This window comes from Oncorhynchus masou, chromosome 5, assembly GCF_036934945.1.
Source record: "Oncorhynchus masou masou isolate Uvic2021 chromosome 5, UVic_Omas_1.1, whole genome shotgun sequence".
In the NCBI taxonomy this organism is placed as follows: Eukaryota; Metazoa; Chordata; class Actinopteri; order Salmoniformes; family Salmonidae; genus Oncorhynchus; species Oncorhynchus masou.
In genome coordinates this window covers 46688240-46811131 of record NC_088216.1, presented here as the reverse complement: position 1 = coordinate 46811131, position 122892 = coordinate 46688240, and the positions used below count along the sequence as shown (strand labels likewise).

The 122892-nt window shown below is 43.0% G+C and overlaps 10 protein-coding genes across 18 annotated transcripts; 4 read left to right on the top strand and 6 right to left on the bottom strand.

Moving 5' to 3' along the window:
* Positions 1-2052: 2052 nt before the first annotated feature.
* Positions 2053-7447, top strand: fblim1 (filamin binding LIM protein 1). 4 transcript variants are annotated; one of them, XM_064965744.1, is made up of 8 exons: positions 2053-2101; positions 3207-3601; positions 3798-3955; positions 4908-5007; positions 5250-5419; positions 5514-5692; positions 5866-5986; positions 6225-7447. In XM_064965744.1, the coding sequence occupies exons 2-8, from the start codon at positions 3211-3213 to the stop codon at positions 6336-6338; spliced, it is 1233 nt and encodes a 410-aa protein (XP_064821816.1). In that variant the 5' UTR covers positions 2053-2101; positions 3207-3210; the 3' UTR covers positions 6339-7447. The 4 variants fall into 4 exon arrangements, with proteins under 4 accessions (XP_064821816.1, XP_064821815.1, XP_064821813.1 ...); XM_064965743.1 differs by having other exon boundaries at positions 2081-2105; XM_064965741.1 differs by lacking the exon at positions 2053-2101 and adding an exon at positions 2192-2526.
* A 4069-nt stretch (positions 7448-11516) lies between these two features.
* LOC135539693 (msx2-interacting protein-like) lies at positions 11517-41277 on the top strand. Of its 5 annotated transcripts, none has more exons than XM_064965738.1 (15): positions 11517-11775; positions 17742-18062; positions 20798-21283; positions 21558-21718; positions 21960-22160; positions 22318-22469; positions 22563-22688; positions 24406-24519; positions 24643-24756; positions 24851-24951; positions 25090-33004; positions 33131-33214; positions 33406-33600; positions 37953-38111; positions 40076-41277. In XM_064965738.1, exons 1-15 carry the CDS (start codon positions 11693-11695, stop codon positions 40205-40207), a joined length of 10344 nt encoding a protein of 3447 aa, XP_064821810.1. In that variant the 5' UTR covers positions 11517-11692; the 3' UTR covers positions 40208-41277. The 5 variants fall into 5 exon arrangements, with proteins under 5 accessions (XP_064821810.1, XP_064821807.1, XP_064821808.1 ...); XM_064965735.1 differs by having other exon boundaries at positions 37950-38111; XM_064965736.1 differs by having other exon boundaries at positions 21555-21718; positions 25090-32977; positions 37950-38111.
* Positions 41278-41438: 161 nt separating this feature from the next.
* On the bottom strand, positions 41439-56738 carry LOC135539695 (cAMP-dependent protein kinase type II-alpha regulatory subunit-like). Its single transcript, XM_064965740.1, has 12 exons — positions 56577-56738; positions 56419-56440; positions 55954-56218; positions 54799-54840; positions 54509-54648; positions 51664-51770; positions 49834-49987; positions 49640-49741; positions 49362-49436; positions 49195-49260; positions 48770-48908; positions 41439-42272 (listed from the first exon to the last, which is right to left on the bottom strand). Exons 3-12 carry the CDS (start codon positions 56192-56194, stop codon positions 42148-42150), a joined length of 1191 nt encoding a protein of 396 aa, XP_064821812.1. The 5' UTR covers positions 56195-56218; positions 56419-56440; positions 56577-56738; the 3' UTR covers positions 41439-42147.
* A 175-nt stretch (positions 56739-56913) lies between these two features.
* On the bottom strand, positions 56914-63535 carry slc25a20 (solute carrier family 25 member 20). Its single transcript, XM_064965739.1, has 9 exons — positions 63219-63535; positions 60814-60906; positions 60571-60698; positions 60358-60448; positions 60008-60125; positions 59487-59559; positions 59169-59278; positions 57888-58012; positions 56914-57616 (listed from the first exon to the last, which is right to left on the bottom strand). Exons 1-9 carry the CDS (start codon positions 63318-63320, stop codon positions 57554-57556), a joined length of 903 nt encoding a protein of 300 aa, XP_064821811.1. The 5' UTR covers positions 63321-63535; the 3' UTR covers positions 56914-57553.
* A 2363-nt stretch (positions 63536-65898) lies between these two features.
* Positions 65899-82782, bottom strand: LOC135539689 (NCK-interacting protein with SH3 domain-like). Its single transcript, XM_064965730.1, is given in 14 exon segments — positions 65899-67791; positions 68213-68385; positions 68567-68656; positions 69314-69442; positions 69603-69683; positions 69879-70017; positions 70201-70287; positions 70527-70697; positions 72099-72410; positions 72413-72666; positions 72845-72920; positions 73050-73227; positions 75679-75791; positions 82027-82782. Coding segments are annotated over 14 exon segments (2190 nt in total). The 5' UTR covers positions 82198-82782; the 3' UTR covers positions 65899-67575.
* A 57-nt stretch (positions 82783-82839) lies between these two features.
* ndufaf3 (NADH:ubiquinone oxidoreductase complex assembly factor) lies at positions 82840-85309 on the top strand. Its single transcript, XM_064965732.1, has 5 exons — positions 82840-82992; positions 83436-83631; positions 83878-83944; positions 84483-84583; positions 84871-85309. The coding sequence occupies exons 1-5, from the start codon at positions 82859-82861 to the stop codon at positions 84964-84966; spliced, it is 594 nt and encodes a 197-aa protein (XP_064821804.1). The 5' UTR covers positions 82840-82858; the 3' UTR covers positions 84967-85309.
* A 420-nt stretch (positions 85310-85729) lies between these two features.
* LOC135539690 (rab GDP dissociation inhibitor beta-like) lies at positions 85730-91733 on the bottom strand. The gene is made up of 11 exons (XM_064965731.1): positions 91692-91733; positions 88658-88765; positions 88444-88540; positions 88176-88310; positions 87774-87972; positions 87561-87692; positions 87344-87443; positions 87002-87173; positions 86720-86864; positions 86540-86594; positions 85730-86297 (listed from the first exon to the last, which is right to left on the bottom strand). Exons 1-11 carry the CDS (start codon positions 91731-91733, stop codon positions 86142-86144), a joined length of 1341 nt encoding a protein of 446 aa, XP_064821803.1. The 3' UTR covers positions 85730-86141.
* A 4252-nt stretch (positions 91734-95985) lies between these two features.
* LOC135539688 (transmembrane protein 43) lies at positions 95986-101035 on the top strand. Its single transcript, XM_064965729.1, has 12 exons — positions 95986-96232; positions 96615-96758; positions 96951-97085; positions 97484-97578; positions 98371-98420; positions 98632-98701; positions 98854-98924; positions 99043-99170; positions 99606-99680; positions 100022-100123; positions 100283-100400; positions 100507-101035. Exons 1-12 carry the CDS (start codon positions 96218-96220, stop codon positions 100707-100709), a joined length of 1206 nt encoding a protein of 401 aa, XP_064821801.1. The 5' UTR covers positions 95986-96217; the 3' UTR covers positions 100710-101035.
* Positions 101036-101715: 680 nt separating this feature from the next.
* LOC135539687 (transforming protein RhoA-like) lies at positions 101716-107694 on the bottom strand. 2 transcript variants are annotated; one of them, XM_064965727.1, is made up of 5 exons: positions 107586-107694; positions 106233-106390; positions 105777-105897; positions 103892-104022; positions 101716-102307 (listed from the first exon to the last, which is right to left on the bottom strand). In XM_064965727.1, the coding sequence occupies exons 2-5, from the start codon at positions 106386-106388 to the stop codon at positions 102134-102136; spliced, it is 582 nt and encodes a 193-aa protein (XP_064821799.1). In that variant the 5' UTR covers positions 106389-106390; positions 107586-107694; the 3' UTR covers positions 101716-102133. The 2 variants fall into 2 exon arrangements, with proteins under 2 accessions (XP_064821799.1, XP_064821800.1); XM_064965728.1 differs by having other exon boundaries at positions 107591-107687.
* A 4049-nt stretch (positions 107695-111743) lies between these two features.
* On the bottom strand, positions 111744-119522 carry LOC135527012 (cytokine-inducible SH2-containing protein-like). Its single transcript, XM_064955681.1, has 3 exons — positions 119087-119522; positions 116579-116748; positions 111744-112591 (listed from the first exon to the last, which is right to left on the bottom strand). Exons 2-3 carry the CDS (start codon positions 116718-116720, stop codon positions 112122-112124), a joined length of 612 nt encoding a protein of 203 aa, XP_064811753.1. The 5' UTR covers positions 116721-116748; positions 119087-119522; the 3' UTR covers positions 111744-112121.
* Positions 119523-122892: the final 3370 nt, after the last annotated feature.

Genomic DNA, 122892 nt, shown 5'->3' with positions numbered 1-122892 from the left:
AGCGGTCTAAAGCACTGCATCTCAGTGCCAGAAGCGTCACTACAGACACCCTGGTTCGATTCCAGGCTGTATCACAAACGGCTGTGATTGGGAGTCCCTCAGGGCGGCGCACAATTGGCCCAGTGTCGTCCGGGTTTGGCTGGGGTAAGCCATAATTGTAAATAAGAATTGTTTCTTAACTGACTTGCCTAGTTAAAGGTTCAAAAATAAAAATAAATGATGCTGTCATGTACACACCGTTTCTGTCATAAATCATATCAACATGGATGTTTGCTGTTTTATAACCTCGTTTGGACCTGTGAAGTGAGACCTAAACCATGCTTACACAAGGGGACTGATGTTTGTTTACTCTTATCTTCTCTTGAATTATTAACCAGTCTATTACCATAGTGACAAGGGTGTGGTTGCTAGAGCCACAGATATACAGTTTGTTCCCTGGCTACGTGACTTATGTTATTATATAAAGTTGCAGTAGATTTGTGGCGTAGCTAGGTATTGTATGCTATTTAGCTTTACCAGATGTCCAGACTATTCAAAATAGAACAGGTGTGTGTGTGTGTATCGTCTGTTTGCAGGCCCACCTATGGTGATCATTTCTATTATTTATTTAAGAAGCGTGGCAATACAGTGAGAGAAGGCGGGGGAATGCAGACTTAGCAGTTCAGTGGACGGTAAAATGGGGGGGGGGGTGATTAAAAGGAGAAGTAGAAGATAGAAGTTGAGTCGAAGAGCAGAGGGAGAGGTGTGTGTGTGTGGTAACTGTTGTCTGCACTGGGTGTACCTTGTCCTTTTAAAAACCTGTCATCAACACACCCAGTTGCACAACTTTAGGACATTTACATTTTAGTCATTTAGCAGACACCCTTGTCGAGGGCCACTTGCAGTCAAACAGGAAGTACAGACGTGCTTCTTGCTTTATCGACTAACCTGAAAGAGAGAAATGTGACTGTTTGGTTTATGATGCCAGGGCTATGGCTAGGGTTTTAAATAGTTGCAGATGGAAGCAGATTAGAGTTGAAACCGGGTATTAGATATAGGCCACAGGAAGGGCCTTGTTTATTCAGTAGAAGGGGTTCTACTGAATCAACTAAAAAGCCATTTATTTCATAGAGATGTAACAATTTGGGCTGTTTTCCTACAATGGCCATCTCCCCTTACCCAATCATATGAGTTGCGTTGTTAGTTTCCCCCTTTTCTGCATCTGGGTTTCTGGGTTCTTGAAGAAGGGGGGGGGGGGGGGCTGTGGGGGAGGGGCCTAGATTTTAGAGGCTGATGTCATCACTGAGCATGCTCCCTCTTGCAGCTGTGACATCACCGCAGCGCAGCATTCCATTCTTCAGACACTGGAACAACACAGACCCCCTGACCCAGCTCCCCCTCTAGCAGCTCCCCTTCTCTCTCAAGCCACTTCTCTCAGTTTAACCTCTCATTTCTCTCTCACATCATCTCTTACACAGTTCTGCACTGGGCCTGTGCCTTTCTCCTTTTCACCCTTCCATTATCAAGCCCCCTATCTTTTCTGAATCTTTCAACGTTCAGCCTCCCCCTTCTCTTGCACAAGCTTCTCTCTGGCTGGAATGAGGGTGCAGGCTCCACAAGGTTACGCTCCACTCAACGGCAAAACATTTGCTGATAGAGCTGATAAAGTCCGACTCAGGAGAGGAGAGCTCATACCATAACAGAGCTGATTTCTAACTCTCAGACATCCTGCAATCTCTCTCTTTCTCTCCGTCTGTACAGTTTCATTTTTGCGATGATTCGTTGCACTGTAATGTGTTTGTTCATTTACTGCTGCTATTAGTCCAGACACTGATTGAGGAAGGGGTTTGAATCGAACTTTAGTGAGAAGTAGACTTGTACTTTCTTTAGCCCTCAGCATTCAGTATTGGGGAAGATAGTCATGCGTTTTTGTTGATTTACAGCACTGCATTTGAGGCCAATAGTTAGTCGAGGCTAAACGAGAGAGCGTGATAGAACTGAGCGGGGGATGGGCAGACTCAATGAGGGAGGTAGGGGATATAAAACTGACAGGACAATGAGGGAAAGCGAAGAAGGAGAGAGTGGGCAGAGGAGAGCTACAGAAAGAGGGCAGCTGGAAAAGGCAGGTACAGTCACATCCTGTTGGATTTCAAAAGATAAAGAGGGAGGAAAAAAGTGGGAGGCCAGCATGTACTCTGTGATGCTGTACGTGCTGTGCGCATTACCAACGTGTGTGAGTGTGCCTGTGCGCCAGACTGCTTGTCTGAATGTGTCATGCTTTTTACTGCACTTTGTTGGTGATTAACTGTTCACCTTTTACGGTTGGGAAAGTGTTGTTGTCATTCAGCGGGAAAGGAAGGAGGAGGGGAGAGAGAGGGAGGGAGGTGCAGGAGGAAAAGGAGTGGCTTTCTGTAGATAGCTGTCCTTTCTGCCAGAGCTCGCCCTCTCAGTGGCGGTTTAGGAGTAACAATAGAGGAGCAGACCGGGAGTGCCGAGACAGAGAGGGAAAGACAGAATACAGAGCTGACGCCCACATTTTTCACTCAGGTACGTAACGGCACAGTAGAAGATCGGATTTGATACGGAAAGGAATGAGGTTTTAGTTTTTCACTGTTACACTTAGGCCATTATTAGGAGTCTCATTTCTAAGTAGTTAGGCCGCAGAGAGGATGTGAGGCTTTGTGCTAGTGTGTGTGTGTGTGTATGTATGTGTGTGTGTGTGTGTGTGTAGTCATGTGAGCGTGTATTTTTGACTGTTCAGGTAGGTTTTTCATGCATGAGTTCAGCACACTGTATGTATTAATATTTTAGAAATGTTTGTGTACATGTACTATACTGCGTGAGGGAGTGAAGCAGGTATGTGGTGTTTAAATGTTACAGGTTATGTCAGCTGGTGTAAAAAGTTATTTTGGCACAGTTGACAGAGCGTGTACACCGCCACACCTTGATGAAACGGAAGTTCAAGAGGTGACAATGCGAAGTTCTTTCTTTCTGGTGGGTTAAACATTCTGTGCCCTGACACAGATCAGCCATACGTTCTGTACGTTCATGTATGGATGAGTGTTGAAACGGCAGAGATGATTAGGCATTCAAAAGACACCTCCCACCGGAATTTAGCACCATCGGGCCTCAGTGTGTTCAATAGTCTCGACGGTATGCCTATCTTGTCCCTCACACCTGCTAGTTACGGTGGGACGTTATGTTGTGCGTTGCATTCTGTGTTTCAGCATCATGGCGTCGGCTGCTCCGCAGAAGAGGATGGTTTCCTCGGTCTTCATCACGCTGACGTCCCCTTACAGAGCCACCGTCACTCAGCACCAACACACGCGCACACACAGTGCCACCGCCAATGACATGCCACATGCAGCCATGCGGGTTAGCCCAGAGGACAGCAGCACCCGTAAGCCCAGTGTCAGTGACACGCAGCATGGTTCCATACATAGGCAAGAGAGGACTCCATCTGAGTCCCAGGGCAGTGCACAGAATGGGGACCAGAGCTCCACACCTTCCCTGGCCAGACCCTCAAGACCCAGACCTCCACCCAGCCCAGTGACCCCTAACCTCACCCTGGGTCCGGAAGACACGCAGCAGACAGATACCGCAGCATACAAGGGTCCTGAGGGTAATGAGGAGCAGCCAATACATTCATTACAAAAGCTGTAATTTTGTTGTGAAGAAATCTAGATATTACAATTTACACGTGACAGGATTGTTATGAATGATAACAAAGTACATTTTGAAATAGCACGTTGACCGGCAGGGTTGTGATGCTGAATGCAGTGTTATTATTGCTACACTGGAACCTCTTTTCCTCACAGAGCTCCCTCCTCCACCTCCCCTTCCTCCTGTGTCTGTGGATGCTGAACTGACGGAGGATCTTGCACCTCTCCTGCCTCCTCCACCCGTACAGGAGACGCCAACTGCTCCCATCCTCCGACCTGTGTATCCAGACAGACCAACAGTGTCTGAACAACCGGTAAGATTGACCCTAGTATTCTACATCCCATGCCATGTTATTGCTAGCCCTGGCACGATGACCGTAGAAGTTGTTAAGGCTGTACAAACCTATGCGGAGCCAGGCTATATTATTGCCGTTCAACGCCCTCCATGTTTAGATTTCTTCTGACAATACTATATAACAGTTCCCCATATATTTCTCACGAGACCTCATCTCTTGACCATTCTGTTGAAATGTTCAATAATGTCTTAGCAGGCCATGATACTGAGAGGTGCCATTCGCTGTGTGCAGAGACTCTAACGTGTATATGACATCCGTTGAGGAGACAACAAGGATGCATCTGTAGTACAGATTAGTGGGGGGGAAACACAGCTGTCTTTTGGATACAGTGGATGACACAGCACAAAAACACATTAGCACCCGCTTCTAAAGTACTTATACATTTTCTTTCGCAAATTTTTTTAAATTCAGAAACCGGACTGTTGATCACTCTCAGGGAAACTTTACCCTCCCTGTCACCCCATTATTCTTTTCTCCAACTCTCAGTCGAAACAATAACAGCACAAACCAATAAAGATGCCTGAATGGAGAGAGCAGAACTATTGGGTACATGGAGTGTTGTTCCCCTTTCTCTGTGGCACTGGGGAGTTTATGTATTTTTTGCTAAGAACAGTGTGTGTGTGTGTGTGTGTGTGTGTGTGTGTGTGTGTGTGTGTGTGTGTGTGTGTGTGAGACCTTTCTCTGTAACCATGAACTGAATCCCTCTCGATCCGGAAAGTTTGGACAAAAAAAACCTACAAAATGCTCAAATTTTGAGACTGAGAAAACAGAGAGAAAATAGTGTATTGACTTTACTTTAAAATGGCACTGTTGAGGAAGGCTGAAGAATAGCGTGTCTGTGTGCCAAACATAATGATTAGTCACGCAAGTGAAGAATCTTTGACTTAATCCCCCTTTTTTTTACCCACAGAACTTTGCAGTGAATAGACCGCCAGAGCAAAGAACACCATCTAGTGGGGGGGAACAGAAGGAACCGTCCCAGGAGCAGCTACAGATGGTGGAGAGCAAGGGTAAGGTGAAACTGTGTCTGCGACCTTATAGAAATGTCACCCGGGTATGTAACTTTTTACAATTCACCGTTAAGATATCAGGGCTCGAATTAACCCCATAACAAATCAAGGACACCACATAACAATTGAAATATCAAATAATCCTCCACACACACACAATTGTAAGCGATTTCAACATTACGCACCCTCAAGACTCAATGTGTAATTTTACCCTGCTTGATATGTGAATGTGTGCTTCGTAGAGGTGTGTGGCTTCTGCCGTAAGCCTGTGGCTCTGAGTGAAACTGCCATAGAGGCTCTGAACAGGACATACCACGCCAGTTGCTTCCAGTGCAGACAGTGCCATATCCCTCTGGCTGGTAAACTGTACTACAATAAGGCAGGAATACCACTCTGTGAGGACTGTTACCAGGTATAAACAACCTCCTGGGGAGGAACAGTACATGTTGTAGAGATTGACTTAAGATGAAGATGATGATGATGATAAACTACTCTCTTTCCTGCAGGCCAGTTTGGAACTTTGCTGGGCATGTGGGGAAGTTATCAAAGACCATGTTATCCGTGCACTGGAAAGAGCTTACCACCCACCTTGCTTTATCTGTGCGACGTGCAGCCAACCAATTGGAGAGCAGAGATTCGCTCAGGGAGAGGTTGGGGAAGTGTATTGCCTCCAGGATTACTACAGGTAAACAAACGCATTACGACACAAATCTCCGTCTTCTGTTCCCGACACACTCGTGTATCCTGATTACCTGAGGATGAGAGCTACTAAATGGGCTTGATGTTGTAATTGAAAATAATGAATCATGAATACATAATAATGAAATGAGGTCCTCTTGTCTGATTTGTTTGTTGAAGGAAATACGCTCCCCAGTGTAGTGCCTGCCAGCAGCTGATCATTCCAAGAGAGGATGGCACGGACAGCTTCACCGTGGAGTGCCTGGGACGCTCCTTCCACGAGGACTGCTATCGCTGTGAGGTACAGGACACGATCAAGAGAAAGGCTCTTTATATGTTAGTGTGATATGTGTTCGCTATATTTGCATGCCGATCTCAATCAGCTGAATAATTACTGGGGATTGGTTTCTTCACAATCAGTTCAGTACAGCAAGAATAGAATAACGTTAGAATAGAATAATTTAATTTTTCCCAGAGGAAACTTTGTCTGTGGCATCTGAATCTCACAACCTTTTCCCTTTTATACACCCTGTGTTCAGGTCTGCAGTACCCAGCTCTCCCCAGAGCCAAACGACCATGGCTGCCATCCACTGGATGAGAGGGTGCTGTGTAAGTCTTGTCACCTGACCATGGTTCAGTCTGCCCAGCTCTAATACTGAACTCAGAACCAGGGCCCATATTCAGGGTTTGGGAGTAACTGATTACATGTATCTGATTACAAAAAAAACTTTACCTTTAACCAGGTACGTTACCAGCAATGTAATCCCATTACATGTAATGTAATCCTATTACAGATACATTTGAAAATGTACCCTCTTGGATTAATTTTAAATTTAGGAAGAATGTTTGCGAAGTGATGACACCTTTTTGTTTTCTCAATGACATTTAATTCAGCGTTGGAAAAATGTGTTCGTTTAAGTGTGCTCCACCTGAGCGGGTCTGAACACAAGTCCGAGACCACTATGATGACACATCAAATGTTTGATGGATCCTTTTTGTCTTCTTTAATGCCTCGTAGGGGGAAAGTAATCAAAAAGTAATATGATTACATTACTGAGTTTGGGTAATCCAAAAGTTATGTTACTGATTGCAATTTTGGACAGGTAACTAACTAGTTACTGTAACCAAACTAATTACATTTAGAAATTACCAAACTCTGCCCGTATTCATAAAGCGTCTCAGAAAAGCAGCCACGGTCTAGAATCAGTTTTGCCTTTTAGATCGTAATGAATAAGATTGAATGGAAAGGGCAGACCTGATCCTAGATCAGCATTCCTACTCTGAGATCCTTTATGAATACGGGCACAGGAACCAGGGTGGGACGCTCCAACTGTGCAATGTGGCATATGGAGAGACAGGCTGAAAGTCAACGGAGTAGGTCCTGATTGGATTGTAAAGGAGAAATATCGATGAAACTGGGAAAGAAGACGAGCCTTCCTAGTTCTGCATCATGGGAATAAGTCGTTGGACTTCGAATGTAACAAACTTTCTTCATCACACAGCATTTAGAAATGATTTGCAATTATTGTTTACGTAGCAAGACATGTTTATCAATTGCCTCCTATACTTCTTTCATAATTGATACTTTTGCACTCTTTTTTTTTTTTTTTACCCACACTAGTAAATGCACCAAAGATATTTATTCAACATACATTTTCAAGTATTTTGTCGTATGCATTCTTTGAATATTATGTAGTGCTCAGTGCTGTATGTTCATTCTCAATATATCCTTTCATATGAGAAAATAAACTAATATATTATATAGTATTGTGCTTCATTTTTTTGTTGTTGTTGCTTCCCTTGCTCTCTCCACGTTGTCAATCTTTTTTTGAGACAGGCATGTTCTATGTATGGCTTGCATGCATAATTTACTCAAGGAACACAGTGAACATTAACTAAGTAAAGAAACATATTAGTTATAGGATATATACAAGGAAAATTACATATGCAAGAGGAATTAAACCAGAGGCTGTACAGTTCTAATAAATCATGATGGGGTTGGACATGGTGTTATGCAATTTCAGAGCACAGTCGACGTGCCATTAAAACCTTCACAAATGAGTTTGGCCTACCAAGATTCTGTGGTCAACAACTTGCGTAATCGACACCCTTTAGAACAGAACACTCAACAAAGCCATAATACAAATAGGCTCTTTGATTTAGGAAGAATTATGTGTGTCCTGTCAATGCACGTACATAATACATGCAGGCAAAGTGTGCCATCATCATTTGCCTTCACAGCACAGGGTTGCCTTGGAATAAGCCATTTTGGGAGAATCACGGATCACCTCAGGCAACATACTAACCGAATGGCTTCTCAATTCATTAAAACCTCAGAGGCTGCATAGATGTGTTTGATAATACGAAGTGTATAAGAGGTCATACAATAAGTTTTGTAGTGATTCCTATGTTGATGGTGTAAATAATATTTGTTTGTCTGTGGTGTGTAATGAGGAACAACCAGACTGCAATTGACACATTTATGAAATTGCTTATTCCAGTTACTAATAAGCATGCACCCGTTAAAAAAATAACTACAAATTGTTAAATCACTGTGGATTGACGAGGCATTGAAAAATGTTATGGTTTAGAGGGATGAGGCAAAAGGAATGGCAAATAAGTCTGGCTGCACAACCAATTGGCAAACACACTGCAAATTGAGAAATCATGTAACTAAACTGAATAAAAAGAAGAAGAAATTATACTATGAAACAAAGAAATTATATAAACAATGATAACAAGCTTTGCAAACAGCAAACAGCTCCATCATTTATTGAATCAGATGGCTCATTCATCACAAAACCCACTGACATTCCCAATTACTTTAATTATGTTTTCATTGGCAAGATTAACAAATTTAGGCATGACATGCCAGCAACGAACTCTGACACAACACATCCAAATAAAACTGATAAAATGATACAAGACAAGCCTTTTCATTTTGAATTCTGTAAAGTGAGTGTGGAAGAGGTGAAAAAAGGATTGTCTATCAACAATAACAAGCCACCGGGGTCTGACAACTTGGATGTAAAATTACTGATAATAATAGCGGACAATATTGCCACTCCTATTTGCCATATATTCAATCTAAGCCTACTAGAAAGTTTGTTAGAAAGCAAAAGTCATTCCGTTACCCAAGTATAGTAAAGCCCCCTTCACTGTCTCAAATAGCTGACCAATTAGCCTGTTACCAACCCTTACCAAACTTTTGGAAACAATTGTGTTCAACCAGTTACAATGCTATTTTACTGTAAACAAATTGACAACAGACTTTCAGCACGCCTATAGGGAACGACATTCAACAAGCACGGCACTTACACAAATGACTGATAATTGGCTGAAAAATATTCTGGGTGCTGTTTTGTTAGAATTCAGTGTGGCTTTTAACATTATCGTCATAATTTGCTGCTGGAAAAATGTGTGTTCCACTGGCTAAAGCCAGTGTGTCTATGAATGCGCATGACTCAATACTACACGTCAGCTACCACAGCGAGTGAAATCACCAAAACACTTAACAAAGAGCTGCAGTTAGTTTCAGAAAGGGTGGCAAAGAATATGTTAGTCCTAAATATTTCAGAAACTAAAAGCATTGTATTTGGGACAAATCATTCACTAAACCCTAAACCTCAACTAAACCTTGTAATTAATCATGTGGAAATTGAGCAAGATGATGCGACTAAACTGCTCGGAGTAACCCTGGGTTGTAAAACCGTCATGGTCAAAACATATTGATACAACAGCAGCTAACTCTGTCCAAAATAAAGCACTGCTTTGCCTTCTTAACAACACTATCAACAAGGCAGGTCCTACAGGTCCTAGTTTTGTCATACCTGGACTACTGTTCAGTCGTGTGGTCAGGTGCTTCCAGACAAACTAAACACCTTCTTTGCCCGCTTTGAGGAAAATACAGTGCCACCGTTGCAGCCCACTGACAAGGGCTGTGCAATTGGGTCCTGTACATTCTGACGGGCCACCCCTGGTGGTGAAGGTAGGAAACAACATCTCCACTTCACTGACCCTCAACACTGGGGCCCCACACGAGTGCATGCTCAGCTTCCTCCTGTACTCCCTGTTCACCCATGACTTCGTGGCCATGCACGCCTCCAACTCAATCATCAAGTTTGCAGACGACACAACAGGAAGCTGAAGAAATTTGGTATGTCACCTAAAACTTTGACAAACTTTTACAGATGCACAATCGAGAGCATCCTGTCGGGCTGTACCACCGCCTGGTACGGGAACTGCACAGCTTTCAACTGCAAGGCTCTCCAGAGGGTGGTGCGGTCTGCACAACGCATCACCGGGGGCAAACTACCTGCCCTCCAAGACACCTACAGCACCGATGTCACAGGAAGGCCAAAAAGATCATCAAGGACATCAACCACCCGAGCCACTGCCTGTTCACCCCCACTACCATCCAGAAGGCGAGGTCAGTACAGGTGCATCAAAGCTGGGACCGAGAGACTGAATAACAGCTTCTATCTCAAGGCCATCAGACTGCTAAACAGCAATCACTAACTCAGAGAGGCTGCTGCCTACATAGAGACTCATATCACTGACCACTATAATAAATGGATCACTAGTCACTTTAAACAATGCCACTTTAATATTTTCCCAGATATGTTAGCATATCTTACTTTACTCATCTCATTACCATCTATTGCATCTTGCCTATGCCGCTCGGCCATCGCTCATCCATATATTTATATGTACATATTCTTTTCCATCCCTTGAGATTTGTGTGTATTAAGTAGTTGTTGGGGAATTATTAGTTTACTTGTTAGATATTACTGCACTGTCGGAACTAGAAGCACAAGCATTTCGCTTGCTCGCATTAACATCTGCTAACCATGTGTATGTGGCCAATAAAATTTGATTTGATTTGAGGGACCTCGGAAAATTACAATTGGCTCAGAACAGGGCAGCATGGCTGGCCCTTAAATGTACAAGGAGAACTAACATTAATAATATGCATGTAAATCTCTCATGGCTCAAGGTGGAGGAGAGATTGACTTCATCACTCCTTGTTTTTGTAAGAAGTGTTGACATGCTGAATGCACAGAGGTGTCTGTTTAAACTACTCGCACACAGCTCGGACACCCATGCATACCCCACAAAACATGCCACCAGAGGTTTCTTCACAGTCCCCAAGTCAAGAACAGAATCTGGGCGGTGCACAGTACTATATCGAACAGACACACACCCTACATTGTAAAATTGTTGTATGGTGGTTTTATACATTTTGTATTGTAAATATGTAATGGTGTAATAATGTTACACGAAGTACTGTTTTATAGTTTGTTTTATGCGTGATGTAAGTTCATTAATGTGTTTGGACCCCAGGTACCCTACATTGTAAAATTGTTGTATGGTGGTTTTATACATTTTGTATTGTAAATATGTAATGGTGTAATAATGTTACACGAAGTACTGTTTTATAGTTTGTTTTATGCGTGATGTAAGTTCATTAATGTGTTTGGACCCCAGGAAGAGCTGCTGCTGCCTTTTAAGGACCCCTAAAAAATACAAAATAGGACTGCTTCGACTTTTGTCTAGACGGTATACAGTTTATGTCAAAATTGACCAGAATGTACTTTTCATGGGAGGTTAGGATAATTTACGCAGCAGATTAGGAGAATAAAAGTACCAGGTTATGATAATTAGGTTAAGGTTAGGAAACGGGTTAGGGTTATCTTAAATGCAACAACATAAAACAAGTTAAGAAATCAAGTTGACATAAACCGTATACCCTCTAGCCTTGAGTAGCTGTCGCATGATCTCGGGAGCGCGCAAGTCATGAGAAACGAAGCCGTCGTCACAGGGAAGCGCGCAGCTCGCACCCTATCTCTGGAGAATACACACACATTCGGATGGATTGGGACAGAGCTAGGCCAAGATCATTTTTACACGGACTCACTCGTCGTTCATTTTGTAAGGCGGATTTCCCGACCAGCGGGGATTAAAACGTGCTAGAGCATATGTATGAAGGGGGAAAGTAACGTACAGTATGGTTCGGGAAACCAGACACCTTTGGGTGGGAAATTTACCCGAACATGTTCGAGAGGAGAAAATTGTCGAACATTTTAAACGGTAAGTTAATGTTACGCAAGAGGGTTATGGAGAGGTAGCGCGCGTTATGTCCAATAGCTAGCCAGCTGAGCTAGCTAACGTTAGCCATCATCTACATTCAACACCAAACGGCCTCTGTTGTTTGGAAGATTTTGCTTTGCCCTTGATATTTTTAACCAACACACAACAGCGTGCCACTTGCATAAAAAAGTCACAATTTGATGGATTCCAGCAAACTGAAATGCCACTGAACGCTCGTTAGCTACCATTTTGTCGTCGCTCACTTGATGGGTAACTACAGTCTACATCATGCCTGACTAGTTAAGCATGAAAGATAGCTAACATGCTAGCTAGGTATTTAGCTAGCTAATGTTATTATTAAAATGTGTTAAGACACTTCGTCTACTAGTTATGCATTTACAACGGTAGTTGGATTACTTAATAATGAATAGGTTATCAAACTGTTGCGTTAAATGCATCATTTCTCCACGTTCTTCTGAAGCTAGCTTCGTTTAAGATAGCTAGCATAATTCGCTAGCGGAATATGTGGTGTTTGATTGCCTGGCGGCGAGTTGATCAACTTGCCAGTAAGGTGAAATATGAAAGCCCTCGCTTAACATATGGACTTAATGTTTCTATTGCTCGTTTAATGCATAATTCAACACGTATTCCCTGCAATTTTCCGCTGTTCATATCGTCCGAAAATCGGCTAACATCAATCGCACTTGATCCTCCATCGTCCGAAAACTAAAAGTTGCAGGGAGATTGCGATTATGATCAAGGTAATTTCCAAATTATACATCGTGATCCGCGACTTTCAGCCTAGGTTCTGGGAACTAGCTTTCAGTATGTGCTTGATTTGGGATTAAATAAGTGCGGGGGCTGTCTTTCTCCAAATTGGTCCGTTCGACCTTTCAACGATATTCACAAATTACAATATGCTATAGAGTCCTCTGATTATTAATTGAAGTGTTTATACACATTTCCCATGACGTTTAACATGTTCATGACTGTTATTGTAGCCCACATGAAAAAGTAGGCGTTATTGACACTGGAATGCTGCTATGTCTGAACCCATGTAGGCCAACTATCTCCTGCCGTTGTGCCCTTGATCAAGGCACTTAGCCACCCACCACCACACACAGTAGAACTGCACTGTTAGTCACAGTCACATGCTATCGAAATGTGGTCAACCCTCCATCTGGAGAACTACTGGTTGTGCAGGCTTGGCTTTTGATCCAGCACAGAAACACACAAGTCTCTTTCATCACGGTCCTGTTGAGCAGCCACTGTTTAGGCAACAATGTGGTTAGATCAGGGCATGAACAAAAGCCTGGACACCTAGTTGCCACCCAAAATTACAGGCAAATACTTTTGTCTTTATAAAATGGAATTGTGCATTAAATGAATCAGGGATCACATTTTTTATTTTACCATAACAAAGCAAGTCAGTTGAGAATAAATTCTTATTTTCAATGATGGCCTAGGAACAGTGGGTAAACTGCCTTGTTCAGGGGCAGAACCACATTTTTACCTTGCCAGCTCGGGGATTCAATCTTGCAACCTTTCCGTTACAAGTCCAATTCTCTAACCACTAGGCTACTTGCCGCCTCAAATGGCTACTTCAAAGCAAGGTATCTAACTGGGCATGTTTATATATACAACTCAAATATTACTGTTTCAGGTGAGATCTATGCACAGCAAGATTTGTCTGGCTTTTTTTCTTTTTAATATATTTTTTACTTTGTCCAATTACATGGCTACTGTTTAATAGAGGGGGAATCCCAGCTTTCCAACAGTGCATATTTATTTAGGCTATCTACAGTGCAGGTGGAAAGGTGACTAGGACCATAATGTTTAGTTAGCTATAGTTAACTAGCCAGATAATTCAAAACAGAATTTGTAACAGTTGACTACCCAGTTAGTTGGTTTATTTTATACCTGCTGCTGAAATGTCGTGCTCGCACTGGTACACACAGACATGCGCTGAAGGGTTATTAAGATCATGGCTGACATGTAGATTTTTAAAATTATTGATAATATTTAAGTATGCTTTCATTAATTACATTAACAAAGGTTATTAAACAAATTTCGACAACCTTTCAAACCCTCATTTTTCAACTTGGAACAGCGCTTTCAGGCTGGTGTATTTTCAGTCTGCGCAATCTCAAGCAGCCTACTGTCACACACAGATTCACAGACCAGTGGCAAATAAACTGAATCAGGAAATGAATGCCCACTGCATTGCTATTCAGTGCATATTCTGCTTTGATCAAGCATTTTTGTCTCTGTTAATCTGGGCCGGCGATAAGCTACTTTTATAGAAGAGCCAGTACGCAATTCCCTAGACATTTGAAGTGCCGGTATGTTGCTCTGGCCCAAGTCAAGCACTGCTTTCAGCTAAGCGCCAGATTCAGTGAACATGAGCACTGTGTGCACCTGCACAAGGATCTAGTGTTTCAGTGTACAACTACTGAAGAGCACCTTCTTTTAGACATGCTCACTAATGTATTCATATTAAAGAAAGCCTGTAGTGTAGCTCTCAAACCCTTTTCCGTACCTAGGGTTTTCATGGCTGGCTCCATGTAAACTACAATTCTGACTGTGTTTTAGCATTTAGAAATGTTATTAATCGTTTTCCAAACATATGCTGATATGCTCCTTTCACATCAGCAAGAAATAATCTTTAAAATAAAAAAGATACACCGACTGTAGCAGTTTTGCAAAGATCCACAAGCTGTGTGTCTCAGTTGACGGACTACACTTCCTACCCAGCTACGGTATTCGGAGCATGCTAGATGGATAATTGGCACAGGTGGCTGCCTATGTCTTCAGTCTGTCTTTCGTTAACAAGCAGTGTAACTTAAGATAAGACTATGTGGGAACCCTTAACCCTATAAATTAAAACAAACTATAAAAGTCTAAGCCGTAATATATATTTATGAGATAATTATTTGATAAAATATTGAATTTGGACTTTACTACTAAACTCAGTATAATGAAACGTTCTCTCACTGTCAACTGTTTATTTTCAGCAAACTTAACGTGTAAATATTTGTATGAACATAAGATTCAACAACTAAGACTTAAACTGAACAAGTTCCACAGACATGTGACTAACATACATGGAATAATGTGTCCCTGAACAAAGGGGAGGTCAAAATCAAAAGTAACAGTCAGTATCTGTTGTGGCCACCAGCTGCATTAAGTGCTGTAGTGCATCTCCTCCTCATGGACTCCACCAGGTTTTCCAGTTCTTGCTGTGAGATGTTACCCCACTCTTCCACCAAGGCACCTGCCAGTTGCCGCACATTTCTGGGGGGGGTGGCCCTAGTCCTCGTCCTCACCCTCCGCTCCAACATGTCCCAGGCGTACTCAATGGGATTGAGATCTGGGCTCTTCGCTGGCCATGGCAGAACACTGACATTCCTGTCTTGCAGGAAATCACACACAGAACGAGCAGTATGGCTGGTGGCATTGTCATGCTGGAGGGTCATGTCAGGATGAGCCTGGATGGTCATGTCAGGATGAGCCCGCAGGAAGGGTAACACGTGAGAGAGGAGGTTGTCTTCCCTGTAATGTACAGCGTTGAGATTGCCTGCAATGACAACAAGCTCAGTCCGATGATGCTGTGACACACCGCCCCAGACCATGATGGACCCTCCACCTCCAAATCGATCCCGCTCCAGAGTACAGGCCTCGGTGTAACGCTCATTCCTTCGACGATAAACGCAAATCCGACCATCACCCCTGGTAAGACGAAACCACGACTCGAAGAGCACTTTTTGTATGTCCTGTCTGGTCCAGCGACAGTGGGTTTGTGCCCATACAAGCCCTCAGTCCAGCCTATTTCGGACAGTCTGAGTACTGATGGAGGGTTTGTGCGTTCCTGTTGTAACCCTGGCAGTTGTTGTTGCCATCCTGTACCTGTCCCGGAAGTGTGATGTTTGGATGTACCGATCCTGTGCAGGTGTTACACGTGGTCTGCCACTGTGAGGACGATCAGCTGTCCGTCCTGTCTCCCTGAAGCGCTGTCTTAGGCGTCTCAGAGTACAAACACTGCAATTTATTGCCCTGGCCACATCTGCAGTCCTCATGCCTCCTTGCAGCATGCCTAAGGCACATTCATGCAGATGAACAGGGACCCTGGGCATGTTTCTTTTGGTGTTTTTCAGCGTCAGTTAGTGTCCTAAGTTTTCATAACTGTGACCTTAATTGCTGTTAGTGTCTTAACGACCGTTCCACAGGTGCATGTTCATTAATTGTTTATGGTTCATTGAACAAGCATGGGAAACAGTGTTTAAACCCTTTACAATGAAGATCTGCAAGTTATTTGGATTTTTACGAATTCTCTTTGAAAGACAGGGTCCTGATAAGGGGACGTTTCTTTTTTTGCTGAGTTTATAACCCATAGAAACGCATTGAATAACACAGAAAGTCAAAAAATCATAGGGAGTAAGGTTTTGAATTGTCTGTCCTATATCTAGGAAATATTAGAAAGCTCAGGATTTAACCCGTTTTTGTTGGCATAAGACTACCTCCATACTTCCATTAATTTGTATGGGTTACCTTCATACGAGTCCAGTGACACGTGGTGGCCATGGAGTAAAATTGAGAATGCCATCGTGAGAGTCTTCCCCTTCCACAGTCGGATAATATTAGTTTCTTGCCCAAATGGTTTGGGCGCTGCAGACTTGATTTGGCACATGAGCGTTACCGACTTCAGACAAGTCCCTTGGTTACTTGAGGGGGTCGTAGCGCAAAACGGAGAACACCATCGTGTTTCTCGGTCAAACCGTTGAAATGCTAGCCGTTTTAATGAGGTGACAAATTTTCAGCATGTCTTGTGGTCTGACAAACGTGTCTTCCTCGGCCACCTTCCACCTCAGATGTAGAAGGGTGACTTTATAGGCGGATGTGGTGGATTGAGACGCAGCCCATGCAAAACAACCATCTCTAACTTAAACTGACAGATTTTATGGGGATCTTTTGTACCATATTACTTAGACTCTAAAGGATGACCCTTTCTTTTGTTTTTTGAAATTTGTTTCTTACTGATATGAACGATGCATGTTAATATTTAGAGCATTCCTCCCCCGGTCAGAAGATACTATCTTCAGTAGGCTTTAAAGGCCCAATGCTGCTGTTTTTTTTATATCAATATAAAATTATATCTGGGTAACAATAAATAGATTTCTATTCAAATGGCCAAAAATTGCATTTTTAGCAAACTTGTTTCTCGAGCACAAATTTTGCATAGACATTCAGAGTGGGGAGGGGAAAACTAGCTGTTATTTGGCAGAGAGGATCTGAATTCTTCTTTTGTTATTAGTCTTAAATAATTTACTGCCTGGTGATGTGACCATGGAAGGCCAAAACTCCATCCCACCAAAACAGGCTGATATTTCAAGTGGTGTTTTCAGAATACTCTTCCACTAAAAGAGCATTATCGTTTTCACGGTATTATTCCAACCTCGGTGTGGAAAATGTTTTATTTACATATCAATCTAGTTTTTGACTTTACTAGGCCGTTAACCAATTGACCACATGTTGATGTCACCATGGAAAAGCCGAAACCCCCGCCCATGCAAACCTACTGATTTAGAAGGTTCTGTGTAGATTGTATTTTTAACCAGCAACTTTCAGGAATAACACTGATCAACAATTTTCACACTGACAGCGTTAGTTTCATCAGCAATATGATACAAAACACAGGAAAAACAGAATTGCGCTGTGGTGGGCCTTTTAAGATGAGCAAAGACATTATTCCTTTGTTTTATTTTTTTTTACCACACCAAGGTCACAAAAGGCTTGGCCCTCCACTAATGTTAATTTAACTCATTGGCTGGCAAAAGCAGACTCCTGTGTTTTCTTTGCTGTTTAATTATGTTTTTCCAACTGATGATTATGCTCATGAGTGAAGGGACATGTACATAGTCCTCTCAATAAAGTGTGACGTCTCTTCCCTTTTTGTTCTTGCTCCTCAGCTATGGACGCGTCGAGAGCGTCAAGGTCCTGCGGAAGCGTGGGTCGGAGGGTGGCGTGGCAGCCTTTGTGGATTTTGTGGATATCAAAAGTGCACAGAAGGCTCACAATGCTGTCAACAAGATGGGGGACAGGGACCTGCGCACTGACTACAATGAACCTGGGTCTGTCCCTAGTGCTGTTCGGGGCCTTGATGACAACCCCCCCTCGAGCAGTCACGGGCGGGATGTTTCAGGATTCTCTAGGGGGGCAGTGGGTCCAGTGTTTGGCCCCCCAGTGTCCATTCACACCAGAGAGGGGCGTTATGAACGGATAAGAGATGGGTAAGTGGACATGGTCACCTCTGAGGGATCAGGGTGTCAGTAAAAAAATAAAAAAAATTCTCCCGCAATCACATGATTTCCTTGTTGGGTTATTAATAGAACAAGGAGAATATATTCCTTACAGTTTCATATTAAGGTAACCTAGGAAACGAGGCCTTCTCCATCTGCACAGACCTGTCCTTTCTCGCGGGATCTAAGTGAAATATTTATGCAAATCTATTGGTCATTTAAAGGTATGGATATGAGGTATTATCATTCAAAATTTCGGATTTATTGTGTGAGACGTATCCTGCTTTCAAGTTGGATATGACACCTGTGGGGAATATCCTGGTGAGTTTGGATATATCACATTTGTTGGAATTTATCCTGGTGAATTTTTGGGGGTAATTAGATTTTCCGAACCATGGATTCTAACCACAATTTACCTGGGATCGTCGTTGCTTGGAAGTAAATCGTTGCCTGTGATGGATTTAATACCCCTATATTTTCTTGAATTATTTTCGGACAGGTTCATTTATGTATGGACTATACATCAGAAAAGACAGACCATTTTTTTTTCCACTGCTGGACATAAACTATTTTTCTGGATGTCTCCAAACCAAGGATGTCTGCTTCTTGTCTGGATTTAAATAACATCATGGACCAAAGGATGTAAGTTGCCATTGAAAGGATGTAAATTGGCTAGGCATCAGTCATCACAGTGCCCCATCAGTACATCATTCACCGCTAATTGATCATTTTCAGACAAGGAAACTATTTTACAGGGTATTATTGTAATTTAGTAAGGTGCTTATATCAAAAGGAACTAAAGAGAAACTGAGGAGTATCAGAACACTCATCAAGAAATTCCATGGAAATATTTTTGGGGAGAGCGATGGCCACGAAGACAACTGAAGACATGCATTTTGGATGTACCTGCCTTGTGGAAGAATGGATGTAACCCCTGTATTGGATGTAAGGATGTTGGGTATAGGATGTACACATGTGTAACTGCATTTCCATTGCTGGATTATTCCGCTCCAGTGTGGATTTAGCTGTATATCCTCTCAGCATCAATATTTGGTTTGGGTTACGAACAAAGAATAGAAACATCAGCATTTTCAGCGAAAATCGAATGAAGACTGAAGAGGATGTCGTCTACACAAAGTGATGGGAGTTGTCGGTCTATTTTGCCTTTGGGATATGGAAAAGGCCTATTTTAAGGAATTAATTATGTTGCAGTGGACTAGGATTATTCCATGCATTTTGGTGAGAGAAGATACTGTTTCTTTTTACAGGAGTGTATGCAAACTGGTTTCCTAGTTTTGAATAGGAATAATACCGGTCTCTCTTTTGGACAGTAGTATGCAGACAATTCATGCTTTTTTTGTTTCTTTATACTCGGTTACCATAAGCAAATTGGACATATTTTCAGTCTGGCCCATCTGTAGTGTTAATTTTGGAATGCACTGCTATGTGTGACTCATTTTTCTTCTTTTTTTTTCTTCTTCCAAATCATAACTTTACTACTACATCAATATTTGTCATAAGAAATCCATTGCTTTGGTTATTTTGTTTTCTTCTTTTTTCCATCAAACAAAGAGATTAAGAAATAACGGATTATACCTCAGATACCTACCTAACCTGCTGTTCTTCTCGAACGTCGAAGACTGTACGCATGATGACAAAATAAAGATTTTTGCTCTTCTTTTTTTTTTCAAAAAAAAAAAATCCTGCTCACACCATTCTGTCCTCCTAGATTGTATTTGGGATTATAGGTTCGGTTACCGCTTTTGGAAAAGGTTGGTATTGTCCTGCCCTCTGCATCTCTTTTCCTAACCCAGATTTGCACCCTTGTCTCTTTCCTTGTCTCCTGCACTAATTGTTAGAGCTTTTAGTGAAAAAGACACAGCTGCTTGGGCCAGGGGGCTTCTGCAGACACCATCTGTGCCAATGGCTTGTCTTCCTTGCTCTCTCGCTCTTATTTTTGCCCCTCCCTCTCCTGTCTTTCTCTCTCCCTTCTATGCTTTTGCTCCTCCTAGTTACTAGGTGTCTTAATATAGGCTAGTTCAGCTCCAGCAGGTCTGTCAGCATTTCCCTCACCTAAGAGACCCCCCTGTTCTTACTTGATTCAGAAGTGGTATTTGATCTGAGGGAATAGGATTTGCCAAATGTGATGTGACACAGATTCCAGATGATTATAGTCAACGGCAGAGTTCAGTAGCTTTCCAGCCTATCATTATGGTTGTGGTAGTGTTACGTTTATCCAAAAGAAAATACATTCTCACAATGTTTGTAGATGCATTCTTTAGTTTTGGCATTGCCCTTATATTTGGTTCCATGTCCTTGGGTTACCTAACCTTGCTCTATGCCACTATCAGAATAGATCTGCCCCCATTTTATTAACGTATACAAGCTATTGTCTGTCAGCATAAATACTGGAGAAGGACGAAATAAAATGTACTACCAACCTACCATCGTTTGAATTGACCAAATGTATTCTATTGTTCCTAATTGAATCACAAACCACTGTCTTCTATAGAACCAGCGCTCCGCAGCATTGCAGTTTTGTTTGTGTATTTAAGTTGACGTTTTAACAGTGCACTTGTCTATTTGAAACGTCATTGTATATTGGAACTGTCCAATAGTTATCTGGAAGTTTTTTCTATAAGTATTTTTGGAGTCACAATAACAGACTCTCTCCCCCTCTCTCTCTCTTCCCCCTCTATCCATCCTTTGCATGTGTCTTCCAACAGCTCAGAGAGCCGGGAGCGTGCATATGATCACAGCCCCTATGGACACCATGAGCGCGGTGGCACTTTTGATAGACAGCGTCACTACAACGCAGACTATTACCGCGATCGCACCATGTTTGCAGCTGGAGTTAGCCCTGGGCCAGGAAGTGCCGGTGCTATGGGTGGGAGCTTTGAAACCCCGGAGCCTCATTTTGAGTCCAGGATCCGAGGAGATCCCTTCACCTTGTCTAGTGCTGCGCGGCGTGACCCCTATCGAGATGACCGAGGGCGTCGTGTTGACAGAACTTACCATCGCCGCAGTCGGTCATCTCATTCTTCACAATCTCGACACCCCTCCCCGCAAAGGACCACGGGGCAAACGCCCAAAGCCCCCCATTCCCCCAAAAGAGCCCCCCTCTCCCCAGGTAGAGGTCCACGCTCTAGGTCTCGTAGTAGGTCCTCTAGCTCTGATTCTGTCAGCAGCACCAGCAGTACCGGCAGTGGCAGGTAGGATGTGCTTTTGTGATGGTGCCGATGTTTGTTTGTTATGGGTGGAGCACAATTCAGTCAATTAGCCTGTGTTGTAGACATGTGTGCAAGAAATGGGAACTTTCAATTTACCCAATTGTAAAAGAGTTTAAAATACATTGCTTGACTGTAGGATTATGGAGAGAATTTCACTGATCTGAGATGCATACAGACGTACCCTCTATTTAGTAATGTTAGCTGAAGACCCTCTGAACATTTCCCTCTTATCTCACATTTGTCCACTTGGCAGCAGCGATTCAAACAGCAGCTCAAGTGATGGGTCTCATGCACGCTCTGTTCAGTCCTCTGCTACACATGCACCCCCCTCTCAGCCGTGCTCTATGGTAATGGAAGGTGACGAACCACGCAGAAGCTTTGGCATCCGGGTGCAGAACCTACCAGTGCGCTCCACAGGCAAGTACCACTAGCTAGCAGTATACACACAAACATGCATTCTGGCTGCACTTTGCTGTGCACCATGACATTATGAAGGGGGTCACTAATAAATAGCGTACCTCCTCTGCTACGGTGGAATGTAGAGCTAGCTTATCAAAGAAATTCTCACTTGGATTATCAACCTTTAAATAACATTTAATTTTGTCCTTAACAATGCAGCTGCGTGACCTGTCAATTAACTGTCCGTTTCCCTCTCCAGACACAAGTTTAAAAGATGGACTGTTCCATGAGTTCAAGAAACATGGGAAAGTGACATCCGTGCAGATCCACGGGGCCTTGGAGGACCGATATGGTCTGGTTTTCTTCAGACAGCAGGAAGACCAAGAGAAAGCCCTCAACGTCTCCAAAGGAAAGCTTTTCTTCGGCATGATGATCGAGGTTTCTGCCTGGAACGGCCCTGGTATGCAACGTTTTAGATTGAATTACAGATGTGGTAATACATTTCAACAATCATTATTTGAGCTTGGGCCTTCAAAACGAATGATGTGTATTGTCATTCACCTACTGTTGAGTGTACTTGTCTTGTTTGGTGATTGTAATAGAAGTCTTTCCCTCAGAAACAGAGAGCGAGAATGAATTCAGGCCTTTGGATGGACGGATTGATGAATTTCACCCCAAAGCGACTAGAACCCTGTTTATCGGCAACTTGGAGAAGACCACCAGTTACCAACAACTACTTGATATCTTTCAGCGCTTTGGAGAGATTGTGGTATGTGTGTTACTGGCCACAAAGGTTATGCAAGTGAAATGTCACATCTAAAAATATAAATTTTTTAAATCCATTTTGTCATCCCTCCCACAGGATATTGACATTAAAAAGGTTAATGGTGTTCCTCAATACGCCTTTGTGCAGTATTCTGATATTGTCAGTGTCTGCAAAGCTATAAAGAAGATGGATGGAGAGTATTTGGGGAGCAACCGGCTCAAGGTATAATTCTTAAATCTATATTGCCCTAAACTCTTATGTACAGTGCATTTGGAAGGTTTTCAGACCCCATCCCATTTTCCAACATTTTGTTACTTACATTACAGCGTTATCCTAAAATGTCTTCAATAAAAACAAAAATCCTCATCAATCTACACACTTCCCCATATTGACACATGCTCATTTATTAAAAAAAAAAAAAAACATATATAAAAAAACAAACAGAAATACCATAAGTACTCAGACCCTTTGCTATGAGACTCGAAAATTGAGCTCAGGTGCATCCGGTTTCCATTGATCATCCTTGATGTTTCAACAACTTGAGGGGAGTCCACCTGTGGTAAATTCAGTTGATTAGACATGATTTTGAAAGGCACACACCTGTCTATAAAGTCCCACAGTTGACAGTGCATGTCAGATCAAAAACCATGAGCCATGAGGTTGAAGAAATTGTACGTAGAGCTCTGAGATAGGATTGTGTCGAGACACAGATCTGGGGAAGGGTACCAAAACATTTCTGCAGCATTGAAGGTCCCCAAGAACACATTGGCCTCCATTTTTAAATGGAAGAAGTTCGGAACCACCAAGACTCCTCCTAGAGCTGGCTGCCCGGCCAAACTGAGCAATCGGGGGAGAAGGGCCTTGGTCAGGGAGGTGACCAAGAACCCAATGCTTACTTTGACAGAGCTCCCGAGTTCCTCTGTGGAGATGGGAGAACCCTCAGAAGGACAACCATCTCTGCAGCACTCCACCAATCAGGCCTTTATGCTAGTGTGGCCAGATGGAAGCCACTCTTCAGTAAAAGGCACATGACAGCCTGCTTGGAGTTTGCCAAAGGGCACATAAAGGACATGAAAAACAAGATTCTCTGGTCTGATGAAACCAAGATTGAACTCTTTGGCCTGAATGCTAAGCATCACATCTGGAGGAAATTTTGCACCATCTCTATGGTGAAGTGTGGTGGTGGCAGCATCCTGCTGTGGGGATGCTCTTCAGAGGCAGGGATTGGGAGACTAGTCATGATTGAGGGAAAGATGGAACAGAGTAAAGTACAGAGAGATCCTTGATGAGAACCTGCTCAGGAGCTCTGACTGGGGCAAAGGTTCACCTTCCAACAGGACAACGACTCTAAGCACACAGCAAAGACAACGCAGTAGTGACTTCGGGACAAGTTTTTGAATGTCCTCGAGTGGGCCAGCCAGAGCCCGGACTTTAACATTTCTGAAGAGACCTGAAAATAGCTGTGCAGTGGCACTCCCCATCCAACCTGATAGAGCTTGAGAGGATCTGTAGAGACGAATGGGAGAAACTCCCCAAATACAGGTGTGCCAAGCTTGTAGCATAACACCCAAGAAGATTCAAGGCTGTAATCGATGCCAGAGGTGCTTCAACAAAGTACTGATTTTAAAGGGTCTGAATACCTATTTAAATGTGATATTGTGGTTTTTAATTTTGAACATAATAGCAAACATTTCTAAAAATATTTTTTGCTTTGTCATTGGGGTATTGTGTGTGTGTGTGTATAATGATGTGGGGGGACTATTTAATACATTTTAGAATAAGGCTGTAACATAAAATGTGGGAAAAGTCCAGGGGACTGAGTACTTTCCAAATGCACTCTGTTAGTACAAAAGGAATTGAGTTCGGTGATAATGAAGTAACCTTAGCAATATTTTCTTTCCTGTTTCTTCATCCTTGTCTGGTTCTGTCTTCTTTGCAGCTGGGTTTTGGGAAGAGTATGCCCACAACATGTGTTTGGCTGGACGGTTTGGCTTCCAACATCACAGAGCAATATCTCACACGTCACTTCTGCCGCTATGGACATGTCGTCAAGGTCCATATTAGTTTTTTTCTTGTTTTTTTTTCTCCCCTCCAATATTTGTTAAATTCCCTGACATTCTATTAGACTATATTAGACATGTTATTCTAAACATGATTTTCCCTTTTCTTCCTTTAGGTGGTGTTTGACAGGTTGAAGGGGATGGCTCTCATCTTGTATAACAACACAGATTTTGCACAGGCAGCTGTCAGGGAGACCAAAGGCTGGAAGATTGGCGGCAACAAAATAAAGGTATGACTAAACGAGTGTGACTTACTCGTGACTGACAGTTTCACAGTAAACAAGATGAAAGGAGACAAATTGTTGATTTGTTTTCTGTCTGCAGGTGGATTTTGCCAGCCAAGAGAGTCAGATGGCTTTTTATCGCTCTATGCAGGCCTCTGGGCAAGACATTAGAGACTTCTACGAAATTCCAACTGAAAGAAGGTAAAGTTCACATTTTGTTATGTGAGGTGAATGCATTTGAGGGATTACTTTGAATTACTGTTTTCAGGTGTACTTTGATCTCACTTCAATGTTCTTATTTTTTTCCTCTCTCCTATTCCACAACCCCCTTCTTTACAGAGAGGAACGACCAAGACCTCCATACCATGAGTTCTCAGCAGAAAGAGCCTACTTTGAGAATGCACGCACCCCTGGCACCATTTACCCCGAAGATCCTCGCCGAGACTATCCTGCCCGCAGCCGTGAGCGGTATTCTGAACTGGAGCACTACCAGGCAGAACACTTTGACCCACGCTACCATGAAGACCCCCGGGAGTTCAGGGATTATCGAGATCCTTTTGAGCAGGACATTCGGAAGTACACATACATCCAGAGGGAGCGAGAAAGGGAGCGGGAGCGCTTTGAGGCAGACCATGGCATGTGGAGCCCCTCTCATCCACGGCGCCCGATCACCCCTTCTGCCTCCCCTTCACCATCTGAGCGTGCTCCCAGAGACCCAGAGCGACGGGTCTACAGTCAATCCTCTGAGCGAAGTGGTAGTTGCAGCTCACTCTCACCACCACGCTTTGACAAGACTGACAAGGCTCCTCCTTTGGAACATGGAGCCAGCTCTAAGAGTGAGAGGTTGGAAAAAGACATCCACCTGGTTGAACCTGAGCGTGTTGCTGGGGCTGAGAAGAGCAAGCGGGGGAGACGAAAGGAGAAAGGTGACAAAGAAAAAGGGGAGAAGAGTAAGTCAAGGAAAGCAAAGGTGAATTCTCCCAGCATCCCACCGTCTGAGACAGAGCTAGAACCCAGCCTGGATGGAGGCTCTGGAAGGGGAAAGGTGTCAGACCAGGACAGCCTTGACAGACAGCGGTATAAAGGTGACAACGACCCTCCTTCAGATCCGACAATGTCAACCTCTCGCCATGAGCCTGTAAAAAGTGAGAGGCTTGAGTCAGGGAAAGGTGAGAACGCAGACAAGGATGGTAAAACACGATCCAGAAAACACCAAAAATCTGACACGGGAAATGATGGGAAAGATCCATCAGTGGATTCTGATCGGTTGGCTGCGAGAAAGAGGCGCTTTGGAGATGCCAGTGGGAGAACCATTCGACAGAAGAGGAGAAGGCTGGAAGATGAGGATGGGAGTCAACCCCAAGACTTTGGAGCTAGCACTGCCTTTACAAAAGAGATTGATGGTGACAGAAAGTCTCAGCAAAAAGACTCACAGCGGAGGGATTCAAGATCCAAATCAGAGAGACTGGTGTTTCTTGGCAGTCATAAAGAGGGTCAGGATCCTGCAATGAGAGGACAAGAAGAGCTGCCCGAGGGGAGCATGGACAATATGGACTCAAAACGCCACAGTATGTCCAGAAGGTTCTCCCATGATGGGAACATGGACCAAGACAATGCAAGAAATCAAGATCCACAGAGCCCTTTCAAATATGGTGCACAAGACAATGAAAAGGGTGTCAAGGAAGAGCCTCTGGATATTGATCTCTCCCAAAGTTACCGCAAACAGATGGAGCAAAGGAGGCTCCACCAACAGCTTCAAGAGCCAGACAAACAAGAAAAGGCTGGGAGTCCACAAGGCTTAGAAACGGAGGACCTGGAACACCGCAGTCTGGTACATGAAGTGGGCAAGCCACCTCAAGATGTCACAGATCATTTCCCATCTCATAAACTCAAGAAACTAGAGCAATTTGACGCAGATATCAGTGCCAAGAGGGGGGACCGTGTCTACAGGAGCTTCCGGCAAAAGAGTGAAGATCCTGAGTGGCACAACACTGCATCTCCAGGCTTGCAACACTTCTCTCATCATGCTGAGCAGGACTTTGCTGAATCTTCACATCTCAGGGAGGTTAAAACGGAGGATAAAAGCCACCCAGACCTGGAGCTGGCAGTCAAAGGGACACACACAACGCAAATGTCCAAGCCAAGCACTCCTTTACAACTTAGTGAAGAAGAGCGGGAGAAACAGTGGGAGAGCAGAGTAAAGCAAGATTTTTTACCTGACTTAAACTTCTCCAGAGGCATTGGAAAAAATACACACAATCGCAAGCGTTTGGAGTATGGAATTTTGCAAGATTTGGAGCCTGGGGAAGTACGATCCGATTCCGAAGAGGATAGAGAGCACAAACCACGTTCTCCTATGCCCTCCACTTCTATGCCTTTCTCTGACGGGCAACGAGTGGACAGATTTTCAGACCCCAAGCTTGCCACTTTGGAGAGGATGAAGTTCTACTCCTTTGCACTTGACCAGACCATCACACCAGATACCAAGGCCCTGCTAGAGCGAGCAAAGTCTCTGTCCTCCTCTAGGGAGGACAACTGGTCTTTCTTGGATTATGATTCACACTTTGCTGGTTTGCGCAGCAGGAAAGATACTGAAAAGGTTGAGTCAGCACCACGGCCTACACCCTCTTGGTACATGAAGAAGAAGAAAATTCGCAGTGGTGGGTCTGAAGACAAACTAGATGACAGGAAGGAAGACCCCAAGCCCAAGCCAGAGGAACATGAACGCAGGGAACTGTTTGCCTCCCGTTTCCTACACAGCTCAATCTTTGAGCAGGACTCAAGACGTCTTCAGCACCTAGAGCGAAAGCATGAGGACCCTGAGCAAAGTTCGGCTCAACAAACTGGTCAGCTAGGCCTGGCAGATGGGCAGCCTGACACAGAACCAGTTGTCCTCTTCCATAGCCGCTTTTTAGAGTTCACGCGGCTGCAACAGCAGAAAGACCAACAGTTACATGAAGTAAAAAGAGCAGATTCTGTAGATAGTAATAGGGTGGAGAAGTCACTGGAGGCAGAACAGCAACCTCTGCAGTTTCCTAAAACATCAGAACCGGTCATGGATCCAGAGACTAAACCTACTAGCCCTGCTGAGAACCACATGATTTCCCAGCCCCCACTTATGCCCAAGGAGATGTCTCCACCTAAGCAAATGTCTCCACCCCTTCCACCCAAGGGGATGTCTCCACCCCTTCCACCCAAAGAAATGTCTCCACCCAAGGAAATGGCTCCACCCCTTCCGCCCAAGGAAATGGCTCCACCCCTTCCGCCCAAGGAAATGGCTCCACCCCTTCCGCCCAAGGAAATGGTTCCACCCCTTCCACCCAAGGAAATGGCTCCACCCAAGCACACGTCTCCACCCCTTCCACCCAAGGAAATGTCTCCACCCAAGCACACGTCTCCACCCCTTCCACCCAAGGAAATGTCTCCACCCAAGCATACGTCTCCACCCCTTCCACCCAAGGAAATGTCTCCACCCAAGCATACTTCTCCACCCCTTCCACCCAAGGAAATGTTTCCACCCCTTCCACCCAAGGAAATGTTTCCACCTCTTCCACCCAAAGAGATGTCTCCAATAGTGGAAACACATGACCTGTTTACTCCAGAGCCAAAGGGTCCAGAGCCAGCTGCACCTGAACCTTTGACAAAAGAAAACAGAGAAAATGAACAGCTCCCTCCCCTCCTGCAAATACCTCCGTGTGAGATGTTGACCCCTGCTTCTGTTAATTTAGTAGCCCCTGAGCACATCCGTTCTGTGAGAAAAGTTAAAAGAACCCCTATTGGACAGAAATCTGAAGATATAGCTCAGGATATTCAAATGTTGAACCCCGAGCAGTCTTCCAGCAGTGATTGCCTTCATGAAACATCAGTGAGTAGTTTTGTACCAGAGCCTGAGCTGGCGGCACCTGAATTACCACCTGAATTTTTAAGTTCCACACCACCTAACCCTGTTGAGATGGAGGTTTCAAAAGATGATACCAACACAGACAATACAGACACTCATACAGAGGTGGAAAAGAAACTTGAACTCAATCAGACCCAGGTGCTTGTTGATAATGAAACCAGTGATGAGTCAATTTCACCACCACAAAAGTCCAAGAACAAAAAGAGTAAGTCTCCTACTCAAGTCCCACTGACTCCTTTGGTTTCAACAACTAGTTCAGAGAAACCGCTTACCCGCAAGAGTGAACGCACAAAACGTGCATCATCCCCAAGAGCAGAGTCTTCAAAGGGAAACTCAGATTCCAAACCCACAGGCAAGTCTCCCATACATGGAGCAGACCCTGAACATGGCACAGAGCAGAGTATATCTGTTGGAAGAGCAAGGCGTAGAAATGTGAAATCTGTGTATGCCACCCCAGTTGAGGAAGATGCCACTAAGGGGGCTGGAAAGGATGTAACTGAGTCACCCCGCACTGCACGGAAACGAGGTGGAGACAAAGACAAGGAAGCAGCCCCTCAGCAACCGTTAGAGCAGGATTCCCTTGCACCTATTACTTCAAGGCGGGGACGTCCCCCTAAGAATCGGCGACTAGGAGAGGACATGTTAACAGCTAAAGGGGATAGATCGAAAATGGAGACCAAGGATACAGACTCCAATGAATCGGAGAGTAGTGAAAGAATTTCAAAAGTGTCAAAAGGCAGACATTCTCCTCATGGTCATAAAGCTTTGGCAAGTCAATTACCCATGCCCATAGCGACTGGATCAAGTAGGAAGGGGGACAAAACTGAACCACCTGAAGATGTTTCTCAGCAGATGGATTTTACAGAACACAGTTTGGCCATGCAGGATTGCACTGTCTCATGTAAGGAAGATACTGTAGCACCAGGTGTGACAAAGAACGAGGAGAATGTTAAGCAACAACTAGGAACAGAGAAATCACGAGATAAAGACAGGCAGAAAAAGGACCCTGTTGACGAGAAAGCCAGTGGAACTAAATTTGGCGAGAAAGAGTCTGAACCACCAGTCGTGGAAGAACAGCCTGTATTGGAGAAAATGGAGAAGAGTGGGAGAGGAAAAGCTCCACGCTTGACACGGACTCCAAAATCTCCTGTCCTCAAGAACCTGAAGATCAGACTAAATGTCACTGAGGTGAAAGATTTGCTTCAAATGGGGGATGAGGAACCTGAAAATGGGGATGATTCTTCTAAAAAGACCAAACCAGGCGAATCTACTAATGACCCATTATTAGAGTCTAGCTCAGGAAAAGATGTGAGTTCTAGCAACGAGGATAAAGATGAGAGCACACCAGAAACTAAGCCGCCAATAGATCCTAAAACTTTGCTACAACAGGAACAGGAGCTTGAGCAAGCTGTGGAGAACATTGCTAAACTGACAGACCCAACCCTCCCAGCAGAGTCACCAACTCCACTTGCCCCACCATCTGCAGAATTAAAAATTGACACTGAGGAAGAGAAATCTGCCAATCCTGCTAGTGAGTATGAACTTGCTGCTGCCATTGACTCGATTATGGGTGAGGATATACCTGTCCCTCTGCCTCAAGAGCCGGTAATTGGTGCTGTTGTGGATTCAGACCTAGAGATTCCATCCTTCGTCCAGCAGACCAAGGGAGCTGAACCTGTTAGTAATATATCCCCTATTCAGGGGGAGTCCTTTTTCCCAACTCCACCCAGGAAGGGTGCTAAGGGCAGAGCTAAAACACCGAAACGGTGTAAGAGCCAAAAATCAAACAAAAAGGACGCTGTTAAAGAAATTTCATCAGAACCGGAGAACACCTCTGTTATCACATCAGACAGCATGCCCTCCAATTCACAGCCTGTTCCAGAAACTATTCCCTCAACCCCAGTTGCCGGTGTCATTACAACCACCTCTTGGAAGCCTAAAACTGAGCATTTGACTCCTAAGGCTACGGACATGCCTAAAGAATCGAAGTTACCTCCTGTCCTTACAGAGCAACCTCCACCTCAACATCTGAAACTTGTCTGCCCCCAAACAAAAAGTCCCACTCTCCCCAAGCCTCAACAACAACCACCACCACCACCTGAGTGCATCTCACCTTCACTTTCTCCACCCTCAACCCGGCCAAACATCAGGCCCGCACAGCCAAGCAGGATACCAGTTTCCCCACCAGATTGGCTCAACCAGTCCAAGGACGCAGGTGTCCCTTCCTCTCCGAGAGCATCAGCAGCTTCCTTTGAGAACCCAGCAGTTCCCTCTGACACTGAGCCCTTGGAGACTGAGCGTAACAACAGTGACTTGCGTAGGATTCTCATGAAGCACAAAAATGTTTCACTCCCAGTCCCATGCAGTAGTTCTGTTCCTAGCAATTTAGGCACCTTATCCCTTAGGGATCCTCCACACCTACCTGAAAGTAATACCCCAATGGTTGCTGTGACGAGTAAGACCTCTCTTAATGACAACAGGCCTCATCCAGCTCAGCCTGTAGTCCGGCCCCCAGCCTCACTACCATCCCCTGAGTCAAAGTCTGTCATTTCTGTTATTGCCTCCACTGCCACCTCTGTTATCAGTCGTGTTTGCAATCCACCTGACATGGAGAAGGTTAATATCTCAGTTGACAGAAATCCCGTAGTGGACATGCCACTTCCCAAGCAGACATACAGGCCGCCCAGCATGGAGGACAGGGACAGTGGTTCGTACCATGGACCATCAGTTGGCGAGGAGGGTGGAAGTGCTGGGAGGTACTTGGTTGAGAGCTCCGGTCTGGGTACTGGCTCCAGCCCAGGTCTAAGGGTGAATACCTCAGAGGGAGTGGTGGTGTTGAGTCACTCAGGACAGATCAAGGAGGGACCACAGAGGATAAGTGCCAAAATCAGCCAGATCCCACCAGCTACTGTAGTTGACATGGAATCTCAGCAGCTAGTGTCTATGCCCCAGATAAAACAGGAGATGTATACCCACTCCCAGTCAAACACTCCAAAGTGTCCTCCAATACAGACAGACCATGGGCACCTTAAGACGCAACAAACGGTTTCCTCCATTAAACAAGAAAACACTGGTATGGAAAAGTTAGAATCTTCCTACCCATCAGGGCCTCAAGGAGGAGTCGTGAAGAGGCTTCAGCAGACAGTTGGTAATCCACAAGTGATAGGTTACCATCATTCGGAGTTCACAATGTTATTGAAGCATCCAAAGAAAGTGGATGGGGCTGACGCTATGAACGCTGATGGGTGTAAACCATCTTGGACCTCTGCCATAAGTCCTGCAATGAGCCCCCACCTGCCCCCTCCAGCTGGCAACCATGTAGGCTTTGTTCCCGGTTCGGCCACTGACAGAACTCCCTCGCATCTCAGTGGGGTCAAACAGGAGCCCCGTTCTCCTCGCAAGTCAGGCCATCCACATTCTCCGTTCACTAAAGTGTCCTCTCCCATCGGCTCCTCCTCTCCCAAAGGCCTCCCTGGGATGCTGCCCTCTAGCCTGCCCGCCATGCAGCAGTATGTCACCAGTGTCCACCACCCTGAGCAGTCTGTCATCATGCAACCTCACAGTGCTCACGGTGGCATTGGAAGGATGTCACCCCATCGTGCCCCCCAAGCAATCCCCATGGGGCACCTTGTCCAAGGAGAGGTCAGGGTGAACACGCCACCCCTATCTGTCATGAGTTTCGGTATGCATGGAGACCCTCTTGCCTCTCCCTGGTCTGGTCCTCTCCAGCAACGCCCCACCTCGCCCCAGGCGGTAGGCAGAGACATAGTCCTCAAGGTTAACCCTGGGAATGTGAGGGGCCATGAGGGAGAGCAAGACGATGCCAGGCGCTTCCATCAGGCCACAGGGAGACAATCTGCCACACAGCTGAAAGCAGAGACCATGCAGCCGGATCCCCGTGGGGCTCTACTTAGCGGGCTGCAGCTGGACCCATACATGTCGCCCAGGGACTTGCGTGTGCTCATGCACCACCCTCAGGGAGAGCGCTCGGCCCCAGAGCCACACCAGGGACACATCCAAGAGACTGTCCCACCCTCCTCATCTACCAACATCACCTCGTCGATGTCCCCCAGGGCACATCTGCTGGCTAAAGGTGTGTCCGAGAAGGATGTCACAAAGCCACAGGAGGTCAAGAGGCCCCACTCTCCTCCGAAGGATGGGATGATGGGGTTTCGGCCAAGTATGGCCGCCATGGCGTCCCCCCAAAGGGTGCAGCTGCTGCCATCGGGGACGGGAGCTTCTTTCTCGGAGTATCCAGGAATTTACACCAACACCCGGGCCATCCATTCACAGATCACTGAGACCTCTCCTTTTGGGATCAACCAGGTACCTCTCAACATCACTTCTGCCTTAGTGAGTTAAACCCTATTCAATGTCATTTCATATCTCCACAATTTAATAATGATCATGTGGTCGTGTCTTAAATGACGTTTGAAAACCAACTTCTTTATACTAAAATCGCTTTGTTCTGGTCCTCAGGGTGCAGATCCCAGCCAGTCACAAGCTGATGTCAAGGTGAAACAAGTTGGACAGCAACCTGTGAATATGGTGCAGCTGCTCACGGTGAGTCACTTGGACATATGGAAATGGGGAATAAAGAGTGCATTAGAGAGGAGTAGAGGGTAAATCTGGACAGAGACAACTGAACAGGGAAGGACAAGAGCGGACAGGATAAAGTGTAGTAAAGGAACACTATTCACAATTATATTCAGTTTTTATATCACCGGAAAATAATATTTTCTCTGTTTGAGCAGAAGTACCCGATAGTGTGGCAAGGGCTGCTGGCACTGAAAAATGACCAGGCTGCTGTCCAGTTGCATTTTGTCTGTGGCAACAAAGGATTGGCCCTACGGTCACTGCCCCTACCAGAGGGAGGATCGCTGCTTCGGATCGTCCAGAGAATGAGACTCGAGGCATCACAACTGGATGGTGTGGCTAGAAGAATGACAGTAAGTTTCTGGTCCCTGTCCTTGAATTGTTTACATTGGGATGAGAGTTCATTTTAAGGTTGTGCAGTTTTGTTACGATTGCATCGTCTGTCGACGGTGTTTGACGGCCATGACGTTGAGATGTCACAAACGATGGTTCAGCGTAAGTGAACTTGGCTGCCCTGCAGGAATCTGGCAGCACACAACAGCGCAGTGCAGTGAGCACACAGCAGGGCGACGTGCCAAATGGCCTATTCCCTAATTGCCATAGCCTAAGTAGTTGGACAATTAACATAATGCAAGAGAACAATGTAGATTGTGGAAAGAGCGTAGAGCACCAAAGCAGCACAACATGTCAGATAGGGTCCCCCCCCCCCCTCTTCTCCTATTTCTGATTATCATGGGCCTTTTGCGGAGGACACTCAGTTGTCTGGCGTATTGTTTTAAAATCTTAATTGACCCTTTTTTTCTCCTTAATCCCTGTTCAATTTCAATGTGACTAGTTGGCCTAGGCATGACCCACTCTTTCACGATCAACCATCGACTGAATTTCTAGGCCAGCGCAGAAAGTTGTTTACGAATAGCTTAAATAAAAACACAGTATAGTAAAAAGGAGAGAGCGAACAAACAATTGCAAGATAGACTAATCTAATAGGAAGTTCAAACAAACCTGGTACATTTCTGCTTTACTTAACGTGTAGGCAGAATCAATAGTGCCGTCGGAAAACCCCTCGCAAACCAAACAGCCAATAATATAGGCTTACACGTAGACTACTGTCAATAAAAGTTGCAGTAAATGTTACTTTGACAAATTCAACTTCTAAACTAATATTTATATTGTCAGTCTTTATTAATGTCCTTGAATTGTGCCACAGGCAATCTCGACCCTTTACACTCATGGGAATGGCCATTTTGAAATGTTTCTTTAAAAAATAAATATGAAAAGCATAACCATGAAAGGAAAGGTTTTGGAGATTTTGGTAAAATTATTAGACCAAAGGTGAGGACACAACAGCTCACCTGACACGACTGAATCCAAACATTACACTGTTGATTTTATGTGTATTTCACTGTATTTTTTGCCACATTTGTTGATAAGAAATCTGAAAATACTCTGGATACATTCAGGAACATAATATTCCTGGAAATGGTGAGTTAGGTGCAACATAAGACTAAAGATTACAAGGTTTTAAGTGAGAGAACTATTAGGTGTCCCCAAGTGGCCACACACTTAACCAAAGTGTGCACAGTTCCTATTTAAGGTGCTTTCTTTAGTTCTAGCTGTGCCGTTGAGTAACTAAAACAAGCACACTTAGTTTTATTTGGAACACAACTCTGCATGCCCGCACTCACACAACACCGGTCAAATATAAAGCGCAATATGGGTCAGGTGGTCAACATTTGAAAGAATGTTCTATTGCCAACATGACTAGCTAAGTTCTAAAATCTGATATTACAATGCAATTCAGTGAAACGGATCATCATTTTGGTCCGCATAGAAAGAAGTCATGAGTGCGTTCAGGTGTGTGTGATGCAGCAAATTTTCTTGACAATAGACAAACAGGCTCATTCTCTTCATCAGAGTGATCATAAATGATAACACTGTATATGACAAGTTTTATGTGAAGTGCACATTTGGACTCGCGGGGTTTGGCTTGCCTTTATGACAAAGCAGTATTTATTGTAATCCTCAACGTCTCGTCTTTTGAAACTGCGTAGAGTCCACTTAATTTACAGCATTTCTCTCACTCAGGCAACCCAAAATGTGACCAAGTTGCCTTACTGGCGGAAGCGGCGGGGGCGACTAATTGTTGCACGAGGCGCTCACGTTCAGAACAGCTGTCAGTCAACCCACATAACCCGCCGACGGGTACGAGTGTAAAGGGCTGTGGCCCGTCACATAATTTCCTCAGCCGGTAATTGTCAAGGAAATAACTGTCGTTCTCACGGTTATTGACGTCTAATTAACAAACACATTTGGCATCTCCTGACTTCCACACACATCCTACAAGCCACTGATGCAGATCTTTGGAACATCTACATTTTAAAAAGTCTTAATAAATCCATTTAATATAGCCTGCACCTTATAGCCAAATCCAGTATTTATTTTAGACAGTTCTACAGAAGGATGAAATGAAGAAAAGGTAGTCTATTTCAGAAGAACATAATAGCATACTCTGAGTTGTCCTTCTGTTAGGTCCTGATCTGGCTGTGACTGTGGGCTACACCAGTTAATTTAGCAGACAAGATGTGCTTAGAATTCCGTGGCATTATTGTTTTGGTTTTATAGAATGAAAAATAGAATCGAACAAAGCTGAATAAAATGGAAAGCACCGGTGGCTATTGTGTTGAGCGGTTAACAAAAAAAATAAAAAAATAGGTACTCCTATATGCTTAATTTAGAGTTAGTAATGTAAGTTTAGTTCTACAAATGTTGGGCTACACATTTGGATTTTTAATACATTGTAAGGCTGCATGATGCAACTAATGAAGAATTGAAAAAAAGTAGCTTGAAAGGTGAGAGCTCCGCTTTGTTTTGTCAGTCAACAAGATGAGTAGGCCTAACAAACAGTAAAAGCACTAGCCAGCGTCAATTTACTATCCACCATAGTACAAAAGTTGACCTATTCTGTGCAAGAAATAAATATTCCTAACATAGTCTGGGACAATTGTGGGATGCCACATTGAAAGTCACTGAGCTCTTCAGCAAGGCCATTCTGCTGCCAATGTTTGTCTATGGCTGTGGCCTTGATTTTATACAACTGTCAGCAACGGTGTGGCTGAAATAGCCAAATCCACATACTTTTGTATATATAGTATGTACAACGCATTCGGAAAGTACCCAGACCCCTTGATTTTTTCCAAATTGTGGTAAGTTACCGCCTTGTTCTAAAATGGATTAAATCAATCTACATACACTACCCCATAATGACAAAGCGAAGAAAGTTGTTTTTTTGTGTGACATTTTTGCTAATTTATATGTAAAAAAAAAAAGAAAAATACCTTATTTACGTAAGTATTCAGACCTTTTTGCTATGAGACTCAAAATTGAGCTCAGGTGCATCCTGTTTCCATTGATCATGCTTGAGATGTTTCTGCAGCTTGAGTGGAGTCCACCTGTGGTAATTTCAATATATTTGGAAAGGCTATAAGGGCTGTCTAAGATCCCTCAGTTGACAGTGCATGTCAGATCAAAAACCAAACCATGAGGTCATAGGAACGGTCCGTAGAGCTCTGAGATAGGATTGTGTCGAGGCACAGATCTGGGGAAGGGTACCAAAACATTTCTGCAGCATTGAAGGTCCTCAAGAACACAGTGGCCTCCATTTTTAAATGGAAGTAGTTTGGAACCACCAAGACTCTTCCTAGAGCTGGCCGCCCGACCAAACTAGGAAATCGGTGAAGGGCCTTGGTCAGGGAGGTGACCAAGAACCCAGTGGTCACTCTGAAAAAGCTCTGGAGTTCCTCTGATGGGAGAACCTTCCAGAAGGACAACCATCTCTGCAACACTCCACCAATCAGGCCTTTATGGAAAGGAGAAGAGGATACCTAGCCAGTAGTATAACTGAATGCATTCAACTGAAATGTGTCTTGGTAGAGTGGCCAGACGGAAGCCACTCTTCAGTAAAAGTCATGACAGCCCACTTGGAGTTTGCCAAAAGGCATCTAAAGACTCTCAGACCATGAGAAACTAGATTCTCTGGTCTAATGAAACCAAGATTGAACTCTTTGGCCTGAATGGCAAGTGTCATGTCTGGAGGAAACATGGCACCATCCCTACGGTGAAGCATGGTGGTGGCAGCATCATGCTGTGGGGATGTTTTCCAGTGGCAGGGACTGGAAGGTTAGTCAGGATTAAGGGAAAGATGAACAGAGCAAAGTACAGATAGATCCTTGATGAAAACCTGCTCCAGAGCACTTAGGACCTCAGACTAGGGCAAAGGTTCACCTTCCAACAGGACATCAACCCTAAGACAACTCAGGAGTGGCTTTGAGACAGGTCTCTGAATGTCCTTGAGTGGCCCAGCCAGAGCCCGGACTTGAAGCTTATAGCATCATACCCAAGAAGACTCGAGGCTGGAATCGCTGCCAAAGGTGCTTCAACAAAGTACTGAGTGAAGGGTCTGAATACTTAAGTAAATGTGATATTTACATTTTTTTAAATATAAATTTGCCAAAAATGCAGAAAGTTTTTGCTTTGTCGTTATGGGATATTGTGTGTAGGTTGATGGAAGAATTTTTAAATCAATTTGAGAATAAAACTGTAGTGTAACAAAATGTGGAAAAATTCAAGGGGTCTGAATACCTTGCGAATGCACTGTGTGTATAGAAAATATAAAAATTTAATTTGATTCATGTTCTGTCTACTGCAGGGGGAGAGTGAGTTCTGTCTCCTGCTTGCTCTGCCATGTGGACGGGACCAGGAGGATGTCCTGAACCAGACCCAGGCCCTAAGAACTGCTTTCATCAACTACCTTCAGGCCAAGCTGGCTGCAGGCATCATCAATGTCCCCAACCCAGGCTCCAATCAGGTGGGTCTGTCTGCCTATTTAGGTGTTTGCTACAGTCGATGTCTGTTTTTGCAAACCATCAGTCACTCCTTGTGTTTGATCAAATATGAAGTTATACACTCCCCCTATGTATTTATTTGGACAGTGAAGCTTAAACTGTTCATTTCGCTCTATACTCCAGCATTTTGGATTTGAGATCAAATGTTTTGTGAGGCGACAGTACCGAAAGGCACCTTTTTTTATTTGAGGGTATGTCAGTTCTACAGTGTAGAAATGAATGCACTTTATGTATCTATCCCCATTTTGAAGGTGCCATAAGTATTTGGACAAATTCACTTATAGTGCAGTCAACCTATATTTTCCTGTGTTTTATATACACTGCTCAAAAAAATAAACGGAACACTTAAACAACACAATGTAACTCCAAGTCAATCACTTCTGTGAAATCAAACTGTCCACAAAGGAAGCAACACTGATTGACAATAAATTTCACATGCTGTTGTGCAAATGGAATAGACAACAGGTGGAAATTATAGGCAATTAGCAAGACACCCCCAATAAAGGAGTGGTTCTGCAGGTGGTGACCTTAGACCACTTCTCAGTTCCTATGCTTCCTGGCTGATGTTTTGGTCACTTTTGAATGCTGGCGGTGCTTTCACTCTAGTGGTAGCATGAGACGGAGTCTACAACCCACACAAATTCTTGAGAAATTGCTCTTTGCTAAGAAGCTATTTTTGTTTGTTTTTCAAGATTTTAATTGAAAACAATCACAGTAAGGTAGTTGATTGTTATCCAGAAATTAGTTGATATTGAGATTTTAAAAGGTCTGCATTGTAGTCAAGTTTAATATTTGGTCCCATATTCCTAGCTTGCAATGACTACATCAAACTTGTGACTCTACAAACTTGTTGGATGCATTTTCAGTTTGTTTTGGTTGTTTCATATTATGTTGTGCCTAATAGAAATTAATTGTAAATAATATTTTCATTTTGTAGTCACTATAGTAAATAAGAATGTTTCTTAACACTTCTACATTAATGTGGCTGCTTCCGTGAGAAAGTTAGATGCACAATATTTATGGCTAACTTTCTTTCACGATTCATTCATGATTATCCATAATCATGGTAGTATCCACATTAATGTAGAAGTGTTCAGAAACGTATTCTATTCTTATTTACAATAAATGACTCCAAAATGACACACTACGTGATTTACCTTTCATTTCTATTGAGCACAACATAATCTGAAAAACAACCAAAACAAACTGCAAATGCATCCAGCTGTCATTGTGTGCTTTGAATATGGGATCATATACTAAACATTAGACAACATTTTATACACTAAGTGAATTTGTCCAAAATACTAGTGACTCCTGGGTGGATTACATAAAGCTCTTTCATTTCTAAATGCTAAAACGGATATGTATGAAATAAACCCTAAAATAAAAAGGTGACTTACTGTCCTCTCGCTTAATATACATTTATTTGTTTTTTTTAGTAATTTTAACCCTGTTTTTCTCATCGGACTCAGGAGGCGAAGGTCGAGTCATGCGTCCTCCGAAGCATGACCCGCCAAACTGTGCTTCTAAACAACCTGCTCGCTTAACCCAGAAACCAGCCGCACCAATGTGTTGGAGGATACACCATTCAACTGATGACGTTGTCAGCCTGTAGGTACCCGGCCTGCCAAAAGGAGTCGCTAGAGCAGAATGATCTTTGTAAAGCCCCCCGGCCAAACCTAACCCTGATCGACGCTCGGTCAATTGTGTGCTGCCCTATGGGACTCCCGGGATCGAACCCCAGGCTATAGTGATGCGGCAATACTGCGATGCAAGGCCAATATAAAACATTTGATCTCAAATCCAAAATGCTGGAATTTAGAGCCAAATTAAAAGTTTGCTTCAATGTGTGTGTGGTTTTACGTTTTAGAAGTGTCTTTAGATAGAAATGGATCAGTTGAAAGACTAAACTATCTCTCTTCTCCAGCCTGCCTACGTGTTGCAGATATTCCCACCATGTGAGTTTTCAGAGAGCCACCTATCCCGGCTAGCCCCTGACCTCCTCAACCGGATCTCCAATATCTCCCCTCACCTCATGATTGTCATCACCTCTGTTTAAGGACCCCCCCCCTCCCCCAGCGGGAAAAGGGAACCACCTCTTTTCTTCAGTGGACGTACTTAACATTGAGCCTCAGGAACCAAGAGGAATGGCAGGATCTTTGCTCCTGGAGACACTGGGAACATGTAGGAATAACGTCCTATTGGAACTTTTACCTTTTCCATATCAATTCTTTTTTTTTTTTGTCACTCCTGGTATTTTTGTCCTTCTCAAAAGAGCGAGCTCAGGGATGGACCAGACCAGAGCCCTATATGTGTCCATTCTTATTGGACTTTTTTTTTCTTTTTTTCTGCTGTCTTTGTATTTATTGGGGAGTTTTATTTTTACGTAGGGAGATACTTTGATGAAAAGAATGAGTGACTAACTGTGTGGCCTTTTTTTTCTTCATCTTTTTAATGGTTCATTTTTCAATTCTTCATAAAGGATCATAGGTCATTGTACAACAATGGCAAAAATAGACATTTCAACATGTATTTAAACAAACATCATTTTTCAGCCTATCCCATAGAGGAGAAAGAATTAACCTCAAAATACTATTAGGGCACCCTAATAGGGTCATGTCTCAAATGGCTCCCTACTCCTCATATAGTGCACTACTTAGGGCCCTGGTCAAAAGTAGTACACAAAGGAAATATGGTGCCATTTGGGACTCATGGATCTTGTAGAGAGGACAGTGTCAGCCTAACAAACCCCTTTGATTCCACCAGCTCTACTGTTCCATTTTCTCTCTACTCAAACCAGACGAGGCTCTTCCCTTCCACCTGTTTCAGCATTATACGAGCAACAGTGGGATTAAAGAGTTTTTGGAATACTGGACTCTGTAAATATTTTAAATATTTAAAACGGACTAAATGGAACTTGAGACGACTTGACACCAAGAGACTTCCAACCAACCGTGGAAATACAAGATGGTAAGGTGGGATTGTTGGGGTTGTAAGGAAGGACGCAGATGAAATCCCTTGATTTCATGGAGTAAATGCTTCTACTACAGCAGGTTGGCAAACTCTCGTGTGGAGTTTGCTGAGGGCACATCACATTTTGTTACTCCAATAAAAAAACAATCCAGAAAACTTGAACATTAAATGAGCTCTTTTATTTCATCTGGATGTCTGTCATTGTTGTTTCTCTTTGGGATGCTCTCTGTTTGAAATAAATGTTTGAACATAATCTGTTTTCTGTTACAGTTCAGTAAAGGCCTACTTATGTAACATATTGATACAGGATGTTGGGTTAGGGGATTTCCCTTCACATTGTCAGGTATTTGGAAATGAATTCCATTTATTAATGGAACGTTCTATAGTTCAATAGCATTTAATCACTGACACAGTCTGAGGGGTTAATGTGCATTGGAAATGTTGCATAAGTGACACAGGCCAAGTCCTTACACACACCCAGGCACCCTTGGCTTTCACACCACTTAAAGTCCAATAAACTACAGTGCACCACAGCACATCAAGCTTTGTTTTAATGAAAAATGTCATTGCAAAAAAAAACAAATGGCAAATTAGCTGCTTCCATTCATGCAATGACAATTTAGGTTAACAGGGATTACATTTATGAAGTCTCACACTGCAGGTGAAACAAGTCTTGACATATTAAAGCAAAGTACATGTTAATATTTGATTGATTGGTCATTGACCTTAAGTCAAATTCAGTTTAAAACAGCATTTGAGGAAGCTTTATTGGGCTAGAATTATACATTAACAATTTACCAACATGGATACTATCACAATAATGGTGAAGGAAAATATTAGTAGCTAAATATTAAAATTGTCAGTCATTCATGTAGTAACATGGATGTCAATTGAAGATTCTACAATTAAACGTCACCCAATATGTTTTTGTGTATAATTTAGTACTACTAAAGAGTGTGTGTTCAGGAAGTACTCGTGTGTGGGATTGTGTTCGTGTGTGACATTTATTACAAAGACAATTATACATTAATGTTTCAAATCTACACTAGAACCAAACAGAGCTACCAGCTGGTTCTCATATTGGGAAATGTTCCTCTTCATAATCTCCTTACAGGAACCCAGCAAACGCTCAAATGCCTGAATGTCTATTACTGCAAAAGAGAGGTGAGGGAGAGAAAGAGGGGGTGTCAAGTCAAATTCTTTAAAAGGCTATTGATCTACTGTGCCTGTATTTATAGAGTCCTTGTGTAGGAGTGCTGATCTGGTCCCCCCTTTTATTCATTATCATTTAAAAGACGAGATCAGCACTCCCGAGACTACTCTGAGGCGCTATGGGCCCGATTCAGACTTAGGAAATGTATTCCTTTCCTGTGCACGTCTCAGTAGTTGGTATTCAGATGCATAGCTGCCTAATGCTTTGCAGGCATGGTTCCCTTCACGTGCGCTGAATACATTTAATTAAACCGCTGAAAACCCTCTCACTTGCTGGGTTTTCAGTACCCTTAATTCAAATTTTCTCAACAGACTCATTACAATATATGGAAAGAACAGTTCAGAATGTAAATACATGCGTATTTGTCTACTTTTCAGCACCAATTGATACATTTAAAAATACTCTGATCTTGTATATTATTTAAGGTTAGGAAAGGATTTATGAATTATAAAAAATAAAAATATATTTTAGAGAGCCTTTTCACAAAATATATTGGTTTATCAAAAATACAGTGGTTTGATTCAACCTGGAAGTTGCCCTATTCAAATAGTTCAATCTATGAAACATCGGAAGGTAAGAAAGATGTACAATGGGTTGACCTGAACTTGACCAGTTGTCCTATAAATCTACCCTAATAATCCTCACTAATTATGGAACTGTGATGTCCGCCATGGTCTGCATTCCACAATGATTCAAATAGGTTACGTTCCAAATTAATGCAAAGCTTGTATTACGTTAGCCTAATATGATCCACTACTTGTCATGAACAGTCAAAATCATGATATTTAGATGAATGAAAAATGATTGTTGCTTCTACATGGATAAAGTTTGATCATAAAGTTACTGTTCCCCCATGTCAAAAGCTTGGATTCAGGAGGCGGGATTATTTTAATACACCAATGGTAACATGATATTCTCCACCTTGTAACCAACATGTTTGCGGAGGGGCGGGCATGGTTTATATAGCTACTCTACAGTGGCCAAAATTTGACTGTATGGTATCAGCAAATATAATTAAAAGTTTTCACTATTCATCTATGGCAAAGAAACACTATACAGTTGAAGTCGGAAGTCTACGTACACCTTAGCCAAATACATTTAAACTCAGTTTCACAAATCCTGACATTTAATTCAAGTAAGTAAGGTCAGTTAGGATCACCACTTTATTTTAAGAATGTGAAATGTCAATAATAGTAGAGAGAATGATTTATTTCAGCTTTTATTTCTTTCATCACATTCCCGGTGGGTCAGAAGGTTACATATACTCAATTAGTGTTTGGTAGAATTGCCTTTAAATTGTTTAACTTGGGTCAAATGTTTCGGGTAGCCTTCAACAAGCTTCCCACAATAAGTTGGGTGAATTATGGCCCATTCCTCCTGACAGAGCTGGTGTAACTGAGTCAGGTTTGTAGGCCTCCTTGCTCACACAAGCATTTCAGTTCTGCCCACAAATGTTCTATAGGTGTGAGGTCAGGGCTTTGTGATGGCCACTCCAATACCTTGACTTTGTTGTCCTTAAGCCATTTTGCCACAACTTTGGTAGTATGCTTGGGGTCATTGTCCATTTGGAAGACCAATTTGCGACCAAGCTTTAACTTCCTGACTGACGTCTTGAGATATTGCTTCAATATATCCACATAATTTTCCTACCTCATGATGCCATCTATTTTGTGAAGTGCACCAGTCCCTCCTGCAGCAAAGCACCCCCACAAGATGATGCTGCCACCCCCGTGTTTCACGGTTGGGATGGTGTCCTTCAGCTTGCAAGCCTCCCCCTTTTCCTCCAGACAAAACGATGGTCATTATGGCCTATTTTCTTCCTTGCTGAGCGGCCTTTCAGATTATGTCAATTTGGACTCGTTTTACTGTGGATATAGATACTTTTTTACCTGTTTCCTCCAGCATCTTCACAAGGTCCTTTGCTGTTGTTCTGGGATTGATTTGCACTTTTCGTACCAAAGTACGTTCATCTCTAGGAAACAAAACGCGTCTCCTTCCTGAGCGGTATGACGGCTGCGTGGTCCCATGGTGTTTATACTTGCGTACTATTGTTTGTACAGATGAACGTGGTACCTTCAGGTGTTTGGAAATTGCTCCCAAGGATGAACCAGACTTGTGGAGGTGTACAATGTGTTTTCTGAGGTCTTGGCTGATTTCTTTTGATTTACCCATGATGTCAAGCAAAGAGTTACTGAGTTTGAAGGTAGGCTTTGAAATACATCCACAGGTACACCTCCAAATTACTCAAATGATGTCAATTGGCCTATCAGAAGCTTCTAAAGCCATGACATAATTTTCTGGAATTTTCCAAGCTGTTTATAAAGGCACAGTTAATTTAGTGTATGCAAACTTCTGACCCACTGGAATTGTGATAGTGAATTATAAGTGAAATAATCTGTCTGTAAACAGTTGTTGGAAAAATGACTTGTGTCATGCACAAAGTAGATGTCCAAGCTGACTTGCCAAACTATAGCTGTTAACAATAAATTTGTGGAGTGGTTCAAAAATGAGTTTTAATGACTCCAACCTAAGTGTATGTGGACTTGCGACTTAAATTGTATATACAACAATTTGTGGACACCCTTTTTAAATTAGTGGATAAGACCATTTCAGCCACACCGTTGCTGATAGGTGTATAAAATCTAGCCCACAGCCATGCAATCTCCATAGACAAACTTTGGCAGTAGAATGGCCTTACTGAAGAGCTCAGTGACTTTCAACGTGGCACCATCATAGGATGCCAACAAGTCAGTTTGTTCAATTTCTGCCCTGCTAGAGCTGCCCCGGTTAACTGTAAGTGCTGTTATTGTGAAGTGGAAACGTCTAGGAGCAACAACGTTTCAGCCACGAAGTGTTAGGCCACACAAGCTCACAGAACGGGACCACCGAATGCTGTAGCGCGTAAAAATCATCTTTCCTCGGTTGCAACACTCACTCCTGAGTTCCAAACTGCCTCTGGAAGCAATGTCAGCACAAGAACTGTTCGTCGGGAGCTTCATGAAAGGGGTTAAGATCACCATGATCACCATGCGCAATGCCAAGCGTCGGCTGGAGTGGTGTAAAGCTCGCCGCCATTGGACTCCACAGTGGAAACGTGTTCTCTGGAGTGACGAATCACGCTTCTCCATCTGGCAAAGCTCCGGACGAATCTGGGTTTTGCAGATGCCAGGAGAACGCTACCTGCCCAAATGCATAGTGCCAACTGTAGTGTTTTTTGGAGGAGGAATAATGGTCTGGGGCTGTTTTTCATGGCTAAGGCAAGGCCTCTTAGTTCCAGTGAAGGGAAATCTTAACGTTACAGGATACAATAACATTCTAGATTATTCTGTGCTTCCAACTTCGTCACAACAGTTTGGGGAAGGCCCTTTCCTGTTTCAGTATGACAATGCCCCCGTGCACAAAGTGAGGTCCATACAGAAGTCCATACCCCATCGAACACCTTTGGGATGAATTGGAATGCAGACTGTGAGCCAGGCCTAATTGCCCAACATCAGTGCCCGACCTCACTAATGGTCTTGTGGCTGAATAGAAGCAAGTCCTGCAGCAATGTTCCAACATCTGGTGGAAAGCCTTCCCAGAAGAGTAGAGTCTGTTATAGCAGGAAAGGGAGGGACCAACTCCATATTAATGCCAGTGATTTTGGAATGAGATGTTCGATGAGCAGGTGCCCACATACGTTTTGGTCATGTAGTGTACTTATTTGTCTCCTCTTTAATCTGTGTCTGGTGTTAGCTAGTTACTGGCTAGCTAGGTCTTCAGAATATTCTAAAATCCGCATAATAACAAAGCCGCATTTTCCCACCAGAGATGTTTCCATAAAATTGACTTGTTGCTGATAAAAGGCTGCGCGAGCGCGATGATGTAATGAAGATAAAAATACATTTTGCGGTTAAATTCCCATGTACGGAATAAAAAAACCGAGTTAAATAGGTTTCCATCGCATTTTGAACTCTACTGAGTTATATAGTGAATGTGCCCACTCTTATATTGGCAAGTGCGCTATCTGGGCGCTGTTGGCTTGAGCGCACCTGTCGTTTACATGATGAGATTATATGGACAAAAACAATATTGTTTTTATTTGTCAAACTGCAGCCAAGCATCGACTATCATGTCACCAGAATAAGACCCTGGATATTTATTGGGAAGGAGCATCAAGCTCATCACCTTGCACTTTCAGCACCCTGTGATGTTCTTTATAATTTATTTCATATGTAGCCTAATAAACTGCATGCTTTCCCGAGTCGTAGTGCGAGTACCACACAACATGTCATTGCGTGACTCCAAATTTACTTCGATTTGATGGTTATTATATCAATATTTACGCATAAGAGCGTTTCCACCGACATTTCTCGAATAATTAATTTTACCGACACAAAAATCTCTCGCCCTGTCTTGTGTATTATGTTTTGTTGACATTTAGAACGTTTACCAAATAGAAAAATGTTTCCATCAGGCAGGTAATTACATTTTTTATCCGTTATTTACTTTACTCACATGAAAAGGTTTGATGGAAACCAGGTTATTGCTTTGTGTATCACCAAATTAGCTTGAGATGATTATACTGCAATTCCGCTCACTTTATCCAAGTTTCTTAACATAGGCGTTTCAAACAGCTGTCACTCAAGGCGAGCTCATGACAATAAACTCCCTGCCCACTCAGTCTTTTCAAACTTCCTGGTAATTTTCGCATTTCCATTACCCCAAAATAGTATGGATTATATTTTACATGGGAATGACTGTTCGGGACCTTTAACACGATACAAATCGTACAAAATACAGTTACAATTAAAATATTCTAGTAATCATATATCAACTCGGTAGGTTTGGCGCAATACTATAATTTGCATATGGCCACAGGAGCCCATAGCTTGGGTCTCCACATTTCACAAGGTCAACATTTCATAAACTCCACTGTGGAAAAGGTGACATGTTGATATGCTTCAGTTTGCTGCCATGTGACTGGTTTCACATTTGGCTCCAGCGATCATAAAGTGACATAGATTTTAAAAAAAACATTTGTCATTTATATTTACAATCCCCTTATCCAAACGGCTTTCTAATTTACCTAGTTATTATCAATAGCTCTTATCAATTTGTAAATTAGAGTGCATGGAGAATGGCAGCGGTTGAAAAAGTACTCAACTGTCATACTTGAGTAAAAGTAAAGATACCTTAATAGGAAATGACTCAAGTAAAAGTCACCCAGTAAAATACTACTTGAGTAAACGTATAAAAGTAGTTGGTTTTAAAATTTACTTAAGTATCAACAGTAAATGGAATTGCTCGAATGTACTTAAGTATCAAAATAAAGTTGAAACCATTTCCAATTCCTTATATTAAGCAAACCAGATGGCACAATTATTTTTTATTTTTTATTGACGGATAGCCAGGGGCACACAACAAATTGCGGTCCAAACACTTAAAAGACACACCCTATCCCCTCAGCCCTCAAATTAAGTAAACACTTCGGATGACGTTTGACCGAGTATACACTTGCGGGGCGAGGGAGGCAGGAATGATTTTCAATGGTTCATCCTTGGCCGGAAATTCGTCACTCGTTCATCCCGCGATGATTGTGTTTTCAGCCACCGCCACAGTCAATTATGATAGCATATCTACTTATATTAAAAATATAATTATTAATATACGCCTACTGTATGATAGCTAGCAAATTAATTAGCTAACTAACGTTTGCCTGCCTAGCTGTAACTTCTGAAGAACATTTTTTTTATTTCTACATTTTCCAAAAGATACCCAAACAAAAATATATTTACTTTTTACGAGACCTGTTTGTGCTGTCATGTGCATTAGTAGCTCAATTTCTAACTTATTTGCATTAGTTTTTACTTGCACTTGTATGTCGACTTCTCCATTGATGTTGTTTTGAAGTTTTCGTTGACTTTTCTTAGCCGTTGTACAATCGTCACGAATTGAATTATGGGGATTATACAGTCGCAAAACCGACTACAAACGAGGGCTGAGGGCTTTACATTGTAAACTTCCCTTGCTTGGCTAATCATTTGGACCATCCCTCCAAGATGGCAACGGGGATTCCCCCAAGGGCATAAAATAAGTAGATTGCTCAACCTTATGCATCGTTTCATTGCACATAAAGGTGTTGGAATTATGAGGGAATTAAATCAAGGTCAGAATACGGCCTATCTGTAGACACACCTCCTTCACACCTTCATTTCTTAGATCTCCACCCCAGATGGAATAGAGGGTGAATAGCATGCTATTCTCATTCTTAAGTAAGAGGTCAGAATACGCGTAGAGAGAAAGGTGCATAGAAAGGGATTTCCGTTTCATTTACGCATGAATACAGTCCATGGTCTATTCATTTTGGACTGCTTTAGACAGACAGAGAGAATGACCATGAATATCATTTTTCACGACTGAAGAGTAATGGTTTGTATGTGTGCACATACAACGTACCCAAGCACTTGGTAACTCCCATGGCGTAGACGGAGGCTGCACGTGGTTTGTTGGCGACCAGAGCCAGCTCTCCAAAGTATTGGCCCCTAGAGCAGCGTGCAATTTCCACTTCTGCATTACCCTGCTGCCCTGCCTTAGTCTAGGTAGGGAGACGTAGACATGATGATGATACTGATGTAACCGACTCCATAACTCTTTAACAATTACAGTTATTCGTTCCTTATCTACCACCCAACCTGATACATTTATTTTACTAGCTGCAAAAGCACTAGCTGCAAAAGCAGGAAAGCCAGCCATACCACATTCCAAAGAAGCTACACATACAATACATACAGTGCCTTGCAGCAGGTACCCACAGCAAACTCATTATTTATACAGTAGATCTAACACACTTCCTAGGGAAGGGGAAAAACATGTACACCTACTTTGCTTATTATCATGATCTTCACCTCCCCAGACTCCACAATATAGAAGCAATCTGCCTTATCCCCCTAAGAGTGCAGAAATGCAGTGGAATCGGCAGTGATACAGTACGAAGTAAAGAAGAATTGTTATCAAATATTAAAAAATGTACTGTAAAAGTCGACAATACCTGTTTTAAGATGCACTCCCCATCTCTGAACACTCTCATTCCCACGACATCAACAATCTTCATCCTCTCAGAGAGCTGAAGAAGAGCAAGATGAGGACAGACGATGGTGTGATAAAAGTATACATTGATCTTTACATGCATTCTGAAAGGAAAGATAGTTTACAATGGATTCTGTGTGTGCAATTTGATTCATTCTCTTATGGTGTCTTTTGAAACAAACTGCACAGTACACTTTTATTGTGAAGCACTTTAAGATGCTGTGGTCAAATGAAACAGACCTCGAGAGACTTTAGAAGGGGTACACACTCAATGAAGGCTTCGTACATCTTCCTCTTCTTGGCATTGTTTTTCACTATGAGTCTATGAAATGTGGCCCGATCCTAAAACATACACATACCGGTTACTCATCTTTCACTGAAAAAACCCCACACAGGTATAAAGTAGGATTGTTCGGTCTCCTACTGTGACTCACCAGTCCCCACAGTGCCCCCTCCTGGTTTGCCATGATGGTGGCAGCACGTGGGGTGTTGTACATGAGCGCCAGCTCCCCAAAACTGCCCTTGTTGTCATACTTCCCCACACATTTCCCAACTCCGTCAATCAGCACAATAATATCATACACGCCCCTACAACACACAGAGGTACACAAGACATCAGAGCAATCAGAGGACATCACATTCACATTAGTGTTGGTCAGTGCTGTTTAAGATTAGGGAGGACATATTTATTTTATGAGCATGGCCTTACTTCTATTACAGCATGCATATTGGATGACTGATATTCCATTCACACAGCTCAATGTAAAATCGATGGGTTTCGGCTACTACACGATACTCGCATTTGTCATATACCCATCACCAGGTTGCTAAAACCTAGCATGCAAATTAAAGTTTATAACATAGTTGTACAGGTCAAGAGACAAATTGTAGTAATCAAGGTGACAGACAGTGACACATTCAATACCGCCTTGCATACTCTTGCCTGAATTTAGTTGATGATCTGGGGTGTAAGCATTAGTCCAAAATGAGAGTTTCTATTTTACAAATTCAGGTAGGTCCCTCCCCGCTTCGTTCTCTTTACTTCTGTTTAAGAAACATTTTGCAACAAAATCGGCACAATAAATACACCCCTGATCAGCCGCACACTCAGTTAACTTTCATAGCAGCCACATACAAACAGCATGATCACTTTGCTCGTTAATTCCTTTGTTCATCTATGGGCTCTCCTATCGCCTTTTCCCTACGCTTTTGGATTTCAGTGCACAACACAACAGCTATCGATAACCAGTCGCAAAAACCTCTCGAAGCCAAACTTTCATACCATAACCACTAACCGCTACACAGCCTACATTGTTGTCACCATATTAACGTTATAGTCAACAAACTAGAGCTACTGTGTTTATAAACCCACAAGCCAATTAATGCATACAATCACGCAATACAGTGTATAGCAAGCAGTTTAGCAGTTACACAGGCAGTGGCAATACATTTTCTAAAACCGAAAGCTTATCTTGTCTTGAAAGAGTTGCAATGTTGGATAGCCTTAGTCAGCTAGCTAACATAAATAGCGTTAATCTCTGTTTGAGTCAGGTTGTGAGTAGGCTAAATTAGCTGCATTAGTTAAGTAAGTAAAAGGTAAACTAAGAAGAAAAACATTACAACGAAATATAGCTAGCTCTCTCTCTCTGCTGCTTCTTCTTAATTGTTGAAGAAATTCATTTGTCAAAACTGCTCAACTATTGTCTTTCTCTCTCTTTGAGTCAACTACTCAACACACCACACTGTTTGGCAATAAAGGTCTACAGTAGCCTCAAAAGCACACTCTAGGGTAGCACCATGGTGTAGCCGGAGGTAAGCTATTTTTTGTCCTCCTCTGGGTACATTGACTCCATCCAATCAGAGGATCAGAGAATAAATCTAGTCATATAGTAATCTAGCATTGCAGTGCTAGCTAGCTGGAGCTTATGCTTTCAGTACTAGATTCATTATCTGATCCTCTGACTGGATGGAGTCAATGTACCCAGAGGAGGACAGAAAATAGCTTACCTCCGGCTACACCATGGTGCCACCCAGAGTGTGCTTTTGAGGCTACTGTAGACCTTCATTGCCAAACAGAGTTTTAATCAGTTATTTGGTGATGTGATTAAAAAAAGGATCGCTTTTTTTGTTTCACCATTTGTTTTCTTTCTGAAATTCACTGAGGATGGTCCTCCCCTTCCTTCTCTGTGGAGCCTCCACTGATTCAAATAATTAGGCCTAATGCCTCTCACACAGAAAAAAAGATAGATTCAACACACACACACCTCTCTATGACATAGAAGTTGTCTCCGTCATCCCCCTGGTCTATAATGTGCTCCTGTGGTTTGACCAACACCTCAAACATGCCATCCAGCACCTCTGAGAACTGCTCCTGAAAGAGAGAAACAACACTCATACATTAGAATATGTATGTTGTGTGTGTGTGTGTGTATATCTCTCTCTCTCTATATATATATATATATATTTGTAGCGCCACCTTTTGCTGCGATTACAGCTGTAAGTCGCTTGGGGTATGTCTCTATCAGTTTTGCAAATTGAGAGACAGAAATATTTTCTCATTACTCCTTGCAAAACAGATCGAGCTCAGTGAGGTTGGATGGAGAGCATTTGTGAACAGCAGTTTTCAGTTCTTTCCACAGATTCTCGATTGGATTCAGGTCTGGACTTTGACTTGGCCATTCTAACACCTGGATATGTTTATTTTTGAACCATTCCATTGTAGATTTTGCTTTATGTTTTGGATCATTGTCTTGTTGGAAGACAAATCTCCGTCCCAGTCTTAGGTCTTTTGCAGACTCCATCAGGTTTTCTTCCAGAATGGTCCTGTATTTGGCTCCATCCATCTTCCCATCAATTTTAACCATCTTCCCTGTCCCTGTTGAAGAAAAGCAGGCCCAAACCATGATGCTGCCACCACCATGTTTGACAGTGGGTATGTTGTGTTCAGGGTGATGAGCTGTGTTGCTTTTACGCCAAACATAACGTTTTGCATTGTTGCCAAAAAGTTCAATTTTGGTTTCATCTGACCAGAGCACCTTCTTCCACATGTTTGGTGTGTCTCCCATGTGGCATGTGGCAAACTTTAAACAACACTTTTATGGATATCTTTAAGAAATGGCTTTCTTCTTGCCACTCTTCCATAAAGGCCAGATTTGTGCAATATACAACTGATTGTTGTCCTATGGACAGAGTCTCCCACCTCAGAGTCTCCCACCTATAGATCTCTGCAGTTCATCCAGAGTGATCATGGGCCTCTTGGCTGCATCTCTGATCAGTCTTCTCCTTGTATGAGCTGAAAGTTTAGAGGGACGGCCAGATCTTGGTAGATTTGCAGTGGTCTGATACTCCTTCCATTTCAATATTATCGCTTGCACAGTGCTCCTTATGATGTTTGTAACTTGGGAAATCTTCTTGTATCCAAATCCGGCTTTAAACTTTTTCACAACAGTATCTCGGACCTGCCTGGTATGTTCATTTTTCTTCATGATGCTCTCTGCGCTTTTAACGGACCTCTGAGACTATCACAGTGCAGGTGCATTTATACGGAGACTTGATTACACACAGGTGGATTGTATTTATCATCATTAGTCATTTAGGTCAACATTGGATCATTCAGAGATCCTCACTGTACTTCTGGAGAGAGTTTGCTGCACTGAAAGTAAAGGGGCTGAACAATTTTGCACGCCCAATTTTTCAGTTTTTGATTGGTTAAAAAAGTTTGAAATATACAATAAATGTCGTTCCACTTCATGATTGAGTCCCACTTGTTGTTGATTCTTCACAAAAGAATACAGTTTTATATCTTTATGTTTGAAGCCTGAAATGTGGCAAAAGGTCGCAAAGTTCAAGGGGGCCGAATACTTTCGCAAGGCACTGTATATGTGTGAATTATAAACTGGGACACCTAGCAACAAGCATCACACAAATATACTGCTGAACACATTTTTTTTCAACGATTCTACTGAGTTATAGTTCATATAAGGAAATCAGTCAATTGAGATGATTTCATTAGGCCTTAATCTATTGATTTCACATGACTGGGCAGGAGCGCAGCCATACAGTATGTGGGCCTGGGAGGGGGGTACAGGCTCACCCACTTGGGAGCCAGGCCCACCCACTGGGGAGCAAGGCAGAGAAATTAACATTAAATTCTCTGGCAACAGCTCTGGTGGACATTCCTGCTGTCAGCATGCCAATTGCATGCTCCCTCAAATCTTGAGACATCTGTGGAATTGTGTTGTGTGACAAAACTGCACATTTTCGAGTGGCTTTTTATTGTCTCCAGCATCCGGAGCACCAAGTCTAGGTCTAAGAGGCTTCTAAACAGCTTCTACCCCCAAGCCATAAGACTTCTGAACATCTAATCAAATGACTACCCAGACTATTTGCATTGCCTCCTGCCCCCTTTTCTATGCTGCTGCTACTCTCTTTTATGATCTATGCATAGTCATTTAATAACTCTACCTACATGTACATATTACCTCAATTACCTCGACACCGGTGCCCCTGCACATGGACGCTGTACTGATACCCCCTGTATATAGCCCCACTATTGTTATTTACTGCTGCTCTTTAATTATTTGCTGTTCTTATCTCATAAAACGGCGTTGTTTGTTAGGGGCTTGTAAGTAAGCATTTCAATGTAAGGTCTACACCTGCTGTATTCGGCTCGTGTGACAAATACAATTTGATTTGAAGGTGCACCTGTGTCATGATTATGCTGTTTAATCAGCTTCTTGATATGCCACACCTGTCAGGTGGATGGATTATTTTAGCAAAGGAGAATTGCTCACTAACAGGGATGTCAACAAATGTGTGCATAGAATTTGAGAGAAATAAGCTTTTTTTGTGCAAATGGAAAAGGTTTGGGATCTTTTATTTAAGCTCATGAAACGTGGGAGCAATACTTTACATGTTGCGTTTCTATCTTTGTTCAGTATAAATCAATACAAACTCCAATGTGTTAGGATGACTATTAAGAGGGTGTTTGTTTAATTCATAACCGAACATAAGATAAAATAACTCGAACAGGAAGATAAACTGTATTTCCTCTAAACTTAGAAGTAACTCTCAATACCTGAAGACAGAGGCTTGAATACAATACTTTACCTGGTCGAGGGTTTTAAACAGTAATATATCTCGGCAGGCGTCCTGGAGTCTGCGACGCTGCTCATCTGATTTGGGGTGTACCACCCTTGGCTCAAAGTCATCATCCTCATCATCGTCTGGGTTGTAGGCCTCCGCACACACTGGGGGGGAAAAACACTGTGACACACACACTGGGGACAAACAAATACTCCCAAAGGGAATGTTGTGACTGTAACACACAAGTGAGAGACAGAAATAAGATTCTTCATACACTGTATATAATGGATGCAAAACCCAATGATGTGGCTCACCAGATACTCTGCGACTGTATTTATTTGGGGTGGGAGGTGGCACTAGAGAAAGAGAGAGATGTTTCAGTGCTAGAAATGAACTTGGTTCCACTGAACATCAATATTAGTTGTTCTTATGAATCATTTGACACACTTTAGCTTACACCCAATTATTTTTTACCCCTTTTTCGTGATATCGAATTGGTAGTTACAGTCTTGTCCCATCGCTGCAACTCCCTTATGAACTCGGGAGAGGCGAAGGTCAAGAGCCATGCGTTCTCCGAAACACGACCCTGCCAAGCCGCACTGCTTTTTGACACACTGCTCGCTTAACCTGGAGCCAGCCGCACCAATGTGTTGGAGGAAACACCATCCAGCTGATGACCGAAGTCAGCTTGCAGGCGCCCAGTCCACCACAAGGAGTCACTAGAGCGCGATGAGACAAGGAAATGCTGGCCAAACCCTCCCCTAACCAGGTCGGCTGTGACGCAGTCTGGGATCAAACCCAGGTCTGTAGTGACGCCTAAAGCACTGCGATGCAGTGCTTAGACAGCTGCGCCACTCGGGAGGCCGAGCTTACACCCAATTCTGTCTAAATATAGTTACATAGATACATCCAACAGTAAATGTGTAGGGTCGGGGATGGTACTACGACCATGCCTGATACATTCTCTTATTTTCTCCCTTAACCATTTTTGTCAGAGTACAGCAGCTGATTTATGAAAAGTGGTTGAGACACCCTCAAACAAACGTTCATTATCTCATGTTGCTTTAAATAGGCTACTGAATAATGAAATAAATCAGGACAAATAGCTATTCAGTAGGCTAATACCCCAGTAGCATCCTATCATCTGATAACCTCTGGCAATGGAAGAGAAAATCATATGACTACAGGGGCCCTCACGTTACAATGAGAACCCATTCAACTGGCATGTAGATTACTTAAAAAGGACTTCATAGTATTATCGAATAGAGACTAATATCATGAGATAATGATTCATTATGCATTCTGTGCGCTTATTTATGTAGCCTATTATGTGCGCAAGTGGGAGAGAGTAAAAAGTTATAATAATTAAGTAAAAAGGTTATAACAGAAATAAAGAACATGGGAAATTATTGAAATATATTTAATAATCAAATCATGATTGTAAAATAGAGATGCAAAATGTCACTCACTATAGTCATCAGAGTCCTCATCTTCATCTGATTCAAACGAATTACTATCAAAAGCCACCCCCTTTCGAGCAGAATTGACCGGGCTGTCTTTAGCATGTTTGTCGTGTTTTCGGCTCTCTTGAAGACGCGTGAAATATTGGATTGCGAATTCAACCAAATCTGTCGGTCTGCGCCGTAGTACCTCCACAGTGTATCCTTGCAGCATGTCCTTCAAACCAACAGGTATCTCGATGCTCATCATAGAACTATGGTAGCCTATAATGATCTTTGACAAGTTCAAAATACAAATTTGAGTAAAACAATCTGCCTAATCACATAACTATAATAATCAAGAATTTCCAAGACCAGGGATTTGTCAAACTTAGCCCAGGCCTCGTCATAATGTATGCTAAATAGCATAAGTAGTGCAAATACAATAGAATTTGAATATAACCTTCAGTGTCGGTCCAATATAAAATGCATTACCTGATATCCAATGTTGCCAAGGCTATATGAGAATAAAGAGCTAGATCAATGATCAGCGGCCATGGCAAATATCAAAGTATAGGCAAACATAAATACATTTACTAAAAACTACCAATGACAGCTATCAAAACAGATTAAATTGGTTACAATTTACCGACCTCCTTGCAATGTAGCCTTTCGAATATTAGTTATGGTCTGACATTATGCATATTTTGCGAAATGCGCACAGCGTTGTTCTGCCCATTTTAATCCACTCCCAGTCCGCGTCTACTGGTTAATTGACGGGTCTACGGGTTTCCGCATTTAGACTAGAAGCAGCGTATCGGAAAGTATTGACCGGGCGTACTAGGCTATGTCACAACTTTTCGGATCAAAATGTCATTCATGCCTGTCTAGGCCTATTGTGTATCAGACCTTGACCCGAGTTGCTCAGTAAATATATAGTTATACACGTGTAATAAGATGTTCTAATAGGAAATTAGAAGTAGATCATGATTTCATTGTATTTATTTATTTACATACATAATGACACATACAAACATAAGACAATGGCCCAATGAGGATTCTCCATGTTGTGGCATAAGTTACATCTGCAACAACCTTGGAGAAAAGTATTATTAATGAATTCATTAATAAATCTACTATCAATTTCCAACGCAATGATTTGGTTACTGGATCACAGTTTGGAATGAGACTATTCAGGGATGTTTTAATGTACTGGTATGTTTTAAAAGCCATATGTTTTGTGTTTAAACACACACGCAGAGACACACACAGAGAGACACACGCACACACATGGCATACTAACACACATTATACGCACCCTGTGAAAATATACCTATTCCCTGATATGCAGACTCACTGAGTAAGTAAAGGCACATGTTCAATTCACAAATGTTCTAATTAAAAACACACAAAAATTAAACAAATGCAAGTAAAACACCAAGGAGTGAGAACAATGTGTGCGTTCCCCCCCTCTGTCCACCTCTACAATGTGTGCGTCTTTCTCAAGTCCGTATGCCAGTCAGACGTTCAATGTGTACCTCTGCGTAAGTGTATGTATGTGAGTACTGTCGGTCTCCACTGTGTTAGTGAGTTCTGTCTCTGACGTCTACGCCTGGGGCGTGGACAGGGATCACAGACCGGGTGCTGCCCAGTTCAGGAACTTCATGGCCATTTCAAACCCAAGGAAACAAGCCTAAGGGGAGAATAGATCAATGTGGTCATTAACTGACTTCTACAGGCAAGGGGTGAGTGTATTAAGAACTGTAGAATGCAGGTGATTTCAAAGTTTTGTGCACTAAACCATACTGTTTATTCTGCGTATGATATGCTGTGATTAAGTGGTAATAGGAGATCAGTGAGTATGGTGGACGTAGCATGGGTGAGTACCATCTCTGACTGGCCGGTGAGTGTGATGAGTTAAACAGACTGTATGTGCTGTATGTGAGTAGAGCGTGTGTACTCACTGCATTGGCAGGGAAAGCTCTGAGCATGACAGCGGTGAAGCCTTTGTACAGAGAGGCCACGCCCTCCTCCCTCAGCAGCTCTCGTAGGACGTCCCGGAAACCATTAGGGTACTTCCCTTCAGGGGCTGGGAGGTGAGAGAGAGGGCTCCAGTCATACTACGGTTTTACACAGTACACTTAAGGCTTCCCAACCCGAAACAGTTCTGAAGAGTTTGTGCATATACAGAATTATGACGACATTTTGTGACGTTTTTGTTCACTTTGAACTTCGGTGTCACGCCCTGGTTGAAGTTTATTGTGTTTGTCTTTATTTATTTGTTCAGGCCAGGGTGTGACATGGGTTTATTGTGGTGTGTTTTGTCTTGGGGTTTTGTTAGGTATTGGGTGTGTGGCTTTGTGGGGGTATCTAGCATAGTCTATGGCTGTCTGGAGTGGTTCTCAATCAGAGGCAGGTGTTTATCGTGTCTCTGATTGGGAACCATATTTAGGCAGCCATATTCTTTGAGTATTTCGTGGGTGATTGTTCCTGTCTCTGTGTTTGTTGTCACCAGATAGGTTGTATAGGTTTTCACGTTCCGTTTGTTGTTTTGTATTGTTCGTTCGTTCTTCGTCATTAAACATGTATCAAAGATACCACGCTGCATTTTGGTCCGACTCTCCTTCACCAGACGAGAACCGTTACATTCGGTGAGTTTTTTTTCCGGCAGTCCGGTCACACAATTTTTTTTCTGGAGGCAAGCCGGAGTTCAGAGCCCGAAATCCACACCAGATTTCTTGACTTATCTTAGATTCATTCGGATTATTTTGAGGAAGTGTATACCGTCTACGGCGTTTCAAAATGGACAAACAGTAATATTGCCGCTTTTTTCCCTCGTTTTTCAAGCGAAGGTCTTTTAAGGGAGTATGCGAGCACACTCGTTCGGTCAGGCTAGCCGGGTTTGGGCTAGGTGCCAGCCGAACTGAGAAACGCTGACGCCTTTAGTCACTATGCTACTCTAAACCAAACAGACAGTACGGTTGGTAAGTTATATACTGTATACTACAGTTAGAAAAAAGACAACAGGGTTGAGGTTATTTCGATTTCAATTCAGGAAGTAAATTGAATTTCTAATTCTGCTTCCATTTTTCCACAATGATTTTCTATGAGGAAAATGTAAAAATGGAATTGTAATTTCAGTTTACTTCCGGAATTGACTGAATTGACCCCAACCTGGTAAGAAATACATATTACACAGTATTTACACCAAAAATGGGGCTTAGTCAGAAACGCCAAAGACACACCTGTCTGGAAGCGAGACTTGAGTACATCAGGGGGAATGGCCACGGCCCAGTTAAAGATTCCTGCCATCCCTCCAGCGAATAGAACACTAGGAACACTCAGCTCATTGGGGCTGTGGAACAACCAATCACCAATTCATTACAAACAATACACACATGCCATGACATAAAGACATTACACAGCACACAAACAATAACACAGATAAACAGGTCATCATACATAGATTCACAAAACAGCTGTAAAATATATTTTGTAGGGACAAAGACACACATGTGCTTAGGGTTTCAATTGCATACACACACAGTAAAACACACATTCACCTCTTGCCCTCTGGTGTGAGGAGGCGCTTCAACCATTCATAGGTCATGAAATACATCCCACTGGCTGGCACGTCTGAGAAACAAAGTAAGAAGCTGTTAGAATTACTGGCAAAAACTCAGTTGTGTCTTAATTACACAAACACTACTGCACACAAGTATCTAGATAAAGAGCTAGATATCAGAGACACGGGTATAAGACTTACACTGAGTGTACAAAACATTAGGAACATGACAGACTGACCAGGTGAAAGTTATGATCCCTTACTGATGTCACTTGTTAAATCCACTACAATCAGTATAGATGAAGGGGAGGAAACTGGTTAAAGAAGGATTTTAAAGCCTTGAGTTCAATTGAGACATGGACTGTGTATGTGTGCCATTCAGAAGGTAAACGGGCAATACAAAATATTTAAGTGCCTTTGAACGGGATATGAGGGAGGTGCAAAAAGGGAGGTGCAACTCAATATTAGGAAAGTGTTCCTAATGTTTGTACACTCAGTGAATATTCAGTCAGGAAGTACCTCTCATGAGGGTGAGAGCAGTGCCTCTGTAGATTCCCCTGATCCCACTCTCTTTGTACAGCTGCTTCACACAGTCCATGGGCCCAGCATACTTCACCTCCCCTTTGGCTGCCTGGATCTGTACACACATAACATGTAATGTAACCAACGAGGTTGGAACCCTGGGTCTTCTTCATGCCACAAGAGTGTGTTAGCCCAGGGAACGTAAGTCTTCCGGTCAATGGCAAGGCTCCTTATCACGTGAGTGCGGTTCACTGAAACGCATCTCCTTTGACCTCAGCCTGTTCTCCAAAACCCAGTTAACCTAATCCTTGTTAACCTACGTTCAGTTCTGTAAGTGCCATGCTCACCTGTAGGAGACACTTGATACGTTCTCCAGGGGCCATGATGGCTGTGGTGAACACGCCTGACAGCATGCCGGCAGCAAACAGCTGTGGATACCTGAGCGGGACAGCGGATGGTAATGCACAACACACACACACACAAGTATACATCCGCCCACACAATTTCACCATACAACAAAAAAAATGGGGAAGACACTCTACTATGAAACAATCACCTACGTAAGGACATCGTCAGGGGTTTTCTGTTGTAGTTTCTTGCCCAGGCCAAAGCCAAAGAAGCAGACAGCGAACATGGGCGTGACTCCAATGATAGGGGCTGCCATGCCTTTGTACAGGCCTTTGAACCCCTGTTGTAGAGAACATGACAGAGAGAAGGAATGAATAAAAGAGAGAGCAAAGAGTGGTGAACAAAGAAATACATTGAATGGAAAACCAAAAAGACATACGCCTACTATCACCCACCTCTTTGGCAAGGGTCTGTTTGAAACAATCAAAAGTGCCTCTATACAGGGGGCTCTCGCCCGGGCCGGGCACAGGCATGGTCTGAATGCGCACCTAAGAGAGAGGAGGATATGAACAGACTCACCCTATTGGCCTACACACATGACATTACTTATGTATAGATTGATATATATATTTATATAAGTAGCAGTCAAAAGTTTGGACACACCTACTCATTCAAGTGTTTTTCTCTCTTTTTACTATTTTCTACATTGTAGAATAATAGTGAAGACATCAAAACTATGATATGACAAATAATCATATAGTAACAACAAAAGTGTTAAACAAATCATAATATATTTTAGATTCTTCAAAGTAGCCGCCCTTTGCACAATCTTGGCATTCTCTCAACCAGATTCATGAGGAATGCTTTTCCAACAGTCTCCATGGAGTTCCCACATATGCTGAGCACTTGTTGGCTGCTTTTCATTCACTCTGCGGTCCAACTCATCCCAAACCCTCTCAATTTGGTTGAAGTCGGGTGATTGTGGAGGCCAGGACATCTGATGCAACACTCCATCACTCTCCTTCTTGGTCAAATAGCCCTTACACATCCTGGAAGTGTGTTGGGTCATTGTCCTGTTGAAAAACAAATGATAGTCCCAATAAGACCAAACCAGATGGGATGGCGTATCGCTGCAGAATGCTCTGGTAGGCATGCTGGTTAAGTGTGGCTTGAATTCAGAATAAATCACAGACAGTGTCACCAGCAAAGCACCCCCACACCCCCTCTTCCATGCTTCACGGTGGGAACCACACATAGATCATCCGTTCACCTACTCTGCGTCTCACAAAGACACAGTGGTTGGAACCAAAAATCTCAAATTTGGACTCATCAGACCAAAGGACAGATTTCCACAGGTCTAATGTTCATTGCTCGTGTTTCTTGGCCCAAGCAAGTCTCTTTTTCTTTTTGGTGTCCTTTAGTAGTGGTTTCTTTGCAGCAATTCGATCATGAAGGCTTGATTCACACAGTCTCCTCTGAACAGTTGATGTTGAGATGCGTCTGTTAATTGAACTCTGTGAAGCATTTATTGTGTTGCTACAATCTGAGGTGCATTTAAATCTAATGAACTTATCCTCTGCAGCAGAGGTAACTCTGGGTCTTTCTGTCGTGTGCCGGTCCTCATGAGAGACAGTTTCACCATAGCGCTTGAAATGTTCTGGATTGACTGACCTTCACGTCTTAAAGTATTGATGGACTGTCGTTTCTCTTTGATTATCTGAGCTGTTCTTGTCATAATATGGACTTGGTCTTTTACCAAATAGGGCTATCTTCTGTATACCACCTCTATCTTGTCACAACACAACTGATTGGCTCAAATGCATTATGGAAAGAAATTCCACAAATTAACTTTTAACAAGGCACACCTGTTAATTGAAATGCATTCCAGGTGACTACCTCATGAAGCTGGTTAAAAGAATGCCAAGTGTGTGCAAAGCTGTCATCTGTGATCTCCGCATGTGTGGTTCCCACCGTGAAGCACGGAGGAGGTGGTATGATGGTACGATATGCCATCCCATCTGGTTTGCGCTTAGTGGGACTATCATTTGTTTTCCCAACAGGACAATGACCCAAAACACACCTCCAGGCTGTGTAAGGGCTATTTGACCAAGAAAAGTGATGGAGTGCTGCATCAGATCACCCGACCTCAACCCTCATGAAGCTGGTTGAGAAAATACCAAGAATGTGCAAAGCTGTCATCAATGCAAAGGGTGGCTACTTTGAAGAATCTAAAATATATTTTAATTTGTTTAGCACTTTTTTGGTTACGACACGAGTCCATACGTGTTATTTCATAGTTTTGATGCCTTCACTATAATTCTAAAATGTAGAAAATAGCAAAAATTAAAACCCTGCAATGTTTTGTTTAATTAACCTTTTCAAATTGTACAAGCATATATAGGAGTTGGTTTACACATTTAAAATGCATATTAAGCACATACCAAGCACACAGGATAAAACATTATTACTGAAAATAAATAAACCTTTTACAATGTGTATATCTTACTTTCTATAAGTGGCTCATGTGATAATACATCTGTAATGACAGGTCAGTCACTGTCATAAGGTTAATGTTGTGCGATATGACAGAAATTGACATAGGTCAAAGGTCTAATGTTACACTCGACCTCGCTCATTGGGTTAACTGACAGTCCCTTGAAAATGTCAGTTCTATCAAATGTAAAGAGCCACGACACTCACATCCAGTAACCAATTAGAAATCTGTAAAGATACATGTTAATTGATTACTTTGCTGAATTCTACGTGCAGCAGAATCCGATTAAAGTTAGGCTCATGAGGCAAGATATTTTTAACAGCTAGCTAGATGAGGAATGAGCTATTTTGAGAAATAAATAATTACTTTTATGGTATCAAGTGGATGTCCAGCGAAGACCAAGCAGACACCCCCAAAGCCCCCAGCAAAGAAGTTCTTCCCTGGACTTATCGTCTGCTGTTTAGACATGGTTTCTGTTCAAGAAAAGACAGCTAACGAGAAAAGAAAAACACAAAATGTTGCGTTGTTACGATCCGTAACAAGTTGGGAAAATAACTATCTACCTAACAGGTTAACCCTGTGTCACCACTATCGGTTCAAATGAAAGGTATATTTCTTGACAGCCACCGTCGTGTCATCCAATCTGGACCTTTCACCCAGATATATGCCCGGACCAAATAGTCTGTTACACAAATGCTTTGGTTCCTCTTCATTTAGTGGCCGACCTTCTTCTTTGATGAGGTTTAACGGTGGTTGGCATCCAATAAATGTTGCATTACCGCCACCTACTAGACTGGGGTATAACTCCCTTATACTTTGCTTTAAATAAATAAATACCCTACCATCTAACACTAAACTCACCAAAAATAAATAAATACCATACTCCACTATTTAAATCTATTTAACCCAGGCCAACAGCCTGAATGGATGGGACACCACCACTTAACACACTCTGTAACTCTTCTCACGTCAGATCTCGCACACCCAAATACCTCTCTGCAGCTGCCACCAAAACCTCTATTTTCCATGACTTACATTCCATCCCTGCAGTACAGTTGATAACCATTGCTATAAATGCCAAAAATCCAATCTTACTGAAACATATATCACTTGTTGGTTTATCCCTCTGTGCTGGTACAGATCTACTACTCACACCACTCCTCTCAGGATCCCTCCCCCTTGACCCATCATCCTCTACTTTCTTCACTGCCTCGCGTATGACAACTTCCGCACTACTCTAACCTGGAAACCTCAACCTGCCTCTCTCACACAGGACATTAGTGATCCCCAGCCCCATGGGCACCACTACAATTAACCCATACCACTACTTTCCCCAATGTTACACATGCCTTTGTCTCATGCCCTTCTGCACAATTCTCACACCTCGGTATTTGGCATTTTATTAAGATCCCCATTAGCTGTTGCAAAAGCAGCAGCTACTTTTCCTGGGGCCCACACAAAACATGAAACATAATACAGAATGACATAATACAGATCAATAGACAAGAACAGCTCATGGACAGAACTACATTAAAAAAATTAAAGGCACACATAGCTTACATATCAATGCATACACACAAACTATCTAGGTCCAATAGGGGAGAGGCGTTGTGCCGTGAGGTGTTGCTTTATCTGTTTTTTTGTTACCAGGTTTTCTGTTTACTTGAGCGATATGAGACAAAAGGGGGTTCCGTGCAATTAGGGCTCTATATAATACTGGACGCTTTCTTGAATTTATTCTGGATTTGGAGACTGTGAAAATACCCCTGGTGACATGTCTGGTGAGATAATTGTGTCAGAGCTGTGTGTAAGTTGACTATGCAAACAATTTGGGATTTTCAGGACATTGTTTCTTATTAAAAAAAAGAAGTGATGCTGTCAGTCTCTCCTCAAATCTTAGCCAAGAGAGATTGCCGCTCTGTTCTGGCCCAGCTGCAGCTTAACTAGGTTTTTCCTTGCAGCACTGGACCACACGACTGGACAATAATCAAGATTAGACAAAACTAGAGCCCGCAGAACTTGCTTTTGGAGTGTGGTGTCAAAAAAGCAGAGCATCTCTTTATTACTGCCAGACCTCTCCAGTGTGTAGGAGGATCCTCCCTCCTACACACTGCTGCCACATGCCTATAAGCTTGACACCTTTAACAAGGTAATGTATTCGGCACAAATGCTGATATAGGATAATATCCTACCATCACTTTGTTGGCCAAAGACTCAACATCAAAACAGCAGACAACGACTCTTCTGTTTCACCACTCATGCCACCCTGTCTGCATCGCACCAAACGACGAGCATCACAAAAACTGGGAATCTTCCCCTTCGGTTGGTCAGCTTTCACATTTACCGCAACCCCAGTAATCACTCCACTCAATGGCGCCCTTTTCTTGAGAGCAAGACAATTCACATCTCTTGCCCTCATTTATTTAAAGTGGAGAGCCTGCTACATCTGACCAGCAGAGAACTTCGCCACACCTATCGCCTCCGATACTTCGCCCTCATTCACTTCCATTTCTCCTCGTCTTCAACTCACTCTGCTTACACTTTCTACCATTCTTCCTTAACAAACCATCTCCCCTTTTTCCCGCCATTTTCAACCGACTCAAGCTCACCCTCTTCCTCCCATTCTCTCTCTTAGACCTCCTCTGCCTCTCTTTTTCCCTCCATCCCTCCTCCATATTCTAAGTATAACGCTCCTTATGAGAATTACTGCACTTCTCCTGACGTACATCTTGTTCTTGCCTTGTCAAGGGATGCCATTTAACCGCCTGTCACAATCTCTGTACAATCAGCACCTCGGGATGTAGCGTTTCAACAGTGCATCCCATTTATAAAGCCTTTAGTGTCCGACCATAAACGCTTCATATTTGAGCATTTCCTCTCAAAATGTTGGACCCTACTTTTTCAAAATACTATTTCAAATAAATAGCAAACATTTGGTATTGCTAAATATGCATAAAAATCATCTTGTTTTATTAAAATGTTGATATTTACCCCAAATTTGTACAGTACACTCACAAAAAAAAGAAAAAAAATGGCACACTCACTGTTCATTGAGATGTTTATTAGTTGTAAACATTAAGAAAATACACTTTCTTGCGTCACCCCTCTCTGAACAACCATTTCAGATATATTTAACTGGGAAAATATAGTTCAGTTGGTTTTATTGCTATAACACAGTCGTACCTTAAGGGACAATGGAGGCTCAAACCTACAGGGACGATGATAAAACCATACATAGTTACGAAAATATACACAAACCGTACATAGACACACACATGCATAGCTTTATGCATTAACACAGGATAATAAAAACACATTCGTCAGAGAAAACACACTCTGGTATATATGTTTATATGTGTAAACACTTCCTTTTAAGTGTGTGTTAAAAGGTATACGTGCATCATGATGGCCACGACTATTTTGCCACATAAACACTTCCCCTATTAGCTCTAACAGAGCCAAGTAAAAATAAACTATGACACAAAGAGAGAAAGAGCTCTGACGGAGAGACACCGTACTGTGGTAACTGATAGATTTCAGACCAAAATGATCAGGGCAAAGCAATCAATCAATATTGGTGACAAGTCCCTTAGTTAACCCCAGACTACATCAAAATAAAAAAAACTTTAAAAAAAACTGACCAATCGAATCTTATCAATTCCTTATTATTTCCTATGAATAAATAACTACATTCCATTTCAGAGAGCCATAGCTATATAGGAAGTTAGTCAAGGCTTAGTATGTAGAAGCAGCGTGTTACAGCTTGTCATTACAGTACCATTACGTTCCATCTACAGCACAAGCAGCAGAGCAGAGTAGGAGTGGTCTGGTTGAGACACATTTAGAGCATGTCATATTTTAGCCATACCGAGAGTGGAGGTTACTGTAGATAAAGTGTAGGGAAGAAAGGTAAATGAGGCTCATGTAGCAGCATTGCCATTGCAATAAATAGTGAGTACTAAACTAACCTCAAAGCCTAGAATGTATTATTGTCAGAGATCTGGTTTCCAGGACACAGATTAAGCCTAGTTCATGTAGATTCTCCATTGAGCACGCTTTTCAGTGCAGAACTTGGCTTAGTCTGTGTCTAGCAAACTGGACCAGAATGTTTTGTTATCAGTATAATCACTTAATTTGTCTTTTCTTTGAACTGTCTTAGTAACATACTGTGAGGCCATGCCAGGTGGTGAGGAATAAGAGTTAGTGATCAAGACACATGAATAGACTGAAAGTAAGAAGACATATACAGCACACCAGTCCCAGGGTTACAAGACCCTCCGTTCACACCAGTCCCAGGGTTACAAGACCCTCCGTTCACACCCGTCCCAGGGTTACAAGACCCTCCGTTCACACCAGTCCCAGGGTTACAAGACCCTCCGTTCACACCGCAGTTTGGTCCCTCAGTACAAGGGAGCACATTTAAAGCACAATGCAGTATGCTGTTGGGTAACACTTCACTTGAATCCTCCGTCATAAGAGCTACATAGCATTATCATAATCATGACACGACGGACGCAATAAACCGCCGTGACAGCTGATGCTCATGCCATCTCTTATGTCAAAATTGTAAAAAGTGTGACGGAGGGTTGTAACACTCAGAAACTAAGTAGCTGACTACAGTCCTTCGTCAACCCTAGGAAGCGCCACAGTACCATCTTTCGGGAATAAAGGAGACAGACTACTGGCTCATGAGTGCACAGCACCGCTGTCATATTCAGTCATCCTAGGTGTCTCTGATCTGAGGGAATTCCTTGTAGATCTCCTGCACTATTAGCTTATCCATCTGTTTGGCCGTGGCCCCGCCCTCGTCCGCTCCCGAGTCGTCCTCTCTTAGAATCCTTTGCAGCGCGCCCTGCAGGTCGGAGAGGCGGTGCCGGTGCTCCAGGTAGTCTGTGGAGCGCATGACGGAGTGCATGAGCGCGAGGTACTCCATTCTCAACTGGGAGGAGGAGGGAAAAAAGAAAGAAAGATCGGAAGGCAAAAGAGAGAGAGAGAGGTCATTAACACAGTCATTATACAGCAGACAATCGCTTTCCTGTTCGGGATGATGTCATGGCGAGGGTTCCTGCTGGTGTAACAGTATAACTTTAGTCCGTCCCCTCGCCCATACCCGGGCTCGAACCAGGGACCCTCTGCACACATCAACAACAGTCACCCACGAAGCATCGTTACCCATCGCTCCACAAAAGCCGCGGCCCTTGCAGAGCAAGGGGAACCACTACTTCAAGGTCTCAGAGCGAGTGACGTCACCGATTGAAACGCTATTAGCGCGCACCACCGCTAACTAGCTAGCCATTTCACATCGGTTACACTGGCTGGCCATTGGAAAGAGGCGTGGTGTGTGTGTGTATCAGTCTCACCTTTTCCCCAGGTGAGAGGTCAGAGATGCATCGAACAGCGATATCTATCATCACCATCATGTCCGCGCGGTAGAAGATGTTAGCAGAGTCTCTGCTGGCGAAGACATCCTGCAGGAACTTAAGAACTGAGTGTGGGGCAGGGGGAGCATGTTTAAAGACACACACAGGGTCATCTGGAGAGGAGAGAAAGACCAAGTAAGAGAGAGATAAAAAGAGAAAAAGGAAGCATAGAATGTAAAGACAGAAATCAAAAGGCAAAGGAATGAGAGTAGGTTTGGGAAAAAATTATTGAATTGAAATGAAATGAATTGAATTGCATTGAATAAAATCCATGGTAACAAGTGTGTGCCTCACCTCCTCGGTTTAGTAGCAGCACTATTTTCTCAGAAAAGAGCTTCACGTTTTTCTTGATCAAAGTCTGCATTATCACGTTGCTGCTGGGCACTGAGAGAGAGACAGAACATACAGTACCCACCTTCAAATACCACACTTTACACTACCACAAATACCACACTTCGAAGGTCAAACACACACAGTTAAAGTCATTCAAAATCTTTCAAAAGAGGAATTGGGTCTCCATTATCCCAAAGCATAAAGCAGTCAATAGGGAACATTCCCGATTCACTATTCTGATAGCACATTAAAGGGGCCCTTCACCATTTCTTCATCTCGCATTGAACACGAGGTTGAAAAGTAGTGAAGTAGCCCTTTAAAGTGGCAATCCGCAGTTGAAACACTAACGAAGAGTTTACCCGCCAATGTTTCGGGAACAAAGCTGAGGGGTGGGGCTGGAGAATTGTAACCACTCTCACATTTATAGACAGATCTATGGATGCAAAGAATGACCATCCATGATATAACAGTTATAGTTTTAACCTTATTTTGAGACTACACAGTGTTTGTTTACTACTACTTTTGTTTACAAACATTGGAGTAAAACAAGATTATACTTTGGGTTCTGACGGGGTACGACAGTTTAACTAAGCTCGTCATGAGGCGTTTACAAGTTATATCCTTCAGGAATCAATGGGTACATATTAATCACTTAGAAGTGACGTCCAAAATGGATGCAGCAACTGCAGATGGCCTCTGCCGACTCACCTGTGAGGTGCAGGTTGAAGGCCAGGATGAGGTTGACGCAGAGGTCAGAGAGCTGTTCCGTGGGGTCAGAGGGAAGACCCTCCTCTACCACATCTAGCAGGAACTGAACAAAGCTAGCGTTTAAGTGCTCTGCGCAGGGAGGGATGGAGAGAGAGAGAGAGAGATGAGAAAATGTCAATTCTATCAATCAATCTATACATTTTGGACTTTTGCTTCTATAGCTGATACATTTGGCTTTTAAAGTAATATCGTGGTGATATTTAAGAGGGTTAGGGGATATTGCACGTACCATAGTGGTGATATGGCACCTGCTCCCCCATAGAGAAGATCATAGTCAGGACCAAGGCTGTGTAGCACATCTTCTGATGCTCTAATGAAGGAGATGCAGGCGCACACACACATTAATGAAGGAGATACAGGCACAGATATGCTGAATAATAAAGGCTGAATCAGAAAGACATAAGGAAGGACACAGAGGTCCGAGAGAGAGAGAGAGAGAGAGAGAGAGAGAGAGAGAGAGAAAGGCAGAGGAAGAAAGAGAGCGAGAGAGAGGAGGCCTCCTCACCCTGTGTGTCAGTCTGCAGGTCTCTGGCCAGCTCCATGGGCAGGATGGAGTTGAGGAGGGTGGAGATGAGGGCAGAGTCCAGGCTACACATCGCCCCAAACACCTTGAGCAACAGCAGGCGTAGAGACACTCGGTGCTCCTGCACAGTGGCACACAGAAAGTAACACAGTTACACATCGCTTACAATGTGCCAGTGGGACGTCACTCAATATATGATAATGAAGTACATTCCTAGCACCAACAACACATTTAACAATAGTGCGGTCCTCTTGGGTGGGCAACAGGAGAACAGTAGTGACGGTGTGGGAGTAGAATCTCTTACCATCTGATAGTAGGACACTAGTGACAGCACTGGCTCAGAGTGGTTGACCCTGCACATCCTCTTACACACCACTGGATCTGCATCCGTCTGGACGGACACACACACATAAACACACACACTTCCTTAGATCCAACAATTACCAAAGGTCTCAGTGGTCATCTCACATCAAACCCCAACAGGTAATCAAGGAAAGTGTTTGGCTCCGTCCCAAGCAGAACCCTATTCTCCATATAGTGCGCTAAACAGGAAATAGGGTGCCTTTTTGGGGACACAGACTATCCAGGTGCCAGCCCTGAGTCAACTGTCCCCGAGTTCACATGTCTCACCAGTATCTTCAGCAGCTCCTCCAGGTAACATGCGATGAGGGAGTGGTCTTCATAAAGGGCCCAGCTGCGCTGCTGAGAGTCGTCAACGTGACGGGCGAGGTCGCCTAAGATGACCTCCAGGCGCTGTTCATCGTGACACACTTGTCCCTGTGGCAACGCAGATCTCTGATCCTACAGGGAGAGGTCGGGGGGGGGGTATGTATGTTACGTGCATGTGGAATCTGTTTGAGCTGACAGAGCCACTTCGGATGGAAACATTGTCACAGTTATAGTCGGTATAAAGAGCATTGTAGTTTTCAGGCTTTCCGGGTTTCTTTGTGTACAGTTTCTTGTCGGGCGTGGATGTATAACGTGCGCATTTGACAACGTCACTTCCTAGAGCAGCGGTCGTCAACTAGATTTCAGCCGCGGGCCCATGTTTCTTTGAGTGAATGGTCAGGGGGCCGGTATATAATTTACAATTCATTTGTAGACCGCAAATTGACGGCAAGAAGCCCAAACATAAATAATATTTGACCCAAACGTAATAATTTGATACAACAGTAGCTAAGATGGGGAGAAGTCTGTCCACAATAAAGCGCTACTCTGCCTTCTTAACAACACTATCAACAAGGCAGGTCCTACAGGCCCTAGTTTTGTTGCACCGGGACTACTGTTCAGTAGTATGGTCAGACGCCACAAAGAGCGACTTAGGAAAATTACAATTGGCTCAGAACAGGGCAGCATGGCTGACCTTTAAATGTACAAGGAGAACTAACATTAATAATATGCATGTCAATCTCTCATGGCTCAAAGTGGAGGAGAGATTGACTTCATCACTCCTTGTTTTTGTAAGAAGTGTTGACATGCTGAATGCACAGAGGTGTCTGTTTAAACTACTCGCACACAGCTCAGACACCCATGCATACCCCACAAAACATGCCACCAGAGGTTTCTTCACAGTCCCCAAGTCAAGAACAGAATCTGGGGGGCGCACAGTACTACATAGAGCAGTTGAATCAGATTTCAAAAACAGATAAAAATACACCTTATAGAACAGCGAGGACTGTGAAGAGACATACACAGGATACGACACACGCTCTACAGTACACACACGTACACATGGATTTTGTCATGTAGATATGTGATAGTAGAGTAGTGGCCTGAGGGAACACAATGTGTTGTGAAAGGTGTTATGAAATGTAATGTCATGTAATATATTTTTTCTTGTATATAACTGCCTTAATGTTGCTGGACCACAGGAAGAGGGAGCCTTAATACAAATCTTGCTTACATTTGTATAGGATCGCATAATCTCTATTATTACTTTAGAACAGATTTCTAAAATTATAATCAGTTTGAGCTGATTTGCTGGTGTTTTTACAGTCTTTTATGTCCAACAATAAAAACATTTTTAATTTTTTTTAAATGACTCTGAAACTTAAAATCATTGCAGCCCAAATTCGGTCAGAGGGCTGCCAGTTGGAGAACCCTGTTCTGGAAGGTGTGGTTATAACACATTCCTAAAATTGAAATTCCATATATTGGAGCAAGTTAGTTGACATCCTACAACTACACGGTTACGTGACTGACCTTGCTCTCTACCAATGAGAGGAGGACCTTCTCTAAGGCAGAGGAGGCTTGAGGAAGGGTGGTCTGCAGGTGACCCACGACCACACCCACCGCCACCCGAGACAGCTCGTAACTCAGGCCCGTGTTGCTCCGAACCAGCTCAATAAGCTCCGCCCCTGTTGTCCCGGGAACAGGCTCTGAGTAAGAGGGGCTTCCGGGGGTGCTTTCAGCGACAGAGGGCGGGGCAAGAGGCCAGTCGGTTTCTGTTTGGTCCTCGGTGCTGGGCTGTGGTGGTGGAGTGGGCTGTGGTGGTGGAGTGGGCTGTAGTGGTGGAGGTTGGGGGCATGGCCCTTCTTTGAGGGAACTGGTTGGGGAGAGGGGGTAGAGGGGAGCAGGTCGTCTGGAGGATGGGGTGGGGGCTTCACACGGCTTGGCACTGGGGGCGGGGTGCTGGCAACGCTTGTCAGGCTGACATCAGAGGACACCACCGAGTGGGAGGAGACAGAGTCCAGGGAGGCGGAGCTGACCGAGGGGGACACGCCAGTCCCGGCAGGAGGGGTAGGGCCAGGAGGAGGAGGAATGGAAAATTCTGCTGAGAAAGAGAGAACAAGGAAAACTAAGGAAGTGCGGGAGAGGATAGAGTCCGTGTAGAAGTAATGTTGCAGTAGACTGCATGAGTAGTGTATATGTGTGTGTGTGTGCGCTTGTGTGTGTGCGGATAGAAGATGAGTAGTTCTGCGTCTCCATTGTGATGGTGAGACAGTCACCTGGGCGTCGGCTGGCTCTTTGTTTCTCAGGAGGGGGAGGGGTTATGGGTGCTGCACGGCGGGGCTGAGGAGGCACCTGCAAGAGAGGAGAGTAAATCAGAGTAAATATCAGGATATTTATGTACATGCACTTGTCTCAGGTTCCTCAAAAAATGGACTATGAAGTATTCTTGCTCAGGTGTGTACGAATACTAGTCTGCAATACCTGGTAAAGCCCTTGAACATTGTCGGTACTCTCTGACAGGGTGCGGCTGACACCATTGGGTGGTTGAGGGGTGTGGCTGAGGGACAGTTCGCTGGTAGATGAGGGCAGGCCCTGCTTGTGACTTGATGGAGTTGGACTTCGCCTTGACAGGGTCTCCTTCCTGTGATGGATCAACTTCCTGTTCCAGACAGACACAGAGAGAGAGAGAGAGAGAGAGACAGTAGCTATGTCTGAAATGGCATTTAATACTACTAAAATAGTGGACCAGGCTATATAATGAATAGGGGGCTATTTCAGATGCAGCTTATGAAGAGAACTCATCAAGATGCAGAAGATGCACCAATCAGGAACCTGCAGTATGACAATTCTACATAGTGACCATTCAAAATCTGACAACATGAGACGAGTTTGCATGCGTGGTTGTGTATGGTATAACAATAGGAGCAGGGCCGTGCACAGACCTTTTCAGGGGACAGGTGCTCTGAAATGCCTCTGTAACCAAAACATTTTTTTTGTTTTAACCTAGGCCAATTTATTTCTGCAACACACTCAGTCATCATCACAAATTGTAATCAAGCTAGTTACAGTGCCTCCTAAAGACATTATTGACATTGTGAAAAAAAAGGGTGGGCTCACTTACGGGAAAACACACGTATTTGACGTGTACACATGTGTAGTGTTCCAAAAACACATGTTTTCATGTGATCTTGTGTGAAGTTAATGTGATAACATGTGACAAAATGTCAAGCAACGTGATAACATGAAACTACACGTGAAAGCGGGCCCGATTTCATGTGAAATCATGTACACGTAAAATCATGTGGGTTTTCTGTAAAGTCCATCAGCTGATCATGACGTTGATGACTGATGTAAAATCTGCTAGTTAGCTAGCTTGATTTATTTTACTGATTGTGATTTACCTCTGCGTCATTCAGAAAGACATTCCACTCCAGCACAAGAAATAGGATTTTGACACCCACCATCTCAGATTGTTCTAAAATAATCCCTGTAGTTAGAAACAGACAAGACCAGAATTCCTGCAACATTATTTTGTTGAAATATATTTTGATCTCTGGGAAATTAAGCTAAATGATTTCACACAAATTGGCCCTTTTCATTTATAGAATTTATAGAATTTCTAATAAATATAGTAACTAACATCCGATTTGAGACCAAAAAAAAATGCCAAAAGCCACCCACCCACGGACCCACCACACCCCACACCAAGCCTACCCTAACGGCAAGTATACAGTATAAGTTCTCTATGTTTGACAAGTAGTATAAAGCTGAGGCTTGGTGTATTGTTTATTCATACTACACTGACCAAAAATAACAATTAAACATGTAAAGTGCTGGTACCATGTTTCATGAGCTAAAATAAAATATCCCAGAAATGTTCCATACGCACAAGAAAGTGTATTCTTCTCAAATTTTACATCTCTGTTAGTGATCATTTCTTCTTTGCCAAATTAATCCACCAAACAGACAGGTGTGGCATATCAAGAAGCTGATTAAACAGCATGATCATTACACAAGTGCATCTTGTGCTGGGGACAATACAATTCCTTTCTAAAATGTGCAGCTTTGTGACACAACGCCGAAGATGTCCTAAGTTTTGAGGAAGTGTGAAATTGGCATGCTGACTGCAGGAATGTCCACCAGAGCTGTGCCAGAGAATTTAATGTTCATTTCTCTACCATTTGCCGTCTAAAACCTTGTTTTAGAGAATTTGGCAGTACGTCCAACCAGCCGTCGTGTGGGCGAGCGGTTTGGACAAACTGAATTGCATTCATGGAGGACTGGCTTGACTTACGAGGATGACCACACCATTTATTTTCTACATGAGAAAAAGCTATTGGTTTTCTACCCAATGTTGCAAAAAACAAAAAAAAAAATGGTGATCTACTTGATAAATACAAGAGACCAGTAAAATTAATAAAAGGGTGTGGCAGTAGCAGGAACAGCAGCATCTAGTGGGCAAAACGGTGTACTTTCAATTTATGAGGGGAAATGCAAGCAACTTCAATGGCTAATTTCTCTGAACGTGGAGGCATCATTAAATTCACTGAGATGACATATTATGAATAAACAAAACTCCAAGAAATACACTACTTGTCAAACATAGAGAACTGATACTGTATACTAGCCGTTGGGGTAGGCTTGGTGTGGGGGGTCCGTGCATGACTTCATTGTTATGAAGAGATTTGTTCCAAATCGGATGTTGGGTTCTATATTTATTGAATATTATATGAATCCTATCAATTGAAATGTCCAATTTGGGTTCAATCAATTAGCTTAGTTCAAATTGTCTTTCAACAAATGTAGCAGGAATGCTTATCGTATCTGTTTCTAACTACAGAAACAATTTCAGAACAATCTGAAATGGTGTCATGACTTGCTGAAATGACATGAAACGACTTGACGATGACTTGCGGGCAATGGGTTCCGAACAAAAATGACCAAAACATTTTTGAAAAAATATAAAACACTTTCGGGGAATTTTACTACCCCCGAAAAGGGCTCTTTGGAGACTGGAAGGGCAAAGGGGCATGTGCTCTGCACAGGTAGAGCCCGATCTGTGCACGTGCCTGAATGGGAAAATGTGTGTGTATGCTAATGTTGCACTCACTGTAGCACGTCTCGCTGCTCCAGGTTGTATTTGCCCCCGTTCTTCATGGCCACGTTATGGATCCCTTCGATGGCCCTGTCGATAGACTGTAACACTTCATCCTGCTCCGGAGCCTGACAAACAGAGGAAAGGAGGGCAGGGAGAGAGGTTGAAAGAGAGTGAAATATTCATAATCAGCATTCATTATTATGAAACTGGAAACAAAAAAACAAACAAAACATTTGGCTGGAAGGCAAAATGGGACTCCGGGCGGAAAATCTGGGACAGCACAGTTATCTAACCAAAATCAAACCCTCTTGAACAGGAACATACTTACTACACGACCCAGGCAGGGACACACTCGGACAGACACAGCAAATCCCGCTGCAGTCAGAGAATCCACACTGAATATCGATCTGTTTCAGCATGGTTTCATTTGACGGATTAGTCAGGTGAAATTTCAGCAAAACACACTCAGAAACAAGCAGTTCACACTGACTCAATAAAAGTGCATTGGAGCATCCATCTGTGTGGCTATTTTGATGTGATTTGAAAGTAAAGGGCTTTATGTTTCTAGAACTGTATCTCAGTAGAGAATTGATTCACGTTTAGATGGAGCATTTGACTAAGGAAGAAAAAAAATCCCCATCAAAATCCGTCAGTTTAAGCTCGAGACAAATGCATCTCAATCTACTGCATAAGCCAATGCCGGCCTTCCTCACCTGCGGTCGAAGTTGGCCGAGCTACACCGGTGTTTGCCAGACCATGAGACCAGTGGCGATTTTAGCATGTAAATCTTGGTGGGGCAAACAAACAAAAACATTTTGGGGGGGATGCGTGCCAGCAAAGCCACTACTACACAACAGAACACTAAACAATACATGAATTGCACTATAACAGTGACAAACAGTGCCCACAAACTGTTAGGACCTACATAATGCTGTCCCAACACCTTAACACTGCTATCCCTGGCTATCAGCGGAGCCTTATCTGGCAGCGAAACAGTTAATTTAGACAAATTGACTTTAAAAAAAACATAGCTGATATGGCTGACTTGCTTAAACAAATGTGGTTTCTACTGACAATTAAAATGTACAAACTATGGCATAAGGGAACGATGAGCGGATAAGAGGCAACACGTAACTTCAATTAAGACATTAATGAGCGAGCTAGGAGGGACGTAGTCAATATAACTATATGTTCAGCACTTTTGAAATGTACAGCAACAGAATTCATAACATTGGCGTTCTTACAGTGTTCTCCCTGTACACCAAGTCAGATCCATATGATAAATAAAGGGGGCATATAAGCAGACAATGAAAGCTCTTACAATATTCACTGATTACATTTCTCTAAAACAGGTTATAGGCTGCATGTGCACCACCAAGTCTGAACAATAGGCAGAATTAAGTAGTATTACTTTCTTAGCTACAGTATACATTTCTCCCTGGCATATTACATCATTCATGCAGCAGCATACAACACATTTTTGGACTCGCCTTGTTGTGCTGTGCTTACTTAAACAGGACAGTGGCACAGCGGTCCTTTGTGGGCAAATTTTGCCATCAAAGTCTGGCATTCTCTGGATTTTTGGGTGGGAACTCGGAGAAAAAAACAAGGTCGAATCAGGATGACATCAGTTATCTTCAGGTCGTAGCTCTAGAAAGAAGCCCGAGTTCCCGATTTACAATTCTGAGTTGGATGACCATTCAAAACGTACTTTCCCAATCAGAGAGTCCCCCCCCCCATGTTGAATGTTTAGCATTTTAAACTTGGAAAAGAGGCCAGTAAACCCAGATTTGGGACCACACATCCACTCCACTGAATAGCAGGCTAGTGATTGCATTGTAATGCTTGCAGTTAGACTCTGATTCCTTACAAACCACTCATTGTTGAATTTGCGATTTTCAACTTATTGTGTAATGTTTATGTCCAATGGCCGATGAGCACTGATGAGTTTTATCTATAATTTTTCTTCATATAACATGATTAAAAAAGATTTGTCAATAGATTGTTGACTTGACTGATAATGATGACTGCGAGCTAAGATTTTAAAAGTATAATGTTAACATTGGTCCAATCAAAGCTACAGCAGATATAACATGATATGACATTTTATCTGTGGCCAATGACATTGAGCCTTCTTGGATGGTCACTTCTAATGTAACTATGGCAGCACCCAAGGGGCTTGAATTTTCAAGGTCTACCCTTAGATTTGGAAGGGAGGTAGTGTCCCCATGAGTGACAGAACACTGAGCATCTAGAGAACATTACCTCTACGCTCTGTATTTTCAGCTGGCTGCTCCACAACCATAGAAAGCACTGAGCTAGGCTGAAACACCAACCTTACTCAAGAAAGCAAAAAAAGAGACCATGTTTGTATGGAGGGTTTATAAACTCAATGATTCCAAAAATATTGTTATGAATTGAACTTAAATTAGTTGACTCTTCACATGGGATGATTTCACTGAACAACAAAAGAAAGGGAATATTGAATGATCCCCAATGATCCGTCACATCTCCCAAAAACATTTTCAACATAGATATGTAAAATGATAGTCTAGAAACTAAAGCTATGGTTGTCTTCCTCTCAGACTTCCATATATTCTCCCTGGACCTCCTCAATGTCCACCTCTTGAACATCAGACTCTGAGGCCCCATCTTCACTGTCACTTTCCAACCTTGTTGAGGCTGGCTCGTTGTCAGGCTCAAAAAGCCTGAAACTTGCCTGGATGCCGACCAATGTTCACCCCTTGTATTGGATAGCCTGTTGCATGCTTTGGTGTGTGTGTTCCCAAACAAGGACCAGTTGCGCTCTGAAGCGGCTGATGTTGGTGGGATTTGGAGGATGATGGAGGCAACAGGGGAAAGAGCTTCAGATCCACAAAGGCCCTTCCACCAGGTGGCTGATGAGATATGTTGGCACGACTGCCATATTGCATCTCCATCCCAAAGCCCTTGCATGGAAGTGTACGTTGCCAGACTGCCAAGAATCTTATCCTTATCCAGGCCAAGGAGGCAAGACACGGTAGTGATGACACTATAGGCCTTGTTGATCTCTGCACCAGACAGGATGCTCTTGCCAGCATATTTGGTGTCCAACATGTACAGCTGCGGCTTGTATGGGCTTCAGGCAGAAGTCTTCATGCTTTTTGGTGTATTTCAGAACTGCAGTTTCCTCTGCTTGGAGCAACAGTGAAGTGGGCAGGGCAGTACAGATTTATTCTCTTACATCTGCAAGCAAAGTCTAAACATCAGATAGGATGGAATTGTCTCCCTCAACCCGTGTGCAATGGCTATTGCTATAGGTTTCAGGAGTTTCAGGCTGCTTCCCACTCTCTCCCAAAATACATCATCCAGAAGGATACTGTTGATGGGGCAGTCCATATCGGCAGACTGTGATATGGCCATTTCTTGGAAAGACTCCTTCCCCTCCAGGAGACTGTCAAACATGATGATAACACCACCCCAAAGGGTGTTGCTGGACAGCTTCAATGTGGTGCTCTTATACTTCTCGCTTTGCTGCTATAACTTGATGACCCTTCACATACATAACCATTTCCTTGGCTCTCTTGTAGAGTGTATCCATTGTTTTCAGTGCCATGATGTCCTTGAGGAGCAGATTCAATGCATGAGCAGCACAGCCAATGGGTGTGATGTGATGGTAGGACTCCTCCACTTTAGACCAAGCAGCCTTCATGTTCGCAGCATTGTCTGTCACCAGTGCAAATACCTTCTGTGGTCCAAGGTCATTGATAACTGCCTTCAGCTCATCTGCAATGTAGATACCAGTGTGTCTGTTGTCCCTTGTGTCTGTGCTCTTGTAGAATACTGGTTGAGGGGTGGAGATGATGTAGTTAATTATTCCTTGCCCACGAACATTTCGACACCCATCAGAGATGATTGCAATACATTCTGCTTTCTCTATTATTTGCTTGACCTTCACTTGAACTCTGTTGAACTCTGCATCCAGCAAATGAGTAGATAAAGCATGCATGGTTGGAGGGGTGTATGCTGGGCAAAGAACATTCAGAAATCTCTTCCAATACACATTGCCTGTGAGCATCATGGGTGAACCAGTTGCATACACAGCTCGAGCAAGACATTCATCAGCATTTCTCTGACTACGTTCCTCCATTGAGTCAAAAAACCTTCTGATTCCAGGAGGACCATGAGCTGTTGCTATTGATAAGGCGTCTGATTCATCATTTTCACCTAGAATAGAAGTAGAGGGACTTTTGTCAGAGGTTGCTTGTTGTGAGCGCTGAGTGAACTTTATGCACTTGGCAAGATGTGTTGCATTCTTCACATATGATTTGGCACAGTATTTGCAAATGTACACAGCTTTTACTTCTACGTTAGCTGCAGTGAAATGTCTCCAAACATCAGATAGTGCCTGTGGCATTTCCTGTAAAGATTAGGAAAACATTTGTAAAAAAAGAAAAAGGAAATACAATTCCATGTACAGATAAATAGTTAGCAGTTAGATTAAACAATTCCTTTGTAAGATAAATGTTTTAAAATGAAACATGTATGGAAATTGGTGAATTAACACTCCTCAGTTAGCAGGCTCCAGCAAGCTAAAACCCACATGGTAGCAAAAACCAACTAGCAGAAATTGTTAACAAGCTAGAAATTATTTAAACACACTTTTCTATAGGCTACTATTTACTAGTTAACAAAAAAATATGTATGCCATAAATATATTTACCCCACCCAGTCTTGTAATCAAAACTTACCAGAAAGCATGTAGTCCTTGGCTCAGACAGTGTAGTAGTGTGGGCTCAATAGCATCTCATTAGTGTGCAAGATCTTGAGAATCAGCTGCACATGTGATGGAAGAATGCACTGCGCATGCAGAGGGTTGCAATTCCATTGAATTGGGGATAGTTTAACCAAAATATGCCCCAAGACCTAGAATTGCCTTATGTGTATACCACAAAAAAAGGTTCACTGCTATAAGCTAACTTTTCTTGATGAATTTAAGCAAAATTCCTGGGCTTAATTTTCCGGAAATTTACAGGATAGTTTCCGACCCTTTGCAACCATAAATATGACTCCACTGTGGAAAGGGGACACTCTCACAAACACGATGGTGTAACCCATACAAATGAATGGAAGTATGGAGGTCGGTTTGAGTCCACAAAAATAAGAGGTTAAATATGTATCTGAAAAAACAAAAAGTATTTCCTGAGCCATTAATGAATGTGTTATTCAATGCATTTCTACTGGCTAAAGTAGTAGTTTTTCTTATACCTAAATGGGTCCTAAAGTTCATTTTTTTAAGGAGCAAAGGTAGGCTCCTTAAGAGTACATCTCGGGCTAATGGATGCATGCATGAATCTGTGAGAGTAGCTGTATTCTGTCACAATCTAAGCATAGCTCTAACTCAGGGGTTCGCAAACGTTTTCACTAGGGGCCCCCCTTCCAGCATTGGGGAACATCTCACGCCCCACCTGCCACGCAAGTGCCAGATCTATTTTTATGGGCACAAGTACTGTTCATGACACAAACTGTGCACACCTCTCTTGTTAGTGGAGAACATTTAGCAGGTTGTGTACTGTATTTGCTCTAATCTCACATCAGTCACGAGATCTGAGATGCGCGTGACACACAAATGACAGACGCTGCGCCACATTTTCATGCAATTTTGGCTTATATCGCAACGACCCCTGCGGTGCACACCCAGATGGCATTGCGAACTTGCCAAGCCTCTCTGAGCCTCTCTCATTAACCCATTTAAAACATTTTGATTTATTCTAAACATATTTTTGTTAACATGTACACGTTAGCATAGCGTATTGAATGTGGAAAATACTGTTTAACAATGCAGCAAAAAGTCTAGTATGATAATGTTTACATTCTGCTTTACTCATTTCATATGTATGTACTATATTCTATTGTACTGTATTTTAGTCAATGCCACTCCGGCATTACTCGTCCTAATATTTATATATTTCTTTATTCCATTCTTTTACTTTTAGATGTGTGTATTGTTATGATTTGTTAGATATTACTGCACGGTTTGAGGTAGGAACACAAGCATTTCGCTACACCCGCAATAAAATCTGCTAAATATGTGTATGTGACCAATAAAATTAGATTTGATCCATGAGAAATAACTGAGGCACAGGCAATGCAGTAGAGCAAAATTCTCCCATTCAGGGAGAACTGTCACATGAAAGCCACAAAAGTAACTGAAGTAAGGTCTATTGGAATGCACGCACCAATTGGACCTCGCCTCCTCGTTCAATTCTCTGTGGTCCACTCTTTTTTATCATGCTAACAAGCTAGCATGGAGGACCTGCTTGTCAAAATCCACGTCCCACTTTCACTAATCGAAAATCCGTGAAATTAAATTAAACCTACCTGAATCCTTTCGATGTAAGAAGCGGGAACGTAGCCGGTTTCGCCCGAACTGCAGCGCGATCCGAGCCACCAGTGTTTGTTGCTGCGTTCCAGGATCAGAAAGCCCTCCCCGGCCCCGAAGTGGAGCGAGTTGGGCTCCGCGGATCGGAAAGCATACAGAGACCGATACATAGTTATTCTGTTTTAAATCCCGTGTAATTCCAAAAAAACACCGATATGACTGTTTCAGCAAATGCACAATTAGCTGGTTCAGTAAATAACTGATGTACCCAGTCTACGGTAATTTTAAATAGATATTTACGACTTCGCGAATGATTCTCCTGCTTTCTATTTACATTGTAAAATCCAATTTGCGACTTGACCGTTTCAAGCTTGTCCCGAAAACACAGTAGGGTGCGCGCACGCACCCACGTAGAATAACACACAAGCGGGCACGCCTCTTTGGTATTCAGGCGAATTCATCAATGGCAGAGGACGAGAAGCCTCCTCCGACAGCTATCGTTCTTTATTGTTTTGCAATATAATTCCACCGCATGCAAGCTTGCTTCACATATAGGGCCATAATTATGACTGTCCATCCTATCATGTTCCATTGGAGGACATGATTGGAAACTTTTTCCAGATTAGAAATATATACTTTTTAATGTGCTTTATAATGTTGTTATTTTTTTACCACATGCAAGTAATCTTCCTCCTCTGCCATTGATACAATTAATCACTGATTTCTAGAATGTATCTACACAAAACCCGTTACATTATAAAATAACCGGATGTACCCAAACGGAAGTACCAAACGTTGTGCTACACATAATTAGTTCCCACTCTGGTTTTAATGTCTTTGGTTCCAACGGGCATTAGCTACTTAACCGTCAACAACATGGCTGTCACTATGTGTGCACGACTGTTTTTCCACAGATCTTCACAGGGTCTTCGGCTCAGCCCTCTGACACCACCCGCGTTCACAAGGTACAGTACTGCTGAGAAACGAGACATCTAGAGAATAGAAACGACGATGTTTTAGTGCTAACTGCTACTAGCTACACAATTTGACATATGTACCCCCTGACTGGCTATTTAGCTTTTGGTAGATGCTGATGTCAAAGCTTGCTACTTGAAATACATCCCGGGCAGAATAGACAAATTATATGGTTATTACATCTTGCTAGGTACAGAGAGCCCCATTTGATAATACAGAGAGCCCCATTTAATCAAATCTGATTTTAAAAAATGGCTATGGCATCCCAATACATGTTTGAAGGTAAAGTCAACCCCAATATCAAAGTTTGTCAAACGTTTTTAGACATACACTAGGTCTGATGTCCCTATCTCACATCATCCAGTTGTAGCCATTAGCCAGGTAATGGTACAGTATGTGATGGAAAGGCAACTTAATGTCTCTCCTCCTCCAGCCCCTTTCTATCTCGCGCCCACAGGCTTGGTCCCAGTGATGATGAGATGTACCAGCGTACCACAGTGTCTGTCATGCAAAAAGAACCAGGAGCTGGAGCAATGATCCACAGCTACAGCCCCAGAGGGTTCAACATCGATGGGAACCGTGTTTTCGGGCCATGTGCTGTGCTACCTCCAGCCATCCTCCAATGGAATGTAGGAAAATGTTTATTTAATTTTTTTTTAACCTTTCCTCTAATCCCCACCAGAAGTCAACCTTTTATGATGGTTCTATTTTTTTCATCTCTCTTCAGTTTACCTGCTCCCTGTAATACTGTTGAGTGCTGTGTGAGAGTGAGATATTTAACTGGCTAAATGAGGAGTGATGATGAGTAGAATATGAGATGTATCAGTGTATTATGTGGATTGTCCTTTTGGGTACTCATCTGTCGCCCCCTGCAGGTAGGCAGCTATAAAGACATCACCGTGGAGAGCATGGCCCTTTTCCACATGCTGGAACCTCGAATTGGTGAGATAATTCAATTATACTGTAGTCACGCTGATACGAATTATGAGGATAGACAGAAAGTCACATACTCTAATTTATTAATGTACAAACTCATGCAAGATGCTGTTGGGTTCTGGTACAAATCCAGTTGGACACCAGAGGAAGCTCAGACTAGATTTATTCCACCCAAACTGGAGGCTACAGCTGCATACCACCCATGCAATTCATGCAAGCATATATTTATACCTTCCGATTAGGCGGAGTCACCTCCTTGTATTTCTATCAGCCTCTGTTGCTGGGCAACAACTGAGTGATCCCCTATTGGTTTTATCATGGCCCAGCCTGAGTCCAGAACCTTTGTGGGCAGGTGTGTGCGAGAGAGAGATAAGACTACAGTTGGGGTGTTGTTGGGATGGGCCCCCCCCCCCCTTAAATAGTTGCCAGTTCATGTTTGATTGTCAGAGTTTGACTATGAAGATGATTGTACGGTGTTATCACCTGAACAACTTAATGATTGTGTATGACCATGATGTGTCTCAAGAATGCGTTGTATCCACAGAGGTTCTGGTCCTGGGCACAGGGGGTCGGTCAGAGCGGATTGACCCCAAAGTCCTGGCCCTCCTCAAGAGCAAAGGCATCGCTGTGGAGGTGCAGGACACGGTAGGGACACCTGACCTCACCTGGCATCTGTCAATAGTAGAAGGATTGGGCTTGTGCAATAGATTTCAGTGCGTGAGCATTCATAGGCCGGTTTGCCCAAGCCTGGTTCAGAATGTCCTCTTGAGATTTCTCTCACATCAAGTTACTGTGTGCCACCACCTGGAAAGTAACTATCCATCCATACACAGACATGGGCAGCCCCTGCCTATAGAATAAGGTGAAGGGCAGTTATAATTGAGCATTTTTTTCCTCTCTCTCTCTGACACTCATCCCTTTACCTTCCTCAGCCAAACGCTTGTGCAACTTTTAACTTCCTGAGCAGTGAACGGCGAGTGGTGGCGGCAGGTCTGATTCCACCTCCAATCAGCACGGAGCTGGAGTAGCAACAACTAAAACGACAGAAGGAGGTCTCGATGGAAAAGAGGAACTACTTTCACCACTGGGATGGAAGATTTGGAAAAGTCTGTCCTCATTCAAGTGCTGAATTATGTTTTTTTAGCCTTTACAAACTTTGTGTGCTTGTGTCACCTTTCCACACGGAGGAGAAAGGGGGGGGGGGATTGGTTGGTTATGAAATGTGTAAATGAAAAAGAGAACAGGATTTCTAACGAGTATTGAAGGATATGATGTGGTGGGAGTGTTATTTAATGTTTCATATCTGTATCATGGTAAATACACAAGGCCAGCTGCCAATGATGCAATAAACTATATATATATATGTGTGTATGTGTGTGTATATGTGTGTATATATATATATATATATATATGTGTGTATGTATATATATGTGTTTTGTATTTATTTAATTGTCAGTGAAAGCATGTATGCGTATGTAATCTACCCAAGGTGTCTGTCCTTCACTGGGATTAGTAAACCTCTCTAATCTCATTGTCTGTTTTATCCATTTGGCTTCCACCCCCATCTCTCTGTACCACCGCTTTATCTGTCTCAGAATAGAACGTAACGCAGCTCCAGCGGCTTTGTCCTTCTTGGAGTTAATCTGTAGGGTAAGGGTATCCCTAATTACTCTGCTCTGATGCATTTACCATCATCCATCCAGTTCTACTTCACACAAACACATGGCCATTCATCCATTCATTCACACTCGAGCACACTAAACACAATCTCAGGCCACATTTTACATTTACCACAGACTAATAAAGTGTGGTGTTTATTAGACAAGGTATTAAATCGACTGAGTTATTTAGTTTTACCACTCTCCAGTCTCAATGCCATCAGAGTACGAGAGCATCTACCACATAAAGCACATGATAAATAGGACTGATAGATTAGCTGTGAAGCTGGGCATTTTGGGAGATACAAGAGGTGAATCAAAGGGTTGCTTCAAAAAACAGTAAAAACCAGGACCTTTTAGACATCCGCAAGATAATAGTAATGTCATATTTGCTGACGTTGTTATACATGAGTGTGCATACATTTTTGGATGGGTGGCCCGCCCTAGAGGGGAATTGAACCCAGGATCCTGGTGTTGCAAGGACTATGTTCTGTCAACTGAGCCACTCAAGACAAAAATGGTAGCAACTCCACACTTAGTGTCCCTTAGTCCTCGTCGTCGTCGTCGTCATCACCACCACAGTCTTTGCGTAAGTCACCAAAGATGAATTCTGATCCTGTGATGCGGCGATACATATCCTTGATGTCCTCACACTCCATCTCAAAGTGTGTCGTGGCATCATAGGAGCGAGACACAAAGATCTGAAAAAGGGAGTCAGGATCACAATGAACAAAACCCAGAGACTCCACAATTTATAATCCTGGTACAAACCAATGGCCAAGAAATATGAACACATGTTTGTATATTACAGTGCATTCAGTCAGTAGCCTCAACTGGGACTCGAACCCAGATCCAGCGACTGTAATCCCAACACCTCAGCCATTACACCAAGTGAACTGAATTGAATCTCAGTGAGGACGTTAGTTGTGTGGTTGACCCTTACTTGACTGTTCCTTCCATCGTCAAGGGGGACCATCATGTTGCTGATAGAAACAAATCTGTAGACCAATCACATTCAGTCTTTAGTGAACTGTTTTTGTATGTATGAAATTATATTATGCATCATAACAATAGACAAATGGCTCTGGTTGTAAAAGTATGCAGTAGGTTGTGTGGAACTTACTTCTGCTGAATGGGCTCTAGTAGTTCTAACCCAGGCTGCACTTCCTTCTCTGGGTTACTGGTCTCTACAGTGGTGCTCACCATTGCGATATACATCCCCTCTGATGCCACATTGTGAGCGTAGGACACCATACATACATAGATATCTGAAAAACAAAGAGGGTCCATTTTTGATTCATCCCAATGCTAAAATACTGCAATCATATTTTCCCTGTTTGGTATATGGGGTCCTAGGCCTTTGTCTAACTTCTTGTGTATATCTGATCTATCTGTGATGTCATACCTGATTTCCTGTGGACTTGTGTTTGAGGGATAATGATTTGACAGGAGTTGGCATCATGGGTGTTTTTGATTGGATGATTCAGTAAACAGATGACCCGAATGACCCGGCCCACCTTCTTCACCCGGTTGGGCACGTAGCTGGGGTCACAGATCAGCTGTTTACAGCGGAACAGCTTCACAAAGAGGAAGCGAAAGAAGACAGAAAGATTAGGTCCAACTACTAATTTACGACACTGATATTCAGCCCATGTTCCGGTTCATGCTCTACCATTTCTCATTCATTCATTCCCTCTTCAACTCTCTCGCTCTCTCTTGTCCACTCTCTACTTCACCAGCCACTCACCGCTCCCTCAGATTTCACTGCTACCACTTTGCCCTTGTCCATCACAATCTCATCCACTCCCCTGTTTAACATGTAGGACCCTCCATGCACTGCACTTAACCTGAGACAGACAGGAATAGTAAAGGTTTACATTGCGGCCATGTTCAATACCATAACAAAAACTTGAAGTTAATGTATTTATGCATTCTTGAGTACCTTTACGAGTATGTTATGTTACCTGGCAAAGCCCTGAGGTAATTCCCCTAGCCCATACAGTGGATAGAGGTACGGACTGAAGTTATACCGAGCCAGAGACTCAGAATACAGCTTGATCCGTCTGATGGTCTGGATGCACGGCTGGTCCAAGTAACTGTGAAGACAGGGACACAACCATTGAGATAGGTGTGTGTGTGTCCGTCTTTTTGACTGCCTGTGTAATATTTGTACTGACTCATCACTGCGGTACAGGGCCATGGCGTGACCAGTGAACTCCATGATGTCTGGTCCCAGGTCGAAGTGGCGGAACAGCTCCCTCATGCTGGTCCTGTTGGGGTCCATGTCCTGGTAGGTCCGTGGGTCTCTCTCCTCAAAGTTCAGAAGGAACAGAAGAAGCTTCCTGAACCTGCGCTTGTCAAACATCCCCATCAGATCTGAAACACAGCACCATGTTACAACCACTGTTTGAGACCTTGAATGATTGTATGTATTTGAAATCAAGTTAATCAATTTGTCATGTCCATGAATTTCAGTTGGCTTTGATTGTTATGTGGCAATCCTTTGTATAGAATCAATCATTCGGAAACACAGGATTTGTAAGTTACAAATATTGTTTATTTTGATGGGTATGCGTTACCTGAAGCTAGGGCTTCTGCCTCAGTTGAAGGGACCTTGTGGACTTTACCAGCCCTGTACACATAGCTGCCCTCCACCACCTTAAAGTCCAGATACCGAGTTACCTTGGTGTACACCAGCATTTTAACCAGCTGACCTGAACAAACACACAAACACAGGTTAAAACAATATGAATGAACTCTGACCTTGACACAGTTAAACACGTTCACATTCATATTTAGACGTATGATGACAAGACAGATGTACATAATATTAACCATAGTCCTCACCACTGGCAAGTAGAAATTTGGGAACAAGGTCCACATTCCAGTCCCTCCCACGTCCCATTGGCTTAGCTGGACATGGAACCTGAAACCTCTTATATAGCTACAAAATACATTCACTCTCATTAACACTATACACTATGCACTATTAACACTCATTAATACTATAACCCTCCAGTGCTTTGTATGTTTGTGTGTTTGTGCATGCGTTCATACAAACCTCTTCTAGGGAGGAGATAGAGGCACTCTCTCCACCATAGTAAGGGTTGCGGTCAATGTGAAGGACCTTCTTCCCACCCACTGACATCAAGCCAGAGAGAATACATTCCTGAGGGAGATAGAGTCAGAGCTATTCATATCCAGAGCAATTAGGGTTAGGTGCCTTGCTCAAGGGCACATCAACTGATTTCTCACCTTGTTGGCTCTGGGATTCAAACCAGTAACTTTGTGGTTACTGGCCCATTGCTCTTAACCGCTAGGCTACCTGCGCTCCAGTAGACAGGTAAATGATGATGATAATTCCTTTGACAGCCTGCAAGGCTTTGAACATTCCTCGAGAGCCCAGGGATCACCTGTGTGCTTGTGTGTTTGTGTGAGTGTGTGTGTGTGTTTGTATGTGTGTGTATAGGTTAATTAATTCATGAATACACATTTATGACACTTGATATTATAGAAAATACACATGAAACACATAGCATTGAACTGAAGTAAAATATTATATTTTAAAGAAATGTGATCACTAGTGGTAGATATTATATTTAATCATTATTACTTTGTTCATGGTACCATAAATATACAATATTTTGTGAAAGTCTACACACACCCCTCTTCACATTTTGGGATTACATTTTATGTTTTTCCTACAGATCTATAACACCTACTCCACATTTTAAAGTGTAAGAAAGTTATAGACTATTTTCCAAATTCATTAAAAAATATATTAATGGAGATGTCTCGATTGCCTAGGTCCTCACACCCCAGAGTTAATATTTGGGGCAAGCACATTTTGCAACCATTACAGCTGTGAAACATTTTGAATAAGATTCTACCAACATTACACAACTCTTAGGGCAACATGTATATGTTGTTTTTGTCAAAATTGCTTAAACTCTGTAAATTTGGTTGAGAATGTGGAGTGAATTCAGTGTTGTTGATCCATTTGTATTTTCAAGTATTGTGGTGGCCGCATCGTGTTAATGGTATGCTTGTCACCGGCAGGAACTGGGGAGTTTGTTAGAATTAAAATAAATATGAAAAGAGCAAAGCCCAGGTAATAGAGTTGTATGTTTCCGCGGGAGAATTATACAAATTCAAATGCCAAAGACACACCAGAATGGCTTTCCAAGAGGTGTTCGAAGAGTGTTTCTGACTGGTCCAGTCTCAGTCCTGATTTAAATCTGCTTGAAGAATCAGAGACGAGGTTTGAATATTGCTGTCCATAAAAGATTCCCAGGCAAATGTACTTAGCTTGAGCAATTTTGACAAAAACAATAGATGGTATATCCACGAGCCATTTGTTCAAAGTAAGTGCTACTTTCAACATCTATACATTGTGTCATCAGCACTCACACTCCAGAAACATCCACATATGTATTTAGTACAGGGATAGATAGGTGTTGGGCCACCACAAGCATATACTCTACTGTCTATTGGACTATTGAAGGGATGCGATACCATTCTTCCACTATAAATTCCACAATTTGGTGTTTTGTTGATGGTGGTGGAAACGCTGTCTCAGGCGCCACTCCAGAATCTCCAATAAATGTTCAATTGGGTTGAGATTTAGTGGTGCACATGCCAGCCTGGTCTCAGACTAGACGTAATATAGTAAATGTAAATCCTAATCTAGGACACTCAAATTAGTATGATATGTTACGTTTGGTATGGTTACATAAGACAAAAGGTTACTTAAGGCAATCATTAAAGTAGGGTAGTTGGTCAGGGTGGATGGATAGGCGTATAACGTGAACATCTAGCAACCCAAAGGTTGCATGTTCAAATATTGGCATGGGCTGCTTTAGGACTTTAGCAACTTTGCAGCTACTTGCTACTTTTCAGCTACTTTGCAACTTCTTAGTATGTTAGCTAACCCTTCCCCTAACCCCAACCTTAACCCTTTAACCTAACATTAACACCTAACCCCTAGCCTAGCTAACGTTAGCCACAAAAAATTGGAATTTGTAACATATATGTTTTGCAGATTTGTAACATTTTGTACGAATTGCAATTCGTAACATAATGTATGAAATGGACGATGGACACAAATGAATACATAACATATGAAACATACCATACTAGTTGGAGTGTACAGGATTCACATTTACTATGTTATGTCTACCCCTGAGTCCAGGTTGCCTTTGAGACCCCTCTTTCAAAGTTACTGAGATCTCTTATTCTAGCCATGGTAGCCAAAATAATAGGCCACTGGGCATTTTTATACATTACCCTAAGCATGATGGGATGTTAATTGCTAATCTAAATCATAAAACCACACATATGTGGAAGCACCTGCTTTCAATGTACTTTGTATACCCAGTTTACCTGTGTTTCCTTTATTTTGGGAGCTACCTGTATGTTGCCCAAGGAGTTGTGCAAGGTTGGGAGAATCTTTGTTTCACTTTGAAAATGTGAAGTCGGTTGTGTAGATTGTAGGATTAAAAAAAAAATGTAATCATTTTTAGATTTAATTTTAAGGCAGCAAATGTGAAGACTGTGCAAGGGGTGTGTAGACTTTCACTAGCGACTGTATATAATAATACTGTTCTATCACAGGAGGTTGGTGGCATCTTAATTGGGGAGGACAGGCTGGTGGTAATGGCTGGAGCGGAATCAGTGGAATGGTATCAAATACATCAAACGCGTGGTTTGATGCCATTCCATTCGCGCTGTTCCAGCCATTATTATGAGCTGTCCTCCCCTCAACAGCCTCCACTGTGTTCGATGTACCTCATCTCTAAATTCTCTGACTTCCGTTTCTTTATTCTTTCATGCTGATAGAATTCACTGTGTTTCTTCTATACTCAAATTCGGACAAAAACCTGGCAAGTACAGTCCATGATACATTAATCAATGATACACATTAACATCATGAAAAACATTAAGACTCTTTAAAAAAAATGTCCCTACATATGAATAAATTGCCACGCGTACGATTGTAAGTGTTTTTTTTATAGTATTAAGTCTTTATGGTATCTTTATTGGGTAGTTCAGAGAGCAGAACTAAATATGTGTGAGGGAATGTGAGTTTCTCTTACCTTCAGTCCTGTACCCAACACTATGATATCAAACTCCTGCATGGTGACTGATCAGTGCCCAGGGCCAAGTCCCTCTGCTACTACTGAGGACCAGTATGGATAAGTATGGCTGTGTGTGTGATTCACTCTCTCCATCTACACCTCATTATCATGTCTTCCCCGTCATGATAATCCTCTCAAGCGTCACAGACACGACAAGTAATTAGACAGGCACTGAACTTTATCTCTGTGTGTCTCAATAATAAATCACCAAAATCAATGGAATCATGTTCAAATTCAAATCATATTCCATGACATGCCCAAACCTGTTATTTAATATAACTTCCTGCCACAAACATTTGACACATAAAGCTCCAAACATTTTTTAAACAACTGAATATACTCTGTTCTGCAGTTCAATAGCAACGTACAGTAAAAAACACAACAACAAAACATATATCAGCTGAAGAACGTTCAAGTCAAAATATAAACAATAATCTGTGTTCCTTTTGTGGAGACACAAATTGTAAAAACTCCCTGAATAAATTAAGCTTGGTTAAGCATTGCAATGTAGTGGTATAACCTCAGTCCAGTGAAAGTATGGATAGATCCTCTATGTAAATTTGTGTTTGTAAGTGGTGAGGCACTTGTTGTTTTGAACAGGATCAGTGTTACATCTGAGCCTGCCACGCTCTCTAGTGCTCATCCTGTGTCTCGCTAACCTGCCGCCACTCCCCCAGTGCTCTCTCCCTCTCTCTCTCTCTCTGTGTGTGTGTGTGTTTGTGTGTGTGTGTGTGTGTGTGTGTGTGTGTGTGTGTGTGTGTGTGTGTGTGTGTGTGTGTGTGTGTGTGTGTGTGTGTGTGTGTGTGTGTGTGTGTGTGTGTGTGTGTGTGTGGGCAGAGACAGGTGTGCTGGAGGCAGAGCAGATCCCCACCAGCTGCAACCTGTTCCATTATCAAGACCTCTACATATACTCAGCATTGCCACTTCGAGATCGTAACCTCTGGTCAGCCTGTCTGCATTTTTAGCCGTTTGATCCTGCATAGATCATGTTTAAGTGCTGTGCCTGGTTTCCCTTGCCTGATGCTGTTTTCTTCTCTGCTACAGTTCTGTTCGCTTTGACTCTGGTCACTGTGTCCAGTCCCACATCTCGTCAGCTTCGCTACCCTGTCCTGGACCCCCCCCCCCCTACCTCCCACTCTACTGCTTCCTTGGATTCCTCTCTGGACCTGCTTACCCAGCCCAAACTCCCCCCGTTCCAGCCTCCGTCTCAGCACCTGGTTCCCTGCAACCTGCCCGAGCTTTTTCTGGCCTGCACCCCATCTTCCCCGTTTTTCAATAAATACCTTGGTTACTTTATCCCAGTCTCCTTGTCTCAGTCTGCTCTTGGGTTCACCTGCTCTGCTCCGAATAACACAGATAATGACACCTCCCCTTTGTCCATTTCCAGGCAAACTTTGATTCTCTGGAGGTTCTACGTTATACAGAATGTATGGAACATTAGAATGAATCCCTATAGTCGAAAATCCAGCATCTGGGCCTCCTGCCAACAGACTCTCTAGCCTCCCATACCATCCACATGTAATTTCCCCCCTCCTAGACCTCCCAGCAGTGAGTTCCTGAAATGAACCTCTCTGAACCCAGGATGTCGTCTCTGCTAAACCTTTCTGGGTTGTCTGGGAGACTCTGTAGTATATCACCTTTACATCACATGCTGGTCAGATCTTCAGACAAAGACTTGAGTGTGCAGTGTTTGGGTCTAGAACCACATGTGTATTCCTTCATATTCTTTACACCTTGAACCCGAGGTTGCCTAAGTGTTCTGTTTGTGTCCTTGTCTAATAACCAATTTCTATGTTCATGCAAGTTACTGATTGAATGCTGGGAGAAATCTTCACTGTAGCATTGCAATTTGGCAGTATGCCCAGACCCTTGTTTTGAAAATGATACCTCAGTTTCAAGGTCTCAGCTTGGAGAGAAGAAGCCTTGTGAGGTATTGGTCACACGACATTGGTCATTCACATGAATGAAGCAAACGTTAATGATAAATTATGATTAAGCTAAATCATGCAAACATTACTTTCTGTGTAAGAACTAACGGGACTGCCCCAGGAGAGCTCCTGACAGACATTCACTTTCGTACATGAAGTTTGTTGTAACCTCTCCAGCGCCCTGGCAATAAACAATTATTAATTTAAGATTGAATTTGAGTGTCCCTGTGTAAGAATTTCCACCACAATCATCTTACTCTTTCCCCCCTCTTCCTCCCTCAGACCAGATAGCCTTCTCCTCCACTCTTAGGAAGTGGTGCAGTTTCTTAAATTCCTCTTTTATACGTCTCTCCATTTGCTTGGCCTGAACCTCGATGTAAGGTGCCCTTTTGTCCGAGGTGACTTTGGTCTAATCCATTTTCTACTGCAGGGCCTTCAGTGTGGTTCTGAGCTGCTATCTCCACTGGGTTGCTGCCTTTGACACAGAGCAGAAAATGTGGTCTGTGTGATCAGACACACACTCCGCACAAACCACACACAGTTCCTCGAGGCAGAATAAACAGGGCCTCTGGGAGTGGAGGCTACACACAGCCTGCGGGCCCTTGTCTTCTACTTGCATAGCACCCTCTGTTACCCCTTCCATAGCCTCCTATGTGGGCCCCTGAGTATTCTGGCGATCCCTCTCCCTCAGCAGGGCATTACAGTTACTTCTTAGGGCCAGAGTGACTTGGGGATGGTCTCTGGAGGACCTGCATCAGCAGATAGGACAGTCTTGGACACCTGACTGCCTCCAGCTGGCCTCCAGGCAGGGCCTACAGGAGCTGTGGCTGCAGGAGAAGATGACAGGCTCCCTCAAGGTCTTGCAGCAGATGGGGCATGATAGATCCTCCTCTACTGAGGAAAGATAGGCTGAGGCTGCCATCCTCACAGAACTGTAATGGGAGAGAGTGAGAGAGGGAGTGTGTGTGTGTCTGTGTGTGAGGGAGGGAGAGCTCCTGTAAGGGCAAAAAGACATCCACTGTCACACTGCCCAAACTTTTCCCAACAACCAGAAATGACAAGGTCAGCAAAGGGTCAAAGCACACCTACATGATCCCAAGACTTGCAAAGTATGTGAGCTTGCCTAAATCAATCAAGTCAGAAACCAAGTACAGACTTATGACTCCCTCCTAAATGTATGGATTATCGAAATGCAGGCTATCACATAGGCAAGAAATGTGGCGATACATGGTTCTTCAAGTAAATTTGCATGATTTTGCGTGTGTGCCGGGTCATATCAATTTCAACGGCAGTACCGGGCGCTCTAAAAAGTTGGGTAAACAATACTTTCCTGTGGATATTTTATCTCAAATTACGAGCGGCTGAAGGACCAACCACACAGACAGCTGGCAGAGTAAGTTCAAATGTAGTTTTATTCAACATTCTGGCTTGTAAGGTAAACCTCTACGTTTCAGTCTGCATATCAGTATTGGTATAAAAGTCTGATGTATTAGGCAAACTACCACACAGCATTATTCATACACAGGGATAGCTGAATTTAGGGCAATTCCATGGTAATCGAGAGATACTGAGACTCAGATTTTTCACTTTAAAATATATGTCAAACAAAAACCAATGATTGCAAAGTTAAACAAATAATACAACTCTATGTACAATGACTACTTTCCACTAAAGATTTTACAAAAACACATTTACTTAAAGAACTGTGCAGATGCAAAGTTTGGTAACAGAATATCAGTTTGTGCCTTCATTCTTATCAGGACTGGAAATTGGTCCAATTTACACACTTCTCAAGAGAACATCCCTGGTCATCCCTACTACCTCTGATCTGGCGGACTCACTAAACACACATGCTTCATTTGTAAATGATGTCTGGGTGTTGGAGTGTGCCCCTGGCTATCAGTAAATTGCAAAAAAATAACAAGAAATTTGTGACACCTGGTTTGCTTAACATAGAAATTTGAAATGATTTATACTTTTAGCAATTACATTTACTTTCTTTAAGTATATTTAAAACCAAATACTTTCAGACTTTCACTCAAATAGTATTTACTGGGTGACTTTCATCTTTACTTGAGTCATTTTCTATTATGGTGTCTTTACTTTTACTCAAGTATGAAAATTGGGTACTTTTTACACCACTGACAACAGGCACAACAACTAAGTCGTTTTTCTCAACGTTGCCAGAATTCCCGCGGGGATCCACTTTTATCAGTACATTTGTAAAAGCCGAAACATTATGAAACTTCTAATCGACATTCTCTCATAGACCTCCGTACAAAAAAGGCTTATCTCAAGCAGACAGCTTGGGCGGGGCCATCATGACAGCATGCCTTCATTTCCCAGCATCCCCAAGAAAATACGGCAAATGTCCTTTTACCTCACGAAACGCGGATTTCAAGTTCTTGCTTTATTGTGTTGAGGTCTCTTGCTTGACCAATTGAGTATACGCGGGCAGCTAATGTTTGCAATTCTATTTTGAATCAAGGACGTAAATAGCCAACTGCAAACTTCTTTAACTTTATCTCTTTGCTGATACACGGTTGGGCGTGGACAATGTCGGCTCCAACAGTAAGTTTTATTTCTTTATTAACCTTACCTTAGCCAGCCTTGCCATTTATCAGTGTAATTTCGTGCATTTTATCAGTCATTCTGATATTCATTTTCATCCAGCTACACAGCCCTAAAAGTGAGTAGTGATGGACAGGCGGTTCAGGACAGTTCAGGACAATTCACGACAGTTGAAAATAAAATATTTTTGATTATGGAAAATGTAAGCGGTTTGGATGGTATAATGATTCTCTAAATTTGCTTGTTTATTCACATAAACTGAAATTAGGCGAATTATTGGAACGTTAGCAACCAGGAAATGGCGGAGCGATTTCTGCATAGTGCATATTTAAAATGCTTTTGGGAAACCGGGCCCTGCATATTTCTTCTGTCCTTCTCACAGTTAGCGGCAGAACATGACCAGCACACGCGGACAACCAGCCGTTCCAAGCCCGGCTTCCTGGAGCGTCTGAGTGAAACCGCAGGGGGAACAGTTACTGGTGTTGTACTGTTCGCCCTCTCCCTTTACGTCCTCTTCACCAATGAGGCGAGTAGTTTCAAACAGTGTGTGTCACAGCACAGTTTAAGTGTCTGTCAGTGGACATTTCTAGAATATGACAATTACATGGGGTGGCACATTTCAAATAAACCATTTATTTGAGTTGTGTGCAGTGTGTGTATAATAGGCTATTTGGCAGGTATAGGCCTCCAGTAGTCCAACAGTTGGTTTCCCACACAGGGAAGGGCCCTGAGAACGGCTACCTCCCTGGATGAGGGTCTCTCTCAGGTGGTGTCCCTGCACCTGTACTCCAGCCCACTGGACCATAACAACAACCATCTGGTTCACCTGACAGGCCCACTGCGCACCTTACAGGTATAGGCCTATAATACTTACCACTATGCATTACTATTTCCCTTACCAGTCTCATCACCAGGCCCAAATTCTATAAAAGGTGCTGTTTCAACTGAGTGCTGCTGTTACTCTTGGGTAATAATAAACCAATATAGGCCTACTACTTACTATTCAGTTCTCCTACTTCTCAAATGCTTTACAGAAGTGTTCCCTTAAGCCTCTTTCTGATCTGTCATGTCTTTAACTGGGCCCATATCCACAAAGCATTCCAGAGTATGTGCTGCTGATCTAGGATCTGTCCATATATTCTTATTTATTATGATCTAAAAGATCAGCACTCCTACTCTGAGTCACTTTGTGGATATGATCCCTGATCGCAACCTGTTATCACGTCCTCCTCCCATCCCTCCCCTCTCTAGCCTCTCCATGACCCAAACTACAGAGTGGCGGTGCAGGCGGTGAAGCTGAAGAGACAGGTGGAGATGTACCAGTGGGTGGAGTACAGCGAGAGCAGGTGAGTCAGGGTCTTATGATCTGGTAGGTACAGTGCATTCAGAAATTATTCATACCCCATTGACTTATTCCACATTAGGTTGTGTTACAGCCTGAATTCAAAATGGATTAAATAAATAAAAAATGCACGCATCTACACATCATACCCCATTGTGTAGGCAGGTAGCCTAGTGGTTAGAGCCTTGGGCCAGTAACCAAAAGGTTGCTGGATCGAATCCTCAAGCTGACAAGGTAAAAATCTGTCGTTCTGCCCCAGAGCAAGGCAGTTAACTCACTGTTCCCCGGGCGCCAAAGATGTGGATGTTGATTATGGCAGCCCCCTGCACCTCTCTGATTCAGGTGGTTGGGTTAAATGCGGAAGACACATTTCATTTGAAGGCATTGTTGTACAATTGACTAGATATCCCCCTTTCCCTAATGACAAAGTGCATATGCTTTAAACAGCATATGCTTACTTCAATTATGACCTGACGCAGAGTAAGGTGTTTACATGACTGCCATACTCTGCCTATTGCCGTAATCAGTTTAATATTGAATTATTAGTATGCCTGAAAACACTAATTTTGTCTTTGCTGAACTGGTTTTCAGGCACATGCAATTTTTTGGGTTCGTTCACTCACTACTTAACAGCAGATTTAAAAAAAAAATATTTTTTTTTATTTTTTTTTATATTTTTTTTAAAGAAATCCATAGCTCGTACTCATTCAGAATTAATACCGTGGTTGGGTTTTGGCAGCTACATGTGTTAGATGTGTATATTTGAATTTGTAACCTGCTAGTGACCATTCCTCAGAGACTATGACGAGGATGGAGAGTCCAAGACTGAGACTACGTACAACTACAGTAAGTACAGACCAGTGGAAGATGGCTCATAATAATGGCTGGAACGGCGTGCATGAAATGGCGTCAAGCACATGAAAACCAGCCATTACCCATGAGCCCGTCCTCTCCAATTAAGGTACCACCAACCTCCTGTGGTACACACTGAAGTATTATAATAAGGGAAGTACTATAAACACGACACGTTTCAAATTTATCCTAACTCTTTCTTCAGATTCAGAGTGGAAGGCAGAGCTTATCAACAGCAGGAACTTTGATAAAGAGATTGGTCACATCAACCCGAGGTACTCTAATTATTTTGTCCTCTGTCTCTTTCTTTCTGTCTAAGTCACCTACAGCCGGTATTATGTTGTTGAACTGGTACAGAGGTATTTAGTCATCTCTGTACCTGACATGCTGGTGATTTTTTTTTTTTTTTTATTTTTTTTTTTAACAGTGCCATGGCAGTGGAGAGTGTAACAGTGGTGGCTTCTGAGGTTCAGGTTGGACCTTTCTCGCTCTCCAAAGGTATCTACAGAACACAGGCTAGCAGCTCCATTGCTTGTCTAACAACCTTTTTGAATTGTATCCCAGTGATATTCTTAATGATTGGTTAATTGATGAATTTGTTTTATTTTCTCCTGAGGATTGGTGGATCAGATTGAGAACTTCCAGACATTGAGTCTGAAGGGTCTCCCCGCCCCTGATTCTGACTCCTTTCTCACGGTTGATGAGGATTACTTCTACCACACCCAACACCCCCGCAGACCAGAGGTGAGTGTCACTCTCAACACAATGGCTGCATTTAAACAGGCAGCTCAATTCGGATATTCCCCCCCACTCATGTCAAAATGCCAAATCAGATCTTTTCAGAGCTGTTCTGTTTGGTCAAAAGACCAATTAGTGGGGGAAAAAATGTCAGAAAATGGCTGGCTACGTTTAGACAGGCAATCTCTTACACTCAAACAAAGCTTTTCTAACGATGGCTCACTACGCAAACAACTTTTTACAATGACTTGCATACACATGTATAGCTTTTTACAGACTCACCAACACAAACCTACAGTTTTTCACACAATAACTCACCTTCATAAACCTATAGCTTTTCACATAAAGGCTGGTATGCACAGGCTCATGACACTCATATCCATTCTATTCACTTGTATCCATTCTATTCAAAACTTTGGTGATTTGTTTGCTTGTGTTTAGGTGGGAGATGTGCGTGTGAGCTTCTCCTATGCAGGACTCAGTGGGGAGGGGACCTACCCTGGGCCAGCCCAGACAGTGAGTACATAGAGCTCAGGCGCTTTATACTGATCTCAGGTTGGTCAGCTTGTAGATTGCTGTTGTCAACTTGTGAAATTTCCATCTCCCAATAGAGAAGTTATTTTCAACTCTCTGTTATCAGTCATTATTTAGCATCAATCACTGTGTACTAAATGCTGCCCCCATGTACCCCTTATGTCACTGTGTACTAAATGCTGCCCCATGTACCCCTTATGTCATTGTACATACTATATAAGTCCATAATCCTTTTCAAATGAGCTGTCAGTGGAACAACTCTTGTCATCAACTGATTGCTAACTGGAGTACTGTAACTGATCTGAGAGCCTGGTGTCCCACAGGTCAGTGTTGTGGCCATGCAGAGCTATGACACCCTGAAGCCCTTTAGGACCAAATCAGGAGACACACTGGAGATAATTTATCTGGAGGAGCTCACTGCTGAGGTGAGGTGGTGTTTTAAAATAAAATTTTAAGGATGTGACTTTTCCTGATGACTTCTGACAATATCCTCTATTCATCCATCACTGAAATGTACCTACTCTGAACTATGTCTTGATTTTTCTATGCTGCCTTGATCACATCCCTGTTGGTTTTATTTGTAGGAAGTGTTTGAGAGGGAGCATAATAACAATGCTATGCTGACCTGGGCTCTCAGGGCTGGAGGCTGGTTACTCATGTTCCTTGGCATTAGTTTGATGATCCGCATCATCCACACACTGGGTAACACAGTATTGGTTAACTCCAATATCTCATTTTACTTTTCCTAAGCATAGACATGTGGTTACGTTCCACTCATTAACTGCTCTGCGTGTATTTTGTTATCCAGTGGATTGGATCCCTATTCTTCGAGAGCTGATCAGCGTGGGGCTGAAGCTCTTCGCCCTGTGTATTTCCTGCTCCCTCTCCCTGCTCACCATCGCCTCTGGCTGGATCTTCTACCGCCCCCTAGTGGCTGTGGGGCTAATCGCCATGGCTGTGATTCCAGTCGTCATCGCCCGCTCTCGCGCCCCGGCCAAGAAACACCAATGATGTTTAACGCTTTGAACTGAACGAGCCTCGTCATCAGCTCTCCAATCCTTGCAGAACAATCATTTGAGATCTATTGTCACCTCACCAAATAGTCCCTTAGCTCTTTGACAGACCCCTCAGGAATTTAGATAATGTGGTCAATCTAAGGAAAGTGCAGAACAATATGTTACAAGACAAATACATTTGCACATATTGAAACATCATTGAACAAGTTTAGCAATAATACCAAAGACTTTAGAAGGGATATTTAAGCATGTAAGGCATTTGATTGTATACTGCTTATGAATGAGTTACAAAATGTTAAATAAAATGTGCGTTAAGTTGTCCACCCTCTGTGCTGAGAACTTAGTATGGGCAGATCATTGTTCTTGCGACGCAGACAATGATACTGTGGTGACCTTAAACCAATACATAGCCACCTTTTTCAAGATGCTCAGACATCATGGCGTAACGGTTAAGGTGTTGCCTTGAGTCGCTGGATCCAGGCTACATTGGTGTCAGAAGTAGGATGGTGCCCATGTAAGGTCAGTCTCCTGAAGGAAGGGGTAATGAGGTTCGAGTCCACACCCCCACTGAATTCGCTACAATACAGTATCTCAATTTAGCTTCTTACATTTACATTCATTACATTTAAGTCATTTAGCAGACGCTCTTATCCAGAGCGACTTACAAATTGGTGAATTCACCTTCTGACATCCAGTGGAACAGCCACTTTACAATAGTGCATCTAAATCATTAGGGGGGTGAGAAGGATTTATCCTATCCTAGGTATTTCTTGAAGAGGTGGGGTTTCAGGTGTCTCCGGAAGGTGGTGATTGACTACGCTGTCCTGGCGTCGTGAGGGAGTTTGTTCCACCATTGGGGGGCCAGAGCAGCGAACAGTTTTGACTGGGCTGAGCGGGAACTGTACTTACAAACATACATTTGTAATTTATTTCCACTGTCAAGTCTTAGGTATATTACACACACATTTCTGTGTACGCATATGAATAGATGCACACAGGGCTTTATATGAAGCACATTTATTTCAAAAAATGTTATGCCGGTATGTGCATAACAAAAACAAAATTATCAAGCCTTTGGATCAGTGTATGGGTACCCCACCCTGATTGGCTATGGAGACATTCCTCAGTTCAGTGGGCGGGGCTCAAACACTTAATTGGCAGGTATGACAACAATAGGTTGCATGGCAGTACAAGTTCAAAGGAAGTGTTGATATGGCAGATTCACTCATGTACAAAAAAAAACTTTTCCATAACCCCATCATTGAATACTGACAAAAACATGACTCACTTTAAGACAAATTAAAAGCATTACACCTTTAGTAGAAAATGGGGAGCACAGTCTTTTGTGGGGCAGAGGGGGAATAGATTAATTTCTTCTGCCTTGCCCCCAGTAGGAGGCAGAGTCCCTCATGCCTCCCTTTACAGTAGGAGGCATTTATTTCTCGGCTTCCCCCGCCGGGCCTGTAGCGCCGCCCTGGTGGCCATCTCAAACACTTCCCTGACGCCATCCTTGGTCTTTGCAGAGCACTCCATGTAGCCGAAGGCACTGATCCGGTTCGCCATGTCACGTCCCTCCTCTGGCTTCACAGGCTCCTGTTGTGGGGTGGGGGAGAATTAGGCGTGTGTGTTCTTGTTTTCCTACATTAGTCCCACGAAAAAAGGTAGTAAAATAATTACTGTTCTAAAATGTCCTTAAATTTGTTAATTCTGACTTAAGTCCTATTTTAAACTTAAAGCTACATGTATCCTTTTGGGCGACCTGACCATATTCATATAGAAATGTGAGTCTAAGAAGCGATAGATCTGTTCTGTGTGTGCTACTTCTATGCTTCCTGGTCAGAAGTTTTGTTTTTGCTTCTTACTTTTGGTTTTGTACACCAGCTTCAAACAGTCTGCTTTTCAAATTCATCCCAAAGGTGTTCGATGGGGTTGAGGACAGGGCCCTGTATGGACCTTGCTTTGTGCACGGGGCATTGTCATGCGAAACAGGAAAGGGCCTTCCCCAAACTTGCCACAAAGCTGGAAGCACAGAATAGTCTCAAATGTAATCGTACGTTGTAGCGTTACAATTTCCCTTCACTGGAAGTAAGGGGCCTAGCCTGAGCGATGAAAACAGCCCCAGACTATTATTCCTCCTCCACAAAAACTTTACAGTTGGCACAATGCATTCGGGCAGGTAGCGTTCACCTGGCATCCGCCAAATCTAGATTAGTCCGTCGGACTGCCAGATGGTGAAGCGTGATTCGTCACTTCAGAGAATCAGTTTCCACTGCTCCAGAGTTTAATGGCAGCAAACTTTGCATCACTCCAGCAGATGCTTGGCGATCTTAGGCTTGGAAACCCATTTCATGAAACTCACAACTAACAGTTATTTTGCGGACGATGCTTCCAGAGGCAGTTTAACTCGGTAGTTAGTGTTGCAACCGAGGACAGCAGACTTTTACGTGCTTCAGCACACGGTTTTGCCGTTCTGTGAGCTTGTGTGGCCTACCACTTCACAGCTGAGCCGTTGTTGCTCTTAGACGATTCCACTTAACAATAACAGCACTTGTTGAACGGGGCAGCTCTAGCAGGGCAGAAATTTGACAAACTGACTTGTTGGAAAGGTGGCATCCCATGACAGTGCCATGTTGAAAGCCACTGAGCCCTTCAGTAAGGTCATTATACTGCCAATGTTTATCTATGGAGATTGCATGCCTGTGTGCTCGATTTTATACACCTGTCAGCAATGGGTGTGACTGAAATGATCGAATCCACTCATTTAAAAGGGTGTCCACATACTTTTATAGTGTATATGTGATTGTATACAAATGCAAGCAAGGTTTGAAATGATTATGCTTTAGTCATATTTTTGTTCAGTTAAACAACAAATTATTTGAAATTATGTTCCGGCCCCCTGACCATCCGCTCAAGAAAAGATAGGCTTGCAGCTGAATCTATTTGATGATCCCAGCCCTACACAACTAAGGTGAGTGTCTTCTTTTCTTAGAATTGTTCTCAACAGTCAATATAACCTACAGGTGATATTTGCTGTTATGCACAATGGCAACATGGTCTGGGTAAAGGCGCAACTGTTTTCTAGAAGTCTGGCTTTTTTTCAGACTCGGGAGAGGTCAGACTATTTGAATTTTCAAGCCTGATGACAATTGTAGTGTGTGTGTGTGTAACTGACTGTACCTGCTTCATCTTGGCTAGCTCTCTGCGGGTGTGCTCGTCGTTACGCAGGTCCTTTTTGTTGCCCACTAGGATGATGGGAACGTTAGGGCAGAAGTGTTTGACCTCTGGAGTCCATTTCTCTGGGATGTTTTCTACACAGGAGAGAAGGGCAGAAATCAAGAGAATACTAATCAAGGCTGTCCAGGTACAATTCCTCTGTGTGTGTGTGCAAGTGTGCCTTACAAGTCTGTCAAAGCTCTGTCACCAAAACAAGGGCCCGTGTCACAAAACAGAATCTCCCTGCATGTGTATATACAGTTGAAGTCGGAAGTTAACATACACTTAGGTTGGAGTCATTAACTTGTTTTTCAACCACTTCACACATTTCTTGTTAACAAACTATAGTTTGGGCAAGTCGGTTAAGACATCTACTTTGTGCATGACACAAGTCATTTTTCCAAAAATTGTTTAGACAGTGAAATAATCTCACAATTCCAGTGGGTCAGAAGTTTACATACACTAAGTTGACTGCCTTTAAACAGCTTGGAAAATTCCAGAAAATTGTCATGCCTTTAGAAGCTACTGATAGGCTAATTGACAATTTGAGTCATTTGGAGGTGTACCTGTGGATGTATTTCAAGGCCAACCTTTAAACCCAGTGCCTCTTTGCTTGACATCATGGAAAAATCCAAAGAAATCAGCCAAGACCTCAAAAACATTGTGGACTTCCACAAGTCTGGTTCATCCTTGGGAGCAATTTACCAGTACCATATTCATCTGTACAAACAATAGTACGCAAGTATACACACCATGGGACCACGCAGCCGTCATACCGCTCAGGAAGGGCTCTGTCTCCTAGAGATTAATGTACTTTGAGTGAAAAGTGCAAATCAATCCCAGAACAGCAGCAAAGGACCTTGTGAGGATGCTGGAGGAAGCAGGTACAAAAGTATCCATACCCACAGTAAAACGAGTCCTATATTGACATAAGCTGAAAGGCCGCTCAGCAAGGAAGAAGCCATTGCTCCAAAACCGCCATAAAAAAGCCAGACCAAGGTTTGCAACTGCACATGGGGACAGAGATTGTACTTTTGAGATATGTTCTCTGGTCTGATGAAACAAAAATAGTTTGGCCATCGTTATGTTTGGAGGAAAAAGGGGGAGGCTTGCAAGCCGAAGAACACCATCCCAACCGTGAAGCACAGGGGTGGAAGCATCATGTTGTGGGGGTGCTTTGCTGCAGGAGGGTCTGGTGCTCTTCACAAAATAGATGGCATCATGAGGGAAATCGTGTGGATATATTGAAGCAACATCTCAAGACATCAGTCAGGAAGTTAAAGCTTGGTCGCAAATGGGTCTTCCAAATGGACAATGACCCCAAACATACTTCCAAAGTTGTGGCAAAATGGCTTAAGGATAACAAAAGGTATTGGAGTGGCCATCACAAAGCCCTGACCTCAATCCTATTGAAGATTTGTGGGCAGAACTGAAAAAGCGTGTGCGAGCAAGGAGGCCTAGAAACCTGACTCAGTTACACCAGCTCTGTCAGGAGGAATGGGCCAAAATTCACCCAACTTATGTGGGAAGCTCGTGGAAGGCTACTCGAAACATTTGACCCAAATTAAAACAATGTAAAGGCAATGCTACCAAATACTAATTGAGTGTATGTAAACTTCTGACCCACTGGGAATGTGATGAAATAAATAAAAGCTGAAATAAATCACTATTATTCTGACATTTCACATTCTTAAAATAAAGTGGGGATGTTAACTGACCTAAGACAGGGAATTTTGTCTAGGACTAAATGTCAGGAATTGTGAAAACCTGAGTTTAAATGCATTTGGCTAAGGTGTATGTAAACTTTCGAGTTCAACTGGATCTGCGTGTTGCGGCATTAAATACTCACCCAAACTGTCAGGGCTATCGATGGAGAAGCACATGAGGATGACATCTGTATCTGGGTAAGATAGGGGGCGGAGCCTATCATAGTCCTCCTGGCCTGCTGTATCCCATAGTGCCAACTCAACCTGCCATAGGATTTCAAGAGACATCAGCCAACTGTGCCCAACTTACCAGTTACAGCTGATACAATGTACGTGACCTACTTGAAAAGGCATGATGCCGAATGGCCAACCTACCATTTCATTATTGATCAGCAACATGACACGTCAGCAACATGACATCATTACACTGCATTGAAAAATCAAATGACTATCTGCCAACACTGTCTGCCACTATTGGCAATGTATGCAAGCCTTGAGGGAGGATGCAAATTGGGAGGAGGCAATGGCAGTGTTGGCAGATGTGAATTCTGTTGATTGTCCTACAGGTTGAAAAAACAAAGGGAGGGGACTTTTTTCACCTGTTTGCTGTCGACCTCAATGTCAGCGACATAGTTCTCGAAGACAGTGGGCACGTAGACCTCGGGGAACTGGTCTTTACTGAAGACGATGAGCAGACACGTCTTCCCACATGCGCCATCTCCCACTATGACCAGCTTCTTTCGGATGGCTGCCATGACTGGACAAATGATAGAGAACATTGAGAGACGGGCATAAATACATTGCAGGTCAAAGAGTTGGAGCATGGATGGTACTGACAACAGATGTCAAGTCCTGCATGGGCCACATATTACGTAGTTCAGGTGTCTCCAACCCTGTTCCTGGAGAGCACCCCAACCCCAATTGTAACTCACCTGAGTCAGCTTATCAACCTGCTAATTATTAGAATCAGGTGCGCTAGATGAGGGTTGGAATGAACACCTACAGGACAGTAGATCTCCAGGAACAGGGTCTGAGAGCCATGCAGTTAATAATTAGGATTTGTTGTTAGATGTAGCAAATGGTGGAACTGTCCTTCGAAAATAAATCCCTGTTAAAAGCCTAGCTCTCTCACTTCAAAATAAGATTTTTGTTTTTAAATCGTTGATTAATTCATGATTGGGAAAACTCTCCTGCAAGATTTGTGAACCCTGAAACCAAGCCATAGTTGTGTCTTGTCATGAAACCCCTTAAATAATATTATATGACTGAAATGTTAACTAAATTTAGCCAGAACATAACCTTCGTAGCTAGCCATCTACCCCCTGACTAGTAAACAACTTTGAAGAAGTTAACGTTAGTTTGATTAGCCACAATATGATGATGAATTCAGCTAGACAACCAACAAATGGTGTTATTGACTTGTTAATTGTTTACTCTGTGTGTCTGTTCACACTGCTATGCTTTATCTTGGCCAGGTCGCAGTTGTAAATGAGAACTTGTTCTCAACTAGCCTACCTGGTTAAATAAAGGTGAAATAAAAAATAAATAAAAAACATACCCAGCTAGCTAACTTGGCTAGGATAGTTAGTTAGCAACTTTAATTTTGTATTGTGCTAGTTTAGCTAACGTTAACTAGGTATAGCTAGCTGGTCAACAAACGTGTGATGAATAATTCATGCGGACCATATCTGATACTACAGGGCATGAATACCACGTAAACAACAGAACTAACTATTTGAATCAGGTAATCAAAAATAACTGATTTGCTAACGTTAACCTAGCAAGCCATTAGAGGCGGAAGTGATGGGGTGGCTAACTTGCTAGCTGGCAATATTGCAGCTAGAGGAAAATACATGTATATAGCGATACCGGATTAACTAGCTAGCTTTTAATGCGGTTATATTACTGCAATATTGGTTAATGAGTTATGTTGGTTAGATAATTAGCCTTACCTGACCAATAGGTAGCTAGATTGTTGTTCTCTGGATAATGTCTCGGCCTCAGGCTTGACTTGCTAGCTCTGTCCCAACCTTATTTGAGGGGGTGCACTGAAACAGACACACATGTGAACTAGCCATAATAAGGATTAGCCACAATAGTGGAATTTGCAGGTTGCCTTTAAAATAAAAGTCCCTCATTGAAAGTGATACAAATGGATACAAATATCGGAATCATGCCATATTTGGACTAGATCATGCTAAACAAGTTTGGAATGTTATATAAATTCAACAAAATAATTTTGTAGCCTAGTGGTTAGAGCGTTGTACTAGTAACCGGAAGGTTGCAAGTTCAAACCCCCGAGCTGACAAGGTCCAAATCTGTCGTTCTGCCCCTGAACAGGCAGTTAACCCACTGTTGCTAGGCCGTCATTGAAAATAAGAATTTGTTCTTAACTGACTTGCCTGGTTAAATAAAGGTAAAATAAAATAAAATAAAAACAACAAATGAGTTGAAATCACGCTGCATTGATTTTTCAAGCAGAAATGTGCATCCTGTAGCTCTAACTACAAAACGTTTTGGGACACTGTAAAGTCCATGGAGAACAAGAGCACCTCCTCCCAGCCGCCCACTGCACTGAGGCTAGGCAACACAGTCACCACCGATAAATCCATGATAATCGAACATTTCAAAAAGCATTTCTCTATGGCTGGCCATGCTTTCCTCCTGGCTACCCCAACCCAGACCAACAGCTCCGCACCCCTCGCAGCTTGCCCGAGCCTCCCCATCTTCTCCTTCACCCAAATCCAGATAGCAGATGTTCTGAAAGAGCTGCAAAACCTGGACCCGTACTAAGCAGCTGGGCTAGACCCTCTCTTTCTAAAGTTATCCACCGCCATTGTTGCAACCCCTATTACGAGTCTCTTCAACCTCTCTTTCGTTTCGTCCGAGATCCCTAAAGATTGGAAAGCTGCCGCGGTCATCCCCCTCTTCAAAGGGGGTGACACTCTAGACCCAAACTGTTACAGACCTATATCCATCTTGTCCTGCCTTTCTAAAGTCTTTGAAAGCCAAGTTAACAAACAGATCACCAACCATTTCGAATCCCACCGTACCTTCTCCGCTGGTCACGGGTGCACCTCAGCCACGCTCAAGGTACTAAACAATATAACCGCCATCGCTAAATGACAGTACTGTTCAGCCGTCTTCATCGACTTGGCCAAGGCTTTCGACTCTGTCAATCACCGTATTCTTATGGGCAGACTCAATAGCCTTGGTTTCTCAAATGACTGCCTCGCCTGGTTCACCAACAGGGCCTGTTGTCCGGTCCTCTGGCAGTCTCTATGGGGGTGCCACAGGGTTCAATTCTCTGGACTATTATTTTCTCTGTATATATCAACGATGTCGCTCTTGTTGCGGGCGATTCCCTGATCCATCTCTACGCAGACAACATCATTCTGTATGCATCTGGCCCTTTGGACACTGTTAACAAACCTCCAAACGAGCTTCAATGCCATACAACACTCCTTCCGTGGCCTCTAACTGCTCTTAAACGCTAGCAAAACCAATTGCATGCTTTTCAACCATTCGCTGCACACGCCCGCCCGACAAGCATCACTACTCGGTTCTGACCTAGAATACTTGTACAACTACAAAAACCTAGGTGTCTGGCTAGACTGCAAACACTCCTTCCAGACTCATATCAAACATCTCCAATCCAAAATCAAATCCATAATCGGCTTTCTATTTTGCAACAAAGCCTCCTTCACTCATGCCGCCAAACTTGCCCTCTTAAACTGACTATCCTACCAATCCTCGACTTCAGCGATGTCATCTACAAAATAGCTTCCAATACTCTACTCAGCAAATTGGATGCAGTCTATCACAGTGCCATCCGTTTTGTCACCAAAGCGCCTTATACCACCCACCACTGCGACCTGTATGCTCTAGTCGGCTGGTCCTCGCTACATATTCATCGCCAGACCCACTGGCTCCAGGTTATCTATAAGTCTATGCTAGGTAAAGCTCCACCTTATCTCAGCTCACTGGTCACGATAACAACACCCACCTATAGCATGCGCCCGAGCAGGTATATCTCACTGGTCATCCCCAAAGCCAACATCTCCTTTGGCTGCCTTTCCTTACAGTTCTCTGCTGCCAGTGACTAGAATGAATTGCAAAAATTGCTGAAGCTGGAGACTTACATTTCCCTCACTAACTTTAAACATCAGCCATCTGAGCAGCTAACCGATCGCTGCAGCTGTACATAGTCCATACGTAAATAGCCCACCCAATCTACCTACCTCATCCCCATATTGTTTTTATTTACTTTGCTGCTCTTTTGCACACCAGTATCACAACAAACCACCATCTGCTCATCATCTTCTGCTCATCTATCACTCCAGTGTTAATCTGCTAAATTGTAATTACTTTGCTACTATGGCCTATTTATTGCCATACCTCCTCATGCCATTTGCACACACTGTAAATAGACTTTCTTTTTTTTCTATTGTGTTATTGAATGTATGCTTGTTTATCCCATGTGTAACTCTCTGTTGTTGTTTCTGTCGCACTGCTTTGCTTTATCTTGGCCAGGTCGCAGTTGTAAATGAGAACTTGTTCTCAACTAGCTTACATGGTTAAATAAAGGTTAAATTAAAATTAAAATTGGGGGCATACTTACATTTTACTATACAGCCTTACCTATTCACAAAATTGGGTATCAGCCCACTCAATGACACCAACAAAAAACACAACTGTGAAGAGTTTTTCTTTTTACAAATATTAGCGTTGTAGCACTTATTGTGGGACTTTAGCTGTGGGAATTCACCTCACTATTCAGCACATGTACGTATTGAACATTCATATTGCAATGTGGGAAATCACCTCCCCAGTCAGCCACACTACGCTTACTAGTCAACCTACTATGCATATTAGACTTTCATATTGCACTGTACTGTCACTGAGTAGACTGATACCACATTTCAGTGATCCACAATCCATAGGTAAGGCTGTACAGTGCAATATGAATGTCCAATACACATAGTAGGTTGACTGGTAAGATTAACGTGGCTCATTTCACAGTGGTTTCAGAGTCCCGCAATATGAGCTTCGACACTAATATTGGTTCAACTGATATGTTTTTTTTTTGTCAAATGAACTAACTGCTGTTTTTTTGTTGAATTTATATAACATAATTCCAACTTTTGTTCTCTCTTATCTAGCCCAAATATGGCATGATACCACAATTTGTATCCATTTGTATTACTTTCAATTAGAGATTTTAATTTTGAAGGCGAACCGCATATTCCATTATTGTGGCTAAGCCTTATTGTGGCTAGCTTTACATAGGTGAAACAGACCAATGAGGAAGAGGGAGGAGGGCTGGTGGTAGAAAAAGCTTTGATGGGAAAAAGTCGGACAGAAATGATTGGGTACAGTCAGGGTTTCTTCTCTCTGGGTAGAAAGGGACTGAAACCACACAGTTTAGAACCTACGCCAGGGGTGCCCGTGCCCCATTGTCTAGACTGCAATATGTGTGTTTTTTGTTGTCACAAAATAGACTTATGCCGGATTCATGTGCTCGTAGTCAGAACTATTAAACTCAAATTTCCGACTTGATAACTGGATGAACGCGGCACGTAAAGTTGACAAAATAGTCAGCCTGTCTCTAATGCTTCACAATGCTGTGTGTGTGTGTGTGTGTGTGTGTGCCCGTGCAGGTTAATGTTCATGTGCGTCTGTGTGTGTGTTTGTATGCGCTTCTGTTTGTACGTGTGAGTGAGTGTGAGTACACCCCATCCTCTGTTGGTGTATTAATAACCATGGCTCTGGCTCTAATCCTGATAAGAGATGTTCTCAGCATAGCTTAAATCCACTTCATGGAAACCACCTCAGGCATAATGTGTCCGTGGAAATGCTCCCAGCAAAGCGCTCAATGCTAACAATTTTGCCATGTAAGTGTTTTATGAAACCTGTTGTGTTTCATTTTCATCAGCATCCTTCCATCTGTGAAAGATAATAGGGCGTACCGCAGCAAGGTGTTGGTTTTATTATTACACTATCTATAATTCCTGGTAGAGTAATTACTCCCCTTTTCAGTTTACTGCTACCTTCTATAAGTCTGTTAATGATGGTTTAGAATAGATTATGGGTTAGACAAGATGAACAAGAGACATCTTTTATTACAATTTTTACTATAAAATATATTTATTTGCATTAATTGACAAATAATTCATATAATGTAATTCTTATAAAATCCTTGACAAAATATTAAAGTAAACAGTATAAATGTTTATATAAATTTAATTTTAGGAGTCTGGTTCATGTGTGTCTGTATGAGAAGCCCAAGGCCCAGTGAGATGTGTATAGTTCTACTCTTCCCAGACAACACTGCACTTTGCTTCCCATGGTGCCACTGTCCGGCTGAGCTGAGGCCATTTCTGACCCTATAAGCAAAAGGTAATAACCTCTGGCCCTCAATGGGAGGACCCTAGAGCTGCTGTGTGCCCCTCCTTGGGCAGGGATGGTTGCCAGATGACCATCATACGTCATACCTGGAAGGGGTAGTCCTGAAGGTAGCGCACTAGTGGGCATGGCAGGGGCAGCTGGTACGGACAGTCAGTGTGGTGGTTGATGGTGAGGCGGGTAAGGTGCTGGAGGGAGGGGAAGGCCTGGGGTAGGGGACGCAGCAGCTTAAGCAGTACTGCATTGCCCTTCACTGCGGGCTGGGGCGACCTGGGTTTGGCTTTAGGTTGAGAAGGGTCCTCCACGTAATGCTGTACAAGGCTGCAGACATCAGGGAAGGACAGCAAGTGAGGGGGGCCTGGAGAGCTGGAGTCCAGCCGGAACCGACCCCCGATGTACTCAATGCGTACATTGGTGGGGCCAAAGGCCGTCTTCACTGACAGGGTCAGCATGTAGAGGGGGTGGCTGCTATCGCGTACCAGGAAGGTTCCCGCTGACATCTTCAGAAGAGCGTCTCGAGCCTCACTGGCTGAAATAGACCCCCAGTACCAACCTGGAGCCAGAAACAGACCCACATGTTACTACACATGACTACTGTGTTGTAAATCATCTTACAGCATCTACACAGACTTTAACACTGACACACACACACAAAGTAATGTCATACTTTCCAGGTCCATACCCAAACAGTTCGAACTACTAATTTTAAAAATTAATCTCTCCAGAAATAAGTCTCTCACTGTTGCCGCCTGCTACTGACCCCCCTCAGCTCCCAGCTGTGCCCTGGACACCATTTGTGAATTGATCGCCCCCATCTAGCTTCAGAGTTTGTTCTGTTAGGTGACCTAAACTGGGATATGCTTAACACCCCGGCAGTCCTACAATCTAAGCTAGATGCCCTCAATCTCACACAAATCATCAAGGAACCCACCAGGTACAACCCTAAATCTGTAAACAAGGGCACCCTCATAGACGTTATCCTGACCAAATGGCACTCCAAATACACCTCCACTGTCTTCAATCAGGATCTCAGCGATCACTGCCTCATTGCCTGTATCCTACAGGTCCGCAGTCAAACGACCACCCCTTATCACTGTCAAACGCTCCGTAAAACACTTCTGCGAGCAGGCCTTTCTAATTGACCTGGCCCGGGTATCCTGGAAGGATACTGACCTCATCCCGTCAGTTGAGGATGCCTGGTCGTTCTTTAAAAGTAACTTCCTCACCATCTTAGATAAGCATGCTCCGTTCAAAAAAGGCAGAACTAAGAACAGATATAGCCCCTGGTTCACTCCAGACTTGACTGCCCTCGACCAGCATAAAAACATTCTGTGGCGGACTGCAATAGCATCGAATAGTCCCTGCGATATGCAACTGTTCAGGGAAGTCAGGAACCAATACACGCAGTCAGGTAATAACCTCTGGCCCTCAATGGGAGGACGCTAGAGCTGCTGTGTGCCCTTCCTTTGACAGGGATGGTTGCCAGATGGCCATCATACGTCATACCTGGAATGGGTAGTCTTGAAGGTAGCGCACTAGAGGGCATGGCAGGGGGTACTTTTTCAAGCAGAAATTTGCATCCTGTAGCTCTAACTTCAAAAAGTTCTGGGACACTGTAAAGTCCATGGAGAACAAGAGCACCTCCTCCCAGCTGTCCACTGCACTGAGGCTAGGTAACCAACCATGGATAAATCCATGATAATCGAAAACTTCAACAAGCATTTCTCAACGGCTGGCCATGCCTTCCTCCTGGCTACTCCAACCTCGGCCAACAGGTCCCCCCCCATACCCCCCGCAGCTACTCGCCCAAGCCTCCCAGCTTCTCCTTTACCCAAATCCAGATAGCAGATGTTCTGAAAGAGCTGCAAAACCTGGACCCGTACAAATCAGCTGGGCTTGACAATCTGGACCCTCTATTTCTGAAACTATCCGCCGCCATTGTCGCAACCCCTATTACCAGCCTGTTCAACCTCTCTTTCATATCGTCTGAGATCCCAAGGACCGGAAAGCTGCCGCGGTCATCCCGCTCTTCAAAGGGGGAGACACCCTGGACCCAAACTGTTACAGACCTATATCCATCCTGCCCTGCCTATCTAAGGTCTTCAAAAGCCAAGTCAACAAACAGATCACTGACCATCTCGAATCCCACCGTACCTTCTCCGCTGTGCAATCTGGTTTCCGAGCCGGTCACGGGTGCACTTCAGCCACGCTAAAGGTACTAAACGATTTCATAACCGCCATCGATAAAACACAGCACTGTGCAGCCGTCTTCATCGACCTGGCCAAGGCTTTCGACTCTGTCAGTCACCATATTCTTATCGGCAGACTCAGTAGCCTCGGTTTTTCTAATGACTGCCTTGCCTGGTTCTCCAACTACTTTGCAGACAGAGTTCAGTGTGTCAAATCGGAGGGCATGTCGTACGGTCCTCTGGCAGTCTCTATGGGGGTGCCACAGGGTTCAATTCTCGGGCCGACTCTTTTCTCTGTATATATCAATGATGTTGCTCTTGCTGCGGGCGATTCCCTGATCCAACTCTACGCAGACAACACCATTCTGTATACTTCTGGCCCTTCCTTGGACACTGTGCTATCTAACCTCCAAACGAGCTTCAATGCCATACAACACTCCTTCCGTGGCCTCCAACTGCTCTTAAACGCTAGTAAAACCAAATGCATACTTTTCAACCATTCGCTGCCTGCACCCGCACGCCCAACTTGCATCACCACCCTGGATGGTTCCGACCTAGAATATGTGGACATCTATAAGTACCTAGGTGTCTGGCTAGACTGTAAACTCTCCTTCCAGACTCATATCAAACATCTCCAATCCAAAATCAAATCTAGAATCGGCTTTCTATGACACAACAAAGCCTCCTTCACTCACGCCGCCAAACTTACCCTAGTAAAACTGACTATCCTACCGATCCTCGACTTCGGCGATGTCATCTACAAAATGGCTTCCAATACTCTACTCAGCAAACTGGATGCAGTTTATCACAGTGCCATCCACTTTGTTACTAAAGTACCTTATACCACCCACCACTGCGACCTGTATGCCCGAGTCGGCTGGCCCTCGCTACATACTTCATACAACATATTCGTCGCAAGACCCACTGGCTCTAGGTCATCTACAAGTCTATGCTAGGTAAAGCACCGCCTTATCTCAGTTCACTGGTCACGATGGCAACACCCACCCATAGCACGCGCTCCAGCAGGTGTATCTCACTGATCATCCCTAAAGCCAACAACTCATTTGGCCGCCTTTCCTTCCAGTTCTCTGCTGCCTGTGACTGGAACGAATTGCAAAAATCGTTGAAGTTGGAGACTTTTATCTCCCTCACCAACTTTAAACATCTGCTATCTGAGCAGCTAACCGATTGCTGCAGCTGTACATAGTCCATCGGTAAATAACCCACCCAATTTACCTACCTCATCCCCATACTGTTTTTATTTATTTACTTTTCTGCTCTTTTGCACACCAGTATCTCTACCTGCACATGTTCATCTGATCATTTATCACTCCAGTGTTAATCTGCTAAATTGTAATTATTCGCCTACCTCCTCATGCCTTTTGCACACAATGTATATAGACTCTTTTTTTAATTCTTCTACTGTGTTATTGACTTGTTTATTATTTACTCCATGTGTAACTCTGTGTTGCTGTCTGTTCACACTGCTATGCTTTACCTTGGCCAGGTCGCAGTTGTAAATGAGAACTTGTTCTCAACTAGCCTACCTGGTTAAATAAAGGTGAAATAAAAAATAAAAAAAATAAAAAACATACCCAGCTAGCTAACTTGGCTAGGATAGTTAGTTAGCAACTTTAATTTTGTATTGTGCTAGTTTAGCTGGTCAACAAATGTGTGATGAATAATTCCTGCGGACCATATCTGATACTACAGGGCACGAATACTACGTAAACAACAGAACTAACTATTTGAATCAGGTAATCAAAAATAACTGATTTGCTAACGTTAACCTAGCAAGCCATTAGAGGCGGAAGTGATGGGGTGGCTAACTTGCTAGCTGGCAATATATATTTTTTTTAAACACACATACACACAATGGGGGAGGGGGCATGGATTAAAAGTGGTGTGTTAAGAGACTGAAAAACAGCTTCTATCTCAAGGCCATCAGACTGTTAAATAGCCATCACTAGCACATAGAGGCTGCTGCCTATATACATAGACTTGAAATCACTGGCCACTTTAAGAAACGGAACACTACTCACTTTAATAATGTTTACATATCTTGCATTACTCATCTCATATGAATATACTGTATTCTATACTATTCTACTGTATCTTAGTCTATGCCACTCTGACTTTGCTCGTCCATATATTTATATATTCTTAATTACATTATTCTACATAGATTTGTGTATTGGGAATATGTTGTAACATTTTTAGATATTACTTGTTAGATATTACTGCACTGTTGGAGCTAGAAACACAAGCATTTCACTACACCCGCAATAACATCTGCTAAACACGTGTATGTGACCAATAACAATAGATTTGATTTGATTTAGCAGGCGTACCTGAGTTCTGCAGGTACTGGAAGGTGTTGGTTATGCAGCAGAGGTCCTCTGTAGAGTCGTAGAGAGGGGCCGCTGGATTCTGACATGACCCTCCTCTCTCACCATGATCCTGCTGCATGCTGCTCATCGTCCTGACAATCATATCCGGAGGTGGCCCTGGCAACAGAGCCCTGAGGTGAGGAAAGGATTGTCCATTTAGTGCATGGATAGGATAGGCTGTAACACAATAGTTACTATGGAGACAGAAACATATGTCATAGGCGTGGCAAAATGGTTGTGAATTCCACCCCACAATGTTGGCAAATAAGATAAGTGGTGGGAGGGGGAGAGATTGCTCATGTAGCTTGCTTTGTGTTTGATGTTTATGGAAATAAAAAGCGTGAGCTGTCGGACACCCAGAGAAAATCATGACTGATGAAAATCAGTGAATATCATACTACAAAAACAGTATTTCAAGACTTGGCAAATGGGGATATATGAACCACAGGATATTGGTGGCACCTTAATTGGGGAGGACGGGCTCATGGTAATGTCTTGAGTGGAATCAGTGGAATTGTATCAAATGCATCAAACATATGGTTTCTATGTGTTTGATTCCCTGTCATTCGCTCCGTTCCAGCCATTATTATGAGCCGTCCTCCCTCAGCAGCCTCCACTGATATGAACCCATAGGAAGCACTTTGTTAAACGGTCAGACAGGGTGCAGGAAGGCACTGATGCTGCCATTACATACAATGTGGCAAATGTTATGTATGTAAATGTGTCAGGAATCTGTAGCCTAATGAAGATTCTTTCCTACTTTTAGTATCAACCATCACAGCCGGGGGAAGTACGGGTGCTGAGGGTGCTGCAAACACCCTATGATATATCTAAATACAAATATTAGTGGACAAAATTAGTACACTAGGCCTTTAGTACTCCTGTGTGAGTGGAGAAAAATACTCGTCAGCAGAGCAGAGAAATATACTTGTCAGCTATCCCCTCCCCTGGAGGTCTGGTCCCCCAGATAGCACATGGACACCTAATATGAAAGATATGTTTAGAATGACAGGAAATTATCTTTAACACTAAACCATTTTCTCTCAGCCTCATGGCAAAATGCATAGAATAGCAGGAAATTAGCTCAGAGATTCTTGAAAGTTGGGACAATCCTTGTCTGGCAGGGAAACCTTATTTCTATTGTTGAGAACAAAATATTTTGTTGCATTATTTGAGCTTAAAATGTACATTTATGGGGGATTTTCCAAATACTTTCCATATTATTTATGTTGCCTCTATGCTTGGAAATGCTCTACTCCGGAGCAAAGAATCCCATTTCAAACTATCCAAAAAGTGTTTTGAATTGTAAAAACTGCCTATAATGGATATTAATAATTGAAAAACGATCTTATGTAGTTTTTTTCAATGGTCCTCTGTGACTTTAAAGAATATTTCTCCCAAAACTGTGAATCCTAAAAGATGTCCAGAGATTTGGTCAACGTTGTCAGATTTGTCTAAAATCCTAAATCATGAATGAGCAGGGTCAGCCATACCATAAGGATCCCTTAGGTATGTCCTCATTACATGTCGTGCAATACATTTCCATCAGATTTTTGTTGAAAGAGCTGATAGAAAGGTTTTCATTTGGGGATTTTCAAATGAATCATTTTTCATATTTTACAAATGTTTGTAGTGAACTTTTACATTTACATATGCAAAAATGTCTGTTTTTGAGTATCTGTCATCAACTCCATCAGTGGCTTGTTTCTCTGTTACTGATGGAGTCAATATTTCTTTATATATATTCTGAAATAAATATTTGTATCACTTTTCTGCAACATATGCTTAAAGAATTGAAGTATTTGCTGTGCTTAACCTGTGGGGTAATGTTTGCTTTATGCATTTTGTTTTATGTTCTAAATCTAGAAAAACAAACATGCCAAAATACTAACAAAATTTGCCCTGGAGCATTAAATAGTGTTATAAAACAAAACAAAACATGTTTGGAGATTTGTACTACATATTTTAATTAATCTAATGTTAGAATTAAACAATCAAAAAATGGCATTGTCCCGTCTTTCAAAAATCCCTGAGCTCTAAAACTGCAATATTTTCTCTCAGCCTCATGGCCAAATGTGTTTACTAGCATGAGATATATAAGAAAATGTAGGTCACAAGGTCAAATCCGAATTCTTGACCTGCAATCGCTTCCATTCTGGATAAAAGGTCCATTAACATTCAACGTTTCAGCTAAAAATACAGCCATAATGTGCCGACATTTGTCGATTAAAGGCCTAATTTCATCTTCGAATATAAAATCATAAATATCATAAACCCTTTAATAATTATACTGGCTTTGTTTACACTCCGCCTGATACAACGAATACGATCTCTGCTAATACTGAATTTTGATGTCAAAACTGAAGCTACATTTTCTCAGCACAAGTCAGTGTGAAATTAAAATGAGCATATAGGGAGAAAGCATTATTACCTAGCCTAATAATTGTTCCAACAATACATTTTACTTACCTTTGAACACACAATCATACTGAAATTCAATCCAGTTGAAAAAAATGTGATAGGCTATATAATTATTTAACAGATCCAGTGATTCTTAATTTGTAGGAACAGTCGCTGAGTTCATGCTGTCATGGCGCCAATAATCCGACAAAAAAATGTTTCTCATTAACTCAACAGACTATTCTGATATTTTTCCAAAAATAAAAAAAATCTTAACTTCTTTTGGTGATAAGGAAATGTGTCAGTGTCAACCTTGGCAGAGATAGATAGGCTAGGTCCAACGCAGTGATCCACTCGCCAGACACAACTGTTCTATGTTTTATTCTACAGAAAGACCGCGAGAAAACGCCTCTCCTGTAAATTCAGTTTTGCGGATTGACGGAAGTTCTAGGAATCTAATTCTAAGAATAGCTTTGTATTTCAGCGGCGGCGGTGGCAGGGGCCAATTTTGCCCACTCGGTTTCTCGGAACTGCGCTTATGACCTGCGCTGCTTTTCGATTGGCTCCATACGTGCTCCGTTTACTTCTCTGCCGCGCGACAGGGCTATGGAAGCGGCCCAGCTGGCTTCACAAGTAATGCGCAGCTGATGACTTCCAAGTAGAGGACTTTCCAGAAAAGCTGACTCAAATTGACTGGGCCGCCCCTTTATAACTCAGTGCCAGCAAAGCCACTACACGACACTAAACAATACATTAAATTCACTATAATGGTGACAAACGGTGTCCACAAACTGTTCGGGCCTACATAAAGCTGTCCCAATAGCAGAGCTTTCTTTTCAGCACCATGGAGTGAATCCTTACCACTGCTACACCTGGTTATAAGCAGAGCCTTGTCTGGCAGCAAAACAGTTAATTCAGTCTCATTTACTGCCTTAAAAAAAACACACCTGATAAGGTTAAACAAATGTGGTTTCCACTGACAACTGAGATGTACAAACTATGGCATAAGGGGATGACGAGCGGATGAGGCAATCCTTAATTTCAATTAAGACATTAATGAGCGAGCTAGGATGGAGGTAGTCAATATAACTATTTGTTCAGCACGTTTGAAATGTACAGTGACAGCGTTCAGAACATGGGCCGTTCTTACAATATTCACTCTGTAGTCAGAACCAAAGGATAAATAAAGGGGGCATACAGTGCATTCAGACCCATAGATTCTTTTCCACATTTTCTTACGGTACAGCCTTATTCTAAAATTGACTAAATCATCAATCTACACACAATACCCCATAATTACAAAGAAAAACAGGTTTACATTTTTGCAAATGCATTAAAAAAGAACAACTGAAAAATCACATTTACATAAGTATTCAGAGCCTTTACTCAGTACTTTGTTGAAGCACCTTTGGCAGCGATCAATCTCTGTCAGGTTGTATGGGCAGCATCACTGCACAGCTATTTTCAGGTCTCTCTAGAGATGTTCGATCGGGCTCTGGCTGGGCCACTCAAGGACATTCAGGGACTTGTCCCGAAGCCACTCCTGAGTTGTCTTGGCTGTGTGGTTAGGGTCGTTGTCCTGTTGGAAGGTGAACCTTTGCCCCAGTCTGAGGTCTTGAGCGCACTGTAGCAGGTTTTCATCAAGGACCTCTCTTTACTTTGCACCGTTCATTTTTCCCTCTATCCTGACTTGTCTGCCCGTGCCTGCCACTGAAAAACATCTCCACAGCATGATACTGCCACCACCATGCTTCACTGTAGGTATGGTGGCAGGTTTCCTTCAGACGTGACGCTTGGCATTCAGGCCAAAGACTTCAATCTTGGTTTCATCAGACCAGAGAATCTTGTTTCTCATGTTCTGAGTCTTTATGTGCCTTTTGGCAAACTCCAAGAGGGCTGTGCTATACCTTTTACTGAGGAGTGGCTTCCTTCTGGCCAATCTACCATAAAAGCCTGATTGGTGGAGTGCTGCAGAGATGGTTGTCCTTCTGAAAGTTTCTCCTGTCTCCACATAGGAACTTTGGACCTCTGTCAGAGTTATCATCGGGTTCTTTGTCACCTCCCTTCTCCCTCGATTGCTCAGTTTGACAGTGTGGCCAGCTCTAGGATGAGTGGTGGTTCCAAACTTCTTCCATTTAAGAATGATGGAGGCCGCTGTGTTCTTGGGGACCTTCAATGCTGCAGAAATGTTTTTGTACCCTTCCTCAGATCTTTGCCTTGACACAATCCTGTCTCAGGAAATCTATGGACCTCATGGCTTGGTTTTTGCTCTGACATGCACAGTCAAATGTTGGAACTTATATAAACAGGTGTGTGCCTTTCCAGATCATGTCCAATCAATTTAATTTACCACAGGCAGACTCCAATTTAAGTTCTAGAAACATCTGAAGGATGATCAATAGAAACAGGATGCCCCTGAGCTCAATTTCAGGTCTCATAGCAAAGGGTCTGAGTACTTATGTAAATAACATATTTATGTTTTAATTTTTTATACATTTGCAAACATAAAAAAAAACAGTTTTCACTTTGTCATTATGGGGTATTGTGTGTAGATTGAAGAGGCTTTTATTTATTTCATCCATTTTAGAATAAGGCTGTAATGTAACAAAATGTGGATAAAATCAATGGGTCTGAATACTTTCTGAATGGAATGTACATACAGTGCCTTGCGAAAGTATTCGGCCCCCTTGAACTTTGCGACCTTTTGCCACATTTCAGGCTTCAAACATAAAGATATAAAACTGTATTTTTTGTGAAGAATCAACAACAAGTGGGACACAATCATGAAGTCGAATGACATTTATTGGATATTTCAAACTTTTTTAACAAATCAAAAATTGAAATATTGGGCGTGGCCTCCACGTGCCTGTATGACCTCCCTACAATGCCTGGCCATGCTCCTGATGTGGTTGGCGGATGGTCTCCTGAGGGATCTCCTCCCAGACCTGGACTAAAGCATCCGCCAACTCCTGGACAGTCTGTGGTGCAACGTGGCATTGGTGGATGGAGCGAGACATAATGTCCCAGATGTGCTCAATAGGATTCAGGTCTGGGGAACGGGCGGGCCAGTCCATAGCATCAATGCCTTCCTCTTGCAGGAACTGCTGACACACTCCAGCCACATGAGGTCTAGCATTGTCTTGCATTAGGAGGAACCCAGGGCCAACCGCACCAGCATATGGTCTCACAAGGGGTCTGAGGATCTCATCTCGGTACCTAATGGCAATCAGGCTACCTCTGGCGAGCACATGGAGGGCTGTGCGGCCCCCCAAAGAAATGCCACCCCACACCATGACTGACCCACCGCCAAACCGGTCATGCTGGAGGATGTTGCAGGCAGCAGAACGTTCTCCACGGCGTCTCCAAACTCTGTCATGTCTGTCACGTGCTCAGTGTGAACCTGCTTTCATCTGTGAAGAGCACAGGGCGCCAGTGGGCGAATTTGCCAATCTTGGTGTTCTCTGACAAATGCCAAACGTCCTGCACGGTGTTGGGCTGTAAGCACAACCCCCACCTGTGGACGTCGGGCCCTCATGGAATCTGTTTCTGACTGTTTGAGAAGACACATGCACATTTGTGGCCTGCTGGAGGTCATTTTGCAGGGCTCTGGCAGTGCTCCTCCTGCTCCTCCGTGCACAAAGCGGAGGTAGCGGTCCTGCTCCTGGGTTGTTGCCCTCCTACGGCCTCCTTCACATCTCCTGATGTACTGGCCTGTCCCCTGGTAGCGCCTCCATGCTCTGGACACTACGTTGACAGCAAACCTTCTTGCCACAGCTTGCATTGATGTGCCATCCTGGATGAGCTGCACTACCTGAGCCACTTGTGTGGGTTGTAGACTCCGTCTCATGCTACCACTAGAGTGAAAGCACCGGCAG

Coding starts and splice junctions, on each gene's coding strand:
- LOC135539693 (XM_064965733.1), top strand. CDS start 11,693: ATGGTTCGGGAAACCAGACACCTTTGGGTGGGAAATTTACCCGAACAT. Junction 21,284..21,554: donor AGCAGTACCGGCAGTGGCAG/GTAGGATGTGCT, acceptor TCCACTTGGCAG/CAGCGATTCAAACAGCAGCT. Junction 21,719..21,959: donor CCTACCAGTGCGCTCCACAG/GCAAGTACCACT, acceptor TTCCCTCTCCAG/ACACAAGTTTAAAAGATGGA.
- LOC135539695 (XM_064965740.1), bottom strand. CDS start 56,194: ATGATGAGCATCGAGATACCTGTTGGTTTGAAGGACATGCTGCAAGGA. Junction 54,649..54,798: donor ATACAGTCGCAGAGTATCTG/GTGAGCCACATC, acceptor TTTCCCCCCCAG/TGTGTGCGGAGGCCTACAAC. Junction 49,742..49,833: donor AGGGGGCACTGTGGGGACTG/GTGAGTCACAGT, acceptor TGTATGTTTTAG/GATCGGGCCACATTTCATAG.
- LOC135539687 (XM_064965727.1), bottom strand. CDS start 106,388: ATGGCAGCCATCCGAAAGAAGCTGGTCATAGTGGGAGATGGCGCATGT. Junction 105,898..106,232: donor TTGAGGTCGACAGCAAACAG/GTGAAAAAAGTC, acceptor ATCCTATGGCAG/GTTGAGTTGGCACTATGGGA. Junction 102,308..103,891: donor AGCTAGCCAAGATGAAGCAG/GTACAGTCAGTT, acceptor ACCCCACAACAG/GAGCCTGTGAAGCCAGAGGA.
- LOC135539688 (XM_064965729.1), top strand. Junction 98,702..98,853: donor ATTGGTCACATCAACCCGAG/GTACTCTAATTA, acceptor TTTTTTTAACAG/TGCCATGGCAGTGGAGAGTG. Junction 100,401..100,506: donor CCGCATCATCCACACACTGG/GTAACACAGTAT, acceptor TTTGTTATCCAG/TGGATTGGATCCCTATTCTT.
- fblim1 (XM_064965744.1), top strand. CDS start 3,211: ATGGCGTCGGCTGCTCCGCAGAAGAGGATGGTTTCCTCGGTCTTCATC. Junction 3,602..3,797: donor AGCATACAAGGGTCCTGAGG/GTAATGAGGAGC, acceptor TTTTCCTCACAG/AGCTCCCTCCTCCACCTCCC. Junction 5,420..5,513: donor TCTGTGAGGACTGTTACCAG/GTATAAACAACC, acceptor TCTTTCCTGCAG/GCCAGTTTGGAACTTTGCTG.
- LOC135527012 (XM_064955681.1), bottom strand. CDS start 116,720: ATGATTGTCAGGACGATGAGCAGCATGCAGCAGGATCATGGTGAGAGA. Junction 112,592..116,578: donor CCAGTACCTGCAGAACTCAG/GTACGCCTGCTA, acceptor TTCTGGCTCCAG/GTTGGTACTGGGGGTCTATT.
- ndufaf3 (XM_064965732.1), top strand. CDS start 82,859: ATGTCTTTGGTTCCAACGGGCATTAGCTACTTAACCGTCAACAACATG. Junction 83,632..83,877: donor CAGCCATCCTCCAATGGAAT/GTAGGAAAATGT, acceptor CGCCCCCTGCAG/GTAGGCAGCTATAAAGACAT. Junction 83,945..84,482: donor CATGCTGGAACCTCGAATTG/GTGAGATAATTC, acceptor TTGTATCCACAG/AGGTTCTGGTCCTGGGCACA.
- LOC135539690 (XM_064965731.1), bottom strand. CDS start 91,733: ATGCAGGAGTTTGATATCATAGTGTTGGGTACAGGACTGAAG. Junction 88,541..88,657: donor CTATCTCCTCCCTAGAAGAG/GTTTGTATGAAC, acceptor TGTATTTTGTAG/CTATATAAGAGGTTTCAGGT. Junction 86,865..87,001: donor ACAAGTCCACAGGAAATCAG/GTATGACATCAC, acceptor TTTGTTTTTCAG/ATATCTATGTATGTATGGTG.
- slc25a20 (XM_064965739.1), bottom strand. CDS start 63,320: ATGTCTAAACAGCAGACGATAAGTCCAGGGAAGAACTTCTTTGCTGGG. Junction 60,907..63,218: donor ATCCACTTGATACCATAAAA/GTAATTATTTAT, acceptor CCTCTCTCTTAG/GTGCGCATTCAGACCATGCC. Junction 60,699..60,813: donor AACAGACCCTTGCCAAAGAG/GTGGGTGATAGT, acceptor TCTCTACAACAG/GGGTTCAAAGGCCTGTACAA.